Source organism: Schistocerca nitens, chromosome 9 (genome assembly GCF_023898315.1).
Source record: "Schistocerca nitens isolate TAMUIC-IGC-003100 chromosome 9, iqSchNite1.1, whole genome shotgun sequence".
In the NCBI taxonomy this organism is placed as follows: domain Eukaryota; kingdom Metazoa; phylum Arthropoda; class Insecta; order Orthoptera; family Acrididae; genus Schistocerca; species Schistocerca nitens.
In genome coordinates this window covers 329,568,415-329,712,593 of record NC_064622.1, presented here as the reverse complement: position 1 = coordinate 329,712,593, position 144,179 = coordinate 329,568,415, and the positions used below count along the sequence as shown (strand labels likewise).

Below are 144,179 nucleotides of genomic sequence, written 5' to 3'. Positions count from 1 at the left end.
CGTAATCCTTTCTTTTCAACTCTCTATGTAAAGCCATTGTGCTAATTGTGCTAATACAAGGTCCGGCAGAAAAACCTCCCCTTTAAGGAAAGCTAATAAAAACAAAACCAAATAAGGTAGAACAATTTTATTTATACTAAATAAAAGTACATATTATGCCATTTTAGAAAATACTCTTACTTTTTAAATAAAACATCCCTTAAATGGCTTCCTGCACTGTCGACGCACTGATTGAGTCTTTCCCTGAAGTTATTCATTACTCTTTGAGTCATTTCAGGTGGAATAGCTTCAACCTCTTGTGTAATTGCTTCTTTCAGGGCTCGTAAAGATTGTGGACGTTGTTCATAAACTTTTGCTTTTAAATAGCCCCAAAGAAAGAAATCACAGGGCGTTAAGTCCGGCGATCGTGGGGGCCAGCCAGTGTCTCCACGCAACGAGATCACATGTCCAGGAAACATTTCCTTCACCAATGCCAGTGACTGCCGCGCTGTGTGGGCTGTAGCACCATCTTGCTGGAACCACACGTTCTCTATTTCACCAAAAAGCTCCCTTAGTTGCGGTTGGAGAAAGTCGCGGAGCATGGCACAATAGCGTTCACTGTTGACGGTTAAATTCCTGTCATTTTCTTCGAAAAAGTAAGGACCGATCACTCCGGAATTGCAAACAGCACACCATACTGTTACTTTAGGGCTATGAAGTGGTCGTTGATGAAGTTCTTGGGGATTGTGTTCACACCAGTACCTGCAATTTTGGCTGTTCACTGTTCCGGCAAGGTGAAAGTGTGCTTCATCAGAAAAAATCACAATATCGTTGGGACGAATGTTCCGAAGAAGGTCTTGGCACAAACTTACACGGACACCACAGTCTCGTTCACTCAGTTCCTGCGTAGTTACAATTTTGTAAGGATGCATTTTAAGATCTCGATGCAAGATTCTTCTCACACTTCGATCAGATATCCGTAATGCTGCCGCATGCTTTTTAGCGGATCGTCGAGGAGATTGTTGAACTGAAGCTCTAACTGCATCAACATTTCCGGGGCCTGTTGCAGTCCGTGGTCGTCCAGGTGGTTTCCTTTTTAATGCGGAACCTGTCTCACGAAAGTTAGCAACCCAAGAATAAATTGTTTTCTTATCGGGAACAGGGTCCCGTCGTCCGAGCGCAAAGCGAACGTGAAAAGCACGTTGAGTATTAATAGGCGATTCGCCATTTTGAATAAAATCTTCCACTATGAAGGCACGACGTTCACCAGACCACGCCATGGCGTACACTGAAAACGGCACGTAGGCAGCTACTTAACGACGCGCCCTCCACCACTCTGCTCCTTCTACTGTCCGCTGCACGTTACTTTGTAATCGGGGAGTTTTTTATGCCGGACCCTGTAGTAGCTCTTTTTAACCCACGGATGAGTCCTTCTGCCTATTTCATTCGATTTTCAACTATGCTCTGCCATGCTAGACGATCGCTGTCCAATAGTGCATGAGGCCTGACTGCTCTTGGTTTAGCTGTTGTTCTTCCTCCGCGCTTCCACTTCATAATTGCGTCACCAATAGTCTACTTGGGCAACTTTGGAAGGGTTGAAACGTCCCTGATGGAATTGTTGTTCAAGTGACATCCAGTGACTACTCCATGTTCGATATCAGAGTGCTTGCCTGCGCTACTCATTGTGCTGTTACTGCTTCCCTCCCAACAACACAACATTCCTCGCCTCCATCTATACTACTGAATCCAACTGTCAAAACACCCTCTTTATGTAGGGGGGGGGGGGGTACGGATACTTGTGATCGGGTTGTATGATATGGGTCCCAGCGATGCATGGTGCAAGTCGGAATTTTCAAATTAGCATACACTGCCAGAGATGAAAGAAGTGATAAATGATCGAGTGTTACATGATCGATAAATGTCCTAGGCCGACTGGGAATCGACCCGAGAGCTTTGATTTCATATTCTGGTGCTTTAAATGGTTCAAATGGATCTGAGCACTATGGGACTTAACATCTGTGGTCATCAGTCCCCCAGAACTTAGAACTACTTAAACCTAACTAACCTAAGGACATCACACACATCCATGCCCGAGGCAGGATTCGAACCTGCGACCGTAGCAGTCGCGCGGTTCCGGACTGAGCGCCTAGAACCGCGAGACCACCGCGGCCGGCGGTGCTTTAAATACAAGGAGTTACGTCTGACAAATTCTTATCTGCTGCAATGAATTCAACTTAATCTCACTGTAATGTCTCAATTAGAAGAGGCGATTGCAAGCTAATAGAATTAGTAACTTCGGGGATCTACATCTACAACTACATACATACTCCGCAATCCACCATACGTTGGATGGCGGAGGGTACCTCGTACCACAACTAGCATCTTCTCTCCCTGTTCCACTCCCAAACAGAACGAGGGAAAAATGTACTGCAGTCAGCCTCAAATGCTGGTTCTCTAAATTTCCTCACTAGCGATTCACGAAAAGAACGCCTCCTTTCTTCCAGAGACTCCCACCCGAGTTCCTGAAGCATTTCCGTAACACTCGGGTGATGATCAAACCTACCAGTAACAAATTTAACAGCCCGCCTCTGAATTGCTTCTATGTCCTCCCTCAATCCGATCTGATAGGGATCCCAAACGCTCGAGCAGTACTCAAGAATATGTCGTATTAGTGTTTTATAAGCGGTCTCCTTTACAGATGAACCACATCTTCCCAAAATTCTACCAATGAACCGAAGACTACTATCCGCCTTCCCCACACATGCCATTACATGCTTGTCCCACTTCATATCGCTCTGCAATGTTACGCCCAAATATTTAATCGACGTGAATGTGTCAAGCGCTACACTACTAATGGAGTATTCAAACATTACGGGATTCTTTTTCCTATTCATCTGCATTAATTTATATTTATCTATATTTAGAGTTAGCTGCCATTCTTTTCACCAATTACAAATCCTGTCCAAGTCATCTTGTATCCTCCTACAGTCACTCAACGACGACACCTTTCCGTACACCACAGCATCATCAACAAACAGCCGCACATTGCTATCCACCTTATCCAAAAGGTCATTTATGTAGATAGAAAACAACAGCTGACCTAGCACACTTCCCTGGGGCACTCCAGATAATACCCTCGCCTCCGATGAACACTCACCATCGAGGACAACGTACTGGGTTCTATTACTTAAGAAGTCTTCGAGCCACTCACATATTTGGGAACCAATCCCATATGCTTGTTCCTTAGTCAAGAGTCTGCAGTGGGGCACCAACGCTTTCCGGAAGTCAGGGAATATGGCATCCGTCTGATACCCTTCATCCATGGTTCGCAAGATATCATGTGAAAAAAGGGCGAGTTGCGTTTCGCAGGAGCGATGCTTTCTAAAGCCGTGCTGATGCATTGACAGCAACTTCTCTGTCTCAAGGAAATTCATTATGTTCGAACTGAGAATATGTTCGAGAATCCTGCAACAAACTGATGTTAAGGATATTGGTCCGTAATTTTGAGGATCCGTCCTTCTACCCTTATTATATACAGGCGTTACCTGCGCTTTTTTCCAGTCGCTCGGGACTTTACGTTGGGCAAGAGATTCGCGATAAATGCAAGCTAAGTAAGGAGCTAATGCAGTAGAGTACTCTCTGTAAAACCGAATTGGGATCCCATCAGAACCTGGTGATTTATTTATTTTCAACCCATTCAGCTGCTTCATAACCCCAGGGATGTCTATCACTATGTCCTCCACACGGGAATCTGTACGAGACTCAAACGGCGGTATGTTTGTACGATCGTCCTGCGTGAAAGATTTCTCAAATGCTAAATTTAAAATTTCAGCTTTCGTTTTGCTGTCTTCCGTTGCCAGGCCAGTGACTGACTGGCTGGAAGCCTTCGACCCGCTTACCGATTTTACGTAAGACCAGAATTTCCCTGGGTTTTCAGCAAGATCTTTTGCTAAGGTAGTGGTTGTATGCCTCGCGCGTCGCTCTTTTTACAGCAGCACGAATCTCTACTAACTTTTGCCTGTCCTCATTCTCCCGATCTTTCATGTACCGCGAGTGCAACTATCTTTGCTTCCTGAGCATTCTCCGAATTGCGCCGTTAAACCACGGTGGGTCTTTTCCGTCCGTAACCCACTTTTTCGGCACATACTTCTCCAATGCGTGATTTACAATGTGTTTAAAATTTGCGCATAATTCTTCCACGTCCATCGCACCGGAAGTAAATGAAGTCGATTGATTTACTAAGTGGGATGCTAACAACTGCTTATCTGCTCTTTCTAGTAAGAATACTCTCTTAGCCTTCTTGACCGACTTTTTAACTTTCGTAACCATAGTCGTAATGACAACATCATGATCACTAATCCCTGCAAGCAGCTGACTGAGGAAGTATCACGTGAGGTCTGCAAGACCAGACCGGATATCTCAAAGCTAGTATCTGTTGAAATACAGGTAACCGAGCTAAGGTTCCGCTATCAAAAAATGTTCGATGACGTCCAGACGCTCATTGAGTGGCAGCGTAAACGCCCACGACGGGAAAAATAAATCCTGCAGCTATTGCTTTTTTTTGTTTCAGTACTGATGTTCCAAGGTGACACATAGGAATTTCCGCAAATGTCGGTGGTTCTCGCTCCACATGGCTGTCTGTGTAGAAACAGGGTGTTAGTCGAGACTAACATATCGATGTGGAACACGTGTGGTTTATCAAGCAGGGAAGCAGCCTCGAATAGTAGTAGTACAAAAGCTGCCTAAGCGCGTCTCGCGCAGTTTTCGGCAAAAATCGTCCTTGAATATTAAAAACCACTTTTTCTTGCTCTTAAAATGTAAAAGAGACGTTTGTGTAAATTTTGTGGAAATTTTTACAGCATAAAATTAACAATTAAATCGTTTTCTTTTAGTCTGGCCTTACTACGAAACTACTGTTCTTTACGTTTGCATAACGCTTAAGAAAGAATTTCTCTTTTATTAGAGTTATAGTAAAGCTTAAATTAATAATGTTAACGAATTATACGATTAAGCTGGTGGCTTAAAGGAGCGAGTGGATATGGAATATATTGCTTGGTGCACATGTGCTATAACTTTGTTAGGGAATTTGACATTCTTTAGCGGGTCGATAGACAGCAAATGTCGTATATCAAACTGTTCTTCTCGACTTCCTCTACACCAGTCTGTTACGTCATGAACAGTTATCGTCTACACCAACTACATGTCCCCATGTGCTGTGCTCCTCTGCTGTAAACTACCTGGTAGACTTGTTTTACCTGGTGCTGTGTATACGAGGCGACAATAAAAAGTTAACTGCAGGTGAAGTAACTTTTATTACACTCTGCGCTACACTTGAAATGACAGTGATACATGAGTTTTTCAACAGTCACCAAATATCTGCGAACAACGGCTGCAACGGTCTACCAATGGTTTAATTCCTCGACGAGAGAAATCCGCTCCTTGGTCACGGAGGCTTCCGAGAACCACTGTGTGAACGTTCTGATCGTTGGAAAATCTGATGTTCCCTGAGGCTGCTGGAGCAATGTAAATCGCAGGATTCAAAATCTAGATTTGTCGACCAGCATCATTCGCCTTTCTGCGGCTTTGGTGGAACTGTTGACACTATTTCGGTACTCCTGGACGCGACATACCACTTGGTCCGTGTACTGTCATAATTTCACGGTGACTGTGCATGCATTTAGATTTTTTGCACACAATAATCTCACTTTTCTCCGTTGTTCGGCTTTGGACCACGTCTCCAGTTTGATTACGTTTCCATATTCAGCACCTGGTGACATTTCCTCTAATATTTTGAGAACGTTCGTGAGATTAGGTCACCTCACGGTGTCTATACAGACTCTTTGCACTATAACCCACAGAGGAAGAATCCGGACGACCGCCTGCTACTGCATACAACCACAGTAAATGGTTGTTCGAGCGGGCACAATAATTCATCTTGGGATGACACGCAGACAACAAGTGTGTTTTGCATGAGAACGGCTCATCCCACTGATGTTGTGATGAGCGGTTTATACTCTGCGCATATTTTCGTGCCGTTCTGAACGCTTGTTGTTGTTGTTGTGGTCTTCAGTCCTGAGACTGGTTTGATGCAGCGCTCCATGCTACTCTATCCTGTGCAAGGTTCTTCATCTCCCAGTACCTACTACAACCTACATTCTTCTGAATCTGTTTAGTGTATTCATCTATTGGTCTCCCTCTATAATTTTTACCCTCCACGCAGCCCTCCAATACTAAAGTGGTGATCCCTTGATGCCTCAGAATATGTCCTACCAAGCGATCCCTTCTTCTAGTCAATTTGTGCCACAAATTTCTCATCTCCCCAATTCTGTTCAATACCTCCTCATTAGTTATGTGATCTACCCATCTAATCTTCAGCATTCTTCTGTAGCACCACATTTCGAAAACTTCTATTCTCTTCTTGTCTAAACTGTTTTCGTCCACGTTTCACTTCCATATATGCCTACACTCCATACAAATATTTTCAGAAAGGCCTTCCTGACACTTGAATCTACACTCGATGTTAACAAAGTTCTCTTCATCAGAAACGCTTTCCTTGCCATTGCCAGTCTACATTTTATATCCTCTCTACTTCGACCATCATCAGCTAATTTGCTTCCCAAATAGCAAAACTCATTTACTACATTAAGCGTCTCATTTCCTAATCTAATTCCCTCAGCATCACCCGATTTAATTCGACTACATTCCATTATCCTCGTTTTGCTTTTGTTTATGTGTTTATGTTTATCTTATATCCTCCTTTCAAGACACTGTCCATTCCGTTCAACTGATTTTCCAAGTCCTTTGCTGTCTCTGACAGAATTATAATGTCATCGGCGAACCTCAAACATTTTATTTCTTCTCCATGGATTTTAATTCCTACTCCGAATTTTTCTTTTGTTTCCTTTACTGCTTGCTCAGTATACAGATTGAATAACATTGGGGATAGGCTACAAACCTGTCTCACTCCCTTCCCAACCACTGCTTCCCTTTCATGCCCATCGACTCTTATAAATGCCATCTTGTTTCTGTACAACTTGTAAATAGCCTTTCGCTCCCTGTATTTGACACCTGTCACCTTCAGAATTTGAAAGTGAGTATTCCAGTCAACATTGTCAAAAGCTTTCTCTAAGTCTACAAATGCTAGAAACGTAGGTTTGCCTTTCCTTAATCTATTTTCTAATGTAAGTCGTAGGGTCAGTATTGCCGCACGTGTTCCAACATTTCTACGGAATCCAATCTGGTCTTCCCCTAGGTCGGCTTCTACCAGTTTTTCCATTCGTCTGTAAAGAATTCGTGTTAGTGTTTTGCAGCCGTGGCTTATTAAACTGATAGTTCGGTAATTTTCACATCTGTCCACAAAACATTGTCTCATAGTTGCTGACGTATGACAGCGTGCATATTCAAGCTGACACAGTCACTGTCTCCGAATTGTTTCTGTACTGTATGCAGTCTACAAAACTATGAAATGAGTTCAAATTTGTCCGCACCTAGCATTTTACTTTCATCCTGAGCACGAAAAACACACCTATGACGTAACACCACCTGCATCGTACTCCACTGTTGACACTACACATGGGGCAGGTAATGTTATCCAGGCATTAGCCAAACCCAGACTTCCCCATCGGATTGCAATAGGGCATAGCGTGATACATCACTCCAAATGACTGTATTTCCGTCATAAACTGTCCCCTAGCGTTGCTCCTTACGCCTCTTCAAGCACCGCTTTGCACTGACTACAGAAATGTGTGGCTTATGAGAATATTCTCTACCACTGTACTCCATTCTTTTTAACTCTGTACGCACAGTCATTGTCATAGCTGGAGCTTTGGTAGCACTTTGGAACTCATGGGTCATTCCCCCCTCCCGGATTTCACACTATTATTTTATAGCCATCTCCAATGCTCGATGCACCCTGTCCTTCGGTACTACTTCGTCTAATCTGAAGTCCTAAATTTCGACGTTAAATTTATCGCTAATTTTATTAGTTTCGTTTTTCATCCATTTAGTCTCAATCCCTAATCAGTGCTCAGAAGTCAGTTGATTCCATTCAGCAGGCACTGTAATTCTTACTGAGTTTCACTGAGTATACGAATTTATCAGTGGAACCTTTCATTGATATCCTTTCTTCCTGAATTTTAGTCGCACTCTTTAATCCTTCTTTTATTTCCGTCATTGATTCTACGATGTATGCATTGAACAGTAGTGGACACAGACTACATCCCTGTCCTACACCCTCTCTAATCCGAGCACTTTAGTCTTATTTCTCGCTGTATTTCGAATACCTTGCACCTTTTTACATTGTCAGACGCTTTTTTTTTTTTTTTTGGTCGACAGATTGTTTGATAACGTCTTGGTTTTTCCAAGACATTGTGGTTGGAAAATGAGAAGACGCTAGCGCTGGTTTCGGTACTGACTTGTCGCCCTTGTCTGCAGGTTGTGGCCGCGGTGGCGCAGGAGTCTGCTGACGCGCCGCCACCAGCGCTCCCTAGCGGGGGTGCCGCAAGCAACCAGGAGCCGGTGCAGCCAGTGGCAGGCGACGGAGCTGCTGGGGACCAGGCGCTGCAAGACCGCTGGGGGATATCTGCGAGCTTCCATACCGGCTGAGCAGCCTACTGCCGCGTCCAAGAAATCAGAGAGCTCTGCTTTCTTTTAAACTTTTCTATTTCTTCTACAGTTTAAACATTTAACATTATTCCTGTTCCTGTATCGAAAGGGACCTCTTCTTTTCTCAGAAACTATAAATGAACATGTGTTACAAAAGAATAAATAAATTTTAGCATTCAGAAAGGTGATACTGATTTTGTTTGTATACTGAATGTTTTACCAGTTTAACTCTTATCCTAACAAGGGAACCTCCCCATCGCACCCCCCTCAGATTTAGATATAAGTTGGCACACTGGATAGGCCTTGAAAAACTGAACACAGATCAATCGAGAAAACAGGAAGAAGTTGTGTGGAACTATGAAAAAATAAGCAAAATATACGAACTGAGTAGTCGATGCGTAACATAGGCAACATCAAGGCTGAGATTAGCTCAGCAGCGCAGTGGTCCCGTGGTTAGCGTGAGCAGCTGCGGAACGAGAGGTCCTTGGTTCAAATCTTCTCTTCATTCAAAATTTTAATTTATTTTCGCAAAGTTATGATCTGTCCGTTCGTTCATTAACGGCTCTGTTCACTGTAATAAGTTTAGTGTCTGTGTTTTGCGACCGCAACGGTAAACCGTGCGATTAGTAAACGAAAGGACGTGGCTCTCCAATGGGAACCGAAAACATTTGATCGCAGTCAACCGATTCCTCCACAGGAAAACGTGTCTGGTATATTCTATACGACACTGGTGACGGCATGTGCGTCACATGACAGGAATATGTTGTCGACCCACCTAACTTGTACACTTGGCGAATAGGTAAAAAGATTCTTCTACCTTACCCGATTTCGGTTTTCTTGTGGATGTGATAATGACTCCCAAAAAAGTGATGAAAACATAAGAGTTTGTCACATGAACTGAAAAAAATTAAATTTTTCACTAGAGGGAAGACTTGAACCAAGGACCTCTCGCTCTGCAGCTGCTCACGCTAACCACGGGACCACGACGCTCCTAATTCTGCATTATCCTTGATGTTCCCTATCTTGCACATGGGCTACTCAGTTTGTATATTTTGGTTATTTTTTCGTAGTTCCACACAACTTCTTCCTGTTCTCTCGATTGGTCTGTGTTCAGTTTCTCAAGGCCTATCCACTGTGCCAACTTATAACTAAATCTGAGGGGGGTGCGATGGGGAGGTTCCCTTGTAAGAGCAAAATGAATGATATGTTTCGACACAGAAGCAAATGTTTAATAATGTTTCCAACACTATTTATTTTCTAGTTTTTCTCTGGTCCCTTACCTACACAGTACAAAGGACTATACGTACAGTTAAGCAGTCACTGACGGCGATAAAAAAATTTACGGTATGACGAATTAGTCTGACGTTTATTAATATTTGTGGAGATGAACATCATATAAAGTATATTAAATTTGGAACCGACATCTATCCTCGACATCAGTATAATGTGTCACACTCACACGTACAAATACGCTCTTGTGTCCATTGCGGGATGAAAGATAAGAGCCTCTCAGGGCCGTCTTGAGGAATTTCCAGCCATGCTTGACAGAGAAATTTCCAGCCATGCTTGACACTGATGTTGTCTTGCAGGCTGGTCTTCCCATTGCATCCCAAATGTGCTCTGTGGGTAATAAATCGGAGAACTGTGTATGCCAGTCGAGGATAGTTAAATTCTTCAAAACTTTTGTGGTGTGAACCACTATGAGGAGTCCTCAATTACTTTGCTGGAATATGCAATTTAGCATTCTGGTCATGAAGGATATGGCAGCAGGGTTTACTAATGTCGCCTCATACTAGCACGTATTCGGCCTCCCTTCAACAGTTACCAAATCTATCCTGTTGTCATCGCTAGTAGATTCTTATATCTAAAAGCACCACACAACATGATAGCAGGAAATGGAAAGGTACGGCTCCACAGAATGGCTGCTTCTCATGACCTTTGATCAAATCGTCTACGGACATGTTGGCGATAAAGAATAGCACTCACTGTCCCGGTTTATTCTAGTTGTACAGCACACAAGTCTCTGATGTTTGTCATATGGTGACAGCGACAAACGACGCATGGCAACTCCAGATCTGATTCCAGCTTCCAGTAATCGTTTCCCAACTGTTCGAGGTGGCACATTTCCTGTGACCACTGCTTGGGTTTCATCCGCTGTCATCTGTCTTCTCATCTGAGCCAGTAGAAAAATCTTATCACCTTCTGCTATTGGCGGAGCTGTCATTTAAACTCAGGTGGTCCACGTAAAACGGTTTACGACATCGTCGTGGCCACACGACGGGAATTAAAAAATTGTGAATGCGGAATCGTAGTTGGAAGTAGACGCATGGAGCATTCGGTTTCGGAAATCGTTAGGTAATTCAGAGTTGATTCGCAGCGGCAAGAGTGAGCCGACAATACCAAATTTCCGGTATTGCCTCTCACCACGTAGGCCTTCAATTAACGAACGACAATAGTTTACGTAGTGCACATGAAATGTATTCGCAGTTCCGAATATGGGCAATCATCAGCTGTGTAAAGGAATGACGACAATGAAAATTTCTCCCTTACCATTTGGCTATCCTAGCAAGACTCACGGACAAATCCATGCTTCCATATGTCGTCAGCCATAGCTCTACAACCTGTACTCGTACATCCATTACTTATGTCCCCATGCAGGGGGGACAGTCCATACATGCATGTCCGAAGGAACTTTGCATAACGGCTCTAGTCGCGGCAGTACCTTTGGATCTAATTCGGAATAACACAGGCACTGCGATGTCGTATTTGCGTAGAGTTGTCAGTGATAACAGACAAGCAAAACTGCGGGAAATAACCGTAGAAATCAATGTGGGACGAACGTCGAACGTATCTGTTAGGACAGTGCGGCGAAATAGGGAGTTTATGGGCAATGGCAACGGACGACCGTAGCGAGTGTCTTTGATAATAGCGCGACACCGCCTGCAACGCCTCCCTTGTGCCCGTGACCATATCGGTTGGACCTTAGCTCGGTACCATAGACACAATTTCAGCTCATAGGGGCTGATGGTAGGTTCCGAGTGTGGCCCAAACCTCACGAAACCATGGACCAAAGTTGTCAATAAGGCACAATGCAAGCTAGCGGTGGCTCCATAATGGTGTGGGCGCTCTTTACGTGGACTGGATTGGGTTCTCTCGTCGAACAGAACCAATCATTGACTGGAAATAGTGTTGTTTGACAACCAGGAGACCATTTTCCGCCATTCATGTACTTCATGTTCCCAAGCAACGATGGAATTTTTATGGATGACAATGCGCCATGTCACCGGGCCATAGTTGTTGAAGAACATTCTGGACTATTCGAGCGAATGGTATGGCCATACACATAGCCCAACATGAATCCCATTGAACATTTATGGGACATAATCGAGATGTTAATTCGCGCCAGCTGAACTTTTACAATTATGTACGGCTGTGGAGGCAGCATGGCTCATTATTTCTGCAGGACACTTCCAACGACTTGTTGAGTCCATGTCGCGTTGAGATGCTGCATTACGCTATACGAAATGAGGTGCGACACGATATTAAGAGGTACCCCACGACTTTTGTAATCTCTGTGCAACATGTTTCCTTATTCCTTTTTTAAATGTTAGAACTGACTTTTTATGGGCTGCAGCCTTTTTCTGAAGTTATAGCATTTAATCTGGAAAATTGAGGATTTGCAAATGTGAAAACGTGTTGAAAGGTACAGCATAGTCATGTGCCTAGTAACAAATATTAGACTGAAATTTAAAAGCGTTTCAATCAAGAAAATCTTTCCGAAAGGATATTTAGTCGGCTATGTGCTACAATATAGCTCTACTACACACCAGTAAGGAGTAGTCAGAAATCAAATTAAGCAGAGTGTTATCAGAAACCTGTTGAAAGTTAAATACATTTTGAAACTCAAGCTACTGGAAACCAATATAAATTTCTTTTTCCCAGAGAGGTTAAGTTATTAAGACATTAACGAAACTGAGTTATTGGCAAATATTACATGTTCAATTTGTTCGGTGGTAAAACACCTTCTTCTGTACCGGCCGGTTCGGCCGAGCGGTTCTAGGCGCTTCAGTCTGGAACCTCGCGACCGCTACGGTCGCAGGTTCGAATCCTGCCTCGGGCATGGATGTGTGTGATGTCCTTAGGTTAGTTAGGTTTAAGTGGTTCTAAGTTCTGGGAGACTGATGACCTCGGATGTTAAGTCCCATAGTGCTCAGAGCCATTTGAACCATTTTTGAACCTTCTTCTGTTCCAACTTATAAGATGGTGCTTGACCGACGAAGTATGACTTAACCGTGAACACTTTGTGTCGTATTATACAGAACTTAAATTTTTAGCACTTGAAATATTTGCAAATGCTGCACGAAACATAACCTCATGTCTAACAGCGACAGATACTGTAGAAAACGGTCGAAACTGTTTACGGCTGTATCTAGTGTGGATTCACATACGTGATTCTAAAATTAGCCACTCTACTGAAACACCGACCAAAAATTATCATGTGTTCAAATGGTTCAGAGCACTATGGGACTCAACATCTATGGTCATCAGTCCTCTAGAACTTAGAACTACTTAAACCTAACTAACCTAAGGACATCACACAACACACAACACCCAGCCATCACGAGGCAGAGAAAATCCCTGACCCCGCCGGGAATCGAACCCGGGAACCCGGGCGTGGGAAGCGAGAACGCTACCGCACGACCACGAGCTGCGGGCTATCATTTGTTCCTAGGTACACTATCCTCTACATTCAGCACTCCCCCTACTCATTATAACAGACTTATTAAAATCATCTGACCATAACATTTGCAAAGTAGAAAATGATGATGATGATGATGATGTCTGGATTGTGGGGCGCTCAACCGCGCGCTTATCAGCGCCCGTACAAATTCTCAACCTTTTCTCAGTCCAATCTTGCCACATCCGTGAATGATGATGAAATGATGAGGACAACACAAACACCCAGTCATCTCGAGGCAGGTGAAAATCCCTGACCAAAGTAGAAAAGTTATTTATCACTCACTGTGTAAGAAAACTATTTTCGTCAAGTATGTGCATTATCTTGCGTGTTTAGTGTAGATCGTTAACAGTTGTGAGCATATAACTTAGAGGTCTTTTCTGAACTGCGTCAAGGTTGTGGATAAAATAACTTGTATGCCTTGTAAAATGTCGACTACTTCACTTAACAGTCTACTTATGCCTGAGTAACCAAGTCACTTATGGTATCATTCAGTCAAGAATACCTGATGAAGAACCAACACCTCGCCTATCACCACGCTGGAACAGACTACTAGAAGTGAAGACGTTACGTCAGAACAACAATTTGGGGACGTTTCTAATGATCCAGCTGCCATCCCAACACGGACTGTAGTCATAGACAAATGAGGCTAATACCACGGACACAGTGGCAACTTTTGTACGGGCATGTTACTTATACACTGTCCAGTTACAGTAATGGGACTTCCACCTATGTTTGACTGAAACGTGCAATAACCACTCGTAGACGACAAGTCGCAGTACTAGCAGTGGAGGGTATATAAAGCGTGCGGGAGGCCGGAATACAGTGCAGTCGTTGTCGTAACGCGGAAACAAAACGATGTAATAGACGTGCTAAAGGGCGAGATCATTGGCTGTCGGGTTGGCCGAAGTTGCCGAGCGGTTCTAGGCGCTACAGTCTGGAATCGTGCGACCGCTACGGTCGCAGGTTCGAATCCTGCCTCGGGCATGGATGTGTGTGATGTCCTTAGGTTAGTTAGGTTCAAGTAGTTCTAAGTTCTTGGGGACTGATGACCCATAGTGCTGAGAGCCATTTGAAACATTGGCTTTCGGGCCATGGGTGGAAGCATTTCCGAAAGGGCTAAGTTTGTAAACTGTAGCGTGCCACCCTCGTTAAAGAGTACCATGCACGGCAAAAAAGCTCTATCGAAATCCGGCAGCGAGGAAAATGTGGTGCACCTTGGACCATATATGACAGGGGTGAACGACAGCTGAGGAGACGTGTACAACCGAATAAAAATGCAACTGTTGAGCAACTAACGTTCCAGATGAACCAAGGGGCTACCAGCAGTATCTCCTCAACGATCGTTCAGCGAACATTGCAGCGTATGGGCCTTCGCAGCAGGCACCTGTTACGTGCACTCATGCTGACTGCTGTTCAACGACGACTAAGACTGGAATTTGCATGCCAGTACCGAAATTGGACGTTCACTGAGAGAGGCATGTGACCTATTCAGATTAATCAAATTTTATGCTCTATATGATAGATAGCCATTGGCATTAATTGTCTACGGGTCCAGGCAAGAGGATGGAAATTATCGTCTGGGGACTATTTCCGTGGCACTCCGTCGGTGATCTAGTAGTTATGGAAGCCACAATGGATCAACCCAAGTGTGCATCTACTCTTGAGGACGATGTTCAGGGCTACATACAGTTTCTTTTTCTTTGGCACGATGGCATCTACCAGCAGGACAATGCAATGTCTCACACAGCTCGCACTGTACGTGCGTGGTTCGAAGAGCACCAGGGTGAGTTTACCGTACTCCACTGTCCACCATACTTCACATATTTAAACCTAGCAAAAAATGTGTGGGACCACCTGGATCGGGTTGTTCGCGCCACGGATACTCAACTGAGAAACCTGTGGCTGCTGGACACAGCACCAGATCGGCGTAGTTCCACTAGAACCTCATTCACTCTCTTCCTGCACGTTTCACAGCGGTCTTAACAGCAAAAGGTAGTTATTCAGATTTTTGACAGTTGGACACATTAATGTGACTGGACGGCGTAAATTACCATTGTGTACTATATCTTCTCCTCACTGAAACTACCTTCGTCCTCCAGAATTACGGTTTAGATTCTTACTACATTCATATCACCTCTTACTTTCTTCAGTAACAGCACTTACTCCGATGATGTTTGTATGGCATTGATGGCCGGAAGTTATGAGATCGGGAAGTTTGGCTTCAGAGCTGCAGGTCTTTTCAGCTGACGTCACATTGGACGACTCGCGTGTCGCTGATGATGAAATGATGATAAGGAGAAAATCACCGACCCGGCTGGGAATCGAATCCAGGTCCGCTCCAAGGCTATCAGACAAGCTAACTATTCAGCTAAAAAGTCGGACACGTACACTGACGATCAAAATCATTATGATCATGTATATAATAGCGTAGAACGCAATACAACACCCTCTCACGTAGTCATTGTGGCCTAGATTTGTACGACATGTCCCATGGGAGCCACGGGCGAATCTTCATCTACATACATACTTCGTATGCCTCCGTCTGATACCTGGTGAAAGCCACCTTCTACCACTAATAATCGTTCCCCTTCCTGTTCCCGTCGCAAACAGAACAAGGGAAGAACGACTGTCTCCATGCCTCTACACTAGCTCTAATTTCTCTCATCTTGTATTTGTGTTCCTGTACGTCGATGGCAGTAAAATAGTTTTGGAGTCAGCCTCTAATGCCGGTTCTCTAAATTTTCTCAGCAGTCTTCCTCGAAAAGAACGTCACGTTCTCTCCAGAGATTCTCATTTGAGTTCCCAAAGCATTTTGGTAATACTTGCGTGTTTGATCGAACCTACTGGTAACAAATCTAGCAGTCTGCCTTAAAATGCTTCCATGTCTTCCTTTAATCCGACCTCCCAAACACTCAAGACTGGATCACGCAACAGTTCTGTACGCGATCTACTTCCAGATGGTGCGTTGTCAAGCAGCCGTTCGCCTATATGATGACGTATCTCGACACGACCATCGACCTGGTGTAGCAAAAAACGTGATTCATTCGAGCAAGCAACACGTTCCCGTCGATTCACAGTTCTATGTCGATTATCCCGTACCCATTACAATCCTAACGAACGCCTGGTTACCGTGGGAATTCATGGGACTTGTCTAGTGTGTAGTGTCATGCTCAACAATGTACGCTGAGATGTGTTCCTAGAAACACCTGTGCCTGCACGAATATGGTACTCTGTCGTTATATATGACACAGATCGCCGCATATCCTAGTTTACAGTGTACGCAAGCCTCCGACCTCCACTTAATGCGATCTGAAGTGGACGTCCAAGATCTTGTCACCCAGTCGTGGTTTCACCGTGGTTTAACCACTCTCCATTCTCCCACTGAATCAGTGACATCCAGTACGGAAAGTTGCTGACCTCGTGTCCCAGGCACTGTACACACAATTGTAATTCCCTTTCTCCAAAATGAGTGCAATGGCTGCTGCGTTCTTCAAGAAACTTTGGGACTGACAGGGATGTAGCTGTCATGATATCGAGAAATAATTCTTCATTACACACGAGATCCACCTTCCAACGATGTACCCGACACACTGTTTTACTTACAGGGGCTTCTTATTTTGGTACACAATGTTCTTCAGTGTGGGAGGATCTCAGATAACGTGATCTATCTTACACCTTTGCTGTTGATGGACAAAGACACATCGATGGCAGTGCCCAAAGATATTGCAAGTCCAGCTGCACAGCCACAAGCGGTGGAAACTACACTATCTCATCAAAAGTATCCGCACACACACATTTTTAATGGGGAACTGACCACTAGATCGTCTCGAGAGGCGGACCCTCCAATATACAAGGAAGCATAGAGTATTGTATTAGTACAGAAACAGTAACAGCAGAATGTGTCGGTCAGAAGAGCAATTGTAATAAGCTACCTATGTAAAGTAATGACTCGTTCTAAGAAAAGCCTTTTTATAGGCATCAGCGTGTACATATTCAACTTTATACTTTTCTGGTATCAGTTTGTGTAGCAATCTTCACTGCAATTCTAAACGACAGAAATATAAAAAAATGCAATGTACTCAAACGAAAGGAGAGGAAAATATAAGAATTATGCACACTGAAATCATAATTAGTTCTTACAAAGAAGCATGTAAGGTGGATCAAAAATACAAACTTCTCATGAATAATTTATCAACTTCTCAAATACAATGATCCTCCGCAGTGGTATGTAAAATACTAATAATTTGGTTAATGCCATAAATCACAGAACTAGGTAGACTCCAGAATATAACAGGTACATGTCATCAAGACAACACGTGACCAAAGATCACCAAGGAGTATAGTACTACAAAGGTTAAACTAAATGAAGATCTAAATCTTAGTCAATAGAAGAAGTCAGAAAGTATAATGAATATAAGAGTAGTTCAATGTTGACAACATCTTGTAGTTATTAATTCAAAATAACAACATTGAGAATAGCATCAGGAGAACTACCATAGATGACGCTACATTGTATGAACATGGCAACCTATTAAATTGTATGTCCTAATAGTGGTGCCTGGTATGTTCTTGACATAGTAATAACAACGTTATATAAAAGACGTTTGTAAGTAGTAATTACAATCAATAAACTAGTAATGTAACTGTTGCTATGTATAATTTCAGAATTAAGACACAATATCAACCGCAAATCATATAACAAACAACATTATTCATAATGTACACTGACAGAGAAATTTTATCGTCAGACAGTTAATAAACGAAATTATTATTGAAACGCTATGCAAGAAAGACATTCAGTGAAAAGTTGTTAATGATATTGACATTTATGTGAGATCAGAATTATAAGGATAACTATATTAAAACCTAAGCTCCAGGTTGCTTATGGCAAATAATAAATTTTCATTGTCAGTGATGTTGAACATTGATGTAGATCTATATATTGGTCAAGAGTAATGGGATATAAACTGTGAAATCCACATTACAAATTACACACAGTGTAAACATCGAATGCAGAGACAGCGAAGTCAAACACTGTGTATATGAGACCAAAACAAATTTCCTTCTCATTTGCAAAAGCACTAAAACATGTTAGGTACCTGTTTAAGATGTAGACAATCATTCCACATCAATAGTGAATGTAACTAAACCTCAGGCAACAAATGACATAAAAATTGCATATGACTAATTACAAAAACTAAATATATGCCATTTATATTTCAGCTGATCATACAAACGAAGATATGTCAAGGAATAGTATAAAATATATGTCAAATTACGTCAATAATAAAACACAAATGCAACGATCTCAAGCTTTCAGATACAGATGATATAAACCTCAGGTATGGCTGATTATATAGTTGATATGAAAAAACAATCATAAACTGGAATAACCAAAACTGAACTTTAAGTCAAGTCAAAAGGACAAGAATAACTATGTGTATACCTAGGCCTCAGGATACAGACAACGCAAATTTTGCATGCTACTTGTAATAAGTTCAGTTTCTATTCATATTCATACAAAAATCGTTATCTATGTGGTCAAATCATCACTTGTCAATAACAGTATAACAGAATAAAAACGTCAAATATTTAAGAATACAAAACAGTAATAAAAGTGGAGGTTATGCAAACAGAATTGTATATGACAATTGACACAAAAATTCCTGTCAGCACAATTATACGTCCTGATGAGGGGTCAGCAACAGTAGAGCAATATTACAATGAATAAATGTCAAGGGATAAAAGGAAAGTAACAATTAAATACAGGTAAGGGATCAAGACATATTAATTAATGATAAAACCAAAAGCATTGTTTTGTTAGATGTTTGTAGGTTAGGAAGAAGTGTAATGTTAAAATCACAAAAGATTTATTCTTGAACTTCTGTTGGTATTATATTGATTGAAAACATGATGTGTACATCAGAACCTAAATATACAATCATAGACTACTTATTCAAATACAAACTAATAAACTATAACCATTGTTAATAACAGTGTAACATGAAAACCATATCAAGGTACTATCATCATACGGGACTATCTCATATTACCCTAACTGTGACAACAGGTATGTAAGCATCAAGATCTAAGAAACAGGTGCTATATATAGGCATCTGGCATATATAAAACAATTGCATTACTTTAGACATTGCTCTATTCATGTTGTAATATTTTAGTGAAATTTTCAAGGTGTTTTAATTTTCTAAATCCTCTTGTTCATTTAAATTGTAATTTGGGTGTGATTTCAATTTGAAGAAATTCTCACTTTCTTTTAATAAACTCGTGTAGTTGCTAATACTTAGATTACATAGTAATTTTATGGTAGTCTCAATTTGGTCTATTTTGGATCAGCAAGATTTTAAACACACAGTTAAAGCTTATGAATTGGACTGGTGAAGCTATACTTCAAATCTAGTCTTAAGTAACCTGCCAGTTTTGAACATTGCAGAACTTTTTGCACAATTCACAATTATTTTTATAAATTCCTACCTGTTCAAATCTTGAGCTCTTTTCTAAGTTGTTTTAATTCTAGTTCTGACATTATTCTCAATCTGGAAAGCTACTGTAACACTACTGTTCTTAAACATTTGAGCAATTTTTACAGAAATTGTGCCAGTATATGATATATATTTTTTTTCTTTCTCTCTTTAACTTCTGTGAGAATAACCATTTTTTTATATTTTCACTTTCGTTTTGAGTATTCTACCTACTAGTTTGGTGTCATGGTGTCTAATCCATTGCTTACTGCCACATATCTTAGTGTGTATAATTCAGTCACTCAAATCTTATGTATAGTTTCTACTGTCGAATGGAAATAAAACGTTTATATTGCTTCTGTCTTTGTCAATTTCAGTTGTAAATTTTAGGTTTGCACATACATTATTGAGGAATCTATATAACTTTTGCATGGCATCAGGAGCGCAGGCGGCGCGGGCGCCCGGTCTCCGGCGGCAGGTGAGGCCTCGCTTCCCGACATCGGGGAGCTCGTCCGGTCCCAGGTGAGTGCGGCGCTGCACAGCAAAGACACGCTAGACGTAATCGTGCAATCCATCACGGATTCTGTGACGGCCGCGGTCATGGACAAACTGCAAGAGTCTGTCGGGCGCAACAGCACCGAAATCCAGTCTCTTAAAAAGTCCCTGGCCGCACAAGAGAAAAAAGCCGCCGACCTAGAAGCTAAACTGTCTGCGGCCACCGATGAACTCGAGCAGTATCAGCGAAGGAACAGCTTGCGCTTGTTCGGGGTAGCTGAAAACGATCGCGAAAACACCGACGACCTGGTCATTAGCCTCGTGCGTGAAAAACTTGGCGTGCGAATCGACGTGACCGATATTGACAGAAGCCACCGTGTTGGGCGCAGGATACCAGGTGTCATGAATCCCAGGCCCATAATAATTAAATTTGTGTCATATCGGAAAAGAGCTGAAGTGTTTGCTCAGAAAAGAAAACTCGCCAAGAGTGGGGTTACCCTGAGGGAAGATCTGACGCGCGAAAGACTAAAAATTTTGAACACTGCGATCACACAGTTCGGCCTTCAAAATGTATGGACCCAGGATGGCAGGATCGTAGTCAAGATGGAAGGAGGGAGGAAAACGGTGACGAACATGTCCGAACTGAAAGACTGAGCGAAATCTCGCGAGACACAAAGTCTCATATTGTACTCTGTCTAATATAAGTTAATTAGTATTCTTTCTTTTCATTTTTTTACGTAAATATTGCTTCGTTAATTCTATAAGTACCATAAGTACTCTATTTAAAATCAGTCAATTGTTTCACCTAGATATTGCTTCTTTATTTGTGTATCATAAGTGCTCATGTATATTCATATTGTCAGTCAAACGGGAATTAACATTCACCATTAACAGGAATCTCCTTAAAACCGCCTTTCTATATCTGTTATTTTCATCCTCGTCGCTACCACTACTACTACTATTATCTTTTTCGTAAGCACCACTGCCACTTTCCATCTTTCTTTTCGCTCCCTTCTCCGATACATCCAGCTTGTCTTTCACCTTTAGCCCACAGACGCTTGAGTCAGTCACGACCTTGGACACACCTGTAAATATGTCTTCCCCCGCGAAATCCAGCTTTTGTCCCTCTTCCGGCCTGCAGGTAAACGGAGCGCGCTCGGTCCTACAGGCGGCCACAATGGGACGGACCGGTTCCGGCGGCGGGCTCTTTGTGGCCCACGCGAACGCTCAGTCGCTAACGGCTCACTTCGACGAGTTCTGTAACCTGTTCTGCCAATCGCTGTTCCATATTATCCTCGTCTCTGAAACTTGGTTGAAACCAAACATCTCTTCCGACGCTATCCGAATCACTGGTTACACTCTCCTAAGGGCAGATCGTGAAACACGACGCGGGGGTGGTGTGGGTGCCTATGTTCGCTCTGATCTGAGACCTACTATACTATGCACATCGGATGCAAAGTGCGAAGGAGAAGCAGAGTTCTTGTTTTTCGAAATAAATACATCAAATCAGAAACTGCTAATTGGAGTAATCTATAAACCTCCAAACGTCGGTGCTATGTCCTCCTTTCAGTCTGCCCTGTCCTCGCTCGTGACACTGTATGAACACATAATCATTATGGGCGACACAAACATCGACTTACAGTTAAAATCTCCCTCTGCAGAAAAACTAAGGAGACTGTTCCACTCCAATGATATGAGTTTAACACCGCTGGACCCAACTCATCACACGCCACACAGCCATACACTCATAGATATAATGGCAACAAAGCGACCAGATAAAATAATTCGCGCCAATCAGACATCCGCTCCAGGACTCTCTGCTCATGACGTGATATTCTTAAATTACTCAGTGCATACTACCAAAGAAAAATCTCACCTGGTAACCTACAGAAACCTAAAAAATGTTAACCATGACGCTCTTCAAAAGGATTGCTCAGACATCCCTTGGTATGATATAAGCAATGAACCGACTTTAGACGGAAAAATTCGGGAATTATGTCGCAAAATCATTGCACTGTATGATAAACATGCTCCTCAACGCACTGTCAAGGTAAAGAGAGCTCCCGCTCCGTGGCTCACCACTGCATTACGCCAGTTAATGAATAAACGTGATGCTGCACATAGGGCCTTCAAGCGTAACCCAACTCCCGAGGCGTACGAAGCTTATAGGAAACTCCGAAATAGAACCAAGCAGAGCGTGAGGAATGCCAAAATCAGACATGCCCGCTCTGTCGTATGCGGCATATCAAAACCTGCTGCACTGTGGAAAAAGCTGCGCAGTTTCGGTATAGGGAAGCGAAGATCTGACGCTGTTTATCAAGCGTCTGCAGAAGAATTAAACGATTTCTTCTCAACAGCTGTAAACTGCCACGCAGCGACAAATTACCAGCCCCAAGATATCAATCTCTCGAGAGACAAGTTTTTCCTAAAACATGTCACTACCGGCACAGTACACAAGGCAATTACGAGAATCTCTTCCGAGGCAGTAGGAAATGATGGAGTGAGCATTGGCATGATCAAGAACGTCGTAGACACTATTACTCCAGTTATCACAGACATCTTCAACCTGTCTCTTGTCAGTAGTACATATCCTACTGAGTGGAAGCAAAGTTTAATTCAACCTATACCCAAGACTGACAACCCTAAGTCGCCAGGTGACTACAGGCCGATCAGCATACTACCTGCAATATCTAAAGCCCTAGAATACATCGTCCATGAACAGCTGACGGATTACCTCAAAACTCATAACATCCATGACAAATATCAGTCAGGCTTTCGAAAGCACCATAGTACAGCAACTGCATTAGTCAAAGTAACTGATGACATTAAACATGCTATGGACAGACGTGAAGCTACCATCCTAACACTGCTTGACTTTAGCAAGGCTTTTGATACAGTTGACTTTGATATATTACTAATTAAAATGAAGCAGCTGAATTTCTCAAACAGCGCAATACACTGGTTCGACAGCTACCTCAAAAACAGAAGTCAACAAGTCATTTGTGGGTCGGAAAAGTCATCATGGAAAAACGTGCGCTCTGGAGTTCCCCAAGGCTCCGTCCTTGGTCCATTACTCTTCTCACTGTACATTAATGATATTTCTTCAGTGATTCACTCCTGCAACTACCATCTATATGCCGACGACATCCAACTGTACATAAGTGCAAGCCCCAAGAACATTGCTGACGCAGTAGCGAGTATGAACGCGGATCTTTGCTCTGTTTCTCGATGGGCACAGAACCTAGGTCTGAAACTAAACCCCAAGAAATCCCAGGTCATACTTATATCTCATCCAAAGTTAATCAGTCGGCACTTTTACGAAACGGTCCCTCAAATACACCTCAATGGTACCCAACTACCATACCAAAAAACAGTAAAAGACCTTGGAATAATCTTGGATGAACACCTAAACTGGGAAGAACAAACAGTTACAGCTTGCCGGAAATCGCTCTCCTCCCTACATGCAATTCAGAAATTTAGAAAAATATTTCCAACCCATGTTAAACAAAAATTAGTCCAAACACTAGTCTTGCCTAATCTTTACTACTGTGATGTAGTTCAACACGGCACAAATAGTGAAAATTCGAGACGCCTCGAGCTAGTGATGAACGCTTGCGTTAGATACGTATGCAATATACGGTTGTATGATCATATCAGTCCTTCATACTCCCAGCTAGGTTGGATACGCCCACATAAGGCACGCGATCTCCACACGATGTGCTTACTTCATCGATTTCTTAGCCACTGGTGCCCCCAATACTTATCTTCTCACATTAAACACCTATCATCATTCCACAACCGCAATACCAGATCGGATACGTCTAGCATCTTGGCTGTACCTTTACATAACACAAAATCTTTCTCCATGTCATTCTCCATCTCAGCCATACGACTATGGAACGCGCTCCCCTGTGATCTGCGTCTTATCGAGAACCACTCAACATTCAAGAGTGAACTCAAGACTTACATATTAGGGACGGTATAGCCACCATTGCTGGGCCCCTCTCATCTCTTTCTTTCTCCTCTCCATCATAGCTTCGAATTTTACCATTCTATTTCTCTTCCTCTAACCTATCTACCTCTTCTATATCTCTTTCACCCCATTCTATCGTCTTATGTCTCTGTTTGATGAGAATAACTCACAAGCTGCAAGAATATAACGAGAAAATTCCCAACTAGCAATAGGACTGACATTCATAAAAGAAAAATATGTTTACTTTCATATACATAGTCATTATTATTATTATTATTACTATTATTATTATTCTTGATTGTTATAATTAATTTTTGATTGTTATAATTATCATTGTACTACGTTTATAATCTCTATTTTTTTTCTTAACATTAATACTGTATAACATGTAATATGTCCTTAATGTTCTGTAGAAACTGAAATTTGTTGAATCTGAGTATGCCTGGTTAGGTGTAAGAGAGGGCCTGAAGGCCCTAATCTTGCCAGGTAAAATAAATGCATAAATAAATAAAAATAAATCATTGCCATTTATCAAATTTATCATTCAAGTTACATATCTTTCATAACATAATATTTTCTTATCACGTTCAAGTAACTATTCATTATTTTAGTTTCTACAAAATCTATGAAAATATCAGCTAAAGACAACAACTCATGGCCAACACATGTGGTTGCTCATAAAACAATTTGTTAATTTTGAAGCAGTTATAGAAAAATACAATATCAAAAAATCTATAAGTTCAATAATCACACAAATGGGCATACTATTACGTGATATTAAGTTCTTCCTAATTAATTAAATAGATTCACTTATAGGTGCAGTTGTATAAAAATTTTTAACACCTAAGGAGATGAATTTGCCTCCAGTAGGAATGTACACACCTTTAACAGTATCATTGTACTCATACACATTCTTGTAGTTATTTTGAAATTATATTTAAGTTAAAATTATTTGATTTAATTTCTTATTAAGGTGATACCCTGGACTGACCACGTAATTAACGATTTTTATTACTGGAATTTCTTTCATGTGAATCTTTCTTTGAGCCCTAAGTTTGGAGGCCACTGGACAATATTCTGACAATATTATTATCATTATTATCAGTAATTAACTGTACTCTTTTCTTAATAATGTTTTCAGAAGACATGATTAGAGTGAAGCTTCCTGTATCAGCTTTGGGTATTAAACTTTTATAGTCACCAAGTTTCTTTTTAATTGTTAATATTTATCGCCCATCCTTCTTTATAGATGTATTATGTTAATTCGTTTTGTTACCTCATGTGTATTTCAAGTGCCCTGACTACTTTATCTGTTAGTGTACTTTTATGAGCTGTTGACTCACTTTGTTCATCAATAGCAATTTTAGTGTGAGCTATCCATATTTTTACACATCTATCGTCTAGTTTCTTATTTAAGTAAAATTTTAAACCTTTTTCCCTAAAAACGTATTTCATCATTAGAAAAATCAGTGTCAGTAAGATTAAATACCTTTTACTAAAAATGAATGTAAAAGCAATGTGGTCATCATGGTGCCTGTACTGTTTCATAATAATTGGTCTCTCAGACACTTTGTTGTTCATTTCATAAGTGACAATCATCCACAACTTATATTATTTCATCAGAGGTTTTGAAATTAATCAATACTGTTAACTGTAAACATGTCAGACACCTGTTACAATAATACTGACATGTGCAGATCAGACAGCATAGCTAATAAGTTTTGTATGAATATATATGAATATATTCAGAGCCTCATCTTATATTCAGTAACATCTAAAATTTGCGTATATATAAGACAAACACAAAACTTACATCATCTGTAGTCTGAGGCATAGTTTCGTTACATTAATGTTTTACTATTGACCTGATATGTAGTGTGTATTTTACACAATTTCCTGATTAGTTTTAGTGTTTCTATAATGGTTAAATAATATTTTGTCCCATGTACACATTGTTTAACGTCACTGTCTCTGCACAAAGAACAATAAATAACTTTCCTAATTTGTATGTGGTTTGCATTGCTGGCAGACTAGTGCCAACACACAATGTAACTGCTGTCGGCAAGGCAAGCACTCCACGATTGACTGCCAACAATGTTCATGATAATCCAACAATGTTCATATATTTTATTATTTTGCAGATGTTATGGTCATGTGATTTTAATACGTAATATATCTTATTCACTTAAATACATGAGCTGTTAAGCTGGAATCTACGAAATTGTGTAGATATTTTTGCAAAGGTCAAATGGTATATTGCCACACTGAGACATTCTACATATCAACAGGAATAGTCATTTTGCTGCCACTTTCCCTTATGATTTTAGAAATTCTGTTGGAATGCTATCTGTCCCTACGGCCTTATTCGATATTAAGTCTTCCAATGCTCTTTTAAATTCTACTTCTGATACTGGATCCCCTGTTTCTTCTACATCGACTCCTGTTTCTCCTTCTGTCAAGTCGTCACACAAGTCTTCCCCCTCATAGTGCCCTTAAGTGTATTCTTTCCACCTGTCTGCTCTCTCCTCGGCATTTAACACAGGAATTCCCTTTGCACTCTTAATATTACGACCCTCGTTTTTAATTGCATCGAAGATTGTTTTGACTTTTTTATATGATGATTCTGTCCTTCCTACAACCACTTCATTTTCAATTTCTTCACATTTAGCGTGCGGCCATTTCGCCTTAGCTTTCCTGCTCTTCTTGTTCAACCTATAAACCGCAAAAGCAACGATGGAAATAAAAGAAAGTTTCAGCAGTAGCACTGAACTTCAGGATGAAAGTATATCAATGATACGACTCACTAATGAGATTGGTTCCTCGGTGAAATTGAGAAGAATTACAGAGCCTGCTGAATGGAATGATCAGTCTTCTGAGTACGAAGTACAGACTGATACTAAACCGGAGAAAGACGAAAGTAATGAGGAGCTGCAGAAATGAGATTAGCAATAAACTAAACATCAAAACTGTGTACCACAAAAATAGACGAAGTGATAAATACTGACGGACAGGGAGCGGCGAGCATTGTGTCGTTTGTATGTAAAAAATGGCGTGAAATCAGTCGAATGAATCACTCGCTAGTTCCAAAGTGCTACCAGAAGTCTAACTAGCACAGTGAGCATACGTACAGAGTTAAAAAGAACGGGGTACAGCAGTCTAGAAGGTTCTTATAAGCCACATATTTCAGTAGTCAGTGGTAAGCCGCACTTGTGTAAACAGAGAAGTTACTGGACAGTGGATGATTGCAAACGAGTCACTCGGAATTATGAATCACACGATATCCTGCGGCATTTCAATGCAAGGGTTTGGTTTGGCCTGTCTACACTGAATCCTGAAGCACAGAGAAGGTATTGTGCAGGTATATTTATTTCTCGTGGTTAGGGTGTGCTCCATGGGCGTGCACAGAAATTATTGTGGGGGGGGACCAGTTTCGAGATACGTCATGCCATAAGAACGGACACGATCGTGGTACCACGTTAAAAACCGAGCAGCCACCAGCACCATCCATAGGGAACCCAAATAATCTGGGGGCCATAAAACCCGGTCATAAATAAACAAATCTTATTGCGATTTCGACAGTTGTTTTTAACCAAGGTATAGCGCCTGATTGCTACGCTCCGCGGATAGTGATGTTTAAATTTATGAATTCGATATAGGACACTCTCAGTCTATGAAGCCAGAAAATAACCTCAGATTGGTCTACAAAAGCTACCCAGGCTAAAAAGCGCAAGCGCGCAACAGCCGACTTATTTGATTATTTCGTTAACATTATTAATTTAATCTTTCTCGTAGGGTAATCAAACACAAAAGGATTTTCAAAATTAATGACTTATACAATTCGATCATAACTTAGTAATTTCGTAGTAAGAAGGTCAGACAAACTTGTTTAACTGTCAACTTTATGCAGTTAAAATTCACTTACACAAACGTCAACTTTTGATTTCATAAGAATAAGAACAAGAGATTTTTGGATTTAAAGACGATTTTAGCCGAAATCTCACGGAGTGCTGTACGTTAGATTGCTTTTGTAGGCCACTTTGAGGCTGGTTGCCGCCTTGATAAACCACAAGTGTCCCGTATAAAAATGTTCGTCTCGACTTAATGGCGTTTCATCATAAACAGTTATTGTTTACATCCTATATACTGGGTGTTTCCGCAAGAGTGACCAAAACTGTAACAGGACATAGAGGATACTCCACTGAACAATTTGAGGTAGGAAACTTGGGTTTGGAAAAGCCAGCTTAAGGAGATAATAGGAATGGAATCACATTACTGTGTCCTTTTTTATTTACATTACCTACAGTTAGCGGCAAATATCATCACTGATACTATGAACATACCATTTGTAGTGTATCTTACAAAATGTGCTGGCACGGACTGCCATCGACCTAAATGCAAGCGTGACATGGTGAACAAGATTCTGACGTAGCCTGACAAATATCCTTGGTGTGTTTAGAATCACATCAAAGGCAGCTACAATTCTGGCAATTAATTCCATCTCTGTATCCACTGGAGTCTCATACGCAAGTGACTTTAGATGTCCCCATATTCCCATAGGAAATAATCAAAGGGATTCAGGTCATGTGACCTCGCAGACCACGGAACGGTACAATCCAGAGGCCAGGAAATGGTTGCGGACATTCACACTGAAGTGTGGCGATGCATCCTCATGTCGCATCCACATCCTCTCACGAACAGCCGAGGGAACGTTCTCGAATAACTGCGGTAGAACTCTTTCCACGAATTTCAAGTACAAACGGCCATTCAGAAGGCCAGGTATAAGATATGATCCAATGAGATTTCGCCTACAATGCTGGCCCAGCAAAACGTACTTGATGGTGTGACTCTACTACAGCGTGTGGGTTTTCCTACCCGACACATGGCTATTCCTGCTGCTCGAAATACCATTACGACCAAATGAGGTCTCGTCAGGAAACAGCACGATCTGCAGGAAATCTGGTGGATCAGTCCATTGTTAGAGAAGCCACTGATACAGTGTGACCATTCGTGCAAAGTCAGTTGTAAGCATCGCATGGGGTCATTGTGAGTGATACGGGTGTAATTGTTCGTGCTCGCCACACGCTAGTATGTGCAGCGCCCTTTTCAGTGCAATACGACGAGTACTTGTAGTTGGGTTTGCTGCAACGCGTTCCAGCACCTCCTCATCAGAATCGGGTGTGTGAGCGGTCCTGATGTTGCCAGGTGCCTCGTTTCTTCTTTCCAATGAACTAGTCTCCAGCATTCGTCGATCAAGAGAAATAAACACTTGTCATGACGAATGATGCCTGTTAGGAAATCGTTCCCTGTACAGCCTTTCAGCGGCGAGAGCATTGCAATGTACTTCCTCGTACACAAGGTGCATGACAGCGACTTCTGCGAAATTGTACCGGTACTGCTCCAGCGTATCGTACTGTGCGTCTCTGAACAGGACTGAGTAATGAATGGGTCTGTCGTTGATTCATAGCACGTTCTGTCGTGGGACAATGTAAATACAAAAGGGCCACCTTATGGACAAGTAAAGTAAACAAAACCTGCATCATAACTTCCTAGTAATCAGGCTCGTTCCCCCTGTTTCCTTGCAGGAAATAAAGAATGTGCATGTGAGTAAACAGCGCAGTATGTGTAAACTTGTACGCATATTAGTTGTAAATAAGCTGGGAAACAGTAATGCTAGACAAAGTGGTAGATAAGTTTGCTTCCATATCTCCTTAAGCTGGCTACTCCGACCACAGTTTCACTACCTCGAATTATGCAGTGGAGCATTCTCTATGTTGAAACACGTATGTTGTGTGGCGGCGATGGCGAGGCATTGTAGAGTCTCTGACCAGAGAGCTATTTGTCGTTCCTAGTCTGCGCTTGACTGCGCGAGAGTGCAGTCCAGTTGCAGTTCAGTACCGCGAGAGCGCAGTTGCGGTCTAGTTGTGAGCGAGTTCAGTAGCATGTAGGGAGTTAGCTGTTGTGTGAGGAGTCGGCGGGCGTCGACATGGCGCTCTGGTCAAGATTCGGGACAAGGTATATATTTTAAATAAGGTAATGAAGCAGCATTGGGCACATTTGATAATGTAATGTAAATTAACTGTAACTAATTTGTTCAAGAATCGCCCGAATAATAATTTTTGTTTTCAAACCAAGCACTTTAACAAAACAAACATTTTATTGAAAGAATATTTGCCTTCCATTTCCTTTAAAGAAAAATTTACTTAAGTTCTAACAATGTTTGCGATGCATTTCCCCCAAGCTATGGCGAAAAATAAGAGCAGATGCAGTTTTACTGAGGTAAGAATTTGAGTTTAATTATTGCACAGGGCCTTAAGATCGACATTTCGGTCTATTTGCGTTTTCATTGTCACTGAGATTTTTATCACTGAATTGACTTTCATTTTTGTGAGGAACTTATACTTGGGTCAGATTGCTATTTCTGATTTATTGTCGTTGTGATTAAATATAATTACGGGAAGGTTACACATAGCACAACATTTAAATTTTTGACCTTTAGAAATTTTTGTGGGGAGGTTACACTTGGTTCTATTCCGATTAACATTCAAGTATTGTCTTTTCAAATTTCTCTGGGGAGGTTACAATGTTCTATTACATTTTTGCACGCTCCTACGGAAACACCCTTTAGAGACAGTTGTATGGAGTGAGCGCTACCGACCCTGGCGCAAACTCCTATTGTCCTATATCTTATCGCCATAACCCATTGGTACTGGAATACAAAAAAGGAAAAGACAGACTCTTTCTTTCTCATATTTGAAGGAATCACTTTGCATGTGGTGTCTGCCGTTTTCCCTTGTAAAAACGTCCTTAGCTCCTCGGACGTACACGCTGCCACTCAGTGCTGATAACTGAAGCTTAGCTCAGCTACCTGTAGTTCAAGAACTACTAGATTTGAGGTACCTATTTAGCGCTTGCAGGCCCCACTTTTTCCTTCTTTAGACGCCTCCTTGCGTGCCCGAAGATACCAACCACATTATCTCTCCTTTGCCTCATCTAAGTGAAACATCGCAGTGAGCATCATGTAACTGTTAGTCGGACGAGCTATAGCTCCTGGTGTCAGACACCAGAACGCAGAATCAGAGTTTCGATCCCCTGTCGGCCCGAGGATTTTTATCTACCATTCATCACGTCTTTCATCTTCAGCATCTTATGCTAATGTGAAAAATATGGACTTCCAGCGTGGATCGGAGGTCTCCGTGTGCATTATCTAATCAAAAGTATCCCTACACGCCAATGTAATGCGAAATTTACCACTAGATGTCATGAGAGGTGGATTCACCGGTATAAAAGGAGGCGGGGAGTTTCGTGTAGTGAGTATAGAAGTAGTAACGGCATATTGGGTCTCTCAGAAGAGCCCAGTGACTTCGAACGTGAACTATTCATTGCATATCACACGAGTAACAAATCCATCAGCGGCGTTTCATACATTTTACAAGTGACTAAGCCGACTGTTAGTATTGTAAAAGAACAATCAGAGCAGACCCCATATACCGACAGACAGGAACCTTCAAACATTTCGGAGGGTGGTTGGAAAAAATCGCATGAAAACAGCGGGAGGAATCACTAGTGAGTTGCAAAGTGACACCAGCAGTGCAGTTAGCATAATGACTGTGCTTTAGGAGTTAAAACGGAAAGGTTACACTCGTCGAGTAGCTCCCCATAAGCCATACATTTCTGTCGTCGATGATACTGTAAGTGACACTTGAGGCTGCATAAAGAGCAACGCCTGTGGACAGTGGACGACTGGAAAAATCTTGAGCGATGAATTACGCTATGCCCTGTGGCAGTCAGATGGAAAGGTCTGGTAAAATTTTTTTTTGTTTATTTATATACGCAATCACATTCTTATGACACAGTCATAACCGGTTTCGGCCATACAATGACCATATTCAGATTCTAAAGGTGGCATACACTGAACACAGGTACATGCGTTGTTTGAGTCTGACAAAGCATGAAGCTGTGTTCAGTGCATGCCGCCTTTAGAGTCTGGTCATTGTATGGCCGAAACCGGTTATGACTGTGTCATAAGAATGTGATTGCGTCTATAAATAAACAAAAAGTTTTTAAAAAATAATCAGTCACTCACTCCAGTGACAAAATGTCGTTTTTTCCAAAAGGAAAGGTCTGGGTTTGGCGAAGGCCTGAAGAACATTGTCTGCCATCATGTACAGTGCCAACGGAGGACGGTGTTACATTATGGGGTTGTTTTTCGTGGACAGCGTGTGACCCCCCTTACTGTGCTCAAGAAGACGCTAAATGAGGAAATATGTGAACATATTATACACTGTGTACAGTAGAGGAATAGTTCGGAGATGATGATTATTTGTATCAGCGTGACAATGTACCCCGTTGTAATGCAGCGTCTATGAGGCAGTCGTTTGTGAATTGGAATGACCTGCGCAGAGTCCCCACCTGAACCTAATGAATCACCTTTAATATGAGACAGAGCGTTCCAGGGTTCGACTATTATCTCTGGTTACGACTCTTCAAAAAGAATGGGTTTCCATTTCTCCACATTCAGACGCCTCATTGCCAGTGTCCCCAGCCGAATTCATGCCGCCATAATGGCAAAGGGTGGACACACCTCATATCAATATTCCATAGTGCAATGGGTTAGCTAGGGCAGTTCAAAGGTCAGAGAAATCCAATAGTCTAACACTTCCAAAAGGATCAGGACTATTAAAACACTGTGGTGTTCAAACCAAATTTCCGACTGGTGATGGCTTTACGTTTTTATCTAGCGTAAGCTCCGGACATAACATGGAAAACTACATGAGTATTGCGTTATTTCCTCTTTACAGAAATGAAAATACTGTTAAGAATATGGTCTCAAATTCCATCTTTAACGCTATATTTGTTACGATGAATAGTAAGAGACTTGCCACAAGGGCCAAGCATAGAAGGAGAATGGGTCTGTGATATGTAAACTGAAGGTGTGTAACGCCGGAAATGCATATCCTCCTATTTCCATCTATTGTACTATAAATTTTTTTCCTTATTTTGTTACCTGAAGAGATGACATTTCTGTGTCTTTGTACATTGTAATTGTTTTACTATTTGTATATACATGCATTTATGTCGATGTATAATTGGTTTGTTTTGTAAATACTATTTGTATTTTTACGCTGGGTCTTGCCTAGGGAAAACTATGCTATCGAACGAATACATCGATAGGTCGTGTGGAGGACCAAAGTGTTTAGGATCTTTGGTAGTGTTAACTCCGTCGCGTGGAGCGCGGGCAGAGGGGAGTCTGGCTGAAGTAGCGCAGTGGAGCAGGTGTGTTGTGTGACGCTCCCGCGAGTTGCCGCGCTTTCGGGGTTTGGCAGCATGTAATTGCGCTCGACTTGCTATGATAGTTTCTGATACGGTGTCGCGGACGGGAAGCATTAGCTGGCGCACATCAAGAGCCCGTTTCGCCTGGTGACAGTGTCGAGAAGAAGGCGCGCCAACATCCAGCTTCTGCAACAGCGACGGCCGACAATGAGTGACTGTCGCCACCTCCATCGACCGACGACTTCAAACCTTCAATCAACCAACAAGGAAGACTGGCAGCACGTAAAGTTTTAGAACTGTATGGCAGACCTCAGCTTTTTCAAACTGTTTCAAATTTACAGCAACGTAGCATGAACCTTTGTTGCTCATTGTCCCAATTGCATTACCAAGCAGGGTCCCTTTCTTTTCCGGAATGAACCCGCGTGTCGTTGAAATTCAAACGCCAGCATTAAAGTAATATCATTCCATTTCACTGCTTTAATTTCAAAGTTCAGTTAAGGTATTCATAGCTGGCTACAATATTTAGATTACACAAGCACAAATTAAGAGTGCGAGTTTTGTTAGCATATTTTAGCTTACCTGTGACTGCAGCTCAGCTTGGTACGTACTAAATGTTACTATTATTAGTTGTCCAGGATCATTTAATTCAAGTTCAAAGTTAAATCTCTTATTTCTAAATTGCGTAGATTCAAGCAGCTTTTGAAATGATTGTTGAGGTAGCCCAAGACTAACCGTATTTTACTGAATTTCAATGTGCTTCAGAAGCAAAGCTCACTATTAATTCAGTCACTAAATTAACTTTCAATTTTCCGGTTTTATTAATTCTTTTGCTAAATTAAGTCAGAGTGTAGCGAAATGTATTACTTCTGACAAACTTTCAGTTTTCACACTACACGTGTCAACCTTCAGTTGCCACGCTTCTAGTGCTAATTGTAAGTGTAATAACCTTTCTTTTTCAGTTACTGTAGTAATTGTCCATAGGACTGGCGACCGTAATTTCCCGCAAATCTCAAATATCTAATTACCGCTAGTTAAATGTTAACGTAACGGCCGCACATTTACTTTCTTTATCAACTTTACCCCTTTTCAAAATTAATTTCCACCAGTTTCATTTGAATTTTTCCTTTCATTTAGATGTAACCCTTTCCTCCCTCTTTACCGACAGATTAACTTCGGTGACGATTGCTTTTCCCAAATTCCCATTAGGTACACGCGGTTTAATTTTTCACTGTCATTAAGGTCGATAAGTGAGGGGGAGGTTACAGGTGGAGAGGGGAAGAAAGGAAAGGAAAGAGAGTAATGCTGTCAGCTGGATTGGGACATTACTCGGAATCGGCGCCGGCGAGTGAAAATGTGTACCGGACTGGAATTCGAACCCGAGATCTCTTCCTTACTAGGCAGGTGCGGTAAGCACTGCACCATTCCAGCAGCATTGTTATCGCAACTGCACGGACTACCTCTGCTTGCCTCAGGGCCGATCCACATTCCCATCGGGCGCCATCTGCCCGGATCCCCTGTCCAGTGAATGGTTTTGGTGGAGGCAGCCATTTCGAGTGACGCGGCAGCACGTCTGCCTACGGCTTATATTCCTCCACTGTGCGTACTGTATTCTATGTTGCACTACAGCCTGTGTAGTGACAGCTGTTTATTTTGTAGGACTTTTATTCTGGAAAGAGAGCGGGAAATAAAACTAGTCTCCGCATCTGCGACAAATAGCCGTAGACAAAAGCAATAGAGAAACCCTATCACGTTGTTTGCATTCGTTACACCGAAGATCTACTTTCAGCTTCAGGATGGCTCATTTATTACACTTTTATTTATTATTATTGTTATCAGTTGGTAAGGTCCATAGAAACTGTAGCGCAGCAATACATGTAATGAGCAGCAGATATCATTTCGAAAGATGGTTTCATTTTCCTCTTGGCTTATCAGGGCCATCGGCTTGATGTTAACTCGCAGTTATGGCATTTAACTATAAGCAGTCTCAAAATTTGCGAGGAACATTTTGGAAAATAATCTACACGCTTTAAAATTTACGTGTTTCGATCATCATGTTTAGCTGAGAGAATTCTTGGGTGATAGACGGAACATCGCATAGACTCACAGCACGAGTGAGAGACGCTAGGGAGGTAGGATATATCTCGGCGTAGGAGTAAAACCACTGAGATCTTTATCACCATCGCCTTGCTCTCTTTCCCTCAAGTAGTTGACCTTATGGTCTGTAGCGGCTTGAAGTCTGAATCTATGGGACCCACCTTATGTTTAATTTACTAACGTGTATTCATTCTCCAATAAAGTAGTCGCTAATGTTTAGTATGGTAGTAAGTGAACTGCTTGTTGAGGAACATTTAAAAATTCTATTTTTTCAGTTAATAGATAACTTTTTTATCTGCGTTATACTGCAATATTCTTCAAATAAGTCAGATACTTATATATTTATCTCCGATTCGTTATTATCCAGCGTCAAGATTTTTAACAGCTCTAAATATCTGAATAATATTCAGCTGTTGAACATACTCAGCACTTCTTCATCAGAGTACAAGTTTTACAAGCATATGGCAACACCGTGTAAGTTACATACTGATGCATCTAAGAGTTCTTTTTGCTTTTTAAGAAATTTGACATGACATAGTACGCTTTACCTGAATTATTAATTTCATATTTTACATTATTTGCTGTACTGCAGAATATTCGCGAATATTTCAATGATTTCCTGTGTTAAAATATTTTGTTTTGTTCTTCCAAGATATCGATATCTTTAGCACAGCATCAGATTACAAAATACTCTGTTTTGTTGACATTTAAGTGGAAGTCAGTTCCTCTAAGTGCTTCAATTAATGGTTGTGAGAGATTTAAAATATTCTGTTGTGTGGACATTTATTTGGAAGTCATTTCCTTTAAGGCTTCAATTAATGGCTGTGAGAGATTTATAATATTTCTTTTGTTGGCTCTGAAAAGGAATTTGTCATAAGTGTAAGGCAGTATTGGCATTACAGTTTTTAATGTCATTCAAAAATGGTTCAAATGGCTCTGAGCACTATGGGACTTAACATCTGAGGTCATCAGTCCCCTAGAACTTAGAACTACTTAAACCTAACTAACCTAAGGACATCACACACATCCATGCCCGAGGCAGGATTCGAACCTGCGATCGTAGCAGTCGCACGGTTCTGGACTGAAGCGCCTAGAACCGCTCGCCCACAACGGCCGGCTTTAATGTCGTGCCTCGCTTCGTTAGCTAATGTATTGGCTCACTTTTTCTACTGCTTTATTCAAGAGAACTGGTGGTAGACACTTTCCTTGCTTGATATTAGTATGAATACAAAAGTGATATGTAACGAAATATTTTTTTCCGAATGTGGCACTTTCTTTACATAATCTGGTTAGACACACATGAAGAAACTGAAATTGGAAATACATAAGAAACTGATTGCAATAAATAATTAAATGACAGAAATATTTAACAACAGCACAACAAATTAAATACAGTTCCACTGAACTGTATGTAGACACTGCAGCCAGCGATAAAGTTTTGCTTAAAAAATAGTAATGACACAGACAGTACTTCATTCCATCAGTATCTGTGAAAATAAGAACTTCCCTGGGGCTCAACTCCCTGCCCAGCCATGTAGTTTCAAGCTTTCAGTGATTTCCATAAACGCTTAAGACAAATGTGTAGCGTAGGGTTTGGGTGGGGTTTGTGTCTGGATTAGGGATTGGGCAGACGTGGGGCTCAGTTCAACAATAATTAATTTAGCATCCAAAAATATCATTTAACAAAACCAGCCAAACACTTATAGTAAAACAATATAATTCTTTGTAGCCCGAAAGGACTTAAGTAGGGCTACAATAATAAAACACAAAAATGAACAAAGCAAAAATAGAACAATATCAGTCTAGCACTACAACGATTAACCTGATAGCAACACAACAATAAAAACTTTGGACATTCTGCCCTTATGAATTACACATGGCAACTGAAAAACTTAAGAAGCCCTGTAATACTTAGGATCAAAGAAATAACTTCTGGCTACATCTTACGCTACCATTATTATCAACACCGTGACAACTAAGATAACTGCTAACACCAATGATACCGAGCTGCCAAGCTCATGTCTAAATGAATAGTTCTCATAATGCAATACAAAACAGAATCTTTATACAAATGAGTGAACGACTGGTTCTATTACAAGAACTCAATACACCATCATTCTTAAAACCACTAAATAAACAACTGTAGAAAAAACCATTAACTTTCATCTAATTTGCTTCATCATGTCCACAGTGTGTATTGATTCAATTAGGACTGCTCTTTCCACAACACACACTGTTCCATAGCCTGCATGGCATAAATGCAAACTGCCAAACTTCCATTCGGAAGTTGTTTACAAGTGGCAACTTAGTGCACATTCCCACATACCAGTGTGTACCATCTCAGATACGAAGACAAAAAGATAATACCATTAACTGTAAAGGCGCTGTGGTTGTGATCCCTATGATTTGCCAGAGCCATTTCATCACCTCCACTGCAATGCTGTGTGTCAGACTGGGAAAGACAGCACCAGGTTGTTGTATACAAGTTGGCCTCATCCATGCTGGCAATCATCACTTCTGGTTCTGTCCCACACACCAGCTTCTTGAGGCCCTCAGACACAGCTCCAGCCAGAGCTGTCTTCTAATGTGTCACTCCAGGAACTGACTATTCCACTGTCCATCCAGCCTAGGCTACCAAGTTCAGCGATGACACCGACTATGGGCTCAGCACTGGCCTTTGGGTGATGTTCTTAGTTACAGTCTCTGCTGCTGGCTCCACTCATATTCAAGCACAGCCCAAACCACCAGTCCTAGCTGCCACCATAGGCCTCCGCGCCCTGTGTTGAGTGATGACTACAAGCTGGTTCCTTCCAGGCGTTGTTTCTCGTCACAGTGGCCCCATCCAACTAACCACTGTTGACATGGCATAAATGCCAGGATGGCTCCTTTGAAAAAGGCATTTACCTGCTCGTAATTCCCCAGACTGAGCATGTACTCCATCTCTAATGACCATCAACAAGGTGTTAAACCCTAGTTCTCCTTTTTTTTAGAAAATCCATGTCAGATAATACATAGAAAATCGAAATTGGATCAAATACCAAAATATTTGACATAAAGTTCTCATATGTTCAATTTATAAACACAAAGGTAATTCTCAAAAGGATTATTCATAATTACTTCCAGGGTTTCAGAAGGTGGACATGCGAAAACTACAAGACATACAGAACAGTGACTCATGGCAATAGACAGAGCCTCTCGCCAACTTTTTAGGTCACATTACATGTGCTGCATATGGGCACCATTTGTGAAGTAACAGATATCAATATGTGTGTGCAGTTAATTGATGTATCTGCTGTTGGCGCAACAACAGCAGCCCCACGTTTGACATCTGACCTTTGGGTTGCCTACCTAGAGGAGCGAACTAATTCCATGCGACAAAAAGGAGAGGATGATGTGTCTATATCTTACGACACGACTGTCTCCTAGTGGTGCTTTCTACAACTACGCCATGGCACATTCAAGAACGCTTGGATATGTTGTATACAGTTTCCAAGACCCTTCTGCATAGCTCGCTGGAACACTCAGAAATTTATTGTCATATGAAGAGGGGCACTGCTCAGTGAGCAGAATGATTTCAGTTATAGTTCTTATTTTGGTATATTTCGTACAGAGATGACGGGTGGAACACATACACATGGTAGGTAGACGGTGGTGGCTGGTTGAGCGCTGTGGGGCTGCATGGTCTGCCACAGAAATACACGAAAGTGATAGGATCTGTGTGGTTGACGGCATGTTTGAGGGAAAAAAAACAAGGCTCCCAAGCACCACAAGAAGGCACAAAGATTACAGCATGGACGAAGAACGTAAAACGAAATAAATAAAAACATTAAAAACAAAACATGTTTCATCATATACACCTAAACTGTTTTAGCTGGTGTTCCTTTGCTTTAATAAGGTAAAGTAATGATGCACACTTTTTATTATTTTACTTTCTTTAAATTTTGTAGTGCTATAGTTGTAATATAGTCAAAAGTATAGAGAGAAGAAATAAAACTTTCAGGTTTGCCGACGACTTTGTAATTCTGGCTTAAACAGCAAAAGATCCTGAAGAGCAGTGTCTTGAAAAGATGTTATAAGATCAACAGCAACAAAAGTAAAACAAGGCTAATGAAATGTAATCGAAATAAATCAGGGAATGTTGAAAGAATAATAGTTGGAAATGAGACACCAAAAGTAATAGATGAGTTTTGCTATTTTGGCAGCAAATTAACTGATGATGGGTGTAATAGAGAGAATATAAAATGAAGACTGTCTGTAGCACGAAAAGCACTTTGGACAATATAACTTTTTTAAGATCTGATATGAATTTAAAAGAACTTTGGAAAATATAATTTTTTTAAGATCTCATACAAATTTAAATGTTAGGAAGACTTTTCAGAAGGTACCTGATTGGAATGTCGCCTTGTACATATGTGGCTGATAAGCAGTTTGAACAAGAAAAGAGTAGATGATTTTCAAATGTGGTGCCACAGATGAGTGCTGAAGATCAGATGGTTAGACAGAGTAACTAATGACGAGGTGCTGAACACAAGTGGAGAAAAAAGAAATTTATGGCACAGCTTGAGTAAAAGAAGGGATTGGTTGATGAGACACATTCTGATGAAGGAAGTCAGTTTAGCAATTGTGGGAAGTGTGTGCGTTAAAAATTGTAGAGGGAGACCGAAAGATGAACACATTAAGCAAGTTCAAATAGGTTGCGGTAGATATTCGAAGATAAAGAGGCTTGCACAGCCGAGAGCAACGTGGAGAGAAACATGACACTGGTTTTCAGACTGAAGTCGACAACAACATCAACAACAATAACAGTTGTAAAACATAAATAAACATTCACATTGACGTTTAATGTAAGTTCACGTGTTTTTTAAGCAAAAGCTTATTCTAAAATTGTGCTATTCAGTATCCAGATATTATGAAGTGTGGCGCCTACCTTGTCTATGTATATTGTATATCACAACCATAAGAATCCGAACGACCTGAATTGCTGGCCTGATTTGATGCAACCGAGATAACGTAGTTGTTTTGCAGGTCCTCTAATCTCTTTGCATTACAGTCGTCTGAATACACAAAATTTATACCACAAGAAATCACTAGAGAACACTGTTAGTTAAGGTAATTAGTCCAGATGTACATCAACATGACGATGTTGCAAATACAAGGAAACACGTCATTAGAGATGATACAGTCCTTAACGCTTATGAACTCAATTTTGTTACAGTAAGTGACATTTAAAAATCACTACCACACTCATTAGCATTTGAGCCCAGTAACTTGTTCGCGTAAGTCATTGTCGTAGCTGCGCTAACAGAAACCACTGATGCCCAAATCACTATTAACACAGAAAGACGGCTAGAGCCAGAGATAAGTTCAGTGGCAATTTTTGGGGAGGACCTAACGGTGTTCTGAAAGGGTAGGCTAAATACAGTTGGAGGTGGTATGTTTGTCGCTGATACAAGCAATTTATGTTGTAACGAAATTGATGTAGATAGTTCCTCTAAGTTAGTATGGGTCGAGGTTATTCTTGGCAACTGAAATAAAATAATAATTGGAGCCCTTTACCGGCCTCCTAACTCAGACGATACAAAGGTTCAAAGAAAAGTTGAGTCTACTTTGAAACACGTACCCGACTCATACTTTTAGAGCTGGTGTTAACTTCAATTCATCATCGATACGTTGTAGAAAATACATGTTTAAATCCGGAGATGTACGTAAAACATCATTCGAAACTGTGCTAAACGTCTGAAAATTATTTCGAACAGTTAGTTCATGAGCCCAAGTGAATAGCAAACTGTTGTGAAAACACGCTTGACCTCTTAGCAACAAATAATCCTGAGTTAATAACGAGCATCAAAACCGATACGGGGATGAGTGAACACTGTGTTGTCGCAGAAAGACTGGATATCGTAACTCCCAAATCCTGCAAAAACAAATTACAATTTATCTATTAAAAAAAGGAGATAAAAATTCGTTTGATGACTTCCTGAGAGACAGTCTCCACTCCTTCCACATTAACGATGCAACTGTAGACCAGATGTGGATTGACTTTAAAGAAATAGTATCGACAACAATGGATAGGTTTATACCAAATAAATTGACAAAGGACGGAGCTAATCCCCTTGGTACACAAAATGGGCCAGAAGACTGTTGGAAAAGCAACGAAAAAAGCATGCCAAATTTAAAAGAAAGTAAAATCCCAAAAATTTGTGATCTCTTGCACAAGCTCGAAATTTAGCACGGTCTTCAACGCGAGATGTGTATAATAGTTCCCGCAGCAAAACCTTGTCTGGAAACCTGGCAGAAAATCTAATCAGATTCTGATGGTGTGTAAAGTATGCTAGCGGCAAGACAGAATCAATGTCTTCTCTGCGCGATTACAATGGAAATACTATCGATGACAATTCTGTTAAAGCACAGTTACTAAACACAGCCTTTCGAAATCCTTTCACCAAAGAAGATGTAAATATCACAGAATTCGAATCAGTAACAGTTGCCAACACGAGTAAGTTAGGAGTAGATAGCCTCAGAGTAGGGGAACCACTTAAAACACTTAATAAAAGCAATTCTTCCGGTCCACACTATATACCAATTAGGTTCCTTTCAGAGTATGCTGATAGCTTCACACTCGACGAAAGATCCATACCCAAAGACTGGAAAATTGCACAAGTCACACCAGTATTCAAGGAAGGCAGTAGGAATAATACACTAAATTACAGACCTATATCATTAACATCGACATGCAGCAGGTGTTTGGAACATATATTGTGTTCAAACATTATGAATTAGCTCGAAGAGAACGGTCTATTGACAGTCAGCACGGATTTAGGAAACATAGCTCTTGTAAAACACAACTAGTTATTTACTCACACGAAGTATTGAGTGCCATCGACAAGGGATTTCTAATTGATCCATATTTTTAGATTTCCAGAAAGCTTTTGACACCGTACCTCGCAAGCAACTTGTAATCAAGTTGAGTGCTTATAGAATACCGTCTCAGTTACGCGACTGGATTCATGATTTCCTGTCAGAGCGGACACAATTCGTAGTAACTGACGGGAAGTCATCGAGTAAAACAAAAGTGATTTCTGCCATTCATAAAGGTAATGCTACAGGCCCTCTGCTGTTTCTTAACTATATAAAAGATTTAGGAGACAATCTGAGCAGCAATCTTAGGTTGCTTGTAGATGATGATGTCGTTTACGGCCTAGTAAAGTCATCAGAAGATCAAAACAAATTGCAAAAAACATACAGAAAAAATATCTGTATCGTGTAAAAAATCTCAACTCATCCTAAATAATGAAAAGTGCTAGGTCATCCACATCACTGCTAAAAGGAATCCATTAAACTTCGGTTACAAGAAAAATCAGTCGAAGCTAAAGGCCGCAAATTCAACTAAATACTTAAGAATTACAATTACGAACAACTTACACTATGTGACCAAAAGTATCCGGATACCCAGAAAAACATACGTTTTTCATATTAGGTGCATTGTGCTGCCACCTACTGCCGGATACTCCATATCAGCGACCTCAGTAGTAATTAGACATCGTGAGAGAGCAGAATGGGGCGCTCCGCGGAACCCACGGACTTCGAACTTGGCCAGGTGATTGTCACTTGTGTCATACGTCTTTACGAGAGATTTCCACACGCCTAAACATCCTTAGGTCCACTGTTTCCGATGTGACAGTGAAGTGGAAACGTGAAGGGACATGTACAGCATAAAAGTTGACTGACAGAGATCGCCGACAGTTGAAGAGGGTCGTAATGTGTAATAGACTGACATCTTCCAGACCGTCACACAGGCATTCCAGACTGCATCAGGATCCGCTGCAAGTACTATGACAATTAGGCGGGAGGTGAGCAAACTTGGATTTCACGGTCGAGTGGCTGCTTATAAGGCACATATAACGCCGTTAAATGCCAAATGACGCCTCACGAGGTGTAAGGAGCGTAATCATTTGACAACTGAATAGTGGAAAACGTTGTGCTGAGTGAAGAATCAAGGTACACAATGTGGCGATCCGATGGCAGGGTGTGGGTATGGCGAATGTCCGGTGAACGTCATCTGCCAGCATGTGTAGTGCCCATAGTAAAATTCGGAGGCGGTTATGTTTTTCATGGAGGAGCTTACACCCCTTGTTTTTTTGCGTGGCACTATCACAGCACAGGCGTACAATAATGTTTTAAGCACCTTCCTGCTTCTCACGGTTGAAGAGCAATTCGGGAATGGCGATTGCATCTTTCAACACGATCGAGCACCTGTTCATAATGCACGGCCTGTGATAGAGTGGTTACACGACAATAACATCCCTGTAATGGACTGGCCTGCACAGTGTCCTGACCCAAATCCTTTAGACCACCTTTGGGATGTTTTGGGACGCCGCCTTCGTGCCAGGTCTCACCGACCGACATCGATACCTCTCCTCAGTGCAGCACTCCGTGAGCAATGGGCTGCCATTCCCCAAGAAATGTTCCAGCACCTGATTGAACGTATGCCTGCGAGAGTGGAAGCTGTCATCAAGGCTAATGGTGGGCCAACACCATATTGGATTCCAGCATTACCGAGGAAGGTCGCCATGAACTTGTAAGTCATTTTCAGCCAGCTGTCCGGATAGTTTTGATCACATAGTGTACATTAGAAAGAATACGTAGAAAATGTTGTGGGGAAGCCGAACCCAAGGCTGTGTCTTATTGGCAGAACACTTAGAAGGTGGAACACATCTACTAAAGTGACTGCCACACTAAGCTTGTCCGTCATCTTTTGGAGAACTGCTGCGTGATGTGGAATTCTTACCAGATAGGGTTAACGGAGTACGCCCGTAAAGTTCAAAGAAGGGCACCACCTTTTGTATTATCGAGAAATAGGGGAGAGATATCACGGTCCTCATACAGGATTTGGGATGGACATCATTAACACAAAGGCGTTTTTAGTTGCGGCGGGATCTTCTCACGAAATCACCAACTTTCTCCTCGGAATGCAAAAATATTTTGTTGACGTCGACCTACGTAGGGAGAAACAATCATAATAATAAAATAAGAAAAATCGGAGCTCACACGAAAATATATAGATGTTCGTTTTGTTCCACCCACTGTTCGAGAGTGGAATAATGGGGAATTATTGTGAAGGTGTTTCGGTGAGCCGTCTGCCAGGCACTTACGAGTGATTTGCAGAATACCCATGTAGATGTAGATGTAGACATGAACAATTTTCACCCATTTTAGAGGAAATAAATAAAACAATATGCAAACAGAATATAATCGTAGTTTATAATCTTTTCTCAGTCTTTATTTTCTGGAAAGTTTAATTGTACGCCAGTTGACCTATGTCCTTTTCATTCCTCCCTCAAATTTCATTAATTTCCAACCTGTCCATCTCCTTCCTAAATTATCTAACCTACCTGACTTATTATGTGGTCTAACTTCCCACGCTCTTTCCTGCTGAAAGCCAGTTTAATGTTTCTTGACGATGACGTCCTCGAGTGTAGTGCCCACCAGGACGTTCGACTCTCGGAGTATTTTACCTCCAAAAGATTTTAAGCAACATGATACCATCATTATTTCCCTTTTTCCCCTTTCCCTTTCGCCTTTTTTTTTTTTTTTTTTTTTTTTTTTCAGCCGTTCGCGGTACCACCACAGCAAGGCAGTGTCGGTTAAGTTCCACTGGCAGATCTGTCGATCATCCAGACCGTTGCTCCTGCAACTATTGAAATGCAGCTGATCGTCTTCAAGAACCACAGGTTTTTCTGGCGCTCAACAGATAGCCCTCCATTCACCTGCTGTATGACTACTGTATCGTTGAGGCGGGCAAACATTGTTGGCTGGGACATCCCCACGAAGTGGATACAGCTGCATGTCGGAAAAGGTGGTCTTTCTTAACGCACACTGGACTCCTTCACTGCGGATATGTGAGAGTTGTGCCGTATATACAGGGTGATTCAAAAAGAATACCACAACTTTAGGAATTTAAAACTCTGCAACGACAAAAGGCAGAGCTAAGCACTGTTGGCGAATTAAGGGAGCTATAAAGTTTCATTTAGTTGTACATTTGTTCGCTTGAGGCGCTGTTGACTAGGCGTCAGCGTCAGTTGATGCTAAGATGGCGACCGCTCAACAGAAAGCTTTATGTGTTATTGAGTACGGCAGAAGTGAATCGACGACAGTTGATCAGCGTGCATTTCGAACGAAGTATGGTGTTAAACCTCCTGATAGGTGGTGTATTAAACGTTGGTATAAACAGTTTACAGAGAATGGGTGTTTGTGCAAAGGGAAAAGTCCTGGACGGCCGAGAACGAGTGATGAAAATGTAGCACGCATCCAGCAAGCATTTGTTCGCAGCCCAGGAAAATCGACTCGCAGAGCTAGCAGAGAGCTGCAAATTCCACAATCAACTGTGTGGAGAGTCCTACGAAAAAGGTTAGTTATGAAACCTTATCGTCTGAAATTGGTTCAAGCACTGTCTGCAGCTGATAAGATTAAAAGAATCGATTTCTGTTATTTTATCCTTGCTCAAATGGAAACAGATGAATCTTTCGTTTCAAAGATTGTGTTTAGTGATGAAGCAACTTTCCACACTAACGGGAAAGTCAACCGTCACAATGTCTGTATATGGGGCACTGAGAATCCGCGGGAAACAACTCAGTATGAACGTGACTCGCCTAAGGTGAACGTTTTCTGTGCCATTTCAGCCAATAAAGGTTTTGGTCCCTTTTTCTTCGAAGGTGCTACTGTAACTGGACTACAGTATCTGGAGATGTTAGAGAATTGGCTGTTCCCTCAGCTCGGACAAGAAGCACAACAATTCATATTTCAGCAGGATGGAGCGCCACCACATTGGCACTTATCTGTCCGTAACTACCTGAACGTCAACTACCCGAGGCGATGGATCGGCCACCAGGCAGCCCGTGACAGAGCACTTCATCACTGGCCTCCAAGAAGCCCTGATCTTACCCCCTGAGATTTTTTCTTATGGGGGTATGTTAAGGATATGGTGTTTCGGCCACCTCTCCCAGCCACCATTGATGATTTGAAACGAGAAATGACAGCAGCTATCCAAACTGTTACGCCTGATATGCTACAGAGAGTGTGGAACGAGTTGGAGTATCGGGTTGATATTGCTCGAGTGTCTGGAGGGGGCCATATTGAACATCTCTGAACTTGTTTTTGAGTGAAAAAAAAAACCTTTTTAAATACTCTTTGTAATGATGTATAACAGAAGGTTATATTATGTTTCTTTCATTAAATACACATTTTTAAAGTTGTGGTATTCTTTTTGAATCACCCTGTATATTTCTGGAGTATAGCTGACTGTAATGAATGCGTGCATGTTTCTGCTGTATGATGACGATGAGAGAAAGGAGAGGGTGAAACCATAGTGAAACACAGACTAATCCTCTCCTATGGCACCAAAGGAACCGGCAAGCTTAACGACCCAATTGGATGAATGTATTACCATCCACATCGTCACATGCCTTCACTTATGCAGTAGGCTTAAGGAAGGAATTAAAATATGTACAAACACAAAAATTCGAAGCCGGGTTTCCTGCCTACTAGGGCCATGCGCTATCACGTGCGCCACGGTGGCACTCCTGGTACGAAAGCTGTGAGGACTACCCCGCTACATCTCTCGCTCAAATACCAACTGCAATTCACGCCTCAGCTCTTTGTTAGTCCCCTTTTGACCTCGCATCAGTATTGCAGAGGCACTCCATTTTGGAATCTTACTTTAGTAATGAGCGAAATGAGCTAATCGTACTTGCAACTCAGACATAGGTGATATATTAATCATATACAGCTGATGTTTCTGAGATTTAGTCTCATCTTCATTTACGATAACGATCTAGGCTAAAGCAATGAACTGAAATTTGTACCAGCAGCAGCATTCGAGCCCGGGCCTCCTTCTTACTAGACAGATGCCCTATATCAGGAACATCGGCCGTTGTTGTTGTTGTGGCCTTCAGTCCTGAGACTGGTTTGATGCAGCTCTCCATGCTACTCTATCCTGTGCAAGCTTCTTCATCTCCCAGTACCTACTGCAGCCTACATCCTTCTGAATCTGCTTAGTGTATTCATCTCTTGGTCTCCCTCTACGATTTTTACCCTCCACGCTGCCCTCCAATACTAAATTGGTGATCCCTTGATGCCTCAGAACATGTCCTACCAACCGATCCTTTCTTCTGGTCAAATTGTAAATTGTGCCACAAACTTCTCTTCTCCCCAATCCTATTCAATACTTCCTCATTAGTTATGTGATCTACCCATCTAATCTTCAGCATTCTTCTGTAGCACCACATTTCAAAAGCTTCTATTCTCTTCTTGTCCAAACTATTTATCGTCCATGTTTCACTTCCATACATGTTGTATGCCTGAGGCACGGGCAAGATTAACCCCATTTCGCTCATCGCTAAAGTGCTATTTGCAATACTGCGTTTAGAACGTGAATAGCAATGACCTGGGACACGAACTGGAATTTGGAATGCGAGCATAGTAGCGTAGTCCGCGCAAGTATGGTAGCCAGAGTGCAAGGGTGACGCAACGGGTAGTGCGTCCACCTCGTCATCATGATTCCCAAGTTCGGAACATAGCGCTGGTATAAATTTTAATTCATTAGTTTAGCCTATATGATTATCATAGATAAAGGTGAGACTCAATATATCTCAGGAACATCACCTGTACATGATTAGCAAAAAGAGAGGTTTTGTGATGAAAACTTTATTTCACCACCTCCTCCCCTAACTCTCGGCCAAATATTCACAGTAAATAATTTTATTCACCACTTGCAGCTGAATCGGCTTACCTCCGTGTCGAGCGCCAGTGCACAGAGGCTTGTTGGAGACCTCGGCTAAGGTGTCATTTCTCCCTCCTGCGCAATACACATTTCCGGCATCTTAACAAAATGTGTTGTTGACCGATGCAGACAGCTGCAACAGCTGGCCTCACGCGATATTTGCTTCTCTCTTCCACTTCGCAGAGCACGCAGTCGTCGCTAGTGCATCGTGTATATAAAGGACGAGGAGACGCCAGAGCTGCATCAGTCGTCATGGCAGCCTCCACCAAGTCTCTCCTGCTCCTCTGTCTGGCTCTCGTGGTAAGTGACTGCGCTTCGATCTTCTCTTCACATAGTGGATTCCATATGACTCGGTACTGCACCAACACTTGTGAAGGTATGGTTATTTGGTGTGTCTCAAATGAAATCTGGGACTGAATTGAGGCTTTCTTGGTAGTGAAGACGCAAAGCGAGAGCTTGGATCTATAATCGACAGGTGAGAAAATAACACAAAACGTTCCACAGCGAAATATTTTGGGATGGGATCATTGCTGTTCATATTCCACGCTAACGACATGGTAGGCAGTGCCAATATAATACAGCCGAGATTACTCCTCGGCATATCTCTAAAGTGCCAGATTGCTCTTCTTCTAACCTCACAGCAGTACATTGATCCCAATAAAGGATAATTATTTATAATCTATCCCACTGCTTCTTAGTACCTCAGTCAAAGACCTTCTGATAATGAAACAGAAATAGCCGTCACAATACGTGTCTGCACCTCTGGAATAAGATCTGAATGCAGAACAAACCTCTTTCGTAGCGGCAGTATTTCTAAAGCCAAGCTGTGTAGGTGCAATTCCTTCTTCACAAACTTTTTAGATTCTTTTGTGAATAATTTTTAGAATTATTTTCAGGAGTTGCCTTATCAGACTTATTGTTTTGAAATCATTGTATTTTAGCTCCTCGTTTCTTAGCAACTGTACAAACTCTCATTGAAGCCATTATTCGCTAATGTCAAGTACATGCATGTCCGTCATATCTAGATTTATGTACTGCTATTTTGCACTGATCCGAAAAGTAATCTTTGCAGCTCTATGATTTAGAGATACGAGATTAAACACTAAAGGCTATACTGAAACGTAACGAATTTCCAGCAAAATCAGGTTTCACTAATATCGAAGAATATGCTGTTTATGAAGCTTAATATGAAGCTGTTTGAAGACATCCTAACACGGCGATGGTGGACGCTTTCTAACATTTTTGGGTACAGGTAATCTACAGAACATACTCCCGCAGTCTAGCCAGCGTCGAACGTAGGTTTTACAAAACAATAAAAGGCATTACATGTCTTCACCTGTTTCCACCTACTGAGATACATCGGAATGTTTGGAGCATGAAAGGTTCTCGCTGCAAGTTATTTTACGTGTGATAAACAAATAAGCTGCTCCTCCGGTTTAAGGTCAGCAGTATTACTGTTTGTTTGAAGCTGAGAACGGCACCCGTCATTTGTAATTTTGACATATATTTTCACATATTTTCAAATAATACACATACTTTCCTCAGGGGAGATTGTAAAACATGCGGCTTCCGTCTACACATTAGACTTCCTCAACGCCATTTGTATTTCATGTACGGTAATAGAAAAATTTTTCCCATAACAGACGAGAAGCGAATACAAACTGCGAATGGTTTGATATATACAGGTTGTCTGACCAATGTGTCCCGTAGGACTTTTAGAAACATATCTCCGGAAGCCAATAGTTGTTGAGATACGGGTCTTATTATAGTCATCTGTATGATGACACTATAGTAGCTGCTCACTGTGATTACCACTCGCTGCGATACACCCCTCATCCCTCTTTCTCAAAGACTCACCAACACAGCTCGCTGCCATCATATTTTGCTACATGCATGGCACACGCGCTCCTGTTAGGTATGTACCACTGTATACCATGCAATAACCCTTTGTATCTGCATAGACACAAATCTAAGTGATTTAGCACAAGTTACTGGGGCTCCTCGACCAATCTATCTCCCATTCAACGTTTGTGTTAGTTGCTGTCGTACTACAGATAATTGGGAGGTGACCTCTCTTGCGTCTTTCTGCGAGAGCGACATTCTCCGGTACTGCGGGTAATTTTCCGTTCGACATCTGTTCAACACATCGTGTAATTCATTCGCACTTTTACTAATATTACAAACATCATCACTGAATCTCATCACTGATATGCTTTGACCTTGAATTTTAATCCCATTCTTGAACATTCCTTTGCTTTTTCCGTTTATAGATTGAACAGTAAGGGTGAAAGTCTAGATCTCTGTCTTAAAACCTTTAAAACATGATACTTCGTTCTTGATCTTGCCTTATTATTTTTACTCTTTGATTGTTGTACAAAATTATTGTTTTTTTCCTGACTTATATCTATTATCCTGACAATGTCGGACGTCTTGCACCTTTGCACATTTTCGAAATGAGTTGATGGTCGCGTCTGTTTCAAAAGCAGCTTGTCACTTGGTCTGCAGGTTGTGGCCACGATGGCGCAGGAACCTGCAGGCGTACCAGCGGTCCCTAGCGGAGATGCCGCCAGCAACCAGGAGCCGGTACAGCCCGTGGTGGGCGACGGAGCTGCTGCGGACCAGGCGCTGCAAGACCGCTGGGGAGCGTCTATATCGTTCCACACTGGCTGAGCGGAATGCTGGCAGATTCCAGAAACAGGAAGCTCTACTTGGTTATAAACGTTTCTTTTTTTGTGAATAAGACATTTAAAATACTTTTCCTGTTTCTATATCAAGAGCTACCTTTTAATTTTTCAAAAGTGTAAACGAAAATGTATTACAAAGAAATAAATAAATTTTATCATTTAAAAAAGTACTATTGACTTCGTTTAGCTAGTCAATGGTTTGCCGATTTAAGTTTTATCCTAAGAGGAAAATTCTAGAATAATGTTTCCTAAACAACTTCACTTATTTTTTGGTTTCTGTTTGGTCTCTCAACGAGCAATAATACAGACTGTACATACCCTAAGCATTTACTGATGGAGATGAAAAATTTTATAAAATAACACACCAGTCTGACATCTATAAAAATGTAAAGGTAAATGTTTGCGTTCGCGTCTCTGAAAGTTCTTCACCGATTGCTTTGAAATTTTGACACAACGTTACATTGGAACAGGAGCATGTTTTTGTATACCTACTGGAGCGCTGTATGCTACATAAATACATATAGAATAATAAAGGCGATACATTATTTTTCGTTTGTTCAAACTCTCAGTTCTCTGAAAGTTCTCCACCGATTGCTTGGTAATTATGACACAACGTTGAGGGCGAATATGCTTTTATATGCCTATTTTTAGTATATATGATATATAAATAAATATGAAATATATAATGGGGAAATTTTATCAGAAATCTCGAAAAGTTGTTGACTTAATTAGTTCAAATTTTTACACAGTACTCTCGTGAATATTCAGACCTATATGGACTATATAATTTAATACATGTAATATATAAATATATACGTCATATATAAAGGGAAAACATTATTCCCAAAGATATAAAAAAGTGCTCGACTGATTTACTTCGAAATTTTACTCGTTACTGTACCAACCTGTGGACACATAAAAGCTCGATATTTTTTGTATGTGTGATAAATATGTTAATTACATAGCAGTAAATCGCTATTAGCAAACAGGAAAGTTGTATTTATGGTTTACTGAATTATTATTAGAATACTACCACAAAATCTGAATTTACAATAACAATAAACAAGGCTCATTGTCACGAAGAGGGGCGAACTGGAGACGGACCGAGGGGTGGTGGGACATAGACATAGATAACACAAAGTACGAGGTGTTCAGATAGAGAGGCAGAAGGAAATGGTGAGAGAGGGGGCAGGAGAAGATGAACAGAGAAAGAAGGTGTTGGACACATATAGGGGACACAGAGAAGGAGACGAGGTAAAGAGACAGAGGGAGGCAAGGATGCACAGAAAGATGATGCGCAGCTGATGGACAAATAGAGGGGGAGGTGGAGGAGATATGCATAGGGGGGGGGGAGGAGAAGACGGAGAGAGAAAAGGATGAGAAAGAGTTAGAACGTTTATCCAATTCTCATACATTTTAGAAATTCGTGCTGTCTCTTTTCTTTCTTTTCCATTTCATCAATATTCGTAGAGACTTACATAAAGTGTATTACATGATTTAACATTCATTTCATAATGAATATCACTATGAGATGTGATATCCACAGACACGAATATGCTTCTGTAACCATTGTACAATGGAAGCTAACAGCCTCTAAGCGTCATCTTGAGCAATTACCAGCTATATCTGAAACTGACACTGTATCATTTTATGAATAATACTGCCTATAGACTGAAATTGTATGTCTTTCTGCCTGTTGGCTTGTGTCTCATATTCATGAGCGGATGCTTTTTGATGATTTTTCTGACGTTTCGCCAGCATTGTCAAGGCTTCACTCTCCATTAATAGTGGCGGACCAGCAATGGAGGATCATGCTTTGACAATCGAACAAATTTCGGCCGAAGAACCCGAGATAGAAGCCAACTGATAGTTTGTCAACAAGTGGTCACGAAACGCTTACAGTTCTGAATGTCTACCTTTTGCGTCACAGGCTAGCTGACGACTCCCACATTCCTCAAGGCATTTGTATCGTGAACTGCAGTCTAGGTTCTTGCATTATTGCGTTCGAACATGCCATTCGTCATCTAAGTCATGAAGGGTATGACAACATCTGTTTGTTTGTTGACAATTCTCTTCCTTTCGGTGCCTGCTGGGAATAATTGCAGAGGTATTCCATCTTATACAGTACTAGACACTGTTTGCGTTAGCTGGATATGATGTGAAGATACCAGATAAAGTAAACAATATACAGAAACTACACACATAAACTGACAATAATTAATCATGAAACACACACATAAACAGACAAATCAAAATGCATAACAATTAAACAAAAGGTAAAGAACAAATGGCACATTAACGTACATCAACAAAACCACACACAGGGTAGGAAACATACTAAAAAGTTGGGGACACAATGTAACATATAAAAAAACAGCACAATACAGTACAAACTCAGATGAGAAACTGCTGGCACTGATCAATACTGCTAATCTGGTATGTACCACCTAACTAACAATTGCTGTCTGCTTGTATATGTTGGCTGACCATGTAAGAATTCTAGAGCCAAATAAACAAAAAGTCTAAGATCATTAAATAGTAAACACTCCAACTCAAATTTTGCAGAGCATTTAATGGCACAGATTCACCATCTAAAAAACATAAAAATCGAATTAAAATGTTTTAAAACTAGTAATAACTATAACAAAATACATAATGATTGAAGAGAATTATCATATATAAAAATCAACATGTTGTTGTTGTTGTGGTCTTCAGTCTGGTTTGATGCAGCTCTCCATGCTACTCTATCCTGTGCAAGCTTCTTCATCTCCCAGTGCCTACTGCAACCTACATCCTTCTGAATCTGCTTAGTGTATTCATCTCTTGGTCTCCCTTTACGATTTTTACCCTCCACGCTGCCCTCCAATACTAAATTGGTGATCCCTTGAAATCTCAGAACATGTCCTACCAACCGATCCCTTCTTCTGGTCGAGTTGTGCCACAAACTCCTCTTCTCCCCAATCCTATTCAGTACCTCCTCATTAGTTATGTGATCTACCCATCTAATCTTCAGCATTCTTTTGTAGCACCACATTTCGAAAGCTTCTGTTCTCTTGTTGTCCAAACTATTTACCGTCCATGTTTCACTTCCATACATGGCTATACTCCATACAAATACTTTCGGAAATGACTTCCTGACAGTAAAATCTATATTCGATGTTAACAAATTTCTCTCCTTCAGAAACGCTTTCCTTGCCATTGCAAGTCTACATTTTATATCCTCTCTACTTCGACCATCATCAGTTATTTTGGTCCCCAAATAGCAAAACTCCTTTACTACTTTAAGTGTCTCATTTCCTAATCTAATACCTTCAACATCACCCGTCTTAATTCGACTACAATCCATTATCCTCGTTTTGCTTTTGTTGATGTTCATCTTATATCCTCCCTTCAAGACACCATCCATTCCGTTCAACTGCTCTTCCAAGTCCTTTGCTGTCTCTGACAGAATTACAATGTCATCGGCGAACCTCAAAGTTTTTATTTCTTCTCCATGGATTTTAATACCTACTCCGAATTTTTCTTTTGTTTCCTTTACTGCTTGCTCAATATACAGATTGAATAACATCGGGGAGAGGCTACAACCCTGTCTTACTCCCTTCCCAACCACTGCTTCCCTTTCATGTCCCTCGACTCTTATAACTGCCATCTGGTTTCTGTACAAATTGTAAATAGCCTTTCGCTCCCTGTATTTTACCCCTGCCACCTTTAGAATTTGAAAGAGAGTATTCCAGTCAACATTGTCAAAAGCTTTCTCTTAGTCTACAAATGCTAGAAACGTAGGTTTGCCTTTCCGTAATCTTTCTTCTAAGATAAGTCGTAAGGTCAGTATTGCCTCACGTGTTCCAGTATTTCTACGGAATCCAAACTGATCTTCCCCGAGGTCGGCTTCTACTAGTTTTTCCATTCGTCTGTAAAGAATTCGTGTTAGTATTTTGCAGCTGTGGCTTATTAAACTGATTGTTCGGTAATTCTCACATCTGTCAACACCTGCTTTCTTTGGGATTGGAATTATTATATTCTTCTTGAAGTCTGAGGGTATTTCGCCTGTTTCATACATCTTGCTCACCAGATGGTAGAGGTTTGTCAGGACTGGCTCTCCCAAGGCCGTCAGTAGTTCCAATGGAATGTTGTCTACTCCGGGGGCCTTGTTTCGACTCAGGTCTTTCAGTGCTCTGTCAAACTCTTCACGCAGTATCGTATCTCCCATTTCATCTTCATCTACATCCTCTTCCATTTCCATAATATTGTCCTCAAGTACATCGCCCTTGTATAGACCCTCTATATACTCCTTCCACGTTTCTGCTTTCCCTTCTTTGCTTAGAACTGGGTTTCCATCTGAGCTCTTGATGTTCATACATGTGGTTCTCTTATCTCCAAAGGTCTCTTTAATTTTCCTGTAGGCAGTATCTATCTTACCCCTAGTGAGATAAGCCTCTACATCCTTACATTTGTCCTCTAGCCATCCCTGCTTAGCCATTTTGCACTTCCTGTCGATCTCATTTTTGAGACGTTTGTATTCCTTTTTGCCTGCTTCATTTACTGCATTTTTATATTTCCTCCTTTCATCAATTAAATTCAATATTTCTTCTGTTACCCAATGATTTCTACTAGCCCTCGTCTTTTTACCTACTTGATCCTCTGCTGCCTTCACTACTTCATCCCTCAAAGCTACCCATTCTTCTTCTACTGTATCTCTTTCCCCCATTCCTGTCAATTGTTCCCTTATGCTCTCCCTGAAACTCTGTACAACCTCTGGTTCTTTCAGTTTATCCAGGTCCCATCTCCTTAAATTCCCACCTTTTTGCAGTTTCTTCAGTTGTAATCTACAGGTCATAACCAATAGATTGTGGTCAGAGTCCACATCTGCCCCTGGAAATGTCTTACAATTTAAAACCTGGTTCCTAAATCTCTGTCTTACCATTATATAATATATCTGATACCTTTTAGTATCTCCAGGGTTCTTCCATGTATACAACCTTCTATCATGATTCTTAAACCAAGTGTTAGCTATGATTTAGTTGTGCTCTGTGCAAAATTCTACCAGGCGGCTTCCTCTTTCATTTCTTAGCCCCAATCCATATTCACCTACTACGTTTCCTTCTCTCCCTTTTCCTACATTCGAATTCCAGTCACCCATGACTATTAAATTTTCGTCTCCCTTCGCTATCTGAATAATTTCTTTTATTTCATCATACATTTATTCAATTTCTTCGTCATCTGCAGAGCTAGTTGTCATATAAACTTGTACTACTGTAGTAGGTGTAAAAAATCAACATGGCAAGGAAAAACCATACTAAATGAATTATTTAAGACACAAAGGAATTGCTGCGAGTGGGCTACCTTGTGTGATTAAACAATTAAGAAAGTAATTGTTATATTGAATACCAAACAGCTTGAAATTATCACTAGCAGTATCTATTTCCATATACAAAGTTTTATGCAATAATTATATTTTTATGCACTCTACTACTTTGTGAATTATGGAATCCTAACCATTTAACATATACTTCATCTCCTTCCTTTCTTAACACTTTCTCAACAAGATATACATCATGACAATTTTTTTTGGTTCTTGTTCATAAATATCTCCTTTTATTTCTTCTCCACTTACAGCCTTTAATTTATATATGATTGGATTAGAATAAATAACACTTTTAATTACAAAAATTTCTATTGACCAATTAGCTGTATAACTCTTTTTTCACAATTTTCTTTATGTTTACTAATTCTAATTTTATTGCTGACTGTGTATTTAAACACAGCAATAGATAGAAAGAAAGCTGGCTCCATTTTTATACTCAAATACTTGTATTACTGCATCCATCAAATAATTTTGAGACTATATCTATCCATTTATAATTAACTTGAAGGTAAAATTACTTCACCAAATATAATTATCTTTAGATCCACTGGAGCAATTTTAACAGAATTGTTTAATATTGTGGTTAGAAAGCTGGATTCATGTTCAATTTTTAATGATGCAATATCATTAGTTACATTGTAAACTTTATTTAAAAACACATAATTTAATATCAAAATTGTTCAAGGATAAATTTTTATTTATATTTTGAGCAACAGCAACAACTGTGTTAAGAATAAAATCACACTCAAAATGAACATATTTCTTCCTCTCATTTAATATATATTTAACTACATTTGTTATTTCTGCTGCTATTTCTTTCTTTTGTTAAGTAATTATATAGTGTTACCTGATGCTGATTATTGTTTAGTAACTTAATTACTGAATTGTGTTACAATATTTATAAACTCAACCCTTGTGGAAAGAGGCTTTGATTGTTTTTCTAAACATTGTTTAGCAATAACATCGTAAAAACTTATTGGACCTTTTATATTGACTACTCTTCTATCTTTGAAACTAATATAACTCTATTGATATGCTTATAACAACATACCTACATTATCGTAAATATCTATCCTACATTCATATTCTCTATGATGATCCACCAGTCATAAAGACGCTATTAAAGGGTTTGATTTTTAATTATTTAGTTAGATATTTTACATCAAAATTACTTAATACATTACGATGCATATGAATTGTTCTTTTTTTATTTTTTTGTAGTTCTTTCATTCCAGCGCCATCTACCTTCTCCATTGTGAATCATGTATTTTTTGGTCTTCTAATTCTTGATATTTTTGTTTTTTATATATTACTGTTTTTGCTACCATACCAACTGTTTACTAGCAGCTGCTAAATATGGTAATGCTGTCAAAGTAAATGAAAGAAATCTTCCTCCATGTTTTGTTAATCTGAATTTTGTTAGATATTTTCTTTATTTTTTCACAGCAGGAAAACCTAATGTTACTAGCAAAATTCTACCTGTATTACTCTGTCTGTTTCTTTCATAGTAAAAAAAATCAGTACCAAGCAATTGATAGTTATTTAGTTTTATTTTAATTGCTTTTAGTTTAGTTTTGCCACTATGTAGCAAAGTATAATCAATGCAGAAGTTACTCATTTCTATAGATATAATTTTTAAAAAGAATATTATTTTTAGTCCCCAACCATTGTCATCAACATCTGAACCTATACCTAATTTTCCAGTTCCATGAAGTATTCCTGTAACTGCTGTAGCAACAAATGTTTGTCCAACTGTTTCTTCAGAAACATGCATTCTTTCTTTTACAAATAGTTGAAGTTTGTGTGCTTCACATCTTTTGTCTATATATTTACGATCTCTATATACAATATCATGCTTTTTGCAAGCTTCATCTAGTGGATTTATTCCTTGATCCCCTCTAGCTAATCTTCCTTCTAATTTTCTTCCTGACCCACAATAATTATAACCAGGGAGATCCATTTCAAATGGTTATTTGTTAATTAAAGTATTAACTAACCCTTTTCCATTTTTTCTGTTTTCCAAAATTATTGCAAATTATTCAAAAATCTGTTCAGATATGGTACTCTTTTTTGATTGTTCATAACGACATAACTAAATTTTTTATTCCAATTTTTTCATTGTGATAATTTTTATTTCCAGCTAAGTCTTCTCCACAAATGACTGCTCATATATCAATTAAATCTCTAAATTATTCATCCAAACATGTTCCACTAGTCTTTCTGTATCTTTTTTAATGACAACATCACTTCCTTTCTCATCCTCACTTTGGAGTGAAACAACTCCTTTTCCTTGCCTCGATGCTGGAAAAAAATCATCGACAATTTCTTTTATTACATATTTATATTTATTACCTTTACTTCATTTTATTTTATGAGGACTATTGTCAGAATATATTGCTCCTGAATATTACAATATATCCACATTATTTGATAAATCACAACCTGTAAATCTTGTATTCATGTCATTAACCTGTTTGTACATTCATATGACCTTTCACTGATAGTTAATTTAATCCCATCAAATTTTAGCGGTAATTTACCAACGAGTTTAAGTGTACAGTCAGTTCCTAATCCAAAAACCTTGCCTTCATTCTAGTTAACATATTCTAGCATTCTTTCATTTATTTTTATTCTTTTAGTGGCTTGCTTCTGTCTATTTTTAACCTCGTCTTCGTAATTCTTCAATAAATGTTGTATTTTGGATATGTTAAATAGATAATCTCTCGTATCATTATCACATTGCTAAATTCAGGTATGTCATTTAATTCTTCAAAATATTTATAAGAAACCAGGAGCTTTTTGATTCCTCTTTTTTCTTCTATAGCTTTCAGAACATCAGCGCCTATACCTTCGATTCCTTCTTTAACCTTTTCGATTGCATCAATAACAGGCTGATCTTTTTTTATATTTTTCAGATTCTGTTCTTGTTTGTTTCTCCATTTTTAAAATTCCTCTTTTAATTGCTCCTTTACCTTTCTCTTTCCTTTAGCCTTTTTAAGAACCTCTGGGCTGCACACACTGTGTGTACTCTGCTGTTTCGTACAATAGTATTTTGCAAACATCTAATAAGAATAAAAAGCATTAATGATTTAATTTTAACATTCAACATTTTGTGTTTCACATTCAACATTTTTCATTTAATGTTTATGTTTAATGTTTAACGTTCAGTGTTTACTGTTTTGCATAACATAAATGTTTAATGATTATATTTATGTTTACATTTTTTAAATCTTTTAATTATGTATCTGTGCTTACCATTATTATTTTTTCTGTTGTATCTGTTGTAATAAAAGGAAATTTACTTCCATTTTTGGTTTTACAATGCATTTCTTTAAAATCATTAAATTTTAAATCACTACTGACAAATTCAAGATAACAATGATTTAAATTTCTATCGTCTTTTCTAAAATTATTTAAGAATTTTTTATGAACTCTTACTAATTATGTTGGTATCTTCAAATATGTCTGAGCTAAATAGAAACAATCTAATTCTTTGTTCCTTCCTCTAGTAAAATATTCCCTGACTACATTCTCATTTTTGAGAGTCACATCATCGAATACTACAACTGAATTATCTTGACAATCATCCAGTGGTATAATTTCATCATTGTTTTTGATAAATAGCTAGAATATAATAGTAACTCATTAATGTTCTTTTCCCACATCCATTTTGGCCTACTGTTGAACATCAAATAGAGCTAGGCAAGAGCTTGCCATACTTATTTTTTGGTTTCTTCTCTAGAGTTCTTGTATTTTGATCCCAATAAGTTTTATTTATTTAATTATATAATTTTAATTAATGGCAATAAGTTGTGTTTTTAAATTGGCGATAAGTTGTCTGTTGTTAGAAAAAAATTTATGCTATGGCAATGTTTCACCAGTATCTCTTATACAATATTTTTAATGTCAAATGTGATATATTCCAATTTTTGATACCAGACAGGACTTAGAAGTAACTGTAACAGGTGAAAATGATAATCTGACTGACTTCGATTGTGCTTGTTTCACAGCTGTTTTAGAAATAACTTAAAAAATTTTAGCCTTATTAAATGAATAAGATTGACAGCAACCAGTTTGATTAACTCCCTGTGAACAAGAAGACTAAAAACATCCTAAATCTTCCCAATAAGGAGACAAAAATACATATTCATGTTGGAGATATTTGGGTTCATCCTAATCATGCACAGTTGTATATGAGCTTCAGTGTTATTGGAGCTGGTGGTGATGATTATCTGATATATAATGGAAAATTAAATAAAAATTTCATTGACAAATATGCAGAAAAGCTATTCATTGTTATCACCATTAAAAAAGGGAACAATATTTTGTCTGGGATTGATTAGTCTCTAATTTCTTCATCTGTCCTTATATGATTGACTTCGCTTATAGCCAATGAGTTAACCATGGAAGAGCATATCCTTAAAAATGGGAAGATAAAAAGTAAGAAAAAGGAAATTCTCCTTCTACTAGGTTTGATTGGTGGGTTCCTTAAGGAGTACAAGGAAGTTATGTGGGAAGGTAATTTAACAGTAGTTTTTACCTGGATTTCTAGTGCAGACTCTATCATTCTTCGATGGTCCAACCCCAGTCATGCTGCAGTTGAAATAAAAGAAATACTTCCTAAGGAAGGTAAAATTTTTGTGGAATCAATGAAAGTTAATATTCCTGAGGTTAGATATGAATCACTTAAGCTGGAGTTAGAAAAACTAAAACTGCGTAAATTCCCATATCTTTCTTCGAATCACAGTCCACTGAGGCTGCTGGCTTAAGTGGAAAGAGAAATTTGGAACGAGATATCATCAGTTTCTGTAATTCTGCAGAAATAGATGTGCCTTACTTTATTTTTCTTGTTTTTCCAATCGAATCGAAAAAATAATCAGTTGACTAATTCTTCGTAATTCGATCACATTAAATTACAAAATATTTATATAAAGAATTGTGGAAGTTGAAGTTTTTCCCAAGAAATCTGGAACTTAGATCCACTAACTAACTTTTGGAGACTTATGATGCTTTCCCAGATTTTAACTGGGCCACCTAAGTAAATCCAATGAATTTTATGGAAAATTATTCTAGTTTTGCTATAAATATGTCTATGAGAATGAATGTGTTAGCTATGCAGAAAAATTCTATGGAATTGTGTACTACTTTTAATGGTAACATTCCTAATGTTACGTTTGCTTACATAATTATGTATTGAAATAAGAATTTAATTTATAATGTACAGCTTAGAGCATTAGCTGAGAATTTTTAAACACATCTAATGATAATCAAATATACTGATTATTATTTTTCTGTTTATTCCTTTTCATACAGATTATGTTATAATTTTGAATTTTTAAACTCGGTTAATATTTGAGTGAGAAATTGAAGAGACCTTGCTGGTGCAAGATATTGCATAACTACTAACTCTTACAAAGCCACTGGCGTGACTAGAAGGTCGCACTGTGTGGCCAGAGGGCGTGCCGAGCTAGCAATTCATTTTTCCAGACAGTTTTAGGACCTGTAACAGATTCAGGAAACCCCAAACAGATTGCACCATATGTAGAAATATTTGGTTTCTAATCAACTTTGTGGCTCAATTACCAAAAGTATATATGCGATTTGGAATGTTATTTCCTTGTGCTGTGGGGAAAGCGGAATGCTATAGCAGTTGGACTAGCCAGCCTATTGTATTGTATTTGCTATCCATCCACCACTGCACCCCATCAAGGATACCAGCCATCAGCAGCTCTCCCATCTACACCAAGATGTAGATACCAAGACGTATACAACAAGAAGATGTATGGATGGAGATGGCAGTCAAAGTCACAGAACAGAAAAGCGACGAAAAAAGCAAGTGGGTAAAGATGAAATAAAGAGACCACCAACAAAAGCTCCACTGGGTTTCTCCTGGCATGAAGTTTTTGGGCATTTTGAGAATCAATGTATTTTTTAATCTTATTTAAAAATTTCCTCTATATTTTGGTTGAAGATAGTTTTTAAAAATAAAAATTGTTACACAGCCTTATTTGATATTTCAGTGTTGGTTGATGATCCAAGACTAAACATGTATACTGAAGTTTAAAACCAGGTAAAAAAATTATTTTTAAGAAATATAAAGAATTTTTCTGCATATAAATAAAAAAACAACCTTGAGCAAGAATACTGATGTGAGATTAAATTAGGTTAATCGTTTCGATAATGACTCCACAGAAAGATTTACTAAATTAATAGAATTAAAAATTTGAACTATTCAAAGGTTGAATTTTAATCAGTTAAATTTGGTCAGAAAATTGTGTTGATTGTAATGATAAATAAAAAATTATTCTTCCCAATCATTATAATGAAAGCATTGAGGATTAACAAGATAAACCAGAGAACCTTAGTGGTGTAAAATTTATATAGATAAAAAACAAATTAATAATTATTCTAAGCATATTATCAATTTGGGAAAGTAGACTGGAATTTTTTATTTCCTTAAATTTTTACTTCTATACTCATAATTTGTTATTTTTTATTGTTAACATTGGTTATCTCTTAATTTTATTCACATTGTTATTATTACAAGGGTTGAATGAAAAGTAATGCCTCTACCTTTGTTAATTGGGTTTGGATGGGAATATTTTAATAAATCAAATGCAGAAATAATCCTCAGAATGTGATCTTTAATTACCAATATTCACCAGCCAATTGGGCACATTTCTGCCAACCATGAACAAGTTCTCTGAAGCTGTCACGAAAGAAGTCGACATTCTATTTCCGCAACCACTGTCTCACAGTTCTCTCAATGTCTTCATCAGAAGCACTATGATGTCCCTGCAGATCGTCTTTCATTATCGGGAACAGATGGAAGTCAGACAGTGCTAAATCTGGACTTTATGGAGGATGCCATACAGTGTTGAGCTTCAGTCTCTGAAATTCTGCTGTGGTGGCACTTGAAGTGTGTGGTTTGGCATTGTCATGCTGCAGGAAAACATTTCCCTTTTCCTTTCGAGCACTTGTTAGCCATCATTTCAGAGTTTGCAGCGTTGTGATGTAACACTCCGAATTTATTGTTGTTCCTCGTTGAAGGAAATCGACATGGATAACACCATCATACTGTGGCCATGATTTTTCCAGCTGAGGGCTGCGTCTTCAATTTCTTTTCCTGGGGTGAGTCTTCATGTCGATATTCCATAGACTGACGTTTCGTCTCCAGATCGTAGCGGTGTACTCACGCTTCGTCTCCTGTCACAACTGAATGGAGAAATGCGTCACCTTCATTCTCGTAATGCGAGAGGAGTTCCTGGCAAATTTCAAGTCTGTGAGCTTTCATTTCAGGAGTCAGCATCCAGGGTACCCATCGTGCACAGATCTTCCAAGAGTCAAGCAAAACAATAATGTGACCCACACGTTCTTGTGAAATGCCGATTGTGCTTCAATTTTCTCTCTGTGTGATACGACGATCGTCCTGAATCAATTTGTCAACATTTTTCTTGTAAAACTCGGTGGTTGCTGTAGTAGGTCATCCAACTCTTTGTTTCTCACGGAGGTCAGATGTTCCTGCCTCAACATGTTTAAAGTTACTCACCCAGCGACGCACAGTACTCACATCAATACAATAACCATAAACTGCTTTCATTCTCTGATGAATCTCCTTCGGGACGACACCTTCTGCTGTCAAGAATTCAATGACTACACGCTGCTGAAATCGCATTGACCGACCGTCTGCCCAGGGTCCCATACTTTACACCGTAACAACAGAACCGTTCAGTACTAAGGCTTCCCGCCAACTGGAGCGGTAGAGAAGAGGCTACGGAATAAGCCAGTACCTGCTGCATACCAATGCTGCCAACTGTTGAAGAGTTACGAAGATGGAGGCATTTCTTTTCAGTCAAACCTCGTACATTGGGTCCCGGAGGTTTCTTGGTTTGAATAATTGTGTTTTTTATGTAAGGGAAAAATTGGGGGGGACGAGAACTGAGGTGACGATTCCGTTAGCTGTTGTCGTGTGCACTAGAATTTCCATGGAATAGCTACTGACAGGTTTCTTGGTTAAAACGATTGTAGTTTTTATGTTAGGGAAAAAGTGGGGGGACGAGAACTGAGGTGATAATTCCGTTGGCTGTCGTCGTGTGCACTAGAATCCGCATGGAATAACTACTCACCAACACTGTACGCTTTCGGCAGAGATGCCACAGATCACCATCTATCCTACTTTACAGAGCAGACAAGCCTCCGAGCGTCACTTTCTGTGAAGCGTCGTGGCTGTCCACCCATTTAGCACCTAGAAGTAGTTTCACTGTCCCCTTTCTCTTTCTGTAGATGCTCACAACAGTAGCATGTGAACATCCGATCAGTTTCGTTGTTTCCAACATACTCGTTCACATGCTGCATGATAATAATCTGCCCTTTGTCATAATCACCTCAATTCATTTCCCCAATTACAGCCGTGTCTTCACTAGGGTGATCCCCCGTCTGTATCTGCTCTGCTTACTTACGTTTTTTCCCGTGTCACATGCCAGCAATACCACAAGGCAGCATCCAATGTCGTGGTGGGCAGTCATCATAAAGTTTTGACTTTTATGTATACATGGGATGGATTATCTAAAACTTGCACTCTTACTATTACGTAAATGGAAAGTGTTATTGATGTGCGGTTTGCACTGAATGGATTGGTAGGCAGGGGCTCGTATTGTTAGCCAATCAATATATTGTAATAATACTTAGAGAATGTATTTTTGTACAAATATACATTTTTTAAAGGAGACAATACCTATTGACATTAGCACACTAAAAGTAGGGTAAACTGGAATGTCAGCGGTTTTTGATGCAAGACTCTAGGGTGAATCATTTACGAGATATTGTATTTTGAAAAGTTCCCACACCGACACTAGTACAATACCTCTGATAGGACACACTAAAGAACAACACAAGTGCATACATTAATTATGTGGATTCTGTCCTGTAAGGAGACAATGGACAATCACAGGTGGTTTTCAAAATGACCTCCGGCAGTGGCAATACACGACTGCACTGTGGTATGGAACAACTGCTGCACATGTGCTAGCATTTCAGCGGAGATGTCTGATCAGGCTGTAGTAATACATTGTTGCATATCATCAGGTGTAGTTGGCATGTCTTTGTAGACAGGGCCTTTCAGCTTCCCCCACGAAAAGAAAGGTCTGCAGGTGTCAGATCCAGGGAACAGCTTGACCAAGGTACAGGTCCTCTGCGTACAATACAGTGATTTGGAAACAAAATCGTGAGGAGATGGTGCAGGAGTTTAGTGTTTAACATCGATTACGAAGTCATTAGAGACAGAGCAAGAGGTCGGATTAGTGAAGGATGCAGAAGGAAAGTGGCTGTGAGCTATAGAAAACGTAAATCAGAATTCTGAAATGCTGGTTTCAACCATCGACCTCCTGAATGCGAGCCCAGTATGCTTAGCACTGCACTGGCCTGTTGGTGAAACAGTTTGTGAAGACGTGCTGTAGTACTTCATGTGCGCTGGAGAGCCTTCTTGTTGGTACCAATTGTTCCTGCTAGTCTATGGAGAAACGTCTTCTAGCATCCGTGGAAGATAATCAGTTAGGTGTTTGCAATACTTTTGCATGTTAAGAATTCCATCCCTCAAACATGAGCCAATGAGCTGATGGTTCACTGTCCCAAACCTCACATCTACACTCCACTGTTATTGGAAGTACAATTTTTAATGCTGTGTGCCCGTTCTGTTGGATAATATGTTGGTTCGCTTTTTCTATTGCATTACTCAAGAGAACGGATGACAGAAACTTCCTCTTCTTGATACGAGAACAGGTAGTACAGTCATAGGTAATGAAACATTTAATTTTATTCCTGAAACTGGCCCTTTCCTCATATTTTGTTGTTAGAAGCACCTGAAGAAACTCAAATAGGGACTTCATTATAGGTCTATTTTAACAAACTGAAAATATGAAATGTTAATACAGAAACACAACAAACTGAGCTCTGTGGAGACTCAAAAACATAACTTCTAAGTACATCTTGAGCCACCATTATTATCGACACCCAAGAACTAAGACGCCAGCTACCAACAACACTATCAAGCTACCCATACTTCACACTATTTAAACAATTATACCACTACAATATGACAATTCATTCACATAAAGCAATATAAATCTTTATACAGATGATTCAACCACTAGTTCAGTCACAAAAATTCAATACACAATCAGTTCTTAAAACCATTGAATAAACAAATGATTCACAATCGTAAAAAAACAACTAACATATACTTAATTTGGTTAATCATGCCGCTGGGTGTACTGAAACAATGAGGCCCATTCTTTAACACAACACACACTGCTCTACAGCCTGCATGCTACTAATACAAACAACCGTATACTCAGCATTGTCAGACTTCCACTCTGGTAGTGGCTACACTTAGTGCACGTTCTCATATAACACTATGTACCACACCAGTCACGAGGTCTACATGACGCTACCATTAATTGTCAGAAGCACTCAGGTTATGATTCTTATGATCTACTGTTACCTGCCTTCACTGAGGTGCTATGCGTCAGACTGGGAAAGACAGCAATCACTCCATCAGCTTGTTGTCCACACAGCAACCTCACCCACGCCGACCGTGATCACATCTCGTACAGTCCCACACGGCAGCTAATTGAGGTTCCTGACGTGGCTCCACAAAGAAATGTCTTTTACTAGGTCACTCCAGGAACTGATTATGGCACTGGCCATCCATTTCCAAACACAACCCGACCTACCAGTCTCAGCACCACCAAAAACTGCATTCCGCAGTGACAGTCGACAAGCCCTGCAGGCACTGACAACGACTTCAACACTAGCTGCTGAGACATGTTATTAATCACGATATCTGTAGCCGTCTCCACTCACCCCCCCCCCCCCCCCAAGCAGAACCAGAACCACGAGCCCTGGATACCACAACAGCCCTTCGTGCCCCGCATTAACAGCTGACTACAGGCCACTTTATTCTGGGCACTGTTGCTCGTTAGGATAATTCCAGCCAACCGTTCACTGTGGACACTGCACAAATGCTAGGATGGTTCCTTTGAAAAGGACATGACTGGCTTCCTTCCTCACACTTGTCCACTCTGAAACTGCCCACCAACTCTACCGACCACTCCATCAACAAGATGTTAAACCCTAATCTCCTTGTCATATACAAGATCAACATCAACTAATATATAAAAGACGAAACCTGGAGCAAACATCTACAGAATGCCAGAAAGTTTTTGTTTCTCCAATTTATAAACAAAAACTTAATTCTGTACGGTAGCCTGCGTTGGAAATTTAATCCGTGGGTTGCCTATCTTCGAACGCAAACTAATTCGATGCAACAACTAGGAGCAAATCACTCTCTTCATCTTTTGACACCACTGTCCCCTACTGGCGCGCTCTGCACCTACGCCACTTTACGTATTACGAATAGAATCTTTGCTTTTGGTACACATCTGTTAGCTGCCGAACATGCTGCCAGAAATATTCAAGAATTCTTGAACCTGTCGTACAAAGTTCCCAAGACCCATCTACGAGGGTCATTCGAAAAGCAATGCAACACATTTTTTTCCTGAAAGCATGTTGGTTTCAATTCACATTGAAATACACTATATTATTCCCCAGCGTTTTCGCTACAAAAACTTATTTTTAAACATAGTCTCCGTTCAATGCGACCGGTATAAGACACCTCACTGGGCGTGACCGCAAGTTACCACCTCGATGCCAACGCGTTACTGCATCAATAACATCGTCATTACCCACATGCTGCTTTCCGCAGAGCGCCTCCTTCATTGAACCAAACAGACGGCAGACACAAAGTACGAGAGGCGAGATCCGAGTTGTAGGGTAGATAAGGAAGAACAAGAAATTCTGTGAGCTCCTTTCGGTTGCGTGGACTTGAGTGAGGCCTTGCTTTTCCATAGAGAAGTTCGTTTGAATTTTTGTGGCGATGAACACGCTGAATTTGTTTTTTGAATTTTCTGAGTGTAGCAAAGTACACTTCACAGCTGATCGTTGCATCATGACGGAGGACATCAAACAGAATGACCCCTTCAGAGTCCCAGAAGACGATCGCCAGGACTTTGCCGGCTGAGGGTGATGCTTTGAATTTTTTCTTCGGAGGACAGGCGGTGTGGCGCCATTGCAGAAATTGCCATTTTGTTTGCGATTCGAAGAGATGAACACATGTTTCATCGCCTGCGACTATCGCTCCAACTAATGGACGATTATGTCACCACAACTAACAGAGACGTTCAGTTGAGCAACGAGATACTGGACTGAGACACGTCGATAACCACGAATGAGAGTATTCGCACGTTTCAACATTGAAGGAGTCTCATCTGTGTGTGGCCGGCACGTGGAGATCAGAAGGTTTGCGTGATCTTGTTGCGGTGATGACAGGCGCCTCACCTCACCCCTCACCGTACTTTTGTTCACTGCCAGATCTCCGTAAAAATTCTGCAAGCACCTATGAATAACTGCGATGCACCCGTTTTCCACCAAAAGAAAGTCAATGATAGCTCTCTGCTTGGAATGCACCTCTGTTGTAGACGCAAATTTGAGGGCTATGCATAGCTCCTCCATTTATCGGAACTAGAGGGCCTGAAGCGGGAATATTCAACTCTGTCCACAAGACGGTGCTTGGTTTACAGCATGAATGAAGAAAACGAAACTAAATAATTACGTATACATAGAAAAGAAAATTTGTGCAATCATATACACCTAAATAATTTTGGAGCACAGTGCTTTTTCAGTTACTCTTTCATTATTTTAATAAGAAAAACTTAGGACGCAAAGTTCTCACTATTTTACTTTTCTTTTAATTTTATTTTGTCGTAGTTGAAGCACAGGGAAAAGTATAAGGAGAAGAAATGAAAACATCGAGCTTTGCCGCCGACATGGTAATTCTGGCAGAAACAACGAAGGATCCTGTAACGTAATACTTGAAGAGAGGTTATAAGATGAACAGCAACAAAAGTAAATCAAGAGTAATGAAATGTAGTCGAAATACGTCAGGTGATGCTGAAGGTGATGCCAAAGAAATTGGAGTAGGAAATGAGACACTAAAAATAGTAGATGAGTTTTACTATTTGGGCGGAAAATTAACTGATGATAGACGACGTAGAAGGAATATAAAATGCAGACTGGCTATAGCATGAAAGACATCTTGGAAAAGAGACATGAAGAGCACAAGGCAAAAATGATGATAGTCACTTTTTTGTAACTTTTCAGGACGACGAATTTTCTGCTCTAGTCTCTCGTATATCATAAACGTTCACCGTATAACTATCGCAACAACATTTTTCTTGTTCTATGTCTATTTGTTTAGGTAATAAATGTAATACAATAAACACATTTTCAATTTTAAGATACTTTATTAATCAAAAACTTAAATAGGTACACAAAAACATGGTAAAAGTGATGGTAGTCATAAAAAACTTGGTAAAAACGATGAAAGCCCACTATCTTTCTGTGCTTCTTCAGTGGATCTTGTAACCTGTAAACAGATTCTGTCTACTGTTTATTTTATAAGATTTATAATACTCTAGATTTTAACACATTAGGCAAATATAGATTTTATTTTAATACTGTTAATTACAACTTACGTTTTGTCAATGAGGAAGTTCTTCAAAGTTCTTTTGAGCAGATGGACTGCAAAACTGCTTCAGATGCTGCAGGACTTGGTACTTTCCAGGTTTTAGTTTAATCAGATCTCGAAATAAGCAAACTTTTGGGCTAAAACAAGGGAACCTGCTGGTGGTTTTTGTCATAAAATAGTAACCTACCTACTTACATAGAGTATTATGAATTTAACTAATAACCTAACTAATATATCTGTTGCAATAACGGCAAAAATATTTCCTATACTGATAAGTTTTCATTACTTTCAAGGTTACACTATTGTTATGAGGTATTATTCTATAACTTGTTGTGTTGGCAGAAGTGCCAACACCGTGTTACTAGAGGAGGCCGAAATTCACGCGTTTTAGCTCACGCAGGCTGGTGTGAGGAGGGAGGGACAATACTGACGTGAGGTCTGGAACATGACAAGGAATTATAATTCAGAAAGCGGACGTAATTAGTTTCATACTTAACTTTAATCCATTAATGATGAACGTCGCTCTTGACGGTACATGATTCACAATATTATCAGTTCAGAATACATTCTTGAAGAATATGGCGCCTTGCTAGCTCATAGCAAATGACGTAGCTGAAGGCTATGCTAAACTGTCGTCTCGACAAATGAGAGCGTATGTAGACAGTGAACCATCGCTAGCAAAGTCGGCTGTACAACTGGGGCGAGTGCTAGGGAGTCTCTCTAGACTAGACCTGCCGTGTGGCGGCGCTCGGTCTGCAATCACTGATAGTGGCGACACGTGGGTCCGCCGTATACTAACGGACCGTGACCGATTTAAAGGTTACCGCCTAGCAAGTGTGGTGTCTGGCGGTGACACCACATAACTGATTATAGGTCTATAGATTATTGATATGTGAAAGCAAAGGTAAAGTGTTGCGTCATTTTCTCTTACCTTCACGCAGAATTGGTGGTAAAGAGAAGGACGTATTATCTCCAGGTTCTTCTGTCTCTCTTGAAAGCTTGGTAATCTGGTGTTGTGTTAGGATCGGTGACATCAGAAAGTACCCAGTGTAAGATGGTCTGTGTTCAATTAACCTACAATGGTCTTTTTAAAATTTTAATTCACGAATTGGTCGTGTAGAAAATGGGCATTTCTTGTGATATTGATTTTCCAAAAAAGCAGTCCACTTTCTAAATAGGTTTTGGTCAGCTTCAATCACAGTGAAAGGCGAAGGCCTTACTCTGGCATTCTTTATTTCATTTATCCAGTGTTCTGGTATGTCTGTGGGAAATTTGCCGTTTATCAGGTCCATACCTCTATCGCATTTTAGGTAAGAGTGGCCGCGAATAGTGAATATAATTGCTATGCAGTCTAGTTTTTAAGGATTTGTACCACATAATGACAGAAGCGAAACATGGTGTAGTTCTGGTTCTGTCCGCTTCAAGAATCGCAAAATATGTACAAATTTTTGACATTGGACTGTAACATGGTGAAGATATAATAGTGCAACATCGATACTACTTCGTCTGCACCTTTACCTCCTTCTGTTTCTGAGTAAGCAAAAAAAGTTGCATTTCCCGTAGATAGGCTGTGCACATTGAACAAATACAATGACAATTGACGGCGGTAGTAAACGTCATTTGTGGTCAAATTAGGTAAGCTTACATTTTTTTTTAAATCAGTGGGAAGTGCCTGAGTATCCTCCCTTTTCCTTGAAATTTTCCTACATTTTCTCTTTGTGTCATAAAACATGTTAGCTTTCCTCAAGTGTAGTTCATTTTCACATTGTTTTGTCTTAATTCTGCTTAAAACATTTGCTTTTTCCTTGTCATCATTAGTCTGTTCCAGCTGGAGGTTTAGAGCTTTCATATCTGCTTGGTACCTGTCACATGCACTGCAGGTGTCGCTTCTGTGATATCCGAAAGCTATGTTAAGCTTAGATACGAATATCTGTCTATAATATTCATAGGACAAATCTTACCACTAGGCCTACCTGTCTTGTACAATGTGTACATTTTTTCAAATTTAAAGTGTCTGGCAAGTATATTTTTTTAGTTTTATCGAAACTATAATGCTTTGTACGGCCCTTAAACGATGCACTGTGATCAATGACACTTTGCTTAACATCTTCTGAGGTCCTACAATGTCTGTGGTCATACTTTCCTCTCTTGTCTGTTGGAGGTTCACCTGTTTCTTTCAGACTCGTTTGAATAGTTTGAACCCTTCTTCCAGTTACATCCAAAATAGACAAAAATGCTTTATAACACACAGGCGTGTCAATAAAATTATCACCATCCTTTATTCTTACTTTGTAGGTGTAGTTCTTATCATTAAAACGAGATTCATTTTCAGGCTTTCTTTGTCTGCGATTTTTGACGTCATAAACATTGATAAGCTCGCCAAGTATGTGGACTGAGCATCATTAGATTCTAAACTATTAAAATGAGACATTAATCTTTTTCTCTCACCTTCACAAACTCTATCAAAACACTGTAGTCTTTTACATCTGCAATCAGACCCAGTTTTGTGAGTACACACTTTAAGTTTTTTCATCACATCTCTTACCCTTCCATGGGATTTTCTCTTCTTTGTGCTAGGTTTACTGACGTTTTCACAATCTTCATCCACACTTGACTCACTTAATTCACTCTTTTTCACAGAAACTACTACCAAGAACACAAGCTATTGACTTTGGCAGCTTTCTAACCACAAACACAAAGTAAACAAAAGAATGAAGACAGCACTTTGTACTCCTGATCAAGTAGGTTTTGCCAGCCTTATGAAATGACTTTCATCATATGTGCCATGAACACAGATGACATTCATCAGTTTTACCGTGCACAACAAAAATAAAATGGCAAATAACTTAGTAAGTGCCAGCATTCTTGCCGTGTACACCTCCCTACAAATTCGGCCGTATTTGAGCTATAAATTCCTGTCCTAACCTCAAAATGCGAAAAACTTGACTATCATCATTTTTGCCTTGTGCTCTTCATATTAAGACCTAATATAACTTTAATTGTTATGAAGTCCTTTCTGAAAGTACTGTTTGAAGTGTAGGTTTGTGTGAAAGTGAAATGTTGATGGTAAACATCCGAACAACAGGAGAATAGATGATTTTGAAATATGGTGTCTGTGAAGAAAAGTAATACCAACAGCTGAATACAGGAAGCAGGTTCAGAAGGATGTAGGTTACAGTAATTATTTGGAGATGAATAGGCTTGAACAGCGAATAATAGAGTGGAGAGCTACATCAAACCAGGCTTCGGAATGAAGTCGACAAAAACAACAACAGTTGTAAAACATAAATGAATATTCGTATCAGCTTCTAATGAAAATTTAAATGTTTTTAAACGATTGCTTATTTGAGAGTTACATTATTCAGTATTAGGAAGTGGGCAGCTACCTTGTCTATGCACAATTATTTAAAGGTGCTGATATCATTCATATGAAGCAATTTTAAGTTGTGGCGTGTACATGTTCTAGAGAAAACTTACGACAGGATAAATTTGAATTGAGCAGTGGGAACAATTGGTATGCTTGGGCACTGTGACGTAGAGGCTGTACAAATTTAAATTGCAGTTTATTGTATTTGTGGTGATATAGTCGTTAATTGGTATTATTCTTTTATATCTCTTGTAACAGATTTGAAGATGGCTAACATCAGAACTAGTAATCAGAATGAAGTTCATATGCGATCAAAGACTATAAATAACTGTAGTAATACGTTCTTTGCTAATACAATCTAAGTTATAAAGCTGGAGGACTGGAAACAATTTTAGTACGATGTAGAAATAGTATCTAATTCTCATTTTAGCGATATGCAGTTCAGTAATGCCGTAGTTTAAAAAAGGCACAAATTGTTCCTTTGATTTCTTGTTGTTACATAAAAATTTGAAGGAAAACCATATACAATTACGCATTGGTGCACATGAAATATATACTCACTTTTAGTACTTAGATAACAGGTCACATGCAAGTGAGTAATTACACTAAACTGTGAAGGAAACATTTTAAGATCTGCTTTCATGTCGAAAGTATCATTCATTTCTTCGCCTTGGTAGAACAGATAAATGACAAACCTTTCAGTGGTTTTAGAAAGAATGTAGTACATTACTGAATGCTAAAATTCATTTACTCATGTGCAATGCATCTCGATTGTTGTTCGATCTTCGCATCCAGTTGGAGCAGGGCACTATGAAAGCTCAAACTATGTGCGACAGTGCTACTTCCGTGCCCGAAAGTCCGTATTATTTATCCAAAACTCGTCTTAAATTGGTTAAAACCAGTACACCACTTGCCCAAGTCCTACGATCACGGTGTAGTGTATCCATTGTCAGAGACTGCGTTTCCGGGGAGTCGCACTATGATGGACACAGCACTTGCCTACATCCTGTACAAGGCTTCTCCTAGAAAAGAGCAAAGAGATTTTTGATACTACCCTTTTGTTCCCTCCATAGTAATTGTGTTACAACATTCCACCTTCTCTTGGATTTAAGAAGGCAACTCTTCTACAAATGGCTCTGAGCACTATGGGACTTAACGTCTAAGGTCATCAGTCCCCTAGAACTTAGAACTACTTAAACCTAACTAACCTAAGGACATCACACACATCCATGCCCGAGGCAGGATTCGAACCTGCGACCGTAGCGGTCGCGCGGTTCCAGACTGTAGCGCCTAGAACCGCTCGGCCACTCCGGCCGGCTAACTCTTCTACGTCTACATCTACGTCTACATGTACATCTACATTCATATTCTGCAAATCTCAAGCGCCTGGCAGAGGGTTCATCAAATCACGTTCACAATAATTCTCTATTTTTCATCCTCCAACAGCACTCGAAAAAAACGAACACCTATATCTTTCCATGCGAGTGCTGGTTTCCCTTATTTTATTATGATGATTGTTTCTCCCTACGTAGGTAGGCGTCAGCAAAATATTTTCGGATTCGGAGGAGGCAGTTGATGATTGAAATTTCGTGAGAAGAGAAACGCCTTTCTTTTAATGATGTCCACCCCAAAACCTGTATCACGTCCGTGATGCTGTCTCTCCTATTTCTCGATAATACAAAACGTGCTGCCCTTCATTGAACGTTCTCGGTGTACTCCATTAATGCTATCTGTTAAGGATCTCACATCGCACACAGCAGTACTCCAAAAAAGGACGGACAAACATAATGTAGGCAGTCTCTTTAGTAGATCTGTTGCATCTTATAAGTTTTTGCCAACAAAACGCAGTCTCTGGTTCGCCTTCCCCACAACATTTTGCTTGTGTTCTTTCCAGTTTAAGTTGTTCTACATATTCTAGCGGAATTTATGTATAGACCTTGAAGTTTAGCTCTTTAACTAATGAATTACCATTAAATGTACTTATTCCAATAGTTTTAAAATTTTTGAAATGCTTTTCTTGAGACCACCATACATCGAGACAATGTAAATGTCCTTTTAAGCAGATGAACGTGGCATGGAAAGCTATGGAGAAATTTTTCGTGTATCCACTAATATATAAACGTTGTTGGATCCACCATTTTCTACGAAATTTTAACTCATTGCTACATTCTACATCATTAACATAGATAAAGGTGAGACTCAATACAGATATGTCTCAGGAACTTCACTTGTATATGATTAGCGCAACAGAGAGGTTCGGTGATCAGAGCTGTACTTAATCACATCTTCCCCAATCAATGGCGAAATACTGGCAGTGACAATTTCATCCACCACCAGGAGCCGAATCGGCAGCGCCACTACACAGACGCGTATTAGCGACTTCGCCTAAGGTGTCATTTCTTCCTTCTGCGCAATACACATTTCCGGCACCTTAACAAAATGTGTTGTTTGTCGATGCAGACAGCTGCCACAGCAGGCCTCACGCGACATTTGCAGCTCTCTTCCGCTGCGCGGAGCACGCAGCCGTCGCTAGTGCATCGTGTATATAAGGGACGAGGAGACGCCAGAGCTGCATCAGTCGTCATGGCAGCCTCCACCAAATCTCTCCTGCTCCTCTGTCTGGCTCTCGTGGTAAGTGCGACTGCCTTTCGACCTTCTCTTCGCATAAGCGATAGCATATGAGTCGGTACTGCACCAAAGCTTATCAGCCCAAAGTATGGCCATTTGGTGTGTCTCAAATGACATCTGGGACTGAAATGACAATTTCTTGGTAGTGAAGACGCAACGTGAGAGCTTGGATGAAGAGTCGTCGACAGGTGTGAAAGTAACATCAGGCGTTCCACAGCAAAATGTAATGGGATGGGATCCTTGCTGTTCGTATTGCACGTTAAAGGCCTGGTAGGCAATATCCATTGTAATCTCATACTTCCTGCATGTGATGGAGTTATCTCTAATGAAGTACTATTTAAAAATGCTGCACAAATCCCAGTCAAATCTCAATAAGATTTCAGAGTGGTGCAAAGATTGACAGCTTGTTACAAAATGCCTAGAAACTCAAAACTGAACACTTCACAAAATGCAGAAACGTACTTACTTTTCGTTTTCTAGTGCTTGTCCATCCCGAATGTTGGTTACTTTCATATCTATGTCACTTCCTCTTGTTCGGAAAGGTTCCTGTCTCTGGCTTCTTTAATACAGACTTCAATTTCTTGCGAGTTATCCCATTGGTTGTCAATGTTAGTTCCCAGGTGTGCTAATTTTTATTTATTTCTGCATTAAGTTCACCATTAATATTTAGACGACAGCTTGGTATGTCTATCTTACTGACGACCAATACTATTTATTTTATTTATGTTCAGTTCTGTGACATAATGCCCAATACCTTTCTTAATTGAGTATGCAAGATGCTGGAGACTATTTAAGCCGATATTACAGCGTAGCTGATATTGATCAGCTAATCTCCATCAAGACGATACCTTCTTCCACATTTGGGCTTCTTTGAAGAAATATCCCGAATAAAGATTAGACGTCAGTGTAAATATAAAACAGCCGAGATCACTCCGCGCCATATCTCTAAAGTACCAGACTTCTCTTTTTCTAACCTCACAGCAATATATTGATTCCAATAGAGGTTAATCATTCATCATCTATCCCATTTCTTCTTAGTACCTCAGTCACCTTGTATTGCTGTAGTCTATCAAAGTCCTTCTGATAATGAAAGACCAATAGCCGTCACAATACATGTCTACACCTCTGGAATAAGATCTGAATGCAGAACAAACCTCTTGCGTACCGGCAGTATTACAGAAGACACACTGTGTAGGTGCAATTCCCTCTTCATAAACATTTTTAGATTTTTTTGTGAATAATTTTTAGAAATATTTTTAGGAGATAGCTTATCAGACTTGTTGTTTTGAAATCATTGTATTTTTAGGTCCTCGTTTATTAGCAACTTTACAATACCTCATTGAAGCCATTCTTCGTGAATGTGTAGCACATGCATGTCCATCTTATCTAGATTTCTGTAGTGCTTGTTTACCTCGATTCGAAAAGGAATCATTGCTGCTCTATGATTTAGAAACATGTGTGCATCTGTCAGTAAGATTAACTATGCTGGATCGTAACGAATTTCCAGTGCATCAAAATCAAGGTTCACTAATGTCGAAGAATATGCTGTTTATGATCATTAATATGAAGCTGTCTGTAGACACCCTAACACACCGATGGTGGACGCTTTCTAACTTTTTGGGGAGAGTTAATCCACAGATCCTACTCCCTCAATCGAGCCAGCATGAAACATAGGTTTTACAAAACAGTAAAAGGTATAACATGTCTTCACTTGTGTCCACCTACCGAGATATATCAAAATGTTTGGAGCATTAAAGGTTCTCGTTTCAAGATATTTTACGTGTGATAAACAAGTAAGCTGATCGTCCAATCTGAGCGAAAAATCTTACTGTTTGTTTGAAGCTGAAAACGGCATCCGTCAATCGTAATTTTGATGTATATTTTCATATAACACACATACTTTTCTGGGTAAAGATTGTAAAACCTACGGCTTCCGTCAACACACTCGACTTCCTCAACGCCATTTGTATTTCATATGCTGTGATAGATAAATTGGGCCCAGAACTCCGAATGGTTTCACATATACAGGATGTCTAAACAATGTGTCCCACAGGAGATGGCTCTGAGCACTCTGAGCACTATGGGACTCAACTGCTGAGGTCATAAGTCCCCTAGAACTTAGAACTAGTTAAACCTAACTAACCTAAGGACATCACAAACATCCATGCCCAAGGCAGGATTCGAACCTGCGACCGCAGCGGTCTCGCGGTTCCAGACTGCAGCGCCTTTAACCGCACGGCCACTTCGGCCGGCCCACAGGAGATGGTACTCGTCAAATCTTGAAAAAGAACTTGCAGAAACATATGTCCGGAAACAAATAATTGTCGAGATAGGGGTATTGTTACGGTCATCTGTGTAATGACCCTACAGCAGCTGCTCACTGGGGTTACCACTCGTTGCGATACATCCCTCATACCTCTTTCCCAAAGAGCAACCTACTCGTGTAAATACAGTTTGCTGCCGTCATATTTTGCTACATGCGTGGCACACACACACACACACACACACACCTCTTAGGTATATACCTACTCGATACCATGTAATAACACTTTGCCTTCAAGTATCCGCATAGACAGAAATATGAGTGATTAAGCGCATGTCACTGGGGCTGCTCGACCAATTCATCTCTCACTCAACGTTTGTGTTAGTCGCTGTCGCAGTATAGATAATCGGGAGGTGACTTCTCTTGCTTAAATTACATTCCTTGTCTTTCCACGAGGGTGACATCGTCCAGGGTTGTGCGTAATTTTCCGTTCGACAGTTGATAATAAATAGCACCTGTTAATTTGGCCGGTGAAATGTATGGCCCTAGTAGTGCGCCACCCACAATTGCTACCCATCCATCGATTTTCATCGGCCCACACATGTTTATTATTGTAATTTATTGTCACTCTGTGTGTGAATCCCACTTCATTCGTTAGTAAAGTGCAATTTCTACACAGAGGATGTTCAGCGATCCATCTTAGAATCCATTTATAATTTCCGAAAGCGGTGTTTTGGCACGAGGGCTTCAATGCATGGTAAGTAATTATTATTTCGTGTGGCTCAGTTACCGGGTGCAAGACTTTTGAATAGACGCGACTTCAGCGATTTGCGTGTCACTAATTCAACCCAGATTGGCCAGCCGGGGAAATGAAAGTACAATTTAACACGGAGTCCGAATCACATGTCGTTCCTCACGATTTTTTACATCACAGAGAGGTGAAGGGTAGATCAAACAAACTGAAAATTTCCGGCCAGGATTCAGTCTCGCAACCTCTCGATTTCCAGGCACGCACTTTACTGCTACACCACAGCGCTCTATGTGATTTCGACAAAGTAACAGCTCGTGTAGAGCTCAACTCGCAAGAGCATGGTTTATGCCTTCAGCAGTTCCAGTTCTTCGCGATCTGCTTCTGGATTGTCTCCTCCTCGATACATTGGTCCCTCTCCACACCTTGTGTGGACAGCACGAGACCTCGCAATTTCTTAATCCGAATCGTCCCTTTATATGGAAGTCTTTATAACATCCTGCTGAACATTTTTTCAAGTTGCAGTATGACACTGTACGTGTAGTTCGCCGTGCACTGCACATGTCAGTCGATTAACGCAGGTGACTAAACCATACCAAAATACCACGATTGTTACTTCCCGCATAAAATAATAGGAGTTTAATTCACTATTTGCATTGTTCGCAAGGAATAACCGATTTCTTTCTGGTGTCAGCACTACCTCAAAACGATGTGTACGGAATGGACGACGTAGAAGACAGCTGAAAGTTCCTTCTGTGACAACAGCATCCATAGGAGATTAAGTAAAGACACGAAAGAGAAGAAATGAGAAAAGTACGTCAAGACGAAAGCAGCTTACACATCTCTATACTGACTTTTCTCAACTCATGTAAAATGGTCGTTACCTCAATAAACAATTGTTCCCATACTAATATTTATAGAAGATAACATGCTGCATCCTCCCTCAAAAGACCTCAATCCATGTACAAACTGTATTTGACATTACATCAAATCGTACTTTCGTTAATAAGCGTTGGTGTGGTATTGAGTCAAATGCTTTTCCGAAGTCACGAGATGTGTAACTAGCTCATTTCTTAGATCGGTACAATCTACAAAGAAAATTTAGAGTGATCGGTTCCAACTTCTCTCAGTTCCTACTGCACTGAGACTAATTATGTGTCATCAGTTTCTGAATGGCTTTATTCGGCTCACCCCGAAATCCTCTTCTGTGCCAACCTCTTGATCTCAGAGTTGCATATGCAGCAATGCAATGTCTTCAGTTATTTCTTGGATACATACCAATCTCCGTCTTATCCTACAGTTTTTATGCTGTACATATCCTAAGTGCCATGCAAATTATTTCTTTATGCCCTGACACATGACCAGTCATCGTGTCCGTTCTTCTTGTAAGTGTTTTTCACATATTTCTCTCTTCGCCGATTCTGCAGAGAATCTCCCTATTTATCATCTTATCAGACCAACTAATTTTCAACATACTTCTCCAGTCCCACATTTCAGACACTTCGATTCTGTTGTTTCCCAGTTTCTCCCACAAACACTTCCATAGAATGCTGTACTCCAGATACGCATTCTTACAAATTTCTTCCTTAAATTAAGATCGATTGTTTATAGTGATGGACTTCTTTGGTCGAGGAATGCCCACTTTCCTGTGCTAGCCTGCTTTCTATATTTTCCTTGCATCTTCCATAGTGCGTTGTAGTGCTTCCAAGGTAGCAGGATTACTTGACTTCATCTACATCCTAATCTGCAGTTTTGGTGTACACTTGTCGGGATTTCAGTTCTGCTGCTACTCTTCGTTTCACTCACAGTGCATATCCATGCTTGGAAGACATCAATCTGTCCAACACGCCATGTAATTCTTTCTCACTTTCAGTAATAATACCAATAACCGAATCTCATCAATGATATGCTTTCATCTTGAATTTTAATACCATTGATGAACATTCCTTTTATTTCCATCACTGGCTCTTCCGTTTGCAGATTGAACAGTAGGGGTAGAAGTCTATATCCCTGTCTTCAAACCTTTAAAATCACAGAACTTCGTTCTTGGTCTTGCATTATTATTTTTACTCTTTGGTCGTTGTACATATTATCAGTGTTTTTTTCTGACTTACATCTATTTCCCTGGTAATTTCGAACGCCTTGCACCTTTGTACATTGTCGAACGCTTTTTCTAGATCGATAAATGATACTACCACATATACATTTTTCTTAAGACATGGTGACTGAAGAAAGAGTTGATGGTTGCGTCAATTTCGAAAGCACTTTGTCGCTTTGTCTGCAGGTTGTGGCCGCGATGGCGCAGGAACCTGCAGACGTACCAGCTGTCCCTAGCGGAGATGCCGCCAGCAACCAGGAGCCGGTACAGCCGGTGGTGGGTGACGGAGCTGCTGGGGACCAGGCGCTGCAAGACCGCTGGGGGGCGTCCATTTCCTTCCACAGCGGCTGAGCGGACTGCTGGCACATTTCAGAAATAGGAGGCTCTAGTTTGTCATAAACGTTTCTTCCTTTACGGTTGAGACATTTAAAATACTTTTCCTGTTTCTATATCAAGAGCTTCCTTTTCATTTTTCAAAACGGTAAACGAAAATGTATTACAAAAGAATGAATAAACTTTAGAATTCAAAAAAGTACTACTGGCTTTGTTTAGCTACTAAAGCCAGTTTAACTCTTATTCTAAGAGCAAAATTCTGAAATAATGTTTCCTACACAACTTTATTTATTTTCTGGTTTCTATCTGGTCTCTCACCTAGCAATAAATAAGACTGTATATACCCTGAGCATTCACTGATGGGGATGGAAAAATTTCATACCTTGACACAACAGTCTTACATGTGTACACATGAAAATGTAAATGTTTACGTTCGCGTCTCCGAAATTTCTTCACTAATTGTTTAAAAATTTTGATCAATATTGCACTGCAACAGGAGCGTGTTTTTATACACCTACTGGAGCGTCATATGGTACATAACTACATGTATAAAAGAATAACCGCATCTTCGTTTGTTATACCTGTAAATTATGTGGAAGTACTTCACTGATTGCTTCGAAATTCTGACAAAACATTTCAAGTGAATTTGTGTGTGCTTTTATATACCTATTTTTTAATATATATGATATATATATAAATAAATATGAAATATGTAAAGGGGAAACAATATTATCAAAGATCTCGAAATATTGTTCACCGAATTACTTCAAATTCTCACAAAGTACTCTCGTGAATATTCAGACCTTCATAGGCTATTTAATTTTATATATATATATATATATATATATATATATATATATATATATATATATATATATATATATGCCATACATAAAGGGGAACAATGTTACAAAAAATTTCAGAAAGTGCTCGACCGATTTACATCGAAATTCTACATGCTGCTGTAATAAACTAATGGTCTCATATAGGCTCTATATTTTTTGTATGTATAATAAATCTATGAAATTTATAGGAATGAAACGTTATTAGCAAACAGGAGAGTTGTATTTATGGTTTATTTGCTTATTTTAGAATACTACTACAAGTTCTGAATTTCCAATAACAGTAAACAAAGCCTGTTGTCAGCAGGGGGAGGGGGGGGGGGACGACATGAATAGAGGAGTGGGGCAACATTGACGTATAAAACAGGAAGTACGAAGTTGTCAGAGACAGGGGCAGGAGAAAAAGTTGAGGGAGAGGGCAGGAGAAGATGGGCAGAGAAAGGGCGAGGAGGTGTTGGACAGATACAGGGGGGAGAGAGAAGGGCAGCAGGAGGTAAAGAGAGATAGGGAGGCGAGGATGCACAAAAAGAGGGGAGGAGCTGATGTACAGAGAAACTGGAAATTGGGAGGAGGAGGAGATGGACAAAGAGAGGTGCAGGATAAGACTGAGAGAGACAAGGATGAGAAGGAGATTAGAACGTGTATCCAGTTCTCATATACATTAGAAACGAGTGTTTTCTCTTTTCTTACTTTTCTATTTCACCAGCCAGTCACAGTGAAGCATGGCCAAGAACAGCTAGTTTATTAGATCTGTAGAGACTTAGATAACATAACATATATTACACAAATCAACATTCATCTCATTGGACCGATATCCATGATGAATATTAGTATGAGATGTGGCACCCACAGGCACAAATAAGCTTTTGTAGCCGTAACAGGATGAGCAATAACGAGCTATGCCAGAAATTGATACTGTATCAGTTTATTAACAACACCGTCTGGAGATTAGTATGAATGAGTACATCTTACTGCCTGGCTGGGATTCGTCAGCTGATGTCTTTTTGATAATTTTTCTTATGTTTCGCTGGCGTGAGTGGCTTGCTTTGTGTAGGCTTCACCCTCCATTAGTAGGGGTGGACTAGCAATGGAGGGTGAAGCTTTGAGAACGCCAGAAACATGTGCTGGTGAAATGTCAGAAATATCATCAAACAAATTTCTGCCGCAGAACCCGAGTCAGAAGCTAACAGGCAGTTTGTCAACAAGTGGTCACGAAATGCTTAAAATTCAGAACATCTTCCCATCGCAATCCCAGATATGGTCTATGCGTAATGAATCAGTGGACTGGACAGGTGAGTTGAGGACTCCCAAGCTCCTTAAGTCGTTTGGGTTGTGAACTGCAATGTTGGTTCTTATGTTACTGAGCTAGAACACATCGTCTGGCATCTAAGTCATGAAGGTTATGACAACATCTCTTTGGATGTTGACGCTTCTCTTCCTTTCGGTGCCTGCTGGGAAAAATTGTTGAGGTATTCCTTCCTACACATTACTAGACACTGTTGCGTTGGTTGGCAGTGATACGAAGATACCACATAAAATAAACAAAAAAAGCACTGAAACTATACAGAAATTGGCAATAAGTAATCATAAAACACACACACAGGCAGACAAAACGAAATGCACAACAATTAAACAGAGGGTAAGCAACTAATTACACATTGTGATGTACAACAACAAAAAAACACACACACACAGAGTAAGAAACATACTATAAAGACAGGTGCTCAACATAGCATATAGAACAAACTCAGAGGACCAACTACAGACACTGATCAATACTGCTAATATGGTATGCACCATCTAACGAGCAATTGCTCTCTGCATGTATATTTTGCTGAACGTGTAGGAATCTCAGCACCAAATAAATAGAAAAACTTACATCATTAAAAAGTAGCAGTTCCAACACATTTTTAGAGCATCTAATGGTACAGATTCTCCATCTAACAAATATAGAAATCGGATTGAAAGATCTCAAAACTAGTAATAGCTTGCACAAAAACGTCACGATTGAAGTGAATTATCATATATGAAACCAACAGCGCAAGGAAAACCATACTAAGCGAATACTTGTCACACTGTCATAAAGCATTTCTTAAGACAGAAAGGAATTACAAATACTGCTTTGAGAGGGTATTAATTTAAATCAATGGGGAAAATTCAAAATTTGTGCCAGACCAGGATTCGAATTTGGGTTTCTGCTTACAAAGCAGACGCGCTGACTACAGTGCCGTCCAGGCACAATAGGCATCACAACTGCAAGGAATACCTTACCATGTCTCCCAACAGATCTAAATTCTCAACTTATCCACACACTACTAATGTAGTGTCCCTTGCCCATTGTCCCCAGATTTTCACAGCTATTCGTTGATTGCTGTAAGAGTTCTAGGCTGGTGCCCATCTGCACTGAAGAGATCATATATCTATATATTTCTTTCTTTCTTTCTTTGGACCATTTCCCCCACCAACACTGAGTCGGCTGTGTTATTATGGGTTTGGCAGTGTTAGTTGCAGAGGGTGGCCAGATGCCCTTCCTGCCACCAACCCGAAACCCCCAGTATGGAAGTAGTGTACCCCAGCTGTCTGTGTCTAGTGTGATCCATGAAATAGTGTGAATGTGTCCAAATGTCTGTGAGTTGTATAACTGAGGCAGTACTTTTCGACCAGCCCAGTATTCACACAGTGGGATGTGGAAAAATGCCTAAAACCACATCCAGGCTCGCCAGAATACCCGCCCTCGTTGTTAATCCGCCAGGCATCTTCGATCTGGGGCCGGTGAGCCTAACTGAGTCCAGGAAGCAGTGCAGTAGCGCTTTCTTTGTCCATCTTCAGAATGAAATACACCACTGGTTCTATGTATTAGGATCTGACAGTTTGTTGACAGTTTTGTGGTGGTATGTTTCTTAGATGTGTATGCACAGGTCTTGTAATTATTGTAAAAAATGGGACCGCTGTTTTCCACTTGTAGTGATGGTGCCTAATAGTGACCCAGTTGGGTTCTGTAGGATTTACATAAGGTAACTTTGGTTGCCTAGAAATCAATGTGAGTTCACTTTAGACCAGTGTAGCACAGGAATTATATGAAGCACGAAAGGATACAGGTGGTTCTCAGCTGTCAGTGTGTATTCGATTACCACCACAGGGCTCATGCAAGTGTAGAAGAATATCTCCTGTAGCATAATGCTGCTTGCACCAGGCTGTATCCATGGTGTGCTGGAGGTTCTGAGTCGTCATACACCTCGATGAGGGCATTAGTGGAAGTGACCATCAAGCTAGTGTAGCCAAAATGTGATACACCCAAAGAGCTGGCATGTTTCCATTCACTGATAGCCGAATCTTAATGGTCCCATAAGCATTGCAATCGTAAATGGCGATGTTGTTGGGACAATATGTGACACATAAAGGTTCTGTTGCAGACTTCATTATCAATAATGTACAATGAAGAGTGTGCTCTGAAACACTTCTCCATGCAGCCAGCTGGAGGGACCGACTGGTTCTAGGCACTACAGTCTGGAACCGAGCGACCGCTAAGGTCGCAGGTTCGAATCCTGCCTCAGGCATGGATGTGTGTGATGTCTTTAGATTAGTTAGGTTTAAGAAGTTCTAGGTTCTATGGGACTGATGACCTCAGAAGTTAAGTCCCATAGTGCTCAGAGCCATTTGTGAACTTCTCCATGCACCAGAGTAATGATCGCATGTGGATTATAGCTCAGGCAATAAAAATTCAATGAATTCAGTTTCTCCCTAAATAAAAAGTACAGTTTTTCAAATCAAAAATCTTCCCACTCTTAATACAGTGATCACAATGTGATTAAAATTAAGAGATACCAAATGCTAAAATTAATCCATTAAAATAATAAACATCAAATATTGAATTAATTACTTATATTTTTATATGAAATAATTTTTATTTGAATTTCATAACAATTTTTATTTTTCTAGAAAATCTAAAATAAATTTTTACTTAAAACATACAAAAATTTTTCTTTGTAAATACAAAATAAAAATCCCCAAAAAAATTGGATAATTATTATAGAGAAAATAAGCTCAAAGGTTATCACAATTAAGTAAAAAAGAAATTAATTAAATTGTTATTAATTATAATACAAATGATCTGGAATATAAAACTGTAAAACAACTTGAAAAATAGATGAATCAAAAATTCAAAAATTTATCCTAAACTTAATAACAACAGTCAATTGATTTTATTTAAAATAATTAGGATAATAATATTAATAATGAATTTGAGAATAAAAGCTTAAATTAACTTGGATATCCTAAACTTATTAAATAAGAATTAATTAGATGACTTATCTGGTAATAAGTATGCAACCAGTAATTTTTTAAAATTTTAAGTACAATTCATACTACCATACACTTGTTTTCAAGATAGTGAGGGCTTGTCATCAGATGGAGGTGTTATAAGAACATTATACTGTGGACCATGTGTAGCTAGATGCTGTGCTGATGCTGCAGCCGAAAATGATGGAAATTTAGTAATTGGTGATGAACCATTTGTGAAACTTGAAGTTTGTTATGTTTTAGGTATTTACAGTGCACTGCCTTGTGGTATCCACATCAGATATATTCATACAATTTACATTACAAACTATATACACAAATATAAACAGTACTTAGCTGCACTTGGTTTTACTATGACTCACAGACAGTAAACTGTGGGCATCTTTACAAAGAATATCAGTCAAGCAGTAGATGAAATTCTTGAAAAACCAAAAAATTATTTTCTTATAGAACTAACAGGCACTGAAAAATATGAGAAAAAATGAAATATTCCCATAAATGTTCATGCACATGAGGGGGAAAAACCTGAAACATATCCTCTTTCCCATACAAAAAACAAACAAGAAAAGCATGTTAATCTTCTTTTAATTAAATATGAAATTAATTCTCCATATTTTAGGATAAAAGACATATCTAGATTAACTAGATGACAATCGATTAAATATTAAGAAAAAACGATAGTAAGGAACAAAAAGAAGTAAAATAACTATGCCAAAAAACGAGAACAAAATAGATTTAAAAATTATAATAATACAGTAAAAATTCTTTAGTAATTTATGCCGATATCGAATGTTTATTAAAATATACTAGCACTTATCAAGCAAAATCTTGATCAATCTTATACTGATAGATATAACATTTACAATTCCTTTAAGTTACTATATAAAACTTTCTAGTGGTGATTATAAACCACCTGAGGAATGTGATTTAAAGACAGCCCCAAAAATTTGTAGAAATGGTGAAACGAGAGTCTAGTGAATTTGAAGTGTTATGTGATAAAAATGTTCCAATAATAATGCCTACAGAACATTATATAAATTTTAATATATTTGAAAAATGTTTTATATATCAAGGGAAATTTACTGATGGAGGAAAAAAGGTAAGCGATCATTATCATTTAACAGACAAATTTCAAGGGGCTGCCAATAAAGTTTGTAATATTATTTATAAAAATTCTTCTTTTCTCCAAGGTTATATTCATAATTCAAGTGTTATTCTGGATATTGAACAATTATAATGAAGTCTGGTGCTTCTTTACAGAGCATAGGGGAATGATGTGGGAGACCCACACCACTTTACTAGGCAAGGTCCTAGTGGAGGTGATTTGCCATTGTCTTCCTCCAACCATAATGGGGATGAATGATGATGATGAAGAACAACACCCAGTCATCACGAGGCAGGAAAAATCCCTGACCCCGCCAGGAGTCAAGACCAGGACCTTGTGCTCGGGAAACAAGAATGCTACTGCGAGACCACGAGTAGCATTTCATTTACTAAATTAGTTCAAGACCAATTAAATTTAATATTTATAAATTATCGTCTGTTTTGGAATAAGCACAATTTAGAGGAACAACAAAATATTTCAAATAACAAAAATTCGATTTAATCTTTACAACAAGACTTTATTCATAGGTATATATAGATACTGAAAAAAAATCAAAATAAATAAAGCTACCTAAAAAGGATTTTTTCTATTCATGACTTAATAAATCCAATATGTAATATGAAAATTGGTTTGGGAAAAATTTAGAATGAAAAATTTGGAATACTGCACGAAATTATATAATAAACCTCATGTTTTGTTATTGGCAGATATTTAAGAAAATTTCAGAGATACAAGTTCTCTAAACTCCCTCCATCTTGGTATTATACTACTCTGGGTTTATCTTGTGATGCTATGTTAAAAATACTGTAATTGAACTAGAATTATTAAACGGCTATGACATGGTTTCAATGCCTGAAAAAGATTTGATAGTGGAGGTATTTCTCACAGTATTAAAATATATGCAAAAGCAAATCTCATAAAAACTCAAAAAATTTTATTCCTGAAATAAAATTCAAGTTATGCAGCATATTTAGGCACTAATATTTTATGTGGTTCGGTTGTGTGTCTCAATTTTAACCATTTAAAGGATTCCAGTGGTTAGACAGGAAAAATTTTAATTTCTAAAAAACCTTCTTTAGAAGTCGATTTCTAGTCACACAAAACTACACAATTTACACAAAGATTTGATTTTAACACCAGTAGGAGGACAAAAATTAATAACATCAAATAATCGATAAAATTATGTGTTAAATCATAGCTATATGTTAAACAGAGCCTAAATCATGCATTAAAATATATAAAAATCCATGGGATATGAAATTTTGAACAACTTAAAAAAGTGACTCGATTTTACTACAGAACTGAGAATAAAGGTGACTAAAGATTTTGAAAAATGTTTTTATAGATTAAAATAAATAATTCTGTTTTTGTAAAATGATGGTCAAAAATAGACAAAATATTAAAACAAAATCAAATCCCAAAACATGTGTGCAGTATGTTTCAAAACCAATCTATGTACATGACGATGTTTTCAGAAAAATTAATAGAAATGTATATGAAGAAACAGTTACAATTCGATAAACCTGTTTATATTAGGGTGATTATTTTACATATTTCTAAAATTAAAAAATGTAAGTTTTTCATAGTAATGTTATGAAAGCAAACTATAGAGCACATGCTGATTTATATTACAAGGACACTAATTCATTTACATATTAAACAAGAACCTAAGTTTATTATAACGATATGAAATCGATGCTGAACGAATTTGATATAAGCGGTTTTTCAGAAGACAATATTTATGGATTACCACCAATAAACAAAAAAATTTTAGTAAAAGTGGGAGACAAAAATTTTGGAAAAATCATGTTACACCATGTCAGTTTAAAATCCATAATGTATGATTATAGATGTGAGAAAAATTTAATATAAAAATCTAAAGGAGTTAAAAATTTGTAGTAACTGTGAAATAACTTTCAATTATTATTAAAAAGATTTTAGACAATAAAATAAAACAACATAGAAAAATGAATTTGATTACATCTTAGAAATGGTAATTATTGAATGCTGCAAAATTGCTTTAAGTGTCTACCATTACAATAGATTTATATTAGAAACCAGGACAGATATTGTACCAGATAGATATTATAAAATAAAACAATTAAATATAAACAATTAAAGAAATGATTAATTCTGAGCACATTTAAAATTTTCTAATGGTAAGTTTTTTTATGTATTCAAACTAAATCTTGAACAAATTGTCCTAGAAACTAGATATTTTTCATAATATTTTAATAATATTTTTGATATTAAGCACTCTTTACAGTGGTTATTGTTACAACAATTTTTAACATTTTATTCCTTTTTTGCAGTATCATAATTACATCAAAAAATATTTGAACAAATTTAGCTCTTTCTACCAATAAATATACATTTTACCCCTTTTTTAAAAAGCTTGTTTTTGTATACCAAATAATTTCTATATTCACTTTGCTTCTTTATGATGCAACTAATAAATCCTTGTATTTGATGGTAGATTCTTTTTTGCTATTTGTATTTCTTTATTAATTTTTTCATGTTGCACAAAGGACAAATAACTTTATTTGCATTCTCCATTTATGTTTAAAAATGCCTGAAACTTGAAAAATGAAATTGAAGGAATAAATATATATTTTGAATTTTTTTATAACAAGTGAAAACGTATTTAGACCATGCTAACAACTTCCTTAAATTTAATAATAAACAAGTTTTAATGATTATTGATGAAAAAACAATCCTTGATCTTTATGTGAAATGGACTGCCAATATTTTAAGATATGAATGTCCCCGTAGTGTTATATAACCTTATGTTAAAAAATGTTGTAAAATTATGCAGGTTTTAATAGTGATAAAACTCCAGAATCTAAAAAATTACATCCCTTAAAAAATTATCAATGTGCCTGCGATTTTTTCTTTAGTGTGAGTTCCAAAATGCCTAGTCTGAATATTTCCTTTATTGGGCTTGTGAAGAAGCTTCACCTTCTGTTCTTAAACATGATAATTTATAAAATTGGAAAAAGAAATAGAAAATTATCAAAATGAAATAAAAAACTAAAAAATTTAATCAGAAGTCATAATAGGCATATGGAGTTTTTAAGAGTGGCTTTAAATTAAATTACACAAAATGTTCTTCCATTAACACAAAATGCAGTATTAAGATCAACGTTTTTTCTTTTATAATTATTTGATAACAATATTATTTCTAATTATTATGTTGTTCAAACACATAGTAAAATTCTTCAAAAACAAATCAATACTATTAACAGTAGACATCGAAATTATGAAGCAGTGTTACAACTTAATTATGATCCTAATTTGCTTAATGAAGAAAGATTGAATGTTGTTAGTTGTCGCAATTATTTCAATAAAAGTGAGGAGCCAACTAATTTTTCATAATTATTTTGTTATAATATTCATAACGATTTTTTTTTACATCTAATACACAAAACTCACTAAACCGTCTGATCCAAACAGCGCGAAATTGAAAATTCTTAAATATTTCTGACATTTGATCATTCTCATTAAATTTAATTTTAATATCGAAATGTACTCTATCTTCTCTGATAAAACAACTAACGTAGTTAGCATTACACACCCTACCAAAGACAGTGAAATTAGCAATAACAATTTCCATTTAGACTAACAAAAATTTTATATAATAATTATATTTGTATGCATCCGACTGTATTTTGAATTATCTACTTCTAACGATTTAACATATACATCATCTCCTCCCCTTCTTAACATCTTCTGAGCAAGATATATGATATGATAATTTGCTTTTGTAATTCTTCATAAAAATGTGCTTTATTTTATCTTCACCTAAAACCTTTAATTTATATGTGATTAGATTAGAATAAATATTGCTTTCAGTTAGGAAAATTTCTTTTGACCAAATAGCTGTATAGCCTTCTAAAAAATTCCTTTAATTTCAGTAATTCTAACTATTGCCATCTATGTATTAGGCTCATCAATAGATACAAATACATTAACTTCTGTGGCTTCATTTATTGTCAAATATTTGTATTACTGCATTCATTGACTAATTTTGAGACTATTGCTCTCTAATTATAATTATCTTGAAAAGCTAATTACTTCATCAAATATAATTATCTTTACATCTACTGGCATAATTTTAACAGAATCTTTTAATATTATTGTAGAAAGCTGGATACAAAATTTATTTCTAATGATACAGTGTCACCAGTCATATTGTAAAGTTCATAAACAAGTAATGTAATATCAAAATTGTGTCAGGACTGATTTTTATTTACACTTTGACCAACAACACCAGCGACAAAATCATAATCAAAGTAAAAATTTTTCTCCCTCTCCTATAATAAATGAAAATTTGATATTTTGTTTATTATGAATTTTGCGGCATGTTGATTTAATATATGTAAGTAAATTTGTAACTTCTATTTCTATTTTTGTTAAGTAATTATTTAGTTGCAGGTCATTTAATGCAAATTCTTGTTTAATAATATAATAATTAAATTGTATTAGAATAGTCATATAATCAGCATTTGTGGAAAGATCTTTTAATTGATTTTCTAAATATTATTTAATAACAGCATCATATTCAATTATTGGATTTTAGAAATTAGCTATTTTGCCTTTAAAACTAAACCAGGCCTTGGTGATTTTGAAAAATTTGTCTTAGTTCTTTCTGAAATTGTTGAATCATATTTTCTATTCTTGAATTGAATGTTACTGTTTTTTATCTACATGATTCTAAAGCAGGTATCATGTTTTCTAATGCTGACAAATTTATTTGGTGGCCTTTAGGTTGCACCTTATTTTCGAAAACGCCCATTCACTATATTAAAAATTTTATTAAACGTATACATTATAGGTCAATAGCCTTCTCTGAAATAGACACAAATGACCACATATTACTTCATTAAAATTGTGAATTCGTTGACCTTTATAAGACAGCTCACTTCAGCCAAGACCTTTAACCAACTCTTTGGGAATATTTCCTTCAAGTGAAACAAACACCAATTTTTTATCGTTATTCTTATGATATATCCAGTAAGTATCATCTTTACCAGAAATATCTAACTTAAGTATCCCAGATTCATATTCTCCAGGATGATTAGGTAATTCGTCAATCATAAAGACGCCATGAAAGAATTTTTTTTAGTGTTTTTTGCTCCAGTTTCAGCTTTCTTCTGTACTGCTAAATCATGTCTTTTGTTCTTCAAATTCTTGATCTTTTTGAATATCATCTATTACTGTTTCTGCTAATGTACCGAGTACCATACTGGTCAAAATAAATGGAAGATATCATCATCCACGTTTTGTTAATCTGGAACCTTCTTACTTTTTTGTTAGATAGTCTATATACCCAATGTTTGTCTGCTTTGTGTCTTTTTCTATATCTTTATGATCGCTGTATGGAAAAATTATGATTTTTGAAAGCTTCATTTAGTGAATTTATTCCTTGATTGCCTCTGGCTAATCTCCCTTCTAATTTTGTTCCTGACCCTCAATAATTACAACCAGGGAGATGCATTTCAAATGTTTATTAGTTAACTAAAATATTAACTAATCCTTTTCCATATTTTTCTGTTTTCCAAAACGTGTGTGGCAAATTATTCTAATATAGTTTCAGATAAACTATTGGTTTTGGATTGTTGATAATGACATAACTAAATTTATTGGTTAACATGTGTGTTATTCCAACTTTTTCACTGTGATATTTTTTATTTCCTCAAATTCTTCTCCATGAATAACTGCTAATACATCAATTAAATCTCTTATCTATAATATAATCCACTGGACTTCCTGTATGTTTTTTTTTAAATTCAGTTTTCAGCTCTTTTCTCATCCACACTCTGCAGTGAATCATCTGCATTTCTTTGCCTCAATGCTGGCAGAAAATCAGCGACAGTTTCTTTTATTTAATATTTATATTTATTATGTATACTTTATTTTATTTTAGTCAGATTATTATCAGAATATATTGCTCTTGAATAGTACAATATATACAACTTATTTAATAAATCAGAATCTGTAACTCTTGTATTCATATCAACTATAGTAATCTGTATTTTAGTTAAAGATTTATTAATCTGTCTGTTCCATGATGAGACATTTCAGAAATAGTTAATTTATCTTGGTCGAATTTTATTGGTAATTTACCAACAAATTTAAATGTACCAACAGGTCTAGACCCAAAAACCTTGTCTTCACTGTGGTTAACATATTCTAGCATTCTTTCACTTATGTTTACTTTTCAGTTGTTTTCTTGTTTTTATTAATATTCTCTTCTTTGTACTTCTTCCATTAATATTGTATTTCTAACTTGGTTAACATACAATCTCATTCATCATTTTACCTTGCTTAATTGCATGTATGTCATTAAATTCTTCAAAATATTTATAGCCAAACCATCAGCTTTGTGAGTTTTCCGTTCTGTTTTATTGCTTTCAGAGATGATCGCTGTTACCTTCAGTCCTTTCCTTAACTTTTTCGATTGCATCAATAACTGGCTGACATTTTTCTTACATTTTTTCAGATTCTCATCTTGGTTGTTTCCTCATTTTTTTAATTCCTCTTTTAGTTGCTTCTTTACCTTTCTATTTCTATTAGCCTTTTTAACAATCTCTGGGTTGTAATCATTATGTGTACTCTGCTGTTTTGTGCAATTGTATTTTGCAGACATTTAGTAAGGATAAAAAGCGTGAATGATTTAATTTTAACATTCAACGTTTTGCACTTAACATTCAGCATTTTATAAATAATCCTTCTGTTTAATATTTGGCATTCAGCGTTTATTGTTAAGCTTGACGATTATGTTTAACGATTATCTTTGTGTTTATGTTTTTAATAAATTTTTAATCTTATATCTGTGCTTACCATTATTAATTTTTCTGTCATATCTGTTGTAGCAATAGTTAATTTACCTTCATTCTTGCATTTAAAATACGTTTCTTTCAAAATAATCAAATTTTAAATCACCACCGACCAGTTCAAGATAAATAAGATTTAAATTCGTATTGTCTTTTCTAAAATTATTTTAAAAATTTATTTTACCTCTTACAAATTATTTTGGTATCTTTGAGTATGTCTGGGCTAATAGAAACAAACCATTTCTTTTGTCTTCCTCTAGTATAATATTCTCTAACTACATCCTCACTTTCGAGAATCAAATCATCGAATGCGACAGCTGAATTACCTTGACATCCATTGAATGATAAAATTTTGTCATTATTTTCGATAAATTGCTAGAATGTAATAGTAAATCATTACCATTGGGCCTATTATTACACATAAAATAGAACTAAGTGAGTTCTTGCCATGCTTATTTTTCGATTTCTTCTCAGCAGCCCTTATTTTTGGATCCCAATAAGTTTTATTCATTTAATAATTTTTTATTAATACAAATGAGTCGTCTTTTTCAATTAAGTGGTAAGTCATCTGATCTCAAAAAAAGATTGACAGTACCTTTAAGAGACTGCTATGGTAATTTTTCACTAGTCGACTTTTATACAACATTTTTAATGTGAAATGCCATATTTTCAAATTTTTGATGCTATACATCGACTTAGAAATAACTGTAACAGACGAAACTGGTAATTTGACTAACTTAGTTTGTATGATAGTTGTTTCAGAAATGACAACAAATTTTATACTTATTAAGTTGATAAGACTGAGAGCTATCAGTTGTATCTATTCCCTGTGAATGAGGAGAAAGATGTGGTCATCTGTTTCTCGAGCCTGCTGGCATTTGCCAGTAGCACACTCAGAAGATAAATGGGCGAGGGCTTATTGTGAGGTGTAGCAAGTCTGCATGGAAGGTGTGGTGCTCACTACAGTCTTCATCGTCTCCTGGCTGCTGGCATCTCCAGTAGGCAGCGCTGGCGGCGGCACGTCTACAGAATCGTGTGCCACAGCTGACTTCAAATGAAGTGCCTCATTGTTATTTCTACATTTAAGTTTCCTGTGTTATTCCTCAAAAATATTAAATAATGTTTTCAGTGCCAAAACCCAACTGTGGTTCGATTTTTGTATCCACTTGGAGCAAGCCGCAATAAACGACCAAATTAAGTACCGCAGTGGTATTGTTTATCAAAAATTCGTCTAATTTGGTTAAAACTCATAAATCAATGGCCAGACACCAATGATCAGGGAGCAACGTAAGCATTGTCAGAGCCTACCTTCCCGGTACTGGAAGTCAAGCAAGGGAGGACACACCACTTGTCTAACCCCGTATAAGGATTTTTCTAGAAGAGAGCAATGAGGATTTTTCCCTGCATAGTAATAATCTTAGGACGCTACCCTTCTCTTCTGTGTAAAATGGCAGCTCTTCCACATGCACTAAGATGACAAACGTCATGGTATACCAACTAATGTCGTGTAGGACCGTCTTCTGCCCCTGTAGTGCAGAAACTCGATGTGGTATGGACTCAATAATTCACTGGAAGACTCCTACTGAAGTTCTGAGCCATGCTGCCTCTATAGTCGTCCTTAATTGCCAAAGTGTTGCCGGTCCAGGATTTTGAACACGAACTGGTCTCTCGATTATGTACCACAAATGATTGATGGGATTCGTGTCGGGCGATCTGGGGAGGGGGTGAAATCATTCCCTTGAATTGTTCAAAATGTTCTTCTAACCATTTGCGGCCCAGTGACCTGGAGCATTATCATCCATAAAATTTCCATTGTTGTTTAGGAACATCAGATAAAAATGGATGACTGCAGATGGCCTCCAAGAAGCCGAATATAACCATTTACCGTCATTGACCCATGTAACCACAGCTTGCAGCATTATGGAGCCACCAGCAGCTTGCACAGTGCCTCGTTGACAACTTAGGTCCATGGCTTTGTGGGGTCTGTGCCACAACTCGAACAGTGCCATCAGCTTTTATCAGCTAAAATTGGTATTCATCCCACTAGCTCACGGTTTTCCAGTCGTCTAAGGTCCAATCGATATGGTCAAAAGCTCAGGAGAGGCGCTGCCTGTGATATCGTGCTGTTAGCAAAGGCACTCTCGATAGCCATTTGCTGACATAGCCCAATAAAACGACACTACACTGTCGTATTCGAATCAAGAACAGTTGCCAACATTAGTAAGTTAGAAGTAGATATCCTCAGAGTAGTATAACCACTTAAATCACTTAATAAAAGCAAGTCTTCCGGTCCAGACTATATACCAACTAGGCTGCTATCAGAGTACGCTGATGCAATAGCTTCATCCTTACCAATCATATACAGCCAACCAGTCTACGAAAGAGCCATACCCAAAGATTGGAAAATTGTATGGGTCACTCCAGCATTCAGAAAAGGCAGTAGGAGTGATGCAGTAAATAACAGACCTATATAATTAACAGTGATATGCAGCGAGATTTTGGAACATACATTGTGTTCGAACATATGAATTACCTCGAACGACCTATTGACGATCAGTCAACACGGATTTAGCATAGTTCTTGTGAAACACAACTTTACGCACACAAAGAGTTGAGTGCTATCGACAAGGGATTTCTAATTTATTCCGTATTTTAAGGTTTTCACAAAGCTTTCAACGCCGAGGTTAGCGGAGCACGCAGATAAAGTTCAAAGAAGAGCATCACGTTTTGTTCTGTCGAGAAATCGCCGAGAGATGTCACTGTCCTGATACAGGATTTGGGATGTACATCATTAAAAAAACTACGTTTCTAGCTGCGGCGGGATCTTCACACGAAATCACCAACTTTCTCCTCCGAATGCGAAGATATTTTCTTAACACCGACCTATGTAGGGAGAAAAAATCATTATAATAAAATAAGAAAAATCAGAGCTCCGCACGCTGCTCGAGAGGGAATAATGGGAGATTATAGTGAAGGTGTTTCGATGAGCCCTCTGCCCTCTGATATGTAGAATACCCATGTAAATAATGACATAGACGTGAACAGTTTCACCCATTTTAGAGGAAATAATTAAAACTACATGCAAACAGAATATAGTTTTATGCAAAGTTTAATCGTACGCCAGTTGACCTGTGTACTCGTCTGACGAGAAGTCCTTTTCATCCCGTCATCAAATTTCATTAATTGTTAACGTATCCATCTCCTTCCTAAGTTTGCTAACTTACCCGCCCTGTTATGGGGGTCTAACCTCCCACGCTCTTCCCTGAATGCTGAATGCCAGTTTTATCTTTCGTGCTGATGACGTCCTCGAGAACAGTCCCCACCAGGATAACCGAATCGGGGTCTATTTTACCTCCAAAAGGTTTAAAACAACATGTTACCACCATCATTTTCCTTTTTGGTTCATGTTTAACGACCAGATCCGTTGTAGTTGCATCTGCTGCACGACTACTGTATCCTTGAGGCACGCAAGCCACCCCACCACGGCAAGATCAGTGACTCCTGAGGGGATGGGAATAGATCAGTACATCGCTATCTTTATCACAGATCTGCATCAGCCACTTTTGCACGATCTAGTGACCTAACACAATCACCAAAGTATGTCAGTCGGTGAAAATCTATATATCGTGTGGCATTGTTGACTGGGATATCCTCACGAAGTGGCTACATCTGCCTGTCGGAAAAGGTGGTCAACCTTAACGCATACTGTGCTCTTTCATTGCGGATATGTGAGAGTTGTGTCGGGTGTATATTTCTTGAGTGTAGTTGACTATAATAAATGCTGGCATGTTTGTGTTGTATGATGACTACCAGAGACAGGACAGGGTGAAACCATAGCAACACAGAGCCTAATCCTCTCCAATGCCACTAAAGGAACCGCTGGGCTTAACATCCCCATTAGGCGGATGTATTACCATCCGCAATGTCACATGCCCTCACTTATGAGACACAACACGGAAAATGCTGTAGGATGAAGGAAGGAATTAAAATTTGTACTAACAACAAAACCTAAGTTTGCTGCTTACTTCGGAGACGCGCTCACAGTTGCGCCTCACTGGTTTTCCATATATGACAGCTGCGCGGAATAACACACTATGTTCCCCGCCTCAATACAAATTGGAATTCACGCCATATGTTATTGCTACTCCGCTTCTAAACTCGCACCAGTATTGCAGAGGCTCTCTAATATTGGAATAGTACCTTAGCAAGTGGCGCTAATCCTATCTGTACCTCAGACATACGTGATACACACTATGTGATCAAAACCATCCGGACACCTGGCTGAAAATGACTTACAAGTTCGAGGCGCCCTCCATCGGTAATGCTGGAACTCAATATGGTGTTGCACACCCTTAGCTTCCACTATGGCAGGCATACTTTCAATCAGGTGCTGGAAGAGTTCTTGGGGAATGGCAGACTTTTCTTCACGGATTACTTCACTGAGAAGAGGTCTGGAAGGAAGTCGGCATTTCAAAACTTCCCAAAGGTGTCCTATAAAATTCAGGTCAGGACTCTATGCAGGCCAGTCCATTAAAGGGATGTTATTGTCGTGTAACCACTCCAACACAGGCCGTGCATAATGAATAGGTGCTCGATCGTGTTGAAAGCTGCACTCGCCAAGCCCGAATTGCTCTTCAATAGAGGAAAGCAAGAAGTTGCTTAAAACATCAATGTAGACCTGTGCTGTGATACTGCCACGCAAAACAACAAGGGGTGCTAGCCCTCTCCATGAAAAACCCGACCACCGCCTCCGAATTTTAGTGTTGGCACTACACACGCTGGCAGGTGACGTTCACCGGACATTCGCCATACCCACAACCTACCACCGGATCCCCTTATTGTGTACCGTGATTAGTCACTCAACACAACGTTTTTCCGCTGTATAAGCGTCCAATGTTTACGATCCTTACACCAAGCGAGACGTCGTTTGGAATTTATCAGCGTTGTGTGTGGCTTATGAGCAGCCGCTCGACCGTGAAATCCAAGTTTTCTTACATCCCGCCTAACTGTCATAGTACTTGCAGTAGATCCTGATTCAGTTTGGAATTCCTGTGTGATGGTCTGGGTAGATGTCTGCCAGTTATACATTACGGCTCTCTTCAACTGTCGGCGGTCTCTGCCAGTCAACAGACTGTGCTATACATGTCCCTTCACGTTTCCACTTCACTATCACATCAGAAACAATGGAGGTAAGGATGTTTCGGAGGATGAAAATCTCGCGTACAGACGTATGACACGAGTGACACCCAATCACCTGATCACGTTCGAAGTCCGTGAGTTCGGCGGAGCGACCTTTTCTGCTCTCTCACGATGTCTGATGACTACTGAGGTCGCTGACGTTGGGTAACTGACAGTAGTTGGCAGCACAATGCACCTAATATGAAAAACGTATGTTTTTGGGGATTTGCGGATACTTTCGACCACATAGTGTATTAATCATATACAGCTAATGTTCCAGAGATATACTGAGTCTCACCTTTCTCTACGATAATGATGTAGACTGAAGCAAAGAATTAAAATTGAAACCAGCACCAGGATTCGAGCCTGGGCCTCCTTCTTACGAGACATAAGTTCTATGTCAGGAACATCGACTAAATGATTAACATATCACCTATGGTAAGGTGCTATTGCGATATCAGAGAAAATCAGCAACACTGAGTTTAGAAAGGGACTGGTAAAGGCCTGGGGCACGAATTGGAATTTGGAATGCGAGAGGTAGTAATGCAGTCCGCTAAGCTATGGCAGCCAGAGTGTCAGGGTGGCGCAAAGGATAGAGCGTCCACCTAGTCAGCAGGAAACCTAACGCTGGTATAAAATTTAATTCATTGCTTTATACCATTGTCATAGATAAAGGTGAGACTCAGTAAGTCTCAGGACCATCACCTGTATATGATTAGCACCACAGAGAGGTTTGGTGAACAGAAATTTACTTCACCATCTCTACCCCACTTGTCTGACAAATACTGGCAGTGACAATTTCATCCATCACCAAGAGTCGAATCGACTCATCTCCGAGTCGAACGCAACTACACAGATGTTTGTTAACGACCTCAGCTGTCATTTCTTCGTCCTGCGCAATACACATTTACGGTATCTTAACAAAATGTGTTGAAGTCCGATACAGACAGCTGCAACAGCAGGTCTCACGCGATATTTGCTTCTCTCTTCCACTTCGCGGAGCACGCAGTCGTCGCCAGCGCATGATGTATATAACGGACGAGGAGACGCCAGAGCTGCATCAGTTATCATGGCAGTCTCCACCAAGTCTCTCCTGCTCCTCTGTCTGGCTCTCGTGGTAAGTGAGACTGCGTTTCCATCTTCTCTTCACATAGGCGATAGCGTATGACTCGGTACTGCACCAACACTTATCAAGGTATGGTCATTTGGGGTGACTCAAATGAAATCTGGGTCCGAATTGAGGTTTTCTTGATAGTGAAGACGCAACGTGACAGCTTGGATGTAGAGTCGTCGACAGATGTGAAAGTAACATCAAGTGTTCCGGGTGGTGCAGAAATTGTCGGCTTGTTCCAAAATGTCTATAAATATGAATCTGAACACTTCTCAAAACGCAAAAACGTATTATTTTTCATGTTATACTGCTTTTCCATTCCGGATGTTGATAACCTTCATAGCTATATAACTTCTGGTTCTTCGAGAAAGAGCCTGACTCTGACTTCTTTAATACGGACTTAAATTTCTTGCGAGTTATCCCATTGGTTGTTAATGTTAGTTCCCAGATATGCCATTTTTGTTTACTTTTGCAGTAAGTTTACCATTAATCTTGGTATATCTTTATTGTTGACCATTACTACTTTTATTTATGTTCAGTTGTAGGCCATGACGCTCAGTACTTTCCATGATTGAGGAGACGAGACGTGGGAGACTATTTAAGGTGTCAGCCGATATTGAAGTTGCGTCAGATATCGTTCAGCTACTCTCCATCAATACGATTCCTCCTTTCACATTTTCAAGGGCTTCTTTGAAGAAATATTCAGAACAGAGATTAGGAATCAGTGGCAATATAATACAGAAGAGTCTCATTCCTCGGCATATCTTCAATATGCCAGATTTCTCTTTTTCTAATCTCACAGCATTATGTCGATTCCTATAGAGGTGTGTCATCTATCCCACGGTGTCTTTGCACTTCAGTCACCTCGTAATGTTGTACTCTATCAAAGGCCTTCTGATAATAAAAAGGTTTAGACCTCACAATACATGTCCACACCTTTGGAATAAGACCTGAATGCAAAACAAACGTCATGCGTACCGGCAGTATTTCTGAAGACACACTCTATAGGTACAATTCCTTCTTCACAAAGGTTTTAGATTCTTTTGTGAATATCTTTTAGAAATATTTTCAGGGGTTTCTTCGCGAATCTCTAGCACATGCATGTCCGTCTTATCTAGACTTCTGTTGTGCTAGTTTTTCCGGATCCGAAAAGAAAGCTTTGCAGATCTATGATTTAGAAACACGCTTACATCTCTCGAGCGAGCAGCGAGATTAACACTAAAGACTATGCTGGATCGTAACGAATTTCCAGTGCATGCAAAATAAGGGTTCACTAATGTCGAAGAAAATGCTGTTCATGAAGCTTAATATGAAGCTGTCTGTAGACACCCTAACACACCGATGGTGGACGCTGTCTAACTTTTTGGGGAGAGTTAATCCACAGATCCTACTCCCTCAGCCGAGCCAGCATCAAACATAGGTTTTACAAAACAGTAAAAGGTATAACATGTCTTCACCTGTGTCCACCTACTGAGATATATCAGAATGTTTTGAGCATTAAAGGTTCTCGTTTTAAGATATTTTAAGTGTCGTAAACAAGTAAGCTGATCGTCTAATTTGAGGTCGAAAAATCTTACTGTTTCTTTTAAGCAGAGAACGGCATCCGTCATTAGTAATTTTGATGTATATTTTCAAATAACACACATACGTTTCTGAGGGCAGATTGTAAAACCTACGGCTTCCGTCTACACATTCGACTCCCACAACGCCATTTGTATTTCATGTGCTGTGATAGATAAATTAGGCCCAAAACAGCGAATGATTTCAAAGATACAGGTTGTCTACACACTGTATCTTACAGGAAATGGTACTAATCAAATCTTGAAAAAGAACTTCTAGAAACATATGTCCAGACACGAATAGTTGTTGAGATACACTATAGCAGCTGCTCACTGTGATTACCACTCGTTGTGATACGTCCCTCATCCCTCTTTCCCAAAGAGCAACCAACTCGTGTAAATACAGTTTGCTGCCGTCATATTTTGTTACATGCATGGCACACACACACCTGTTAGATTTATACCTACTCGATACTATGGAATAACACTTTGCCATTAAGTACCCGCATAGGCAGAAATCTGAGTGATTAAGCACATGTCACTGGGGCTGCTCGACCAATCTATCTCTCACTCAACGTCTGTGTTAGTCGCTGTCGTAGTACAGATAATCGGTAGGTGACTTCTCTTACGTAAATTACATTCCTTGTCTTTCTGCGAGGCCGACAATGTCCAGTGTTGCGGGTAATTTTCCGTTCGACAATTGATAAGAAATAGCACATGTTAATTTGGCCGGTGAAATGTATGGCCCTTGTAGTGCGCCAACGAAAATTCTTATCCATCCATCGATACTAAAGCGATGCTTATGCCTTGCTTCCATGACCTCTCGACAGTTTGCATCTGCCCACACATGTTTATTATTCTAATTTATTGTCACTCTGTGTGTGAATCCCAATTCATTCGTTAGTAAAGTGCAATATCTACACAGAGAATGTTCAGCGATCCTTCTTAGAACCCATCTATAATTTGAGATGGTGGTGTTTTGGCACGAGGGCTTCAAACCATGGTAAGTAATTATTATTTCGTGTGGCTCAGTTACCGGGTGCAAGTCTTTTCAATAGACGCGACTTCGGCGATTTGTGTGTCGCTAATTCAACCAGTTGTCCAGCCGGGGAAATGAAAGTACAATTTAATATGGAGTCCGAATCACATGTCGTTCCTCGCGATTCTTTACATCAGAGAGAGGTGAATGATAGATCAAAGAAACTGAAAATTTCCGGCCAGGATTCTCCAAACCTCTCGATCTCCAGACACGCACTTTACTGCTACACCACTGCGCTCTATGTGATTTCGACAAAGTAACAGCTCGTGTAGAACTGAACTCGCAACAGCGTTGTTCATGCCCTCAGCAATTCCAGTTCTTCGCAATCTGCTTCTGGATTGTCTCCTCCTCGAAACATTCGTCCCTCTCCACACCTTGTGTGGACAGCACGAGACCTGCCAATTTCTTAATCCGAATCGTCCCTTTATATGGAAGTCTTTATAACATCCTGCTGAACATTTTTTTCAGTTGCAGTATGACACTGTACGTGTAGTTCGCCGTGCACTGCACATGTCAGTCGATTAACGCAGGTGACTAAACCATACCAAAATACCACGATTGTTACTTCCCGCATAAAATAATAGGAGTTCAATTCACTATTTACATTGTTCGCACGGAATAACCGATTTCTTTCTGGTGTCAGCACTACCTCAAAACGATGTGTACGGAATGGACGACGTAGAAGACAGCTGAAAGTTCCTTCTGTGATAACAGCATACATAGGAGACTAAGTAAAGACACGAAAGAGAAGAAATGAGAAAAGTACGTCAAGACGAAAGCAGCTTACACATCTCTATACTGACCTTTCTCAACGCATGTAAATAGTCCTTATCTCAATAAACAATTGTTCCCATACTAATATTTATAGAAGATTTTTTCTTCTAGTTTTGATATATACAGTCTCATGTTAATATATATGCGATCCTCTTTTTTAAACACCTTATATAACTATCAGCATATCGAGATATGACAAATGTGCATTTACATCTGTTCTCTGGAAACCAATGACACTCTCCCGTTTGTCAAACAAATATGTGACCAACAGTACTCTAGTTCGTTTATACCTTCAACACAAGTGAACACCGATGAATACAATTCTGGATGATTCTCTCATGGATTTTATAAGCAATTTCCTTTGTAGAGTCATAGCATTTTTCGAGTACCATACCAATGAAGCCAAGGCCATGGTGTAATTTACCTATGATTGATACTATGTGATCATTCCATTTCACATCCCTACAAAAATGTTATCTCCCTCTCCCTCCCTCCTCCGAGTTATATGTATGAGTTGAATGATTCCAGTTCTGACTCATTTTCATTTTTGGAAATTTACAGGGACCTGCCAACCTTTGCACTACTTTGAAATGTTGCCATTGATGGAGTATATGTGCAGCTTTCTCATGCACTAATTTATTGTAACGGTATCATCTGCGAGAAGTCTTAGATTTGATGTACATTGTCTACTGGATTACTGACGCACGATGAACAGCAGTGGTCCCATCACACTTTCCTGCAGAAATCGTAAGGGTACTTACACAACTCTGGGTGGCCTCTGTAGAAGAAAGCATGCTCCATCCTCCCTAACAAGTCCTCAATACATGTACAAACTGTATTTGGTACTACATCAAATCGTACTTTCGTTAATAAGCGTTGGTGTAGTACTGAGTCAAATGCTTTTCCGAAGCCACAGGATGTGTAATCTAGCTGATTTCTTAGATCAGGTCAATCTATAAAGAAAATTTAGAGTGATCGGTTCCAACTTCTTTCAGTTCCTACTGCACTGAGATTAATTTTGTATCATCGGTTTCTGAATGGCTTTACTCGGCTCACCACGAAATCCACTTCTGTGCCAACCTTTTGATCTCAGAGTTGCATGTGCAGCAACGCAAGAAATAACTTGGATACATAACCATCTTCGTCTTATCTTACAGTTTTTATCCTATACATATCCTAAGTGCCATGGAAATTATTTCTTTATGCCCTAAAATATGACCAGTCATCGTGTCTGTATTTCTTGTCAGTGTTTTCCACATATTTTCTCTCTTCGCCGACTCTGCAGAGAATCTCCTCATTTGTCATCTTATCAGTCCAACTAATTTTCAACATACTTCTACAATCCCACATTTCAGACATTTTGATTCTGTTTTTTCCCAATTTCTCCCACAGTCACCTCCATAAAATGCTGTACTCCAGATATGCATTCTTACAAATTTCTTCCTTAAACTGAGATCGATTGTTTATAGCAATAGACTTCTTTAGTCGAGGAATGCCCTCTTTGCCTGTGCTAGTCTGTATGCTATACTTTCCTTGCTTCTTTCATCATGTGTTGTTGTGCTTCCAAGGTAGCAGGATTACTTGACTTCATCTACCTCCTAGTCTCCAGTTTTGATGTACACTTGTCGGGATCTCACTCCTGCTGCTTCTCAGTACTTTCGCTTCTCTTCGTTTCACTCACAGTGCATATCCATGCTTGGAAGACATCAATCTGTTCAACAAGCCATGTAATTCTTTCTCACTTTCACTAATAATACGAATATCAAAACCGAACCTCTACATTGATATGCTTTCATCTTGAATTTTAATACCTTTCCTGAACATTCATTTTATTTCCATCACTGGTTTTTCCGTTTATACGTAGATTGAACAGTAGGGGTAGAAGTCTATATCTCTGTTTTCATACCTTTAAAGTAACAGAACATTGTTCTTGCTCTTGCATTATTATTTTTACTATTTGATCGTTGTACATTTTATCAGTTTTTTTTTCTGACTTACATCTATTGCCCTGGGAATGTCGAACACCTTGCACCTTTGTACATTGTCGAACGCTTTCTCTAGATCGATAAATCATACGACGACATCTAGATTTTTCTTAAGACATGGTGACTGAAAAAAGAGTTGATGGTTGCGTCAGTTTCGAAAACAACTTGTCGCTTTGTCTGCAGGTTGTGGCCGCGATAGCGCAGGAACCTGCAGGCGTACCAGCTGTCCCTAGCGGAGATGCCGCCAGCAACCAGGAGCCTGTACAGCTGGTGCTGGGCGACGGAGCTGCTGGGGACAAGGCGCTGCAAGACCGCTGGGGGGCGTCCATTTCCTTCCATACCGGCTGAGCGGACTGCTGGCACATTCCACAAATAGGGAGCTCTACTTTGTTATAAACTTTTCTTTTTTAACAGATTAGACGTTTAAAATACCTTTCCTGTTTCTATATCAAGAGCTACCTTTTCATTTTTCAAAACTATAAACGAAAATGTATTACAAAATAATTAATAACTTTTAGAATTCAAAAAAGTAATATTGACTTCGATTAGCTACTAAACGTGTTACCAGTTTAACTCTTATTCTAAGAGCAAAATTCTGGAATAATGTTTCCTACACAACTTTATTTATTTTCTGGTTTCCATCTGGCCTCTCACCTAGCAATAAAAAAGACTATATATACACTGACCATTCACTGAAGGGGATGGAAAAATTTCATACCTTGACACACCGGTCTGACATGTGTACACATGAAAATGTAATTGTTTGCGTTCACGTCTCCCAAAATTCTTCACTAATAGTTTAGAAATTTTGAAACAATATTGCATTGGAACAGGAGCGTGTCTTTATATACCTACTAGAGCGCCATATGGTACATAACTACATGTATAATCATAAAGGGGATACGTTTTTTGAAAAACCTCACCTTCGTTTGTTGAACCTCTAAATTCTCTAAAAGTTCTTCACTGATTGCTTCGAAATTTTGACATAACATTGCAGGGAACTTTGTGTGTGCTTTTACAAACCTATTTTTAATATATATGATAGGAAACCTACATCCTTCTGAATCTGCTTAGTGTATTCATCTCTTGGTCTCCCTCTACGATTTTTACCCTCCACACTGCCCTCTAATACTAAATTGGTGATCCCTTGATGCCTCAGAACATGTCCTACCAACCGATCCCTTCTTCTGATCACGTTGTGCCACAAACTTCTCTTATCCCCAATCCTATTCAATACTTCCTCATTAGTTATGTGATGTACCCATCTAATCTTCAGCATTCTTCTGTAGCACCACATTTCGAAAGCTTCTATTCTCTTCTTGTCCAAACTATTTATCGTCCATCTTTCACTTCCATACATGGATACACTCCATACAAATACTTTCAGAAATGACTTTCTGACACTTAAATCTATACTCGATGTTAACAAATTTCTCTTCTTCAGAAACGCTTTCTTTGCCATTGCCAGTCTACATTTTATATCCTCTCTACTTCGACCATCATCAGTTATTTTGCTACCCAAATAGCAAAACTCCTTTACTACATTAAGTGTCTCATTTCCTAATCTAATTCCCTCAGCATCACCCGACTTAATTCGACTACATTCCATTTTCCTCGTTTTGCTTTTGTTGATGTTCATCTTATATCCTCCTTTCAAGACACTGTCCATTCCATTCAACTGCTCTTCCAAGTCCTTTGCTGTCTCTGACAGCATTACAATGTCATCGGCGAACCTCAAAGTTTTTATTTCTTCTCCATGGATTTTAATACCTACTCCGAATTTTTCTTTTGTTTCCTTTACTGCTTGCTCAATATACAGATTGAATAACATCGGGGAGAGGCTACAACCCTGTCCTACCCCCTTCCCAACCACTGCTTCCCTTTCATGCCCCTTGACTCTTATAACTGCCATCTGGTTTCTGTACAAATTGTAAATAGCCTTTCGCTCCCTGTATTTTACCCCTGCCACCTTTAGAATTTGAAAGAGAGTACTCCAGTCAACATTGTCAAAAGCTTTCTCTAAGTCTACAAATGCTAGAAATGTAGGTTTGCCTTTCCTTAATCTCTCTTCTAAGATGAGACGTAAGGTCAGTATTGCCTCACGTGTTCCAGTATTTCTACGGAATCCAAACTGATCTTACCTGAGGTCGGCTTCTACTAGTTTTTCCATTCGTCTGTAAAGAATTCGTGTTAGTATTTTGCAGCTGTGGCTTATTAAACTGATTGTTCGGTAACTTTCACATCTGTCAACACCTGCTTTCTTTGGGATTGGAATTATCATATTCTTCTTGAAGTCTGAGGGTATTTCGCCTGTTTCATACATCTTGCTCACCAGATGGTAGAGTTTTGTCTGGACTGGCTCTCCCAAGGCCGTCAGTAGTTCCAATGGAATGTTGTCTACTCCAGGGGCCTTGTTTCAACTCAGGTCTTTCAGTGCTCTGTCAAACTCTTCACGCAGTATCGTATGTCCCATTTCATTTTCATCTACATTATCTTCCATTTCCATAATATTGTCCTCAAGTACATCGCCCTTGAATAGACCCTCTATATACTCCTTCCACCTTTCTGCTTTCCCTTCTTTGCTTAGAACTGGGTTTCCATCTGAGCTCTTGATGTTCATGCAAGTGGTTCTCTTATCTCCAAAGGTCTCTTTAATTTTCCTGTAGGCAGTATCTATCTTACCCCTAGTGAGCTAAGCCTCTACATCCTTACATTTGTCCTCTAGCCATATTAAATGTAAACAATTAAAAATATATAATTAATTCTGAGCAGATTTAATTTTTTCTCATGGTAGGCTAATTTTTGATGTGTTTTCTGACTCATTCTTGAAACAAATTTTACACAAAAACGTTCGAATTTTTCATAATATTTTGATATATTTTTTTGATAATAAATACTCCTTACAATGTTTATTGTTACAACAACTTAAACATTTTCTTCTTTTTACGAGGACCATATTTACAGTATACAATATTTAGAACATTTTTAGCTCTGTCTTCCAATACTCATAAATATATTTTTACTCCAGTTTTTAATTAATAAAAACTTGTTTTAATGAGTATTGATGACATTTTTGTGAATTGTATTTCCAATACTTTAGGGCATGAATGTCCTCATAGTATTATGAAACATCAAGTTAAAAAATATTGTAAAATTATAAAATTTTAAATAGCGATAAAACTCCAGAATCTAAAAAATTCATCCCTTAAAAAATTTATCAATGTGCCTGGGTTTTTTTTGTTTACTGGTGACTTCCAAAATATTTCCATAATTGGATTTATACAGAAGCTTCACCTTCAGTTCATATACATGACAATATACAAAACTGGGAAAAGAAATAGAAAACTATTTAATAAACCAAATAAATAATTAAAACATTTAATCAGAATTCATAATTGTCATACTGAGTGTTTAAATGTGGCTTTAAATTTAACTGTAGAAAATATTATTTCTCTAACACAAAATCCAGTAGTAAGATCAATATTTCCTCTTTTAGAATTACGTGATATGGATTTTACCTGTAATTATTATTTTACTTGGACACAAGTTAACAATCTTCAAAAACAAATAAATACTATTAAAAGTAAACATCCAAACTGGGAAGTCATGTTACATCTCAGTTGAGATGTTAGGTAACGACTCATGGGAAAAACTGATTGGTGATAGAATTGCGCCTTTTCAATAAAAGTGAAAAGCCCACTAATTTTTTATAAATATTTTTATATAACATTCATAACGATTTTTATTTACATCTAATACTCAAAACTCAATAAATGCATCTGATTCAAACTGCTCAAATTTGAAATTCTTAAATAATTCTGACCTTTGATCATTCTTATTAATTTCTATTTCAGTATCGAAATGTACTCTATCTTCTCTGATAAAACAATTAACACAAAAATTTTATATAATAATTATATTTTTGTCCATCCAACTGTTATGTGAATTATCGAATACTAACCATTTAACATATTTTTCATCTCGTTTCCTTCTTAACACAGATTTTCAACAAGATGTATATCACAATAATTTTTTTAGTTCTCATTCATAAAAATATGGTTTTAATTCATCTTCACCTAAAACTTTTCATTTATATGTGATTAATTGAAAATAAATAAAGCTTTCAATTACAAAAAATTATGTTGAACAGTTAGCTGTATAACCCTTTACAAATTCCTTTAATTTCAATAAATCTAACTTTATTGCCATCTGTGTATTTAGACTTATCAATAGATACAAAGACAGCTGATTTATAATCTTTATCCTTAACCTGTATGGCTTTATTTTTACTGTTAAATTCTTGTATTACTTCATTCATCGAATTTGAGACCTTATCTGTCCAATTATAATTTTCTTGAAGAGCAAATTACTTCACAAAATATAATTATATTTAACAGAATCTTTTAATGTTATTGTAAAAAGCTGGATTCACGTTCGAATTTTAATGATACAGTGTCACTAGTCAATTTGTAAATGTCTTAAAAAAGGTAATGTAATATCAAAATTGTTTGTAGATGAACTTTTATTTATATTTTGATCAACAACAACTACATTATTACGAATAGAATCATACTCGAAATGAAAGTTTTTTATTTATCTCCTGTAATAAATGATAAGTCGATTGTTTGTTTATTGTGGATTTTTCTGCATTCTGATTTAATACATGTAACATAATTCGTTATTTCTGCTTATATTTCTTGTTTTTCTGTTAAGTAATTATTTAGCTGCAGGTTACCTGACTCTAATTCTTGTTTAGTAATATAATAATTGAATTGTGTTAGAATATTCATATACTCAGCCTTTGTAGGAAGATCTTTTAATTGATTTTCTAAATATTGTTTAGTAACAGAATCATATTCCCTTATTGCATTTTTGTACTAATTGCTCTTCTTCCTTTAAAACTAATACAAGCCTTGATCGTTTCGTAAAATTTTAGTTAATTATTTCTGAAATTGTTGACTCATTTTTTCTATTTTTGAATTGAATGTTACTGTTTGTTAACTCCATTATTCTAAAGCTGACTTTATATTCTCTAATTCTCACAAATTTATTTTTTGGCCTTTAGGCTGCACCTTATTGCCAAAACCGCTTGTTCACTATATTAAAAATTTTATTAAACTTATAATTATTGGACAATATCCTTATCACAAATAGATGCAAATGACCACATATTACTTCATTAAAATTGTGCATTCGTTAACCATTATAAGACAGAACACTTCAGTCAAGACATTTCACCAATTCTTTTGGAATATTTCCTTGAAATGAAAAAAACACTAATTTTTAATATCGTTATTCTTATATGTCCAATAAGCATCTACATTCTCAGATATATGAAAATTGAGTATCACATATTCGTATTCTCTAGGATGATGAGGTAATTCATCAATTATAAAGACGCCATGCAAGTAGTGTTAGATTTTTAACTGATTTTCAATATATTTAACATCAGATTTAGTTAATACAGTAGGATATATATAAAGGATTTTTTGGAATTTTTTTAGTTTTTTTGCATTGCTAAATCATGTCTTCTTTGTTCTTCTAATTGTTGATCTTTTTGTTTTTTATCTATTACCATTTTTGCTACTGTACCGACCACTGTACTGGAAACAGCAAAATCTGATAATGCCATCAAAATAAATGGAAAGAATCATCCTCCGTGTTCGGGTAATATGTAACCTTCTTTCTTTTTTTGTTAGATATTCTATAATTTTTTACACAGCAGGTTTTTTATAATAAATTTCCACCTGTCTTCTTCTGCCTATTTCTTTTTTGAACATAGTTAAAAAAATTATGAATACTATGCAATTGATCAGTGCTTCATATAATTTTAAGTGCTTTTGAATTAGTCTTTCCACTAGGTAGAAAAGTAAAATCAATGCAAAGGTTATTCATTTATATAGATAGTAGTTATATAAAGACTATTATTTTTATAGTTCCCAACCATTACAATCAACATCAAAACGCATATCCTATTTTGTATTACCATAAAGTACTCCTACAATTGCTGTAGCAACTAATTTTTCTCCAGGTGTTGTTTGTGTGCTTCAGGTCTTTTTATATTTCTTTATGATCTCTGTATGCAAACTCATGATTTTTGCAAGCTTCATCTAGTAGATTTATTCCTTGATCGCCTTCAGCTAATCATCCTTCTAATTTTGTTCCTGACCAATAAACATTAGAACCAGGGAGATGCATTTTGAATGGTTATTTGCTAACTAAAGCATTAACTAATTCTTTTCAATATTTTTTCTGTTTTTGGAAATGTGTGTGGCATATTATTCATAAATATTTTCAGATATAGTACTCTCTTTGTATTGTTGATAATAGCATAACTAAATATATCCTTTAACATTTGTGTTCTTCCATCATTTTCATTGTGATAATTTTTATTTCCAGCTAATTCTTCTCCATGAATGACTGCAATTTTATCAATTAAATATCGAATCTATAATATATTACACCAGTCTTCATGTATGTTTTCTAGTTAAGCCTTCACTTCTTTTCTCATCCTCACTCTGCAATGAATCAACTACATTTCTTTGCCTCAATGCTGACAGAAAATCATCGACAGTTTCTTTTAATAAATATTTATATTTATTACGTTTACTTGATTTTGTTTTAGTCAGATTATTATCAGAATATAATGCTCCTGAATAGTGGAAAAGACACACCTTATTTGATAAATCAAAACCTGTAAATCTTTTATTCATGTAATCCATAGTGGTCTGTTTTTTGGATAAAAGATTTGTTAATGTGTCTATTCCTTGATATGAGCCATAGTAATCTATCTTTTAAATAAAAGATTCATTAATCTATCTGTTCTTTGATAAGATCTTTCAGCTATAGTTAATTTATCTTGATGAAATTTTAGTGTTTATTTACCAACGAGTTTAAATGTACCAGCAGGACTTAATCCAAAAACCTTTTCTTCAATGCACTTAACATATTCTAGCATTCTTTCACTTATTTTTTATTTTTTAGTATCTTGCTTCTTTCTATTTTTAATCTCTTCTTGGTAGATCTTCCATAAATACTGTATTTCTGATTTGTTTAATTTATAATCTCTTTTATCACTATTATACTGCTTAATTGCAGGCATGGCATTAAATTCTTCAAAATATTTATAAGGAACCATCATCTTTGTGACTTGTCTGTTTTCTTCCATAGCTTTCAGAGAATATCGCCCATACCTTCGGTTCTTTCGTTAACTTAGTCGATTACAATCAATCTCTTTTTATATTTTTCAAAACCTGTTCTTGGTTGGATTTCCATTTTTTAAATTCCTCTTTTAATTGCTCCTCTCCCTTTCTATTTCTTTTAGCCTTTTTAACAACCTCTGGGCTGTACACATTATATGTACTCTGGTGTTTCATACAATTGTCTTTTGCAAACATTTAATAAGAATAAAAAGCATTAATGATTTAATTTTAACATTCAACGATTTGCATTTAACGGTTTGTATTTAATGTTTATGTTTAATATTTAGCGTTCAGCATTTATCGTTATGCTTGTGTTTATGTTGTTAAAATCTTATATCTGTGCCTATCATTATTAATTTTTCTGTCATTCCTGCATATACGATACATTTCTTTCAGAATCATCAAATTTTAAATTGCCACTGACAAATTCAAAGTAAATATCATTTAAATTTGTATTGTCTTTTCTAAAGTAATTTTAAAAAATTATCTTGCCTCTTACTAATTTATTTGGTATCTTCGAGTATGTCTGGGCTAAATAGAAACAATCTGTTTCTTTGTGTCTACCTCTAGTATAATATTCTCTAACTACATCCTCAATTTTGAGAGTAAAATCAGTGAATACTGCAAGCAAATTATCTTGACAGTCATCCAATGGTATAATTTTGTCATTATTTCCATTACTTGCTTGAATATAATAGTAAATCCTTAATGTTGTTTCCATATCTACTTGGGCCTATTGTTGCACATCAAATAGAGCTAAGCAATAACTTGCCACGCTTATTTTTTGGTTTAATCATTTAATAACATTTTTTATTAATTTTCAATTAAGTGATAAGTGTTCTGAAAAAAAGATTGACAGTATATATAAGAGATTGCTATGGTAATGTTTCACTAGTCAGCTTATATATAACATTTTTAATGTGAAATGTCATATATTCCAATTTTTGATACTATACACTGAATTAGAACTAACTGTAACAGACGAAACTCGTAATTTGACTAACTTCGTCTCTATGACAGTTGTTTCAGAAATTACTTAACAAATTTTATTCTTATTAAATGAATAAGATTGAGAGCTATCAGTTTTATCCATGTCCTGTGAATGAGAAGACTAAAAACAACCCAAATCCTCCCTATAAGGAAACAAAGAAGAATATTCATATTGGGATTATTGGTTCCTACTCGGGCACAATTGTATTTTAACTTCAGTATTATTGGATCTGATGCTGAGGATTATCTGACGTATGATGGAAAAGCAAATAAAAATGTCATTGACAAGTATGTGACAAAGCTGTTCATTATTATCATCATTAAAAATAGAAACAATATTTTGTATGGGACTGAATGCCATTTAATTTCTTCATGTGTCCTTATGTGATTGCCTTCTCTATAGCCAATGAGTTAACCATGGAAGGTCACATCCTCAATAATGAGAAGATAAAAAGTAATAAAAATCAAATTCTCTTTCCACTAGATTTTCTTGGTGGGTTCCTTAAGGACTACAAGGAAGTTATGTGGGAATGTGATTTAACTGCAGTTTTAACCTAGATTTCTAGTGCAAACGATGACATTCTTCTATGGTCTGTCCACAATCATGCTGCAGTTGAAAAACAAGATACACTTTCTAAGGAAGGTGAAGTTGTTGTGGAATGAATGTAAATTCATATTCCTGTGTTAGACATGAACCACAGTTTTCACATGAGCTGGAGCACAAAAGACTAAAAAATCCAAAACTTCCCATACCTTTCGTTGAATCACAAGCCATTGAGACTGCTGTCCTTCAATGGAAACCGAAATTTTGAGTTAGATATCACCAATTACTCTAATTCTGCAGAATTTGATATGCCTTACTTTGTTTTTGTTGTTTCCCAAATGAATCGAAACAGTAGTCAGTTGACTGATTCTTCGTTATTCAATCATCTTAAATTATAAATATTTAGATAAAGAATGGTAGATATCAAGTTTTTCACCAAGGAATGTGGAATCTAGATACACCAACTAACTTTTTGGAGGCTTACATTGCTTTACGGGATTTTAGTTAGGTCACACAATTAAACGGTGACATCATTTTAAATCCATTCAATTTTATAGAAAATTATTCAATTTTTGCTACAAATATGTCTAGGAGAATGAATGTGTTAGCTACACAGAAAACTACTATGACACAGTATGCTACTTTTAATGATAATTTTCTTGAGATACCGTTTGCTCACATAATTATGTATGTTAATAAGAATTTAACTTACAATGTACAATTTAGAATATTAACTGAGAATTTTTAAACATATCTAATGATAATCAATATTTTTGACGCAAGATATTTCATAATTCCTATCTATTACACTGCTTGCAGCTAAATGAAGTTTTTGTCACTAACTGCTGTGGCTAAAAGGTCGCCATGTGCGGCCAGAGGGTCACGCTAAACTATCAAATCCGTTTCCTGAATGGCTTTAGCAGCTGGAGCTGATTCAAAAAACCACAAACATATTTCACCATATGTAGAAATTTTTGTTTTCGAATCAACTATGTTACTCAATTAGCAAATGTATATACAATTTGGAACGCTATTTCCTTGTCCTGTGGGACAAGCCTGAATGCTGTAACAGTTAGACTGGCCAGCCAGTTCTATCCACTCACTGCATCAAGGACATCAGCCAACAGCAGCTCTCCTGTCTACACCAAGATGTAGATGCCAAGATGTGTCCAACAAGAAAATGGTTGGATGGGGATAGTAACCATAGCCACAGACCAAAAAAGTGACGAAAAAACTAAGTGGGGAAAGATGAAATAGAGAGAGTACCAACAAAAGTCCAACTGGGTTTCTCCTGGCAAGAAGGATTTTCACATTTTCAGAATCAAGATACTTATTTAATCTTATTTAAAAATTTTCTCTACATGGTGGTTGAAGAGATTTTTTAAACATAAATTGTTAGGTAGTCTTAAGCTTCTATATTTTGGTTTTAAATGACTATCCAACCCTAAATATGAATATTGAAGTTTGAAACAATGTAACAATTTTTATTGTTAAGAAATCTAAATAATTTTTGTATATATAAATATTAAAACTGTGAGCAATAATACTGATGTACTATTAAGAAAGCTTAATGGTTTCAATAATAATTCTACAGAGAGTGTTACTAAATCAATAGAATTTTAAAAAATAAATCTTTCAGAATCTCAATTTTTATCAATTAAATTTGATCAAACAATTATGTTAATCCTAAATGATAAATACAAATTTATTCTTCTTCATCATTATTATGAAAGTATTGAAGATGAATAAGATAAACTAAAAAAACCTGTTGGTTTAAAATTAATATACAGAGATAAAAAAAATTGATAATTATTCTAAGTATTATCGATTTTGGAAAATAGATTGGAATTTTTTAGTTCCTTAATTTTTTATTTCTTTATTTATAATTTTTTAGTTTTAAATTTTTACCATTTGGTTACTCTTAATTTCAGTCACATTGTTATTACTGCATTAGGACTGGGAAGCTTTCTTGGTTTGAAAAATTCCAGTTTATATGTTACAAAAACAGGCTGGATGTTAATTGAGATGATGATCCCATTAGCTTTTGTAATGTGCTTTAGAGTCTCCAGCACTGTACTCTTTTGGCAGAGATGCCACAGATAACCATCTATCCTGCTTTATAGAGCAGACAAGCATCTGAACCCCACATTGTGGACATACACCCATTTAGCACCTATTGATAGTTTTACTGTAACTCTACATCCTTCTGTAGATACTCACAACAGTAATGAACATTCGACCAGTTTCACCATTTTTGAGCTAGTCATTACATGCTCTGCATAATAATAATCTGTCCTTTGTCAAAGTCACTTACCTCAATTCATTTTTCTATTTGCAGGCAATGTCTCCGCTTGGGCGATCTCCTGTCTGTATCTGCTCTGCTTACTTACTTTTGTTACCACGTCATATGCCATCAATGCCACAATACAGCATCCAGTGTCATGGTGGGAAGTCGTCATAAAGTTTTGGTTTATATTCAAGTTTGAAACAATTTTTATTGTTAAAAAATCTAAATAATTTTTGTATTTATAAATAATAAAACTGTGAGCAATAATACTGATGTACTACTTAGCAAGCTTTATATGTATACATACGATGATGATGAAGTTCCATACTCTGAGGAGAATAGGGGACGATGTGGGAAACCTGCATCACTGTGCTAGGCAAGGTCGCAGTGGAGGTGGTTTACCATATATATATATATATATATATATATATATATATATATATATATATATGGACAAATCATCTAAAACTTGAACTCCAGTTATTACGTAAATGGAAAGTGTTATTGATGTGCAGTTTTCACTGAATAGATTGGCAGGCAGGAGCTCATATTGTTAGCCAATTAATGGATTGTACAACACTTATAAAATGTATATCTTGTACAAATATACATTTTTAAAAGGCACAATGACTATTGACATCAGGAAACTAAAAGTAGGGTAAATTAGATTGTCAGTGGTGTTTGATGCAGGAATCTAGTGTGAATCATTTACGAGATATGCTATTTTGAGAAGTTTCCACAACGATTCTAGTACAGTACGCCTGGTAGCACACATTTAAGAACAACACAAGTACATACATTAGTTATGTGGATAAAATATTTTCATGAGACAATCGACAACCAGTCGACCACCAGTAGCGGCAATACACGCCTGTACTACGGTATTCAACAACTACTGCACACATGCTAGCATTTCAACACAGATGTCAGAGCAGTCTGCAGTAATTCCTTGTTGCATATCGTCGGGTGTAGTTGACATGTCTTTGTAGGCAGTGCCTTTCAGTTAAAGAAAAAAAAAAGGTCTTCAGGTGTCAAACATGGGGAACAGGTCGGCCAAGGGGTACAGGTCCCCTGCATACAATACAGCTATTTGGAAACAATTTCTGAGGAGAAGGTAGAGGAAATTAGGGTTTAACGTTGGTACCGAGGTCATTAAAGACACAGGTCGAGGTCTAATTAGAGGAGGATGCAAAAGGAACGTGGCTGTGGGCTTGAAAGAACTATTCCAGGATCTGCCTTAAGCAGTTTAGGGGAGCCATGGGAAACGTAAATCAGAATGGTCGAATGCTGGTTTGACCTGTCAACCTCCCGAATGCGAGTCCAGTCTGCTTACCACTGTGCTATCCTGGTGGTGACACAGTTTGTGTAGACGTGCTGTAGTACTTCTTGCGGTATGGGCTGGAGAGCCATCATGTTGGTATCAATTGTTCCTCTTAGCTTGCAGAGAAACGTCTTCTAGCATCTGTGGGAGATAGTGTGTTAGGTGGTTGCGGTACCCGTATATGTTCAGTATTCCATCCATAAAAAATGGGCCAATGAGTTGATGGTTGACTACCCCACACAATACATCTACACTCCATTGTTACTGGAAGTACAATTTTAATTCTACGTCCCCATTTCGTTGGATAATATATTGGTTCATTTTCTCTATTGCTTTGCTTTACAGAACTGATGATGGAAACTTCATATGCTTGATACTGAAACGAGTAGTAAAGTCATATGTAATGAAACATTTGAGTTTCTTCTTGAAACTGGCCCTTTGCTCATATTTTGTTGTTAGAAGTACATGAAGAAACTGAAATAGGGATTTCGTCACAGATCTATTGTAACAAACTGAAAATATGAGACCTTAATACAGCAACACAACAAACTGAGCTCCGTGGATCAGCTACAACCAGTGATGATGTTAAGCATAAAAAACAAAGAATAACAAGCAGAGAGACAGTTACTTCATTCCATCAGAATCTGAGAAACTAAGAACTTCCCAATGGCTCCAGGCACTTAGGTCTAAGTTTCCAATCATTTCCATAATTCGCTTAAGACGAATATGTAGTGTAGGGTTTGGGTTTCAGCTGGTATATAAGTAGGCATGGGACTCAATTTAACAATAATTGATTTAGCATCCAAAAATATCAGTTAATAAAACCAGAAACACTAACAGTAAAACGATATAGTTCTCTGGGGCTGAAAGGACTTAATTATGGCAAGGATAATCAAACACAAAATATCAGTTCACAGAAACACAAAAAATCCAAAAATGGAATAATATCAATCTGGCACTACAACAACGAACCTGGTACTAAAATTACGGTTTACAACATCACACACTCTGCCCTCATTACATACGGCAATGGAAAAACTTTACAGGCCAGGCGACACTAAATCTATGTCTGATCAAAAATGTAACTTTTAAGTATGTCTTGTGCTACCTTTATTATCAACACCCAACAGTTAAGACGCTACCCACGCTTAAGTCTATCTTACACATATATGATAATTCGTTCACATAAAGCAATACAAAATTGAATCTTTATACAGATGAGTGAACCACTAGTTCAGTCACAAAAATTCAATACACAATCAATTTCTAAAACCACTAAATAAATAAATGATTCACAATCGTAGGAAAAAATTACATTTTATTCAGTTTGCTTAATCTATCCTCTGGCGTTACTGATACAATCAGGACTACTCTTTAACAGAAACCACACTGTTCACAACATAAAAGCCACTAATACAAACAACCTATTACGCAGCACTGCCAGACTTCCATTCAGATAGTTATTAACAAGTGGCTACACTTAGTGCACATTCTAGCATAACACTATGTGCCACACCAGTCACAAGGGCTACATGACGCCACCATTAATTGTAAGAAGCACTCGGGTTCTGACTCTTATTATCTGCTGAAGCCTTTCCCTCGCCTCGACTGCATTGCTGTACGTCAGACTGGGAAAGACAGCATCTACTCCACCAGCTTGTTGTCCACACAGCAACCCTACCCATGCTGACCATGATCACATCTGGTACAGTCCCACACGCCAGCTAATTGAGGTCCCTGACATGACTCCATCCAGAATCGTCTTTTACTGGGTCACTCCAGGAATTGACTATGCCACTATTCATCCATTTCCAAACACGGCCTGGGCTGCCAGTCTCAGCACTACCAAACCCCTGTGCGTTCAGTGATCACAGTCGCCAAAGCCCTGCAGGCAAAAACAAAGGGAGATGTTGTTAATCGCGATCTCTGTAGCCGTCTCAGTCCAATATCTCTTTGCGCAACAGGACGACTCTGTTGGTTGTGCTGACACACTCGTCCATCAGTTGGGGTATTCAAAGATATGTGCCTGGGTTTTTTAAGCCTAACAGAACACCATAATGAGCAATGAAGGACGATGTGTGCAGAATTGCTTGTGCATTACGAAGTTAACCGTGACAATTTTTATCGGACATCGTCGCAGGCGATGAAAGATGTGTTCATCACTTCGAGCCGCAAACAAAATGACAATCCCTGGAATGGCGCCGCACCACCTCAGCCGGTAAAGTCATGGCTATGGTCTTGTGGGATTCTGAGGGGGTTATCCTGTTTGTTGTCCTCCGTCATGGTGCAACGATCAACTGTGAAGCATATTGTGCTGCACTCAGGAAATTCAAGAAACAAATTCAGCGTGTTCGTCGCCACATAAGTGCAAACGACCTTCTCCATCTCCATGACAACGCAAGGCCTCACTCAAGTCCACGCTGCCGAGAGGAGCTCACAAAATTTCAAGTTCATCCTCATCTACCCTACAGCTCGGAACTCGCCTCTCGTACTTTCTGTCTGCCATCTGTTTGGTTCAATGAAGTAGGCGCTATATGGAAAGCAGCATTTGGATAATGAAGATGTTATTGATGCAGCAAGGCGTTGGCTTCGACGACGACCAGGAGAGTTGTAACGTGCAGGCATGCCCAGTAAGTTGTCGTAAGGCGGTCGCATTGAACGGAGACTATGTTGAAAATTAAGTTCAAAATGGTTCAAATGGCTCTAAGCACTATGGGACTCAACATCTGGGGTCATCAGTCCCCTTGACTTAGAACTACTTAAACCTAAGTAACCTGAGGACATCATACATAGCCATGCCCAAAGCAGGATTCTATCCTGCGACCGTAGCAGCAGCGCGGCTCCGGACTGGAGCACCTAGAACCGCTCGGCCACATCGGCCGGCGAAAAATAAGTGTTTGCAGCAAAAAGGATGGGGTATAATATAGAGTATTGGAATGCGAAATGAAATCAGCATACTTTCAAAAAAAAAATGTGTTGCATCAATTATCGAATGGCCCTCGTAGATGGGTCTTGGGAACTTTGTACTACACGTCCAAGAGTTCTTGAATTTTCCTGATCAAATCTTCGACGTTAACAGATGTGTACCAAAGGCATAGTTTCTATTCGTAAAATGTACAGTGGCGTAGCTGCAGAATGCGTCAGTAGGGGACAGTGGTGTGAAAATACGAAGAGAATCATCCGCTCCTAGTTGTTGCATCGAATTAGTTCGCGTTTGCAGACAGGCAACCCACTGATCAAATTTCCAAGGTAGGCTACCGTGAAGAATCACGTTTGTAAACTGGACAAACAAGAACTTTCTGACATTCTGTAGCTGTTTTCTCCAGGTTTCATCTTTTATGTGTCAGTTGATGTTGATTTTCTATATGATAGGGAGATTAGGGTTTAACATCTTGTTGATGATGTGCTCGGTAGACATGTAGGGTAGCCTCAGAATGGGCACGTGTCACGAAGGCCGAGAAGAAAGTGACCTGTACTCAGCTGTCAACACGGGGCACGAAGGGCTGTTGAGATAGCCACGGCTCGTGGTCCAAGTTGTGCTTGGAGAGTCGTCCTGTTGAGTAACGAGATGTTGGACTGAGACCCGTCGGTCACCACGAATGAGAGTATTCGCACGTTCCAACATTGAAGGAGTCACATCTGTGTGTGGCCGGCACGTGGAGATCGGAAGGTTTGCGTGATCTTGATGCGATGGTGACAGACGCCTGAACCCACGATTCACCGTGGTTTTATTCACTGCCAGGTCTCCGTCAACATTCTGCAAGCGCCAATGAATATCTGCGATGCGCCCGTTTTCCGTCAAAAGAAATTCAGTGACAGCTCTCTGCTTGGAACGCACCTCCGTTATAGACGCCATTTTGAAAGCTACGTATGACGCCACCACGTATCGGAACTATAGGAGCAGAAGCGGGAATATTCATGTCCAAAAGACGGTGCTTGGCTTACAGCGTGAATGAAGAAAACGAAATTAAATAATTAATTATATACCTAAAAACGAAAGTATGTGCAATCATATACGCCTAGGTTAATTTTGGACCACAGTGCTTTTTCAGTTACTCTTCCATTATTTTAATAAGAACTTAGGTTGCATACTTCTCACTATTTTACTGTTCTTTTAATTTTATTTTGTTGTAGTTGAAATAAAGGGAAAACTATCAGGAGAAGAAATTAAAAAATCGAGGTTTGGCGACGACATTGTCATTCTGGCAGAAACAGCAAAGGATCCTGAAGTGTAATACCTGAAGAGAGGTTATAAGATGAACAGCAACGAAAGTAGCGCAACAGTAATGAAATGTAGTCGAAATATGTCAGGTGATGCTGAAGGAATTAGAGTAGCAAATGGGACACTAAAAGTAGTACATGACTTTTGCTATTTGGGCAGAAAATTGACTGATGATAGACGATGTAGAAAGAATATACAATGCAGACTGTCTGTAGCATGAAATACATCTTGGAAAAGAAATACTTATTAAGATCTAATGTAAACTTAAGTGTTAAGAAGTATTTTCTGAAGGTACTGTATGAAGTGTAGACTTGTGTGGAAGTGAAATGCGGATGATAAACAGTTCGAACAACAGGAGAATAGATGGTTTTGAAATGTGGTTTCAGAGAAGAATGCTGAAGATTATAAGGATATGTCACCTTATTAATGATGAAGTACTGTACCGAATTGGAGAAAAAAATTATTTATGGCACAACTTGAGTAAAAGAAGGGATTGGTCGATAAGGTACATTCTAAGACATGAAGGCAGTTTCGCAGTTGAGGGATGTGTGGAGTTGGGGGGGGGGGTAAATATTGGAGAGTAAGATGAAGAGTTAAATACAGTAAGCAGGTTCAAATGGATGTAGGTTACATTAGTTATTTGGAGATGAAGAGGCTTGAACAGCGTATAATAGAGTGGAGAGCTACATCAAATCAGGCTTCAGAATGAAGTCGACAAAAACAATAACAGTTGTAAAACATCAATGAATATTCATATCATCTTTCAAAGAAAATTTATATGTCTTTAAACAATCGCTTATTTTAAAGTTACATTATTCAGTAATACATAGTGTGGCAGCTATCTTGTCTATGTACAATTATTTAATGATGCCAATATGATTCATATGCAAGCACTTTTAAGTTGTGGCATGTGCATGTGCTAGAGAAAAACTTATCACAGGATAATTTTTGTATTGAGCAGTGGGAACAATTTGTATGTTTGGGCACTGTAACTTCATTAGTTGTAGAGGCTGTACAAATTTGAATTGTAGATTATTAAATTTGTTGTGTACATTCATCAATTGGAATTTTTCTTTTATATTTGTTGTAACAGATCTGAAGATGGCTAACGCCAGAACTGGTGATCAGAATGAAGTGCATATGCGATCAAAGACTATAAATAATTGTAGTAATACGTTCTTTGCTAGTAGAACCTAAATTATAAAGCAGGAGGACCGAAAGTAGTTTTAGTGCGATGTAGACTTAGTATCTAGTTCATATTTTAGGGATATGCAGCTAAGTAATACCGTAGTCTAGAAAAGGCACAAATTGTTCCTTTGAATACTTATTATTAAAGAAAAATATGAAGGAAAACCATATACATATTATGTATAGGTCTACATGAAGTGTACACTAACGTTTAGCGCTTAGATAACATGTCATACGCAAATGAGTAACTAAACAAAACTGTCTAGGCAAATGAGTAACTAAACAAAACCGTCTAGGAAACTTTCAAAGATCTGTTTGCATGTCGAAAGTATCATTCATTTCTTCGTCTTGGTATAAGAGATATATGACAAACCCCTCGTGGCTTGAGAAAGAATGTATTACATTACGGAATGCTAACATTCATTTATTCATTTGTAATGCATATTCGACTATGGTTCGATCTTTGTGTCCTCTTGGAGCAAGGCGCTATGAAAGCTCAAATTAAGTGCAACAATGGCATTTCCGAGCCTCAAAGTCCGTATTATTAATGAAAACTCGTTTTAAATTGGTTAAAACCAATACAACACCAGCTAAAGTTGGACGATCAGGGTGTAGTGTATCCACTGTCGGAGACGGCGTTCCTGGGAAGTCGCACTATGACGGACACAGCGCTTGTCTACATCCAGTACAGGCTTCTCCTATAAGAGAACAAAGAGAATTTTGATACTTCCCTTTTGTTCGCTCCACAGTACTTATGTTACAATATTCCACATTCTCTTGGATTTAAGAAGGCAACTCTTCTACATCTACGTCTTCATCTACATCTACATGGATACTCTGCAAATCACACTTAAGTGCGTTGCAGAGGGTTCATCAAATCACCTTAACAATAATGCTCTATTTTTCTCATCGCTAGAACTCAACCACTAGAGGGAACACCAGAGTCTAACCGCATCACCAGGTGGAGGAGCAAACTACCACCACACCTGATATCCCTGTAAAGGAAGACCTATCTCCAGGAAACGACTTAGCCTATCCTGTTTGGAGATCGCTCAATCGTCTTAAGGCGAGCGTTCCTCTAAGCAAGACCAACATTCGAAAATGGGGCATTCTTCCAACTGATGGATATACATCCTGCGAGTACGGAACAACACAAGGCCGGGGCCACCTGCTAATTTGTTTTCAACTTGAACAACCCTGCACAACACAGGACCTGATCGAGGGAACCAACAAGGCCATCGGAGTTGCTACGTTCTGTAAATGCTGACCGGACACGGAAATGAATGAAATGAATGATCCTCGAACAAAATACTGTATTTTCGGATTCGGAGGAGGCAGTTGATTGAAATTTCGTGAGAAGAGAAATGCCTATCTTTTAATGATGTCCACCCAAATCCTGTATCACGACCGTGACGCTCTCTCCCCTATTTATCGATAATATGTGCTGCATTTCTTTGAACTTTCTAGATGTACACCGTTAATGCTATCCGTTGAGGATCCCACACCGCGCAACAATACTCCAAAAGAGGACGGACAAACAATGTGTAGGCAGTCTCTTTGGTAGATCTGTTGCATCTTATAAGTTTCTGAAAACAATACGCAGTCTTCTGTTCGCCTTTCCCACAACAATTTGCTTGCGTTCTTTCCAGTTTAAGTTGTTCCACATATTCTAGCGGTTTTTCTGTATATATCTTGAAGTTTCGCTCGTTAGCTAATGAATTACGATTAAATGTACTTATTCCAATAGTTTTCAACCTTTTAAGTGGCTTTTCTTGAGACCACCATATTTCGATACAATGTAACTGTTATTTTAAGCAAATAGAAGTGGAATGGAAAGTTATGGACAATTTTTTCATGTGCCAACTAAAATATAAACGTTCTTGGATCCACATTTTCTGCGAAATTTTAACTTATTGGTACAGCCTACATCATTATCATAATAAATGTGAGACTCAATAAGTCCCAGGAACATCGCCTGTATATGACTACCACAAGAGAGAGATTTGTGATCAGGACTTTAATTCACCACCTCTTCCCCACTCGTCGGCGAAATACTCAGTGACAATATCACCTACCACCAGAATTTGAATCGGCAGCGCCTCTGCACAGACGCGCGTTAGCGACCTCTGCTAAGATGCCACTTCGTCCTCCTGCGCAATACACATTTCCGGCACCTTAACAAAATGTGTTGTTTGACGATGCAGACAGCTGCAACAGCAGGCCTCACGCGATATTTGCTTCTCTCTTCCACTTCGCAGAGCACGCAGCCGTCGCTAGTGCATCGTGTATATAAGGGACGAGGAGACGCCAGAGCTGCATCAGTCGTCATGGCAGCCTCCACCAAGTCTCTCCTGCTCCTCTGTCTGGCTCTCGTGGTAAGTGCGACTGCGTTTCCATCTTCTCTTCACATAGGCAGTAGCATATGACTCGGTACTGCGTCAAGGCTTTTCAACGAAATTTATTTATTTATTTAGCGTATGGCTCATAACATCACAGTAAAAATTAGAGAAACAACACGATTTAAGAAAAATCACATATGTATAAACAGAGCAATAAATAACAGTTTGTACATAAGAACACCGCCAATTGTAAATTTACACTCACAGAAGAGCAATCACAAGCAGACGTCCAGCTTAGATAATAAATAGTCGATTGCCTCTTGGGTCGCCATTAGGAAATCCCGTGGGTCACCCTCGTATGCCCTTAGTGGGCATTCCTGAACGATGTGTTTGACCGTCTGTCTCTCAGCGCCACAGTCGCAAGCGGCCGAAGGAAGTTAACCCCATCTGTGTAAGGAGTCGGCGCATCTCCCACAGTTGGTTCTGATGCGATTAAGAGTTGACCAAACTTTGCGAGGGCAATCAAATCCTTTTGGTTTACCAAAGATGCATGGCATACTGTGGCAGTTTACTGCTGTTCTGCTCTCCCATTCCTCTTTCCATCGGTCATTTATTTTAAAGTTGGTTTGATGCAGAGCCTGTGCGGTCTTTAGTGGAGGATGCCTAGACCGGAGTCGGTTTCCTTGGATGTCGTGAGTATCTTCATGGATTTTTAATTGAGGGTTGGTCATGATTTTTTGAAATTCTCTAACCAGAGCGTGTTCACGGCGCAGGTTAGGAGGGGCTATGTTACTGAGAACGGGCAGCCACACTGTAGGAGTTGGCCTGATAGTGCCTGATATAATACGCATTGTTGCATTAAGTTGGCTATCTACCATGTGTGTGTGTTTGCTGTTGAGCCACACTGGGGCACAGTATTCTGCCACTGGATACACCAAGCCAAGTGCGGATTTTCTTAAGGTAGATGCTGTGGAGCCCCAAGTGGTGCCACAGAGCTTCTGCAATATGTTGTTGCGTGTTTTAAGTTTCGCTGCAGTTTTCGTCAGGAGTTCTTTGAATGTTAGTGTCCTATCTAGGGTAACCCCAAGGTACTTTGGGTGTTTGTTGTGATTTAGTAATTTCCCGTCTAGATAGACTTGTAGTTCTCTGTTGGCCATTTTGTTGTTCAAATGGAAGGCAGATACTTCCGTCTTTGTAGCACTAGGTTGTAGCCTCCATTTTCTAAAGTACTCACTGAGAATCCCTAGGTCACTCGTAAGAATATCTTCGGCAGTTTCTATATTTCTGTGGGCTGTTGCTACAGCCCAGTCGTCAGCATAACCAAATTTGCGCGATCTGGTTGCAGGCATGTCAGCGATGTAAAGGCTGAAAAGAAGGGGCGCAAGGACAGAGCCTTGTGGGAGTCCATTATTGAGTTTCATCTGTTTACTTCTCTCATTCCCCATTATTACTTGGAAGGTTCTATTTGACAACATATCATCAATGAGGTTGGTTATCTTCTTGCAGGGGACGGCACAAATTAATTTGTACATGAGCCCCTGTTTCCAAACTGTATCATAGGCTGCTGTTAGGTCTATGAATGTTACAGCTACTTTATGTTTCTTCTGGAACCCCGCCTCTATATATGTTGTCAGTGATAGGACTTGATCTGTACAGCAGCGATATGGACGGAATCCTGCTTGTTCGATAGGGATTTTTTTGAGTATAGTCTGGCCTATTCTGTTGAGGAGCAGTCTTTCTAGTAATTTATAGACCATACTGAGAAGGGCAATGGGGCGGTAACTCTCTGGTCTATCGCCTGGTTTACCAGGTTTCAGGACTGCGATGATCTTTGCTCGTTTAAGTGAGGGAGGAATGTTACCCACTTGGAGAATGTCCGTAAAGAACTTAGCCAACCATTGTTTTGTGTAGGCTCCGACATGTATGAGGAACTCAGGGTGGATACCATCGAAACCCGTCATTTGAGGTGTATCAACTGAAATCGGAAATGAGGATTTCTTGATAGTGAAGACGCAGCGCGACGGCTTGGATAGAATTGTCGACAGATGTGAAAGTAACATCAAGCGTTTCGCAGGGAAGTATATTGAGATGGGATCCTTGCTGTTCATATTGTATGTTATAACCTGGTAAGCTATATTAGTAGTAGTCTCATACTTTTCACCTGCGATGAACTCGAACCTAATGAAATACTATCTTAAAAGTGCTTCACAGATATCAAGTCAGATGTTGATATGATTTCCAAGTGGCGCAATGATTGACAACTGGTTTCAAATGCCTAGAAACGTAAAACTGAACCCTTCAGGAAACGCATAAACTTAATTCTTTTTCTTCTTTTGCTGCCTGTCCGTCCCATATGTTGGTGCCCTTCATCGCTATACTACTTGGCGCTTGTTCGAAAAAATTCCTCGCTCATGTATGAAGTCCGTATTCTTCTTCTACTTATTCTTCCTCTTCTACCAACTATCTTCCTTTCAAGAATGTTCTGCTTCCATCCTTCATATAACCCAGTTTTCTGCATTTTACTGTGTTTAAGGCCTCTTTTTATTTCTTCATCTTGCAGATAAAGCCGTTGTTAGTAATTTTATGTCCCTGCCACTCTCAGCATTCTCTCGGTCAAAGCTCCATAGAAAAGGATGCGAAACGTGTAGCAACGGAAAAACCTTACTTTTGTTTAGATTGAAAGGTGATGGCTCTTGAACACATTAGGCATTTTACAAAACTTGGCTCTGGCTTTTTCAATGCGAACTTCAATTTCTTGCGAATTATCCCACTGGTTGCTAATACTAATTCCAAGATGTGCCAATTTTTGTTCACTTCCGTAATAAGTTCACCACTAATATTTAGATAACACCTTGGTATGTAGCTGTCCGCCGCTATTACAGTATCATCAGCGTAGCGAATATTGCTCAGCTGCTCTTCATCAAGACAATCCCTCCTTCCACATTTTCAAGGGCTTCTTTCAAGAAATATTCCGAATAAAGATTAGACATCAGTGGCAATATAACACAGCCGAGTCTCATTTCTCGGCATATCTTTAATATGCCAGATTTCTCTTTTTCTAATCTCACAATTGATTCCAATAGACGTTAATCATGTATCATCTATTCCAATGCCTCTTAGCATCTCAAGCACCTCGTAATCTTGTACTCTATCAAAGGCCTTCTGATAATGAAACAGGTACACACGTCACAATACGTCTGCACCTCTGGAATAAAATCTGAATGCATACCAAAACCTCTTGAGTACCGGCAGTATTTCTGAAGCGAAGCTTTGCTAGGTACAATTTTTCCTTCACAAACTTTGTAGATTCTTTTGTGAATAATTTTTGGAAATTTTTTCTCAAGATGGCTCATCAAACTTATTGTTCTGAAATCATTATACTTTTAGCTTCTCGTTTCTTAACGACACTACAAACCCAGTCTCCTTCTGGTGCCCTCACAACCTCAAAATGATATGTACGAAATAGCTGACGTACATAACAGGTTAAAGCTCTTTCTGGAACAGCTGCATCCACAGAAGACTAAGTAAAGAGACGAACACGAACGATAAGAAATCAGCAAGGAACGTCAAGAGGAAGGCAGCTTATACAACTCTATATCGATCGTTGCCAACAAACAATTGCTTTCAGACTAATAATTATAGAACTTTTTTTCTAGTTTAAATCTGTACCGTCTCCTGTTAGGATATGGGATAACCTTTTCAGACACCTTGACACCAGCATCTCGTCAATGGTCAAATCGGCTGAATACTATACTGGCTTATCTTCATCTGCATTTACATCTACATCTATTCTCGGTAAATGAGAGACAGTTCCGCTTTGGTCAAACAAATATATGACAATTCGTTCAGCGCTTGTTTGCATACTTTCTACGACCATTATAACTCTTATTTTGCATGGATCCCATACACATGAACAATATTCTAATGTAATTCTCTCGAGGGTTTTATAGGCAGTCCCCTTTGTAGAAGCATTCTATTTTTCCTAGTGTGGACATTTTGTGAAATAGTCTATGCGATAATATAGAATTTTATCAAGAACTGACGGAGTATTTGTGCAGCCTTTTTCAAACAGTTTTTGTTGTAATTGTAAGATTTGTTTGATTCCAGCTGAGTTTCATTGAAATTTGCGTTTAGTGCGCAGTTTTACAGTTCTGGACATTTGGACAATAACTGTATCATCTACGAAAATATGGGGTTCCTGTTAACATTGGCAGATCATTGACACACATATTACCAGCAACGGTCCCAACACACTTCCCTGAGGCAATCATAAAGATCCTTCTACATCTCTCCATGACTCTCTATCCGAGATTAAGTACTGCATCTTCCCTACCTAGAGTTTCTCAACTAGGCAAAATTTTCATTTGATAATTCATGCGATCGTACTTTCGTCAATAAGCGTTGGTGTGTTACTGCGGCAAACGTTTTTCCGAAGTCAAAAGATCTCTCAGCTACCCGGTTGCTTATATCGGGTTTAACTACAAAGAAAATTTAAACCGGTTTGTTCTGACGATTTTTATTTCATACCGTTTAAGACTATTTTTAAGTAAGTCTTCTGACTGGTATGATGTGCTCCACCACGATTTCCTCTCCTGTTTTAACCTCTTCATTCCAGAGCACCACTTGCAGCAACGTGGTCACTTGTTTAATGCGTGTATACCAATATTTCCCTAGAATTTATATCCTGTACATATCCTCAAGTACCGTTTAAGTTATTTCTTGATACCTTAATAAGTGTTTAATCACAGTGCTCCTTCTTCTTTAGAAAATTTTGCACATGTTCCTAGCTTTGTCTATCCTATAGTGAACGACCTTATTTCTCGTCTTATCAGTTCAACTAATTTTCAACATCATTTTGCACCACCACACTCAAATCCTTCTGTTGCATTACTTTGTAGTTTCTCCATAGCATATGCGTCACTTCCAAACAGTGCTCTGCTGCAAACGTAGATTCTCAGAAATTTCTTCCTCAAATTATGGCCGATTTTTTATACTAGTAGAATGTTTTGGTTTTGCTAGCACGCTTTCTATATTTTCCTTGCTTTATCCATAATTTACTGCGCGGGATTAGCCGGGCGGTCTAAGACGCTGCAGTCATGGACTGTGCGGCTGGTCCCGGCGGAAGTTCGAGTTTTCCCTCTGGCATGGGTGTGTGTGTTCGACCTTAGGATAATTTAGGTTAAGTAGTGTGTAAGCTTAGGGACTGATGACCTTAGCAGTTGAGTCCCATAAGATTTCACACACATTTGAACATTTTTATCCATCATTTGTTATTTTGCTTCCAAGGTAGCAGGATTACTTCACTTCCTCTGCTTCCTGGTCCCCACTTTTTTTATGTAAACTTTATCGTTATTCTCATTTCTGCTGCTGTTGATTATTTTCGTCTTTCTTCCGTTTACTCACAGTCCATACTCTGTGTTCAGAAGTCTGATCATCCCATTCAGCAGGCACTGTAATTCGTTCTCAATTTTGCTGAGGATATCGATGTCATTAACGAATCTTATCGCTGATATACTTTCACACCCTCCTTTTGTTTCCATCCTTGCTTTTTTCTGTGTATAGATTGAACAGTGTAGATGAAAGACTACATCACTGCGTTACACCATTTATAATCGAAGTACTTCATTCTCCTTCTTCCATCCTCATTTTCCTTTTGATTCCTTCTGGCTTCCTGCTATTGTTCTCAGAATTTTGCGCCATTTTACATTGCAGAATGCTTGTTCTAGGTCGACAGGCCTTGTAAATATATCCTGATTTTTCTTTACACATACTGATTGAGAAATCGGAAGGTAGCACCGTCTATTTCAACAACAACTTGTCGCTCTGTCTGCAGGTTGTGGCCACAATGGCGCAGAATTCTGCTGACGCGCCGCCACCAGCGGCCCCTAGCGGAGATGCCGCCAACAACCAGGAGCCGGTACAGCCGGTGGCGGGCGACGGAGCTGCTGGGGACCAGGCGCTACAAGACCGCTGGGGGGCGTCCATTTCCTTCCACAGCGGCTGAGCAGACGGCTGGCAGGTCCAAGAAACACACAGCTCTGCTTTATCAAGAGCTAAATTTTCTTTTTCCAAAATTGTAGACGAACGTGTATTACAAAAGAAAAAATAAACTTTAGCATCCGAAAAAGTACTACTGGCTTCGTTCAGCTAAGGAATGTTTTACCAATTTAACTGTTATCCCAACAGCAAAATGAATGATAAGTTAAAACATAAAAACAAATTTTGGAATAATGTTTCTTACAGAACTTCCGTCTAGTCTGACTGTACAATCCCTAAGCATTCACTGAAGGACATGAAAAATTTTGCATTGTAATGCACCAATCTGATAGTTGTGTCAATATAAATGTGAAAGTTCGTTTGTTCAAAATCGTGTATCTCCGAAAGTTCTTCATTAATTCCTTTCAAATTCTGACACAACGTTGCATTAGAATACGCGCAAGTTATTATAAACACTATGTGATCAAAAGTATCTGGACACCTGGCTGAAAATTACTTACAAGTTCGTGGCGCTCTCCATTGGTAATGCTGGAATTCAGTATCGTGTTGGCCCACCCTTAGCCTTAATGACAGTTTCCACTCTCGCAGGCGTACGTTAAATCAGGAGCTGGAAATTTTCTTGGGGAATGGCAGTCCATTCTTCACTGAGTGCTGTACTGAGGAGAGGTATTGATGTCGGCCGATGAGGCCTGGCACGAAGTCGGCGTTCCAAAACATCCCAAAGGTGTTTTATTGGATTCAGGTCAGAACTCTGTGCAGGCCAGTCCAATACAGGGGTGTTATTATCATGTAACCACTCCACTACAGGCCGTGCATTATGAACAGGTGCTCGATCGTGTTGAAAGATGCAATCGCCATCTCCGAATTACTCTTCAACAGTGGAAAGCGAGAAGATACTTAAAACATCAATGTAGGCCTGTGCTGTGACAGTGCCACGCAAAGCAACAACGATTGCAAGCCCCTTCCATGAAAAACACGACCACACCATAGCACCACCGCCTCCGAATATTACTGTTGGCACTACACACGCCGGCAGATGACGTTCACCGGGCATTCACCGTACCCACACCCTGCACATTGTGTACCGACTCCACACAACGTTTTCCCACGTTCAATCGTCTAATGTTCACGGTACTTACACAAACAAAGGCGTCGTTTGGCATTTACCAGCGTGAAGTGTGGCTTATGAGCACCCGCTCGACCATGAAATCCAATTATTCTCACCTCCCGCCTAACTGTCATAGTACTTGCAGTGGATCCTGATGCAGTTCGGAATTCCTGTGTGATGGTCTGGATAGATGTCTGCCTGTTACACATTACTATCCTCTTCGACTGTCGGCGGTCTCTGTCAGTCAACAGACGAGGTCAGACTGTCCACTTTTGTGCTGAACGTGTCCCTTCGCGTTTCCACTTCACTATCACATCGGATACAGTGGACCTAGGGATGTTTAGGAGTGTGGAAACCTCGCGTACAGACGTATGACACAAGTGACACCCAATCACCTGACAACGTTCGAAGCCCGTGAGTTCCGCGGAGCGCCCCATTCTGCTCTCTCACAATGTCTAATGACTATCGACGTCGCTGATATGGAGTATCTGGCAATAAGTGGCAGCACAATGCACCATATGTTTTTGGGGGGTGTCTGGATGTGTTTGATCATATAGTGTATCTACTGGAGTGACATACGGTATATAAATACACATATAAATACATATAAATAAGCATATCATAATTATAGCAGGAATCTATAAAAGAATGTAAATGTTCATTTATTCAAAATCTTAAACTCCCGAAAGTACTTCACTGATTGCTTCGAAATTTCGACCAACTTTGTATGCGAATACAGGCGTGTTTTTATATTCCTATTCCTTAATATATATAATACATAAATAAATATGTAGTATATATGTATATAGTTTTGGGAGAACTATTTGCATTCAAACTTTAACCAGTCAGACCACTCCTTGTAAGATTATACCTCATCTCTCTCTTCTGATACATCAGAAAACAAATACTGTCTGCATATTGACATGGCACATATACATATACAGGTATCGCTCCACTGGAGCATGCAGCCAGTGGTCTAAGTAGGTTGCACAGACCAGTATGAACTTTAGTTGACTGTACTGGAGGAAGACTATATACAATAGACTACCAATCACAAGAGTCAGTTTCTGTACTGGTCCTTCATAAGCAGTTTGATACATTGCTTTTTGTTGTTGTTGTTGTAACACATCCAAGCAGTGCGTGACTACAGCTTTGTACACCGTTATACACTTTTTTACCATGACTTCGAGGTCTGTGGCAGCTGCTAAACTGACATCAACAAGTTTTGATAATTTGGCTCTCACAGAAAGCTAAACATGGCACAGTGTAAACTGTGCAGCTCCGACAATACACAGATTTGTAGAATTAAAACACAGAGGCGATGTTCGTCATTGACGAAAATGTGGAACACATCATAATATGTGGAAACTGGAAGAGTTTCCGACATTGTAGAACGTTTCCTGCAGCTATCCGGAGGTGATGACCTAAACACTTTATCTCATCTTCCACAGCAATGGGGTAGAAAAGATGATATTATTTATAACAAATACTCACCATGTCGGCCATCATCAACAATACCTGCAGTCGAGGGATTATGTTGTGAACAGTATTGGACAGCATATCAGTAGGTATGGTGAGAAATATCCGTCATATGACGTCTTTTAACATCCCTAATGAGGTCGGATGATCATGGTAGATTTGCGACTTCAGATAAAACCACAACCAATGACCACAACGACTGAGGTCTGGGGATCCGGGAGGCCAAGCATGACGAATGTGGAGGCTTCAGCAAGCGATCTCCACCAAACGATGTGCGCAAGAGATCTTTCACACATGTAGCAGTGTGGGGTAGGATATGAGGTATTTTTTAAGCACGCTGTAAAACTACCAGCACCTCTAGATAGGCCAAATCGGTTTGAATCCTGTAAGGGCTCATCTGCGTCAGCATCTACTTGTACATGTATCCTCATCAAATCAGTGACACTTTCCTGTTGGTCAAACAAATCTGTTCTGCCTTTATTTGTATATTTTACTGCATGGATGTATTGAATGTACTATATATGTAGGATACTGTTGCTCTATTTTACATACATCTCATACACATGAGCAATATTCTAGGATAGTTCTCTCCAGAATTTTATAGGCAACCTCCTTTGTAGACTCAGTGCATGTACCTATTACTGAGCGAATGTGATCTTTGCACTTCATATTACTACAAACTGTTGCACCTCTAGGTATTTGTAACAGTTAACTGATGACAGTTGTGATTCACTGAAATTTGTATTTAGTGCATAATTTTACATTTCTGGCGTTTGGAGGAACTTGCCAATCTTTGCACTAATTTGAAATCTTATCAAGATCTGACAGAGTATTTGTGCTTCATGAAACAATAACTTCAAACATGCAGTAAGTCTGAGGTTATTGTTAAAATTGTCTGGTAGGCCATCGACACACAGCAGAACAGAAAAGGTCTGAAATCACTTCACTGGGACAGTCGTACGATACTGCTGCATTTCTCCATGACGTTCTACCCAAGATAACATGCTGCTTACTACCTATCAAGAGGTCCTCAATCCAGGCAGAAATTTGATGTCACACACAATCATACTACCGTCAATAAGCGTTGGTGTGGTACTGAATCAAATGCTTTTCTCAAGTCAAGAAATATTCCATCCACATGATATTGCTTGGATCGGATCAAAAAATGGCTCTGAGCACTATGGGAGTTGACTTCTGAGGTCATCAGTCCCCTAGAACTTAGAACTACTTAAACCTAACTAACCTAGGGACTTCACACTCATCCATGCCCGAGACAGGATTCGAACCTGCCACCGTAGCGGTCGCGCAGTTGCAGACTGTAGCGCCTAGAACCGCTCGGCCACCCCGGCCGGCTTGGATCAGGTCAGTCTACAGACGAAATTTAATGTGTCCAGTTCTACCATATTTCGGTTTATTCCGTATTAAGACTTTTCTGTGGTCATCAGTCTTCTGGATGATTTGATGCGGGTCACCACGCATTCCTCTCCTGAGTTGACCTCTTCGTCTCAGAATAACACTTACACCGAAAGTCTTCCATTACATTTGTAGACTTAGAGAAAGCTTTTGATGATATTGAGTGGAATTCTCTCTTTCAAATCCTGAAGGTAGCAGGGGGAAATTAGAGGTAGCGAACGGCTATTTACAACTTGTACAGAAACCAGATGGCAGTTATAAGAGTCAAGGGGTATGAATCGGAAGGGGTGGTTGAGAAGGGAGTGAGACATGGTTGTAGTCTATCCCCGATGTTATTCAATCTGTACATTGAGCAAACAGTAAAGGAAACAAAAGAAACATTTGGAGTTTAAATTAAATTTCACAGAAAAGAAATAAAAACTTAGAGGTTTATCGATGCATTGTTATTCTGTCAGAGACAGCAAAGGACTTGGAAGAGCACTTTAACGGAATGGATAATGTCCTGAAAGGAGGCTATATGATGAACATCAACGAAAGCAAAACGAGGATAATGGAATGTAGTCGAATTAAATCAGGTGATGCTGAGAAAATTATAATTAGGAAATGAGACAGTTAATGTAGTAGGTGAGTTTTTCTGTTTGGCCACAAAATAACTGATGTCGGTCAAAGTAGATACGATATAAAATGTAGACTGGCAATGGCAAGAAAAACGTTTCTGAAGAAGAGAAATTTGTTGACATCGAGTATCAGGAAGTCTTTTCCGAAAGTATTTGTATGGAGTGTCGCCATGTATGGGAGTAAAGCATTGACGATAAACAGTTTCGACAAGAAGAAAATAAAAGCTTTTGAAATGTGGTGCTGCTGAAGAACGCTGAAGATGGGTACATCACGTAACGAATGAGGAGGTAGTAAACAGAATTGAGGAGAAAAGAAATTTGTGGCAGAACCTGACTAGAAGGAGCGATCGGTTGGTACGACTCATTCTGAGGCATCAAGGGATCATAAATTTAGTTCAAATGGCTCTATGCTCTATGGGACTTAACAACTGAGGTCCTCAGTCCCCTTAGAACTACTTAGAACTACTTAAACCTAACTAACTTAAGGACATCACACACATCCATGCCCGAGGGAGGATTCGAAACTGCGACCGTAGCAGCAGCGCGGTTCCGGGCTGAAGCGCCTAGAACCGCTCGGCCACACCGACCGTCCATCAATTTAGTACTGCAGGGAAGCGTGCTGAGTATAAATCGCAGAAGGAGACCAAGACGAATACAGTAAGCAGAACAGTTAACGCAGAACAGGGAACCAGCGATCATAAAGCGGTTATTCCTTCGATGATTTCAACCGCAAATATAAATATTAAAAAAGGTGGGAAGATTTTTCTGTTTAGCAAAAGTGACAAAAAGCAGATTTCAAAGTACTCATCTCAAAAGTTTTATCGCAAGTACAGATAGTGTCGATGATCAGTGGACAAAGTTCAAAACCATCGTACAATATGCATTAGATGAGTATGTGCCAAGCAAGATCGTAAGAGATGGAAAAGAGCCACCGTGGTACAACAGCCGAGTTAGAAAACTGCTACGGAAGCAAAGGGAACTTCACAGCAAACATAAACATAGCCTAAGCCTTGCAGACAAACAAAAATTAAACGGAGCGAAATGTAGTGTGAGGAGGGCTCTGCGAGAGGCGTTCAATGAATTTGAAAGTAACGTTCTATGTACTGACTTGGCAGAAAATCCTAAGAAATTTTGGTCTTATTTCAAAGCGGTAGGTGGATCGAAACAAAATGTCCAGGTACTCTGTGACCAAAATGGTACAAAAACAGAGGATAACAGACTAAAGGTCGACATACTAAATGTCTTATTCCAAAGCTGTTTCACAGAGGAAGACAGCACTTTAGTTCCTTCTCTAGATTGTCGCACAGATGACAAAATGGTAGATATCGAAATAGATGACAGAGGAATAGAAAAACAATTAAAATCGCTCAAAAGAGGAAAGGCCGTTGGACCTGATGGAATACCAGTTCGATTTTACACAGAGTACGCGAAGGAACTTGCCCCCCTTCTTGCAGTGGTGTACCGTAGGTCCCTAGAAGAGCGTTGCGTTCCAAAAGATTGGAAAAGGGCACAGGTCATCCCCGTTTTCAAGAATGGACGTCGAACAGATGTGCAGAACTATAGACCTATATCCCTAACGTCGATCAGCTGTAGAATTTTGGAACACGTATTATCTTCGAGTATAATGACTTTTCTGGAGACTATAAATCTACTCTGTAGGAATCAGCATGGGTTTCAAACAAGACGGTCGTGTGAAACCCAGCTCGCGCTATTCGTCCACGAGACTCAGAGCGCCATAGACACGGGTTCACAGGTAGATGCCGTGTTTCTTGACTTCCGCAAGGCGTTTGATACAGTTCCCCAAAACCGTTTAATGAACAGAGTAAGATCATATGGACTATCAGACCAATTGTGTGATTGGATTGAAGAGTTTCTAGATAACATAACGCAGCATGTCATTCTAAATGGAGAGAAGTCTTCCGTAGTAAGAGTGATTTCAGGTGTGCTGCAGGGGAGTGTCGTAGGACCGTTGCTATTCACAATATATAAAAATGACCTTGTGGATAACATCGGAAGTTCACTGAGGCTTTTTGCGGATGATGCTGTAGTATATCGAGAGGTTGTAACAACGGAAAATTGTACGGAAATACAGGAGGATCTGCAACGAATTGACGCATGATGCAGGGAATGGCAATTGAATCTCAATGTAAACAAGTGTAATGTGCTGCGAATACATAGAAAGAAAGATTCTTTATCATTTAGCTACAATATAGCACGTCAGCAACTGGAAGCAGTTAATTCCATAAATTATCTGGGAGTAGGCATTAGGAGTGATTTAAAATGCAATTACTATATAAAATTAATCGTCGGTAAAGCAGATGCCAGACTGAGATTCATTGGAAGAATCCTAAGGAAATGCAGTCCGAAAACAAAGGAAGTAGGTTACAGTACACTTTTTCGCCCAATGCTTGAATACTGCCCACCGGTGTGGGATCCGTACCAGATAGGGTTGATAGAAGAGGTAGAGAAGATCCAACGGAGAGCAGCGCTCTTCGTTACAGGATCATTTAGTAATCGCGAAAGCGTTACGAAGATGATAGATAAAGTCCAGTGGAACACTCTGCAAGAGAGACGCTCAGTAGCTCGGTACTAGTTTTTGTTGAAGTTTCGAGAACATACCTTCACCGAGAAGTACATTGCTCCCTCCTACGTATATCTCGCGAAGAGACCATGAGGATAAAATTAGAGATTGTAGCACACACAGAGGCATACCGACAATCTTTCTTTCCACGAGAGTGGAAGAGAAGGGAGAACCGATAGAGGTACCCAAGGTACCCTCCGCCACAGAGCGTCAGGTGGCTTGTGGTGTATGGATGTAGATGTAGATTCAGAAGGATGTAGGTTGCAGTAGTTACTCGGAGGTCAAGAGTCTTGCACAGGACAGAGTAGCATGGAGAGCTGCATCAAACCAGTATTCGGACTGAAGACCACAACAACAATATCATGATTGCGTCTCTAATACTTGAAAGAGAGATATATCTGATTTACAATATTTCACATTGCTTACGATGGTTACACTTCATTTTTTAGCATTTGTCTATTTTCGCTACAACAGTTGGAGGCAGTGCTTTTTGCGCGAGACGAGGACATAGAACTTCACTTCACACTCCTAACAGGCGTATGATATCTACCACAAATTATTTCTTCACTGTCTCTCGGTGTTCTTCGCCGTCCTTCGGTAGTTCCCGGGCTGGTTGTAGCATCTTACCCTCTCACATCACATAATCGTAAATAAATAAAAGTATAAATACTTCGTTACATACTCTGAGACTATGATCTGCTAATCTTACACTGCAGCTACTCGCTACTTACTTCGCGTACTGCCGCTTTTCATCATCAGTTAGCATTAGCTCCTTTTTGGGGACAATGTACAATGGACACAACAAAACTGTCAACATGTCTTGATACACTCGGATACCTTCGGTTGTGTACAGCTCGCACCATTAGTAATGCAGTACCTGAGACGGGGCAGGAACACTTCGAATTTATGGTCATCTCGCTCAGAATCTGTATATGCACATGAAAAAGGTACTATAGAGGCGAGTGTGAGGAGACGCTATCTCAGTGGAGTTATCCAGTTACAGCAGGACCACTCACTGATTCACTGGAGACGAATCGATCAGCAACGATTTTCGCAAAAGTCTGACGTCTATCCGATCGACTCGCCTGTTCGAGAGCCGGACTTCAATCTCATTTAAAATTTATGGGACATGAGATTACAAAGGCCAACACGGGCCCAATGCTAACCTGACCAAGTGTGGGACCTATATTGGATAGATATGAGAGTCTCATGGATGATGTATTTCCAGAGGCCATCGGCCTCACTGCCTTGTCAGATGAGCCAGGTAACGGATGCCAATGGTAGGCCGACCTCACCACCAACCTCATCTCTGATGAGAAACTTCCCACATCTTATATTACTCCATTTTATTTTACAATATTTGACACAAATGAATGCTTGTTAATTGGAAATTACGTTAAATCATTGTAGATTCAATTTTAATTATTGATTCATCCTGCTTAACACCTAATGCCAGGGCGTGCTTAAAAGTAATGCCTCTGAAATTTTTATTATGTGCCCAACATCGGTTGAGATACTAGATGTCATGTATATTATGCGGTCGACTTTCCCGCTTCACTGACGAAAGCTGAAGCTCTCTACCGGTAGAGGGCACCGAATTGTAGGGTGTAACGTGGTGATGTGACGTAACTATGTCGGTGCCTAAGAAATAGTCTGCTCTAATCGAGTTTACAGCCGCAGAAAACTTCTTCCACACATGGAGCACTCTCTCCATCAGCATGAAAATGACAGATCACACGCGAGCGCTAGCGCTCCATCTACAACAATCCGACGCCTTACGTTCACAGTTATCGATCATCCTCAACACAGTCCCGACCTGGCGCCATCCGATTTTCATCTGTTTCAAAACTTAAACAACACCTGCGAGGACTTCACTTCGATAACGATGAAACCGTCAAGCAGAAGTGAGGTTATGGCTCTGTCAACAAACATTCCTCAGTCACGATATCAACGAACTGGTCTCTCGTAGGGAGAAATGTGTCGTCGGCAGTGTGGCTGTCTCGTAAAATAAATATGCAAGCACGAAGAATGAAGATGCAGAATGTTAATAAAGTTTGTTTTATATAAAAAGCCTTAATAGTTTTCACATAAAAAAATCGGGGGTATTATTTTTCAGCACGCCTCGTACACGTAAATTTGAGTAAAGCACAAACGAGTTTCAGTCGAAAGTGAAATTGTATCCTAATATGAAACAGTTAGAGAAAGCACTTAATACTGACCAATACAAAAAGAGGCAAGCCTTCAAATACTAGTATTCTTTTCCTTACAATCTCCCCAACATTTCTGCGTTTATTGTGCAAAAGAAGTCCAATAATGGCATACAAAAGCTCTTTCTCAAGCTAACATTCTTCGGCAGTCTAAGAATAGAATTCGATGCACTGCGCCTTTTTCTCTGTGTTAGTCTTTAGACGAATTTGCATTCAGTGTCTTCTTCTTCACATTTAACTTCTGAAACATTGTCCTTTTGTCTACGAACCGTTTTGTTTCTCGACTGTACACAAGTGCCTTGTCCGTCCACTTCTGACGACAACGGTACTATCCTGAACAGATTATAATCATCCGCTCATGTTAACGAGATATGCAACACATAACGTAAGATGTTACCGACAATCAAAACACCTAGATAAATAATTCAATTGTAGTCACCGTGTGCCGTAAGGACAACAGGGAAACTCTTTTCCTTGACGTCGTCATTGATCAGTTCTAAATACTGTAGTATCTGAAATGGATTGATCATATGTAGTTCTAGAATACATTCCTGAGTGTTATTGCCGATATTAACGTGTCATATTACCAACCCAGTTTATTGAAGATACCAGTAAGCCGTATTAGCTGTTCCTTTACAGTGATCAGAATTACGATTGTCTGCAACAGTACACCAGTGCTATTTTCGTATTGTGCAATGCATCAGTTCAACTGTTTCATGCCCTGCGTTATAGTCCCTTTACCTTCAGCAATGGACCCTACGGTATGATTAAATTTAGTTAAAGTTGCTTCAATTATTGTCAACTGCTCGTTCAGAAGTTTGAGTAGCTGTTTCTGTTCACCTTCCAATACACATATTTTCGCCTTCAAATGCGTGATATGATTTTCGTTTAGCGTTCTGAACAAAATCTTATTGATTTAGCCTACAATATTTAAGATTTCTCTCTTATTTACACGGGACGCGTGTCGTAAGGTAGCTAACTAACTCAAACGAACGGAGCAGTAGACGGCCCACATCGAACTGTAACAGAGATGTAGGACGCTATGTAAACAAAGCGCAGACACACGGGTACAGTTGGGTTCCGTATGCGATTTTTGTGTACAATAAGACACTGCTCAGCAAAACAGGATTTTTGTCACATGAAGTATTTCTTGGAAGTATATGTAACATTCTGGGGATACTGCAGAAAGATCCTTCTGAACTGAGGTATAATTTTAATGATTATGTGGCCAAACTGGAAGAGAGCATACAAGAGAATACATGAGAGAGAACAGAATGCACAACGTAAGATAAAGAATGACAAGACACAGAATCCAAAACAATACCGTTTTGACAATAAAGTTCTGTTGTAGAACGAGAGTGTACGATAAGAGAGATAGGCTAAATTAGATACGCAATGGCAAGGTACGTACAAGATAGTATGAACTATGATTGTTGTCAAGAGACTGAAGGAATTTTTCTAATTCCGGGTGTCGTACACAGAATTGGCGTTACTCTTCTGTTGTCGTTGAGCATACGGGAGAGAAACCATATATGCAGATGACAAAATTCCAATGTCACCTGGACTGTTTATGAAGACATGGAGCATATTTAAATTTATCTTGTCACTTGGAGAATAACGACGTTATTCAATTTACTAGAGGTAAAGGAGAAATTTAAACACACGGAAATTCTCTCGAGTCAGGCAGTCGAATTAGGTAAAGGAAGACTGGCAGTGCTGAAGATGAGTGCAGCGGAATGCAAAAGTACAGAACATGTGGTACATTGGTACGTAGGTGAGACTGAAAAAGCACAAGGCCTGGTGAGACAGGAGGCACGACGCCGATCCCATGTCAAAAAGAGAGGACTCTTAGATATTGTGGGCGGAATCAATAAGATTTTTTTCGGAATGATAGACGAAAATGTTGTGGTCTTCAGACCGAAGATGGTTTGATGCAGCTCCCCTACTCTGTCCTGCGAAAGTCGTTTCGTCTCCGAATAACTACTGCAGCCTAAATCCTTCTGAATATGTTTACTGTACTCATCTCTTGATCTGTCTCTACGACTGTTACACACCACACTTTCCTCCAGTACTAAACTGGTGATCGTTGACGTCTCAGATGTGTCCTATCACCCGATCTACATCTAAATCTATACAGATAGCCCGCAAGCCACCGGACGGTGCATGGCGTAAGGTACCCTGTACCACTACTTGCCATTTCCATTCCTGTTCCACTTCAAATAGAGCGAGGGAAAAACTACTGTCTATATGCCTTCGTACGAGCCCTAATTTCTCGTATCTTATCTTCGTGGCCCTTACGCGAAATGTATGTTGGCGGCAATAGGATCGTTCTGTAGTCAGATTCAAATGCCTGTTCTCTAAATTTTATCTACAGTGTTTACCAAAAAAAAAAGTCCGCCTGCTCAGCTGGGTGGTAACGTGCTCGCCTCCCATGCGAGCGGGCCTGGGTTCGATTCCCGGCTGGGTTGGAGACTT

At 39.0% G+C, this 144,179-nt stretch overlaps 1 protein-coding gene and 2 long non-coding RNA genes across 4 annotated transcripts in view; all 3 read left to right on the top strand.

Moving 5' to 3' along the window:
* The window catches only part of LOC126203722 (uncharacterized), a 10,087-nt gene extending 1,318 nt beyond the window's left edge, over positions 1–8,769 (top strand). Inside the window, exon 2 of the mRNA XM_049938095.1 lies at positions 8,413–8,769. Coding sequence (XP_049794052.1) covers positions 8,413–8,632 — 220 coding nt within the window. The 3' untranslated portion in view covers positions 8,633–8,769. The remainder of the gene's footprint in view (positions 1–8,412) is intronic.
* Positions 8,770–48,336: 39,567 nt separating this feature from the next.
* Positions 48,337–132,432, top strand: LOC126203923 (uncharacterized). Of its 2 annotated transcripts, none has more exons than XR_007540416.1 (2): positions 48,337–48,713; positions 132,136–132,432. It is a non-coding gene; the product is annotated as an uncharacterized LOC126203923 (long non-coding RNA). The 2 variants fall into 2 exon arrangements; XR_007540415.1 differs by lacking the exon at positions 48,337–48,713 and adding an exon at positions 126,085–126,338.
* On the top strand, positions 75,770–81,683 carry LOC126203925 (uncharacterized). Its single transcript, XR_007540417.1, has 2 exons — positions 75,770–76,042; positions 81,335–81,683. It is a non-coding gene; the product is annotated as an uncharacterized LOC126203925 (long non-coding RNA).
* Positions 132,433–144,179: the final 11,747 nt, after the last annotated feature.